The sequence below is a fragment of the Phascolarctos cinereus genome, unplaced genomic scaffold (genome assembly GCF_003287225.1).
Source record: "Phascolarctos cinereus isolate Bilbo 61053 unplaced genomic scaffold, phaCin_HiC Scaffold_2;HRSCAF=192, whole genome shotgun sequence".
NCBI classification, from domain to species: Eukaryota; Metazoa; Chordata; class Mammalia; order Diprotodontia; family Phascolarctidae; genus Phascolarctos; species Phascolarctos cinereus.
Genome location: NW_027555625.1, coordinates 266,454,126 through 266,597,279, shown reverse-complemented (window position 1 = coordinate 266,597,279; position 143,154 = coordinate 266,454,126). Strand labels below are relative to the sequence as shown.

Genomic DNA, 143,154 nt, shown 5'->3' with positions numbered 1-143,154 from the left:
TGAACTCATCCCATTTTAAAAATGTTTGTACAAAAGGCCCTAAGACATCTTAAGTACTATGAAAGAAGAATTTTGAAGAAAAATAAATTTCTAGCAAACTATTTGGAAAGAAAAATCTAGAACAAGGTAAGTAAAGGCAACTATTCTTCTAAAAAGCAGGTAGTTTTCCCATATTGGATTATTTTCCTATATTAGGTTAGATTTTCTATATTATATAAAATGTTATATATCATGTATATCTAATTGCTTACTATCTTAGCAAGAGGGAGGGTGAGGGAAGGAGAGAGAAAATTGGGAACTAAAAAATTTTAAAAATTGAATGTTAAAAATTATCTTTACATGTAAAGGAAAAGTAAATTTATTTTAAAAAATAAAAAATTTTAAATAAAAAGTTACATAAAATGTTAGAACTAGAAAGAACTTAGCAATCATCTATTCTGATGCGCTCGTTTTACAGAAGGAGAAACTAAGACCCAGAGACTCCTCTTCGGGTAACATTATCCAGTTGATATCTTTCCCTCCCTAAGATCACTGTGATGATTCTACTCTTCAGCTAAATGCATCCCCCTGGGTTGAAGCATAGCAAATTGGTCTTAGGGCTAGATTTTGCAATGATACCCTATGGCAGGTAAGGATCAGATTTGAATGTTATCACATGCAATTGAAAATTAGAAGCCAGGTGGAAGATGGCGGCAGCGGAGACACTGACCTTCGGTCGCTTTCTGGGCCGAAGCCTCGAGGCCGCTGGGGGCCTCCCTGCGGCCGCCACGTGTTTTGGTGTGAAGACATCGCCCTCGGGGGAGAAAATTACCCACACTGGCCAGGTTTATGATGAAGAATATTACAGGAGGATTCGCTTTGTTGGTCGCCAGAAAGAGGTAAATGAAAACTTTGCAATTGATTTGATAGCAGAGCAACCAGTAGCTAAAGTGGAAAGTCGAGTGATGTCATGTGATGGTGGAGGAGGAGCTCTGGGTCATCCAAAAGTATACATAAACTTGGACAAAGAGACTAAAACTGGGACTTGTGGGTATTGTGGACTTCAGTTTAAACACCACCACCACCACTGAAACCAATTCTCTTCTTTGGGCCTTGTATAATTCTTTGCATGTAAGGATTTTAGTGTTTTTTAGAAAATGCTTATTTAAGAATCATAACATAAGCTTTGTTTTAAAAATATTATATGAATAAAATATAATTATTGAGTATAATTTAAGTTTAAGGTGACTTTTTTCCCCATGGAATACAGTTCTTGAACTGCATTATTTTTTATGGATGTATAGCATTCAGTTAATCTTTTACTTCACTGGCTTGCTGTCTTTCAAGAAAAATTAAACCTGTCAGCAAAAAAAAAAAAAAAAGAAAAGAAAATTAGAAGCCACAGGATGGAGCTGTTATTTACTTGACTATCCTTTCTAGAGTTTATTTAAAAGCCCAATCATTTAATCAACAAGCATTTATTAAGTGCCTACCATGTACTAGGTGCTAGCAATACAAAAACAAAAAATCTACTTACTGCCCTCAAGGAACTTATATTCTATTTGGACTATACCTTAACAAAATCTTAATATAATTTTTATCAACCCCTCTAAATAAATAATTCTACCTAAATAAATGGATCCGTTTATCACAAGACTATTAGTTTCTTTCTTCAGGTCTTTTCTTACATAAGAAAAACCCTCTATGCTTGCTCTTCCTTTCTTTTCTTCCTTTAGCAATGAAATCCTGTGTCCTGGGTAAGATAAATTAGATTCATCCCAGAGATATCAGCACCATCTAGTGGTATAAAAATCTATTACACACTCATGCTAAAAGTTCATGCAAAGCTCAAAAAATTTTCCTTTCAGATGAATGGAAAGTTTTCTCTGCAGCTTCCTCAGTACTGAAAGCATTTCTAATTCTCAAGCTACATTTACCACTTTCTGAGGTATAAATGCTCATGCTGAAAATTTAACAACCAGGTCAAGTCAGTTGGAGCTGATTTTAATTAATTCCATGGTCTCCAAACTCCAATCTTTTTTGATCAGTTAAAAAAAATTGAACATATACCATCAATATAAGTATATTTATTTACTTAAAATTAACACACATGTAATATTGTATACATTATATGCATTGTAATATGTACAAAATAGAATTTTAAAAGGATATGATAAAGGTGAAATATTCTTTTAAAAAATAATAATTTTTTATATTATTTAAGACTTTATCAATGTAGAAAACCTCTGGTGAGGAACTCCCTCTACCAACATAGATTCACATCTTCTTTGCAGTTGGCACCTGCTCCTCACATAGTTGCCTGAGGCTCTAAAAAGTTAAATGACTTGCCTAGGGCCACACAACCAGCATATGTCAGTAGGACTAGAACTCAGGTCTTCCTGAAGCCTAGACTAAGTCTCTTATTCACTACATCATGCTGCTTCTCACTATTTTATCTAATGGCTCACAAAACTTTTTAACTCTCACTAAAAATATAACTTTTTTTAATTGAGAGAAATGTGATTAAATATGCTTCATGAATCTTTTCCTGGCCTGTCCAGTTACTAATGCCTTTCCCTGATGACTATCTTGAATCATTGAATCAGAAGGTCTGATGATATTTGTAACTTTATTACATCCTGCCAGATGAGCTGTATTAACTCTTTATTTTCTACTTCAGGATACAAATGTATGGAAGGGCATGAAAGACAAAATTTTCTCTGGTAAAAATACAGCATACTTACTCAATTGCCCAGTGGGGAGGCAAATGACAGGTGGCAAATTTTCATTCCTGCAATTAAACTGTACATTTCTTATTTCCTGCATCAATTGTAGTTTAAGATTTCTCAACCCCCTTTAAGAATAGGCACAATATTCTGGGTAAAGTAGGAGGAAAAATAAGATGCGATAATAGTAATCCTCCACTCTGGGCTTCATTGAGCAATGGAAGGGAACCTATATTATTGGAGCAAAAATCAGAAATGTTTCAAAAACAGGTCTAAGGATAATCTATATTCCATATAACACTTGAGGACGAAATTAAGTAAATTCAGAGAAGTAACTAGGAGATACAGTGGGTAAGCTATTAGAACTGGGACAGCTAGGTGGTGCAGTGGATAGAACACCCGCCCGGGATTCAGGAGGACCTGAGTTCAAATCCAGCCTCAGACACATAACACTTACTAGCTGTGTGACCCTAGGCAAGTCACTTAACCCCACTGCCTAGCCAAAAAAAAAAAAAAAAGAACTGGGGGTCAGAAAGATCTGAGTTTACATTCTGTTTCAGATACTAGCTGTGTGACCCTGGACAAGTTATTTAACCCTTCTTGGATGCAGTTTCCTCAACAGCAAAATAAGTGTGCTAGACGTGGTCTCTAAGGTCCCTTCCGGTTCTAAAATGGGGTCCCATGACAGGCTCACTTTTAGACAATTGGCTATATCAGAGGTGTCTAATAGGCCAGCAATACTACTGTGTTGCTGTATGTCTCAAACCAGATTAAAATGTGATGGGGGGGAGGGGGCATCTGGGTGGCACAGTGGATAGAGCACTGGCCTTGGAGTCAGGAGGACTTGAATTCAAATCCAGCCTCAGACACATGATACTAACTAGCTGTGTGACCCTAGGCAAGTCACTTAATCCCAATTGCCTCACCAAAAAAAGAAATGTAATTGGGAAACATTTAACAAAATAAGTAAAAATACAACAAAACATAGATAACATTACATTTTAAAAACCAAGCCAATAAGTGGCCCACAGGGATCCTTGTGTATGGTTTAGTGCCTCCCTTTTCTATCTGAGTTTGATACTCCTAGACTACATTAGGATTTGTTTTTTTCAATTATGACATCTCAAAAAGACCATCTATTAAGGCAAAGGGCTGCAATCTTCATCAGGGAAAGTAGTACCCATACTGGCAAGATCAGTTATCCTTAAAGAGTTCAAGTAATAATAGTTAATATTTCCAGAGGTATCTAATGTACAAGCAAAGTTAACTTGGTCCTTTGAAAGCTCTCACCTCTCCCTGAAATCTCAAGGTATCATTATTGGGATTTGGACATGTAATTTCCTTGCTTAAACACTCTCTTCCTATTACCTCTAGAATAAAATACTTACTATCCTCTGCCTGACATTTAAGACCCTCAATGATATGGCTCTAACCTAACTTTCTAGCCTAACTTTATATTATTCCTCTTCATGTGCTCTACATTCCAGCCAAATTGTACTACTAGCTTTTTCTGAAACTAATATTCCATCTCTTACCTCCATGCACTTGTATAAACTGTCCCCCCACCTTCAATTCTGTTGCTCTTAATCCTTATTTCCTCTAAATCTTAGCATAGATGCTACCTCCTCTGTGAAAACTTTCCTGACAACCCTCCCCAAACCACCCTATATTTACCAATCTAGTACCTAACGATAGCCCACAACTGACACAATGGATCCCTTAAACAATACTATTCCTGGTTCCAGGTCATATAATCATAAATGTTATATTTAGGGTGGAAAGGTACCTTAAAGACCACCTAATCCAATTTCCTTGTTTTATAAATGAGGAAAATGAAGTCTAAGCAATTTGAATAATTTGCCTAAGGCCAGACAGGTAGTAAATGACAAAGGCAAGATTTGAACCCAGGTCCTCTGAACCTTCATCCTGCCAAAACCATAGCTCATGAGCCCCCACCGACATGTTTACATTTACTAGTCAGTCAGAGAACACAATTCAAGACAAAGGCATTTAATGAAATAGCATCATAAAAAAGTAGCAGTAAGACATTTCCTTCATAAACCTAGGGCATATTTTCTCTGCCACCCCCCCCCAAAAAAAACCCTGACAAACCACATTATCAATGAGAAGATTGAGCATGCATAGGTAACACCTTTGGACAGGGCACACGAATGAAGCGCATGACTCTGACACTGCACAGCTCCTGCTAGGCCTGCTCCCCAAAGGTCTTTCAAGGTGTACAGTCTCTGCTGGGCTTTGTTCCCTGATAGTCTCGCATGGCTGTTCCCAACGTTGTTCCACTGGTCATGTGGTTGTTACTAATAGTTGCCAAGTATGCCTCCAAAGAGTACAAGGTCATGGAGCTTCTCTCTGCTTCCAGCTTTTGGCTTCTGCTGGAGTCCTTGGCTAAGTGGCTACCTTTTTCTCATAGAAGGGTAGGCTCTGCTGTTCCTCTTTTAAGCCCAGAGGTTTTTCTGCTATTTGTTGTTGTTCAGCTGTTCAGTCATATCCAACTCTTTGTGACCCCGTGGACCATAGCACACCAGGCCCTTCTATCCTCCGCCATCCCTCAAAGTTCATGTTTCTTGTTTCCATGACGTGATCTATCCCTCTCAACCTCTGCTGCCCCCTTGTCCTTTTGCCTTCATTCTTTCCCGACATCAGGATCTTTTCCACTGAGTCCTGTCTTCTCATTATGTGGCCAAAGTAGTTAAGCTTCAGCTTCAGTATTTGGCTTTCCAATGAATAGCTTGAATTAATTTCTTTAAGTATTGACTGATTTGCTGTCCCTGCTATCCAAGGGACTTTCAAAACTCTTCTCCAGCACTACAATTCAAAAGCATCGATTCTGCGATGTTCAACCTTCCTTATGGCCCAACTCTCAAGTCATACATTGTCACTGGAAAAACCATAGATCTGCTGCTATCTCTCTGGTCAAAAAAGGTAGACTCAGGCTTGCCTGGCTCTTCTCCCACAAGGAGTCTGCCTGTTTCTCTAAGCCATGACTAGAATGGGATTTTCCAGAATGAGATCCCTTTTTCCAGGTGCCAATCTCTGTCCCAGCTAATCAGTTTTCCTGGATTAATTTTATTGTAGAATTGCAATATATAGTTGAGAGGCAGCATGGTACAATGGATAGAGTGCCAACCTGGAATCCAGGAAGTCCTGAGTTCAAGTCCTGTCTGTGACACATATTGGCAATGTGACCTTAGACAAGTCTCTAAGACTACAAGCCGAAGATCAGGTGCCGGCCTACACTTGCATTATATCCCTTAAGTAGAATTTAAACTTCTTGAAAAAAAGGGACTATTTCCTTTTTGTCTTTTTGTCCCTAGCACTTAGCACAGTGACATACTCACAGAAGATATTTAAATACTTGTTAACTTGAATTGCCATAACTTCCCAAGTACTTTATATTCACATATTCCCACAATGCCCATTTCTATTTTCTAGCAGTGCTGGACATGTTTTGATCAATATGCTTCTCATTCAGCAAGGAAACAAGGCGGTTTCTTCCAGTTCTTGGATAAATTACCTAAGGATAATTGGACAGATGCTCTGCTAGATTGTAAATTATATTTTCATCCATTATTTATTGAGCACCCTTCTTCCTTTCATAAGAATTCCAGTCCAGTGTTTAATCATGGTAGGGAAGTAATTCTGGGTTTTCAAAAGCTGTGCTGAGAGAGGGCAAGTTCTGGCTGGCCCTTCCAAGCTGGAAGGGTTTTTAACACAGACCTAGGGACAGACTGTATGACTGTCATCTGTGAAGTAGCCTAGCCAAGTGTAGAGAGAGGCTCAATTGTCAGAAAGATGGCTACTAGGAACTGGAATTCTTTGGCCAAACTGACCCATAAGCGGGATAAGAAGGCATGAATGGATTCTAATCTGTATTCCTGGAAAAAGAACTCACATCATTAAGTCTGAAGATTCACTGAAGCAACACGAACTGAGGAGGACATTAAATAAAAATGAGAGACCCTGTCCTCAAAGAGCTTAAAATCTAATTGATGGTTCAAGAAGAATGTATATGAAGGAGTTAAGCCACAATGCAGGGTTGTCATATTATGGTTCAAACAATATGATTATAGTGATCAGGGAAGTCTTCATGGAGAGACAGAAATTGACCTGGGCCTTAAGTGATCTACAGGATTTAGATAAGCAGTATGCTTTGCCATTTGAATACTTGATAAATATTTGTTAAATTGAATTTGCTTAATTGTTCAATTGAAAGGTGGGAGTACCAAAGGAGCAAGGGTAGAGCAACAACATGAATAAATGGTGAGTCTAGACTAAGAATGGCATGATTTGGGTCAGGGAAGAGATTGCCTGGCTAAAGTGGGGGTTGGGGTTCATATTAGGAAATAATGGAAGATAAAATGGGTATTCATTATTTAAAGAGCATTTAGGAAGTCCCTGAAATACAGTTTTCTGGATGAGTTAGGAAGAATGGTCATTTCCTATTTAAAGTGATGATTTTAGAAGGGGATTGTGGCTAGAATAATGTAATCAGATAATCTACTTTCACATTTCGTTTAGGAAAGCATGATGTGATATATTTGGGCACCACATTTCTTAATCATGTTTTGTTTATTAAATTAGTTTCCACTCCCTGAGCAAACACCCCGGAGGAAAGTTGAGGTAAGTGACCCAGATGGTGGGGGGGAAGGAGCCAACCTGGCAGTGAAAGTGGATTGTAGGTAATCCATATGTAGACAATTAAGAGTTAATTGTATATTAAAATCTTATTCCTGCTTACCAGGAGCCCACATGCTAAAAGCTGTCTCCATGTTTACTGGATAAGATGAAACAGTCTGTTCTTCTCTCCATCTTCATTTATATTCTATGTTACAGCCTCTGTTAGAGGCTGGAGGGAACATGCCTGGCATAGTGATTGGTTAAGAAAAAAAATAACCAACCATGTTTTTGTTTTGGTTAAAATATAAAGTGAGAAGGAGAGAATTTTGGGGGTATATTTAAATTATGCTACTTTTAAAAGGAGACTCAAAATCTGCAAATAAGGGAAACTGAGGCAAGGAGTTCTGAGAATGATCAATTTATTAGCAAGACTAGCAATTGTCAATGAAAGAGATGCAAGGCTTCTCAGTGGCTAGGGACCCTGAACTGAATTTACAGAGCATTTTTATAGACATAAATGAGGAACATCAGAATGGGAAACATAAACAGTAAATGAGAAACAGTGATCCCAATTTGAGGAATGTAATATTGATTCTCAAAGGAGTTTACATTTTCTGATTGGTTGGGGTATTCTGGGAATTTCCATTGTCATCATGGAAAGTTATACGGTGTCAGGAACAGGGAACTTCCACAGCACTCGGGGTGTACTGCTTTTCCAGCCCTAGGTGACCTATCGTCACTATGACCTGCAAGCCACAGAACTAAGCTTGCCAGAGGCTTTTACTAGAAATCAGAAATTTAGCCTGTAGTCCAGCTATGCAAAAATGGGAAAGTTATCTGACAGGTAGGCTGGCTAGAGCTAATCTAATGCACAGTCAGCCTGAACAGTCTTATATACTTCTTAATGTGCTGTGATTTTATAAGTAGATAACCGGCTGAAAAATTGATTAATATTTTACAGTTTCCCCCTTTGATTCTTGAGAGACCTGTCTCCTATGAATCACCTTTTCCAAAGACCCAGCCTATTTAAAGCCTTAATCTATATTTGCAGAAAGTGTGATCACAGAAGCATAGAGCAGGTTATTAGAAATCATATAATTCAGCATATTCTCATTCCTGGGGTACGTTATCTCTAACTACCATAATATAGCTAGGAATCAATAATTTTGAACATGCTTTAACACAACAATTAGTGCAGAGCTGAACACAGGGAGGGGAGATGATAATGACAGCCAGGATGAAAGGGGCCCACTCAATTACAGTGACAAATCTGCCACTCACTTGAAACTTAGACAATAACAACAACAACAACAAAACATCAGGAAGAGGGATCTCACCAGGAGCCACTGCCTTGTGCATGGGTTTCATATGTGCCTTGTCTTTTATGTCCATGTGACCATGACCCCAAATTTCTAGTAATATTTTTTCCTATTAAACCCATGGAATGATTGAACACTGAAACTGGTGGCACTAAGTAGGCTATTCCACAGGTTCCATACCAGCCGGGGGAAAGAAAGGCAAAGGCTTCTCCTGCACAAAGGAAAACCTGGCCTGCAGTCACAGCTCACATGGCATCTCTACGAATACATTGGTCCATTCCAGAGACTGGTCTGTAGTTGTAGGTAAGGGTCACATAGATATAATTCTGAGGCAGGCCTGTAGTGCCATTGAGAACCTTAATCTTCGCACAAATGAAGGACTCTGCTTCATTTATGAATTAGCACCTCGCCTGCAGTCCCCCAAAGGCAAAGGGTAACATAAGATAACATAAAGTAGCAATAAAGGAGTTTGGAGTTTAGAAAGACAATTAAGTATTGCAGCCAGTAAAATGTACAGCTACCATTTCCCCATACTAGTCAATTTTTCAGAATTAGAAAGACATATGTTTGTCCCTCAAGTTAGTTGGGCTAGAGAAGATAATGGGTATCAGAATCAAGAAAGCAAGGCAAAAAAGGGTCGGATGTGGCCCTGGTCTTGGTCCAGTTCTGGCAATCATATAGATAATGACCCCCAAAATTATGAAACCAAATATAAATGGCAAGGAGAAAAATATCCATTCACCCATAACTGTCTGACCTGTTGTACTTTTAGAAGAATTTGCTCTGGTGTAGAGGGCTGACTGGGACAGCAACAACACTAGGCAGCCTATGGCTATCATACCTTGTTGGCACAAGGGGTAGGTTTTATGTGTGAATAATGTATACAAGAGTCTTTTTCTCCAATCTTGATTACATTTGGGGTGGTTAGCAGTGTTTGAAAAGAGTCTTTCCAGGCAGGGGGAGTCTCGCTGATTCATTGGAAATTCTTGATGTTAAAGTCCAAAATTCTAGTTTGTACTGCAGCCTCTGCACTGTGGAGTTCTTTCAGTCTGCTTTGTAATTCTCGGATGCAGGAAGCAACAGATGTACATTTTTGGAACAAGCCACATTCTCAGGACAGCTCTGAAGGGGCTCTTCATTTCAGAACTCCTTCTCAGGTTCCAAGAGCATATAGGAAGACTTATTACAAACTCAACATAATCTAATACAACCTTCTAGCTCAAGCCTTATGGTTCTGATTTTATTAATAGAGCTATAAGAAGAACATCAAATTAAGAACACATAATTCACCTGAAACTTCAGAGAATTTCAATTGTTATATCATGAAGTTCTGAACTGGATGAGTCTTCCTTTTTCTTAAAATTTTCAGTCAGATGCTTCAAACAGGAAAATAATTGCTCTCTCTTTACAATTATCAATGCAATTTTACACATAAAATTCTTAATCCAATTTTGAAAATCATGCCACACCTTCTTTTAATTCCCCCCTATAAGGACACTATACCCATATTACTTGAAAGAATGAGATACTTCAAGAATTTAATCTCAGAAATATAAATATATAACTATTAGCAAGGGGTATAGCAAAGCTAGGAAGTCATCAAATTCAGATTGCGAACAATAAAATCTGTCATATTTGCATTCCATTATAGTAACCCAGATGTTTCAGTATTTATCTATCAAGTAATATCTATCTGTCATGTTAACAGAAATTTTCTATGAAAGCAAAAAGAAATGACATGGTTATCTGGCATGTCTGATATGATATATCTGGTATGATGATACCAGACCATCCCTTCAAAGGCACAGAATGACCCGAAGTCACAACAGGGCAAAATTCCCTTAGATCTATTTTGATTTTAGGCTAAAGGGATAATTAACAGCTAATTAATGCTCCATATTGTTCATAGGGTATTAAAAGCCACAAAATTATCTAGTGGGGAAATTTCCTGTTGAAAAAATAAGTAGCTCAATGGGAAATTAAGTCAAGAGGATCCTACCTTCACCTTCACAAGGCTGCCCTCTCAACTTTCTCCTAAGGGCAAGCATCCATGTGGAGCAGTCTTTAGACTGCAGCCCCTGGAATGGTGGATTATTGGCTTCTCAATCTTCTAAGTAGGCCTGAAATAAAAAATTCAGAACTTCATTAAATTAAAGTCCCTCAAGTTAGGGTAGGATATAATTATTGTGTGCATGTGATAATAATCATTAACTGTATTGGTTCAAATTTATACAGTATTCATTAATAGATAGTTTTCATATCAATAAATATGTGATAGGTTTTATTATTTAGATATACAACTTCCCCCTTGGTCTGCCCTGTAGATAGGATAAAGGAAGGGGAAGTACATCTGGCCACTTTAAGTGAGCTTCAGAATATCAACAAGAATATTAAGTTGCTTATATGGCAATAGGAGTTTTAAGTTCTAGAAAAGCTTTAACCCATCGAGTAAGTTGAAAGGAGACTTTATAGTAACCAGACTTAGGCATACCTATGAAATCAACACTCAGGTGACCACATGGGGTATAAGGTGAAGGGCAACCACCACAGGAAATGAAGGAAAGGCAAGTTGCTTAAATGTTTGATAGTTCGGACAAGCAGCACAAATACCACATTCTGGAGTTTTATATGAATATGGTGAACACTAGTTCACACCTACAGCAAGTAGTTGGTTTGGTGCATGCTAATTATTAAAAGATATAATTTAATGATTTTCTAAATTATCTCAGTTGAAACTCATTAATTATTTAAAATTTAACTTGTAAATGTCTCCACTTTGGCTAAGAGAAGTTCTAGCTCCTTAAACTGCAGCACTATAGAGTTTCACAACATGCTGTCAGTAGGGCTGGTAGGATTTTATCCCAAGGAATCACACAAAGCTCTCCTATAAGCATGTGGCTAATCTTTTCTCCCAACAGTGAGTTGTTGTTATTATTAATATTTTCCAATATAAAACAAAATATACCCTATTAAGCAATTAGCAGTTTTCAAACATATATTTAAATTATATATCAGAAACATTTGTAATCTAACAACATTCAGATTAAAAGGGGAAATAATTTGCCTTAACAACTATTCTCAAGTGTCATAATACAAGAGAAAATTTTGCATAACCAGTATCAGATATTTAAAACATGAAACTTATTACTAGTCGGATGACAATAATTCAATGGAATGCATTTTAAATTGTCTTGCAGAGAAAATCATTTATCCTATTTCCCTTTGTATTTTACTACTCGTATGCAATGACATCTAAAACCCAGTAAAGAGCTATCTCATATGGAGTGATTAAAGTCAATTAAACAAGTAACAATAGTTCACATATAGTGTTTACTACATGCCAGATTTTTTTTCTAGTTCTTAAAGATTACTTTTAAAAATTCAAAGGCTTAAAAAAAATTCAAAGGCTTGTCTTCTATAATACTTTAGAATGTTTAGATTATGATTTCTCAGTTATTACTTTAACTATTTGCTAATTTACATTACAAGGCAATTACTATAAAGCAGACTAAAGTCTTTCCCTTTAGGAGTCTAGCTTAGAGGAAAATATAGCACACTGAATGCTTAACAGTTTTTTGAAACAATCTTGTTATCTTTTAGCAATCCAATTCATAAAACACAAAACTTATTTTAGCCAGATGACATAAATTTAGTCAATTTCAAAGTAACCATTCATTGTTTTAGACTTTCACAACATAAGTTCTTTCACATGGTCAACAAGAAATTATAACTTTACCAAGCACAGTGGACCACAGATCTTGCTGAGGAGGTGGTGGGTGGAGGGTATCCTCAAACCTCTTATTAAATCATAAAAATTCTACATTTTAAGACTAAAGGCACTTCATTATAACAATTTTCCAAAGACCGTTATCACATTCATTATAATTACTCAATAGGGAAGTGGACTAACAGTACTTCACAATAATTTAGAAAAATTTCACCTAATAGCATATAATTAAAAGCATATTCTTCTAATTAAGAGAATTCACATTTCTAATCACATCTGATATTCTCCCAAATTCCACAATACAAGAAAAATTAGAAGCTTACAGAATATCATGGTTGTTTTGTTTTATTTTTTAAATATCATAACATCAAACTTCTCAAGTTTCATCTATGCAGTTGTATAAAATTTTAGGTTTTCCTTCCTAGAAAATCATTCGTGCTATTACCTTCAATATGTTATCTAATCTAAAACTCAATAAGAATATTTAACGTTTATACAGTGACCACTATACTAAGCATTTTAGAATCATTTTATTGCTCCAACAACCCTGGGAAGTGGGTGCTATTCTTTATTATCCCATTTACACATAAAGAAAACTGATTAAATTCTTTAATACACCACAATTATAATTTCAGAACAAAATTCTGACAAAATAAAATCCATATTTACAATCCCTAATGATAATATTTAAATTTCAATTTTCCAAGAGCCCACTGTTTTCAGCTAACTTATGCTTTAATTTTTCAAAATTCAATGTTTTAAATATATATTATATAACAAAGTTTCTTAACCTCACAAATTGACAAGTGATGCAGAGGCTATAATTGCTGATAGACAATGAACAGTAAATATCACATTGGTTCTAATTAAAACAATGAAAATTAAGCAACAGCACCATTGACTGACATATACTAGCATATTTACACAAAATATTTGATGTTTAAAAAGACTGTCATGTCAATTTTACTAGCTCTTTGATAGTGAAGCAAATTGTTATCCTTTCTGGGCTACAATTAGATTTTATCAAATGCTCAAAAATGATTTGTATTTAACCTAGTTTCATCTCATAAAATGTCTATTTGTTTTAGCACCCAAGACAATGTGTCAAGGAACACCCTGAAATAATGTAAAAAAAAAATGTTTTCCCCTCTCTCAAAACTTCTGTATTTTATACTAATATTTGTAAGCCATATACTCCTTTTAATTTGATCTTTTGTAATCTGAGCACCCTCCACATAAGGTGAGCACACACTTAATTGATTCCTATATTCTCCTGTAATGTTTGTTCTTGTTTAATTCTATCTTAAATAATTCTTACCCTAGTATAGCCTTATTTCTACCGAAATGTAATTTTGAACTAATTTAACTTTCACTAATTTCAGCAAAAGTTTACAACATTTCTAATTTACCTAAACAATTCATTTGGGGCAGCTGGGTGGCACAGTGGATTGAGCACCGGCCTTGAAGTCAGGAGGAGCCAAGTTCAAATTTGGTCTCAGACCAAACACTTGACACTAGCTGTGTAACCCTGGGCAAGTCACTTAACCCCAATTGCCTAAAAACAAAAAACAAAAAACAATTCATTTAAAATACAGGGGTAGTATTAAACTTAACTTACTTTTCAGCTATTCTTGGTTTTTTAAAAACAAGTTTTCTTCTTGCTGTGTAGTATTGCAAACTGTGAGAATTCACTAGTTCCAATTTGCTTTTTTCTAATCAGTAAAATCACCTTTCCTTTTTGCACTAAGATAAAGTGGTTACTCTCTGGGGAAAGAGTGAAAAAAGATTTTATAAAATCAGGCAAGCCACAATTTGGAGGTTTATAGTAGAGGAAATAACCTTTGATCTCTAGTTTATAATGTTACTTATTTTTCTGCAACTGGGAACAAAGATTCATGTTTTCTTTTCTGTGTCTCTTGTCTGCCCTCCACCCCAGCTTGGCTGGAGCCAGAAAGGTGAGAGAATAAAAAAACTTTTTTAAAAGACTTTTTAATGGGGCAGCTAGGTGGAGCAGTGGATAGAGCACTTGCGCTGGAGTTAGGAAGACCTGAATTCAAATCCAGCCTCAAACACATAACATTCACTAGCTGTGGGACTCTGGACAAGTCACTTAACCCCAATTGCCTCACCAAAAAAAAAAAAAGTTCTGCAGAAATTTTTACTCTTTGTACCATTTTCCTTTGGCTGATCAGATTTCAGGAAAAGGTTGGTTTAATGATCAAAATAGAAACACAGAGAAACAAATATGTAAATGTACTTGCCAGTGAGGTTTTTCTTTCTTAAACAGAGAATCCCCTATATCCAGAAGAGATTCTCAGTTCTGATACAGGAGATCTACATCATGCTGACTAGATTTCCCCATCCAAAGTGCCACTCTATTTTCCTGAGAAGTCCCAGCGAAAGAAAGTCATTTTGTTACACCCAACACTCACTCAGACACACACACTCTTTCTCTCTCTCTCTCTCTCTCTCTCTCTCTCTCTCTCTCTCTCTCTCTCTCTCTCTCTCTCTCTCTCTCTCTCTCTCTCTCTCTCTTTCTCTTTCTCTCTCTCATATTCAATAGGAAAGCACTTAGCAAAATCTTTCTCCTTAGCTTTCACTAAAGATGTGGAAGCCAAGTCTCTGCTAGTAGGGGAAGTCTTTAGCACTTCACCTCTCTAGACTCTGCTAATTGCTGCAGCAATAAGAGAAGACAAAGGGCAAAAATCTTTAGAGCTCTTTTTTTCCAGGGGTCCTCTAGATTATACCAATCAAACTAAATGAAGGGAAAGAGGAAAAGAAAAAATTACTTCCACAGTCAAAACAGGACAAAGAGATCTCCTAGGTCTCCCCAATCAAAATAGATAAAAGGAGAAAAAGACTTTCCCAGTCAAGACACTATAAAGGGAAGGTTCCCTAGGGCTTACCTGGGCTCAGGGAAAATTTGAATTGAACTTAAAAGCAAACTTCATTGTTCCCAAAGTTGTAATATGAATGAGAGCAGAACAAGCCATTGCTCACAATGTTCCATACCAGAGCTAAAGCACAGGAAGCCCTTGTTACATTAATGCCTATAACTACTAGGATGGAGGAGACTGAACTCTGCACGAAAGGTGGTTCTTCAATGAGGTGGTACTTTGGAGGTAGAGGAGCTGTCTCTGGTTCTGAAAAAGGTGAACCCTGAAACCAGAACCCCTATAAGGTGTTGAGAGGCACTTCTTAATTTCTGCATCTGTGTGGTTACAAAAAGTATGTCTATTAATTTTATACTTCTTAGCTAAGACTTACATAACTGATTGAGTAATCTGAAAAAGAAAACCATAACAGAGAGAGCAAAAGAGAGTCTGCCATGGACCAAAAGTCAGTTCCACAGTTTAGTAAAATGGCAGTTAATAAAATTACCATTTTAGCAACTATATGTATAGAACCCTTTAATGAGTAGGACTATCTGTTTCACTGAAACGTAGAATGGTTCAGGAATTTGGCAGTAAAACCATGACAACTTTCAAAGGAAGCCTGGATATCTGTACATGGTTATTTCCCTTGTGGCCTTAAATTTTCAGAGTTCTGTTGTCTCATTGATTTTTCATACTTTCCCATCTGATTAGACACTTAACATATTCAGTAACTCACTAGGCTTTTAATGGCAAATGCTCTTGGAAGGTACTGCATCATTTTTTAAATATAATGCAGTAATCAAGGAATTAAGCTGAGGTCGAAGGGGAATGTGAAGGAAAACAAAGTAGATTTTTAGCTATACTGGAGGAAAGAGGAAATAGAACGACTAGTCAGAGTGAGTGGAATATGATAATGTATGACAGATAAATGGCAGAACCATTCAACTCCTGCTTCTGCAGTCCAATAGAATGATCTTTAGTTCAGAAGAACAAACAAAATGTCTAATAGGGAGTTGAAACGTAGGAGATGAGCCTTTAGCTTTTCTTAATGAGTTATGAAAAACTACCCCCAAAGGCACTGGAAAAACTGGAAGATGTGATTGCAGACCCACTGTCCATGATCTCTGAAAGATTGCCAAGAATTGCAAGTATGAAGATTGCAAACAGCCGGATTTCCAAAAAATGGAAAAGAGTAGATTGAAAAACTGTAGGCTAATAATTTTGAATTCAAGTTCTAGTAAAAATCTCGAATGCATTATTAAAGAAATGGCTAGTAAATGTCTAGAAAAAGGAAGAGTTTGTCAAAAAGAACCTGCATGGTTTTATCAACAACAGGTCATGTCAGACTAACTTCATTTACTTTTTGAACAAGATTAATAAATTGTCAGATTAGAAGAAATGCTATAGAGAGTTTAGATGGATTTCAGCAAAGTATTTTATAAAGTCTGTCATGCTATTCTTATGGACAAGATGAAGCTATGAGGCCAAATGATAGTATAGTTAGGTGGACACAGAACTAAAGGAATGGCTTGACAAAAAGAATGATCATTAATGGCTCAATTTAACTTAGAGAAAGTTCTTCAGTGAAAAGTCCTTGACTGAGTTTTTCAAAATTTTTATTAATTATTTAGATAAGAGTATAGATGACATGTTTATCAGATCTGTAGATGAGTATCCAAAAAGATTGTGACAGGCTAGAACACTGGACTGAGATGAAATGTAATAGGAAGAATGAAAGCCTTACACATAGGTTCCAAAACTTAACTTTACAAGTATGAGCTGGGAGAAGTAGGGATAAACAGCTGAGTGACAGTGGATAGAGGAAAGACCTGAATTCAAATATAACCTCAGATATTTACTAGCTGTGTGGTTCTGGGGAATTCATTTAACCTTAGTCTGCCTTGGTTTCCTCATATGTAAAATGAGGATAATAACAGTACCTAACTCAAGGGTTATTGTGAGGATAAAATAAGATAAGATTTGTAAAGCACTCTGCAAGTATTAAAGTACTACACAAATACTAGCTATGAAGCAGCAGTTTGAGAAAAATCTGGAGATTTTAGTAGTCTGCAAGCTCATTTTGTATCAACTGTATGAGACCATTGAAGGAAAAGCTATTGAGATCTTTGACTACATTAAGATGCATAGTGTCCAAGACCAGGAAGGTGATAACTTCTCTGTCTTCAGCCTTGGCCAGACTACAACTGTGTTCAGTTCTAGGTGCCACATTTTAAGAACAGTGTTCACTGGCTAAAAAATATCCAATTAAATTATCCATTAAATGAGAAGTGACCTGCTTCTCTGCATCTCTTTCATCTTTCCTCAGCTTATCTTCTCCTTTCATTACTCTTTCCTTTTCTCTTGGTCCTCCATTCTCTCTGTTTTGTAATGAAGCATTGGAATCATAAGCAATGGAAAGATTACTGGATTCTAGGCAAAAGGTGGCTGCAGTGTAGCAGTGGATAAAAGGAATATAGGGAAATCTGATCTGTGGATTTCATTACAGCAATAGAAGTCATTTATAACAAAACTGACAATGAAATGAATATTTACAGAAATATAAATTTTTCAGATCAACAGAACAGGAAATAGAGTCCTTAAATAACCCTATCTTAGAAAAAGAAACTGAACAAGCCATAAAGGAACTCCCAAAGAAAAGACCCTAGGATCAGATGGATTTGTAAGTGACTTTTACCGAACATTTAAAGAAGAACTAATTACAATACTACACAAACTGTTTGAAAAAATACATAAAGAAAGAATTCTACCATATTCTTTCTGTGACACAAATATGGCCTTGTGAAGCAAGTAAGAGAAGTAGGGGAAAAACTGGGAAGAGAAATGAAAGTGATGCAAGAAAATCATGAAAAACAAGTCAATAGCTTGCTAAAGGAGACCCAAAAATATACTGAAGAAAATAACACCTTAAAAAACAGCCTAACCCAAATGGCAAAAGAGGTCCAAAAAGCCAATGAGGAGATGAATGCCCTAAAAAGAAAAATTGGCCAAATGGAAAAGGAAGTCCAAAAGATTACTGAAGAAAATAATTCCTTAAAAATTAGAATAAAGCAATTGGAAGCTAGTGACTTTATGAGAAATCAAGACACAGTAGAACAAATCCAAAAGAATGAAAAATTAGAAAACAATGTGAAATATCTCATTGGAAAAACAACTGACCTGGAAAATAGATCCAGGAGAGAGAATTTAAAAATTATTGGACTATCTGAAAGCCATGATCAAAAAAAGAGCCTAGACATCATCTTTCAAGAGATTGTCAAGGAAAACTGCCCTGATATTTTAGAACCAGAGGGCAAAATAGAAACTGAAAGAATCCACCAATCTCCTCCTGAAAGAGATCCCCAAAGTAAAACTCCTAGGCATATTGTAGCCAAATTCCAGAGTTCCCAGGTCAAGGAGAAAATATTACATGCTGCAAGAAAGAAACAATTCAAGTATCAGGATAACAATCAACAATCAGGATAACACAAGATTTAGCAGCTTCTACATTAAAGGACCGCAGGGCATGGAATATAATATTCTGGAGGGCAAAAGAGATAGGATTACAACCAAGAATCACCTACCCAGAAAAACTGATTATAATCCTTCAGGGGAAAAACAGTCATTCAGTGAAATAGAGGACTTTCAAGCATTCTTGATAAAAAGACCAGAGCTGAATAGAAAATTTGACTTTCAAATACAAGACTCAAAAGTGGAACATGAAGAGGTAAACGGGAAAGAGAAATCATAAGAGACTTATTAAGGCTGAACTGTTTATATTCCTGCATGGGAAAGATGATATTTATAACTCACGAGACCTTTATCAGTATTAGGGTAGTGGGAGGGGGGAAAATTATATGTATGTATGTATAGATAGATAGATAGAGGGCACAGGGTGAGTTGAAGATGAAGGGGTGATATCTGGAGAATAAAATTAAGGGTTGAGAGAGGATTATACTAGGAGAAGGAGAAAGGGAGAGGTAGAATGGGGTGCATTATCTCACACAAAACAGACAAGAAAAAGTTCTTACAGTGGAGGGGAAACAGGGAAAGGTGAGAGGAAATGAGGGAATCTTATTCTCATAGGATTTGGCTTAAGGAGGGAATAACATACACACTCAATTGGGTATGGAAATCTGTCTTACCCTACAGGAAAATAGGGGAGGAAAGGGACAAGAGAGCAGGGGGATGATAGAGAGAAGGGCAGATTGGGACAGTGGTAATCAGAAGGAAGTGCTTCTGAGGAGGGACAGGGTCAAAAGAAAGAATAGAATAAATGGGGGGGCAGGATAGGATTAAGGGAAATACAGTTAGTTTTTCACAACATGTCTACTATGGAAGTGTTTTGCATAACTTCACATGTATGGCCTATATTGAGTTGCTTACCTTTTCAATGAGGGTGGGTGGGGAGGGAGGAAGGGAGAAAATTTGGAACCCAAAGTTTTAAAAACATATATTTTTAAAAAAAGTTTCCACATGAAGCTGAGAAATAAGAAATACAGGAAATGAGGTACAGAAATATATCCTGCCCTACAGGAAAATAGAAGAGGAAGGGAATAAGAGAAGGGGGTGGGGAGAGATAGAAGGGAGGGCACACTAGGGGAAGGGGTATTCAGAATGCATGCCATCTTGGGGTGGGGGGAGGGGCAAGATGGGACAAAAATTTGGAATTCAAAATCTTGTGGAACTAAATGTTGAAAACTAAAAATAAATAAATTTATATTAAAAAAAATATGGCCCTGTTACGTTAAGCAGTTAGGGTCAAAATAAAAAAAAAAACTATAGACAAATTTCCTTAATGAATATTGATGCAAAAATATTAAATTAAATATTAGCAAGGAAACTACAGCAATATATCACAAAGTTGCTTTGCCCATACTTGATCTGGGTTGCAGGCCTGGATGGCAGTCCCAGGGCGAGAAAGAGCACTAGCACACTAGAGCTTGCAGCTACAGGGGAGGGTGGACCCTCTTCACAATTCAGTACAGAAAAGAGTGCTTATGGTTGCTCACAGACCACAGCACAGGCCACAAGAGTAGTAAGTACACCTCTCCTTGGATCATGTCACCTGAAAACAGCTGCACAAAACCCCTGAAGCTTGGGACAGTGTGCCCTCCACCTTGGAAGCAAAGCCTCACTTTAGCAAAGAGCTAAATGTCAAGAAATAGGCTGGAAAAATGAGCAAAAAAAAAAAATTCTGCTTACAGAAAGTTACTATGGTGACAAGGAAGATCAAAACACACACTCAGAAGAAGAGAGGAAAGTCAAAACTCCTACATCCAAAGCCTTAAAGAAAAATATGAATTGGTTCAGGACATGGAAGGGCTCAAAAAGGATTTTACAAATCAAATAAAAGAGGTAAAGGAAAAATTGGAAAGAGAAAGGAGAGAAAATACAAGAAAATCATGAAAAAAGAGTCAACACCTTTGTAAAGGAGGCACAAAAAATACTAAAGAAAATAACACCTTAAAATAGGCCAAATGGTAAAAGGGGCACAAAAATCCAATGAGGAGAAGAATGCCTTGAAAAGCAGAATTGGCCAAATGGAAAAAGATATACAAAAATTCATTTAAGGGAAGAACTCCTTAAAAAGCAGAATTGGTCAAATGGAAAAAGAGCCACCAAAAAAAAAATTCACTAAAGAAAAGAACTCATTAAAAACAGAACTGGCCAAATGGAAAAGGAGGTACAAAATCTCACTGAAGAAAATAATTCTTTAAAAATTAGAATTGAGCAAGTGAAAGCTAATGACTCTATGAAACATCAAAAAACCAAAATACAAAACCAAAAGAATGAAAAAATAGAAGACAATGTGAGATATCTCAGAAAAGCAATTAAACTGGAAATAGATCCAGGAGAGACAATTTTAAAATTATTGGACTTCCTGAAAGCTATCATTTAAAAAAAAAAGCCTAGACATCATCTTTCAAGAAATTATCAAGGAAAACTGCCCTGAAATTCTAGAACCAGAAGGTAAAATAGAAATGGAAAGAATCCACCAATCACTTCCTGAAAGTGATCCCAAAATGAAAACTGCCAGCAATATTATAGCTAAATTCCAGAGCTCCCAGGCCAAGTATAAAATATTGTAAGCAGACAGAAAGAAACAATTCAAGTATTGTGGAAACACAATCAGGATAACATGAGATTTAGCAGCTTCTACATTAAAGGAGCAGAGGGCTTAGCATATGATATTCCAGAGGGCAAAGGAGCTAGGATTACAACTAAGAATCGCCTACCCAGCAAAACTGATTATAATCCTTCAGGGGGAAATTTGGATATTCAATGAAATAGAGGACTTTTAAGCATTCCTAACAAAAAGACTAGAGCTGAATAGAAAATTTGACTTCCAAATACAAGACTCAAGAGAAGCATAAAAAAGTAAACAGGAAAGGGAAATCATAAGGACTTAATAAGGTTAAACTGTTTACATTCCTACATGGGAAGATGATACCTGTTACTCATAAGAACTTTTTTCATTATTAGGGCAATTAGAAGGAGTATATATAGACAGAGGGTACAGGTGTGAGTTGAATATGATGTGATCTATCTAAATAATGGGATAAATGATGGGATGTATCTAAAAAAATAAAATGAAGGGGTGAGAAAGGAATGCTGTGGGAGAAAGGGAAAGGGAGAGGTAGAATGGAGTAAATTATATTGCATAAAAGAGGCCAGAAAGAGCTTTTATAGCAGAGGGGAAGATGGGGGAAGTGGTGGGGAATTCTTGAACCTATCAGAATTCATTCAAAGAGGGAATAACATACACACTCAATTGGGCATAGAAATCTATCTTACCCTACAGCAGAGTAGGGTGGAAAGGGGATAAGAGAAGGAGGGCAGTGTTCATAAAAGGGAGGGTGGATTGTGGAAGGCAGTAGTCAGAAGCAAAATAAATTTGAGGAGGGCGAAAGGGAGAAAGAGAGAGAATAGAATAAACAAGGGGGAAATAGGATCAAGTTAGCCATCATAACTGTAAAAAAATTTTTTTGAATTAAGTTTCTCTGATAAAGGTCTCACCTCTCAAAATATAAAGAAATGAGTCAAATTTATAAAAATAAGAGCCATTCCCCAACTGACAAATGATTAAAAAAAAGAACATTTTTTAGATGAAGTAATCAAAGCTATAGATAGCCATATGAAAAAAAAATCTCTAAATCACTATTGATTGGAGAAATGCAAATTAAAACAATTCTGAAGTAATGCCTCACACCTAGTAGCATAGAAAAGGAAAATGACAAATGTTGGAGGGTATGGGAAAATTGAGACACTAATGTTGGTGGAGTTGTAAACGATTCAACCATTATGTAGAGCAACTTGGAATTATACCCAAATATTTATGGCAGCTCATTTCTGGTGGCAAAGAATTGAAAATTGAGGGAATGCCCCTCAATGAATAATTTGTGGTACATGATTGTGATGGAATATTATTATGCTATAAGAAATGATGAGCTAGATGCTTTCAGAAAAACCTAGAAAAATTCACATGAACTGATGCAAAGTGAAATGAGGACAACTGGGAGAACATTGTACACAGTAACAGCAATGTTGTGGGATGATCAACTGTGAATGAATTAGCTATTCTCAGCAATACAATGATCCAAGACAACGCTGAAGGACTTAAGATGAAAAATATTATCCATCCCCAGAGAGTGAACTGATAGAGTGTAAGTTGAGATTGAAGCATACTATTTTTTAAACTTTCTTTATTTTTCTTGGATTTTCATTTTGGTCTATGTTTTCTTTTACAGCATGACTAATATAGAAATATTTTGCATGGCTGAACATTTATAACCTATGTCAAGTTGCTTGCCTTCTCAATGAGGGGATGGGCAGGGAAGAAAAAAATTTGGAACTCAATTTTAAAAATGAATGTTGAAAATTATTTTACATGTAATTGGGGAAAAGTAAAATACTAAAAAATTCTATCCATCTCCAGATTAGAGAACTGATGGACTCAGAGTGCAGATTGAAGCATATTTTTTCTCTTTCTTTTTCTTATTTTTTTTTAAACACGGAAATTTGTTTTACATGGCTTCATATTTGTAATGGATTTTCTATATCTTTCCTTTTCAATGAGTGGGAGGGAGGGAGAGAGAGGAATAGAATCTGAAACTGAAAATAGAGTTGAATTATTTTTTAAAAGGAGAGAAATCAGGGGCAGCTAGGTGGCACAGTGGATAGAGTGCTGGCGTTGGAGTCAGGAGGACCTGAGTTCAGATTTGGCCTCAGACACTTGACACTTACTAGCTGTGTGACCCTGGGCAAGTCACTTAACCCTGATTGCCTCACCAAAATAAATAAATAAAATGAATGAATAAATGAATGAATGAATGAAGAATAAATAAATAAATAAATAAACGAGCAGATGCGCAAATAAATAGATAGACAAATAAATGAGCAAATGAATAAATAAATAAATAAATAGAAATGATAAGGGGGATGGTTTCAGAAAAACATGTGACACTTGTATGAACTGATGTAAAGTGAAATAAGCAAAACCACAAGAAACATTAATAACAGCAACATTAAAAAGTTAATCAGTTTTGAAAGACTTTAACTCTGCTTGACACAATGACTAATTACAATTCTAAAGGACTCATGATGAAACATACTATCCATCTCCACACTGAGAGCTGATGGATTCAGATTGAAGATTGAAAGAAACATATTTTCTTTTCTTTTTTTTTCTTTATTTTGGACATGGCTAACATGGGAATTTGTTTTGCATAACTAAATGTATTTTTAATGAGTTTCTGTTTTTCTTGACTTCTATGTGTTGGGGAATAAAGGAAGAGAGAGGATTAAAACTAAAAATAAAATAATGTTGAATTTTTAAAAATAAAGGAAATGCTACCAAAACAAAACAAAAGGATACGAAGAAAAGTTCTCACAGGAAGACTTGCATACTATTAGCAATCATATGAAAGATTGCTTCAAATCACTAATAAGAGAAATGCAGGGGCAGGTAGGTGGCGCAATGGATAGAGCACCAGCCCTAAAGTCAGGAGGACCTGAGTTCAAATTTGGCCTCAGACCAAACAGTTGACACTTACTAGCTGTGTGACCCTGGGCAAGTTATTTAACCCCAATTGCCTAAAAAAAAAAGAGAGAGAGAGAAATGCAAATCAAAACAATGCTGAGGTTTTCATTTCACACCCAGCAAAATGGCAAAGATGACAAAAAATAGGTATAGATAATACTTTCTACACTGCAAGAAGGCAGACAAAGTAATACACTTTGGGAGGAAGCTATGAATTGGGTCAGCCATTCTGGAAAGCAACTTGGAATTACACTAAATGGGAGCAGCTGGGTGGCACAATGGATAGAGCATTGGCCCTGGAGTCAGGAAGACTTCAATTCAAATCTGGCCCCAGACACTTGATATTTACTAGCTATGTGACCCTGGGCAAGTCACTTAACCCTTAATTGCCTTGTAAAAAAAAAAAAGGAAAGGAAAGAAAGAAGGAAGGAATTATGCTAAAAAAAGAAGTGGGGGAAAAAAAAGACATTCATGCCCTTTGATCTAGAGTTGGGTAGATATTTTGAGAAAGCCAAAGACACAAAGAAAGATCTGACATTTACTAAAATATTCATAGAAGTAAAAAATTAGGAACTAAGATGTTTATTGAGAAATGTTTAAACAAATTGTGGTACATGAATTGATGTAATATTATTGTGTTGTAAGAAATGATGAATATGAAGAATTCCAAGAAGCAGGGAAGGCTTACATGACTAAAGCAGAGTGAAATAAACAGAACCAGTAAAACATATATGACTACAACATCAGTAGAAAGAACAGACAACAAAAATCCCCAAACTAAAACCCTGTTTGATTATAATAACCAAGTTTGGGCCTGGAGAAGAATTAAGAAAATGTATTTCTTTGTAGAGATGGAAGATTATGTGTGTGGAACATATACTACTAGACTTGATTGATTCATCGGTTACTAATGCTGAGCTATTTTTTCTCTTTTTTTGTTAATGTTATAGGAGATGGTGTAGGGATAACAATGGTATAAGCAACTTCGTTTTTAAACTGGATTCTAGTTCAGTAGTTTTTCAGTTCTGTCTAACTCTTTGTGACCCCATTTGAGGTCTTCTTGGCAAAGATTTGTCATTTCCTTCTGCAGCTCATTTTACAGATGAGGAAACTGAGGCAAACAGGGTTAAGTGACTTGCCTGGGGTCACACAGCTAGTAAATTTCTGAGGCTGGATTTGTACTCAGGAATGTGAGTCCTCCTAACTCCAGGCCAGGCACTTTATCCCCTTCAGCACCTAGCTGCCCTAACTGGATTCCATTCTGTGATTAATTTGATTTTTTCTAATAAGATAAACATCTTTGTGATTTAGTTTGATAAACAACATGTGTATACCTCAGACCTGGAAACCAACATATACACCCTCAGATAACCACTAGTCGAGGTTATCTCTTCAGGTTGTCTTTGGCCCTCCTCTATCATGCTCCAGCTCTTATCTTGAAGCCTCACTGCAACCCTGGAATTCACACATTGGAAGTGCACTCTGCCCCTCCATCTTTCCCTCAAATTGGATGGCTCCTTCTAGAAGCTTGATTTAAGGAGGGCACCCACACTAGCAATGTCTCATTCCTCTCAAGGCTTCACTGGTGACTTCTTCTACCATCCCCACCCCTACACTGGTTATCATTTCCTCTCTTCCCACTTTTTCAGCTTCCTTTAATGGAGTGGTCTTTCCCCATTAGAATCTAAGTTCCTGGAGGACAGGGACTGTCTTTCTTTCTACTACCTGATGTCATGGTCTTCTTCAAGAAGAAAGGACAAAACACAACCTGAGTGGTAGTAACTGCCCCACTGGGGACCCAACTGGCCAGTTCCAGTTGGGCAACACAGCCTGCTCCTTTCTTTCTTTCCTCCTTCCTTTCTCCCTACCTCGTTTCCCTCTGTCCACATAGGGAATCATACCTTTACCTGTGGGCACTCTGCCTAAAGGAATATAAATTTCGATCACTGAAATCTTGCAAAATATCTTAAGGACCATGCCTTAAACCCAAATCACCCTGGCTGTCATTACTTGCTGTTCCTCATCTGTGTCATTCCATCTTCCACCAGTGCCTTTGCTCTTTAGCACAGTTCTTGGAAGCTCTTTCTCCTTTCAAGGGTTAGCTCAGGTACTACTCCTTGCCCTACCTCCACTCCACCAACGCTAACTTTATACTTACAGTTTATAAAGCTCAGATTGATTTATCTCCAAAGGGAATGAAAATTTTGATATCTGAAACCTTTTTTCTCCTTGAGGACTAAACCTTAAACCCAAATCACTCTGGCTTTCATTGACTGGCCAACAATAGATCCCAGCCTAAGCCTCATTTGGTCATTGTTTGGGCCCTGATTGGCTCACAGTGAGTGTAAATAGCATTTGTTTCTGTTTTGGCCAGAAACCCTGAGGGTCTTCCCTCCTGAAATTGATTTTTTTTTTTGATTAAGTAAAAGAGGCCATTCTTTGCTTCATTTCTTACCTACCTTTTATCACTGCATGGGCCTTGCCTCAGTCAAACTGAGACTTGTTAAACAGGCCTTAAAAAGGCCAAAGTCTCCTACTGCAGAGAGGGCCATCTCCAGTAGTCCTGATCTACATCTTGCCACTGGACCCAGCTGGCTCCATAAGACAGAGTGATGCTGGTGACTTAGCATGGCTCTCCCTCACTTAAATCCAGTTCACTTGCATGTCCTGGCATTACCTCCCTGATGTCACAGACCTCTTCAAGCAGGAAGGACAAACAAGTATTCCCGGTGCTTATCACAGTTCCTGGCATACATAGTAAGCACATGACAAATGCTTATTTTAAAAAATGAAAAAACTTAGTCATAAGCTTAAGTAATAATAAATTTCTGATAAGTGATTAATTACCTCATTAGTTTACAAGGATATATAATTGGTAGTTTATTAGGTGTAATCAATTGCCCTTAGCTAGAACTATAAAAAGTCCACTGGAATCCTTCACTGACAGACACCCTACTACTGTCTCCTACAAAGCAGACTCCTGGATTCCTCACACTTGGAGATTCAAACATTATTCTCTATTTGCTCAAGAGCAGGGATTGACGTAAAGTGCCAGACACTCGGGAAGGAAATACCTAATTTTGGGAGCACTAATATGAGACAAGCTTACCTAGACCTTTAGGAATTAGGCAGGTGGTTTGTTCCTAGAGGAGTCAATGTTTATATGCTCTTTATCAATAAACAACACCCATTAGTGAGTGTAAATCTTATTCATATACTATCAATCCTAATAAGCAAATATAACAGTAAATCAGTTTTGCACATGCACCATACATTACAGATGGTTTGTTGGGTAGAAGCAGAAAGGTGATATTTAGAAGCAAAGGTGATATAGAAAGAAGTTATCAATACTTTTCTTTTAGTAAGAAGGGGAATTGGATGCCTCATGAGGTAGTTCTCGTTACCATTAAAGATTCTTTTTTTTTATGGGAATTTAGATAAAAAATAAACTAACTAGCTAAGTGACTAATAGGTTATCTCTAGAAGAATCATGGAATGGTAGAAATAGCACTTTAATGATTATCTAGTTTAGTCCTCTCATTTTACAGAGGAAAAAACAGATCTAGCAAGGCAAAGTAAGTACTGTGGTTCAATGTCAAGTAGGTAGGGAACAGAAAAGCTAGAATTCAAACCCATTTCTTCTGATTCTAAGATCAATGCTCTTTTGAGACTGTATCTCTCTGCCTTCCTCTTCTCCCCTCCTCCCACTCTTCAAAGTACTGGGTCTTACTCGTACTTTCATCCTTCCAAGTGATTTATCATTGCGGATACTCTCTTCACCAGTGCAGATCATAAACCAAAAGTCTGTGACCAAAAAAAAATTCTTCATCTGGTGGCCAACCATCTGTTGATGTGCCTTTCCATACTTAACTAGGCTGTTCCTCAGAAGACGGACACTATGTGTCATCTCTGGGCCAATACTTGAAATCTTTCCAGACTTATAGTTCCTGACAAAGCTTGTGGTTAGCTGGTATGGCTGATCTTAATAAATATTCATTGATTTAAATAAAATTAAATCATAAACATCAAATTGGGATTGCCCTGCAATGGTGTAGAGGAAAGAGCTCCGGACTTAGAGTCGGGGGCTTATATTCTAATCCACGTTCAGCTAACAAATCTGGGTACTTTTCTTTGTTTTGTGGGTTGCCACAGGTGAAGTATTCATCACCTAGTGGCAAGTCTAGTGGTAATGAACTTCTCCATTTTTTAAGGTGGTCCTTGGAAAATACAGTTTGTCTCTGATACTGTACTTGAAGCTTTTTTTTAAAGCACTGTATAACCTCCCAAATCTTGTACTAGAAGATATTCTGAAATTCCAAGTTTGCTTCTTTGCATCAGAATCCTGGTACTTTAGGCTAGGTACACGTAGGATCTGGAAATGTAGAGCTGGAGGATATCTTGGAGATAATTTAGTCTATCCCTTTCATTTTATCCAGAAAGAAAATGGAATAGGGAAAGAGATGAACTACCACACCTCATTCAGTGACTGAAGTCTGAGGGTTCAAAGCAACCACTAGTGTATTTTAGAATTAGAGGTGACCATAGCAATCATCTAGCTCAATATTGGGTTTTTTTTTAACAGATAAGGAAAAGATATCACCCTTGCCACTGCTCAGTCAGACTTCTTCAAATGTTAGCATTGGTCTAACCATAACAAGTACCCAAAACCAAAATGAACAACCTGGGGAAGTATTGGTTTCTCCCAAACTGAAGGTCTTCAAGCAAAAATCAAATGATCATTCCTTGGGTATTTTTGTATTTTTGTCCAGTGCAAGATTAGACTAGGCAACATGTAAGGTCCCTTTCAACTCAGATTCTGTGATCATTAAGCCTAGCTCTCAATTTTCTTGAGTTTCCAGACTTGTTTTGTTAGGATAATGCAAGGTTTACAAAGTACTTTATATACACTTCCTCAATTGACCTCAACAACTCCCTGCCAGGGAAGTGGCAGCACCTATTACTACCTCTCTTTTTTACACATGAGGGAAGTCAAGTGGTTTGCCACATGCTAAGCTTTGAGATAGAATTCAAATCCATGTCTTCTTGATTTCAGGTCATGGGTTTAGGGCCAGAACAAGACCTTAGGAAGATGACCTAGCCCAACCTCCTCATTCTACACATGAGGGAAACTGAGGCCCAAAGAAGTGCAGTGACTCGTCCCAGGCCACAGGCAGTAAGCAGATGAGCTGGAATCTGAACTCAGCCCAAGAGGCCTACAACCCACTGGAGAGGCTCCGCCCACTCCACCAGAAGTCCAGCGCTCTGGCTGCCTGCTCTCTGCTGTACCATGGTCTCCCAGCCGGCCCCGGGCCCAGGAAGGTGCAGACTGCAGAGAACCTGAAGGCCAGCGCCAGACCCAGAAGAGCGATCGTTCGGCTTCCGGCCACGTGAGGCTGGACCGCAGGAAGGTCTGACGGGCTGGGCGAAGGCATCAGGAAGCCTTGCTACTTCCAGTCCCACACTTCCGCTAAGATGGCCGTCGCTGGCCCCTCACAAAAATGGCGGAAGGTAGGCGGAAGGTTCGGCTCCTCCCCCGCTCCAAACAAAAATGGCGTTGTACAGGAGCTTCTCACGCGCCTTTCGGTACAAGCGGAAGTGACGCGCGGGGCAGAAGCCCGGCTCATGGAGCCCCGGCCGCGGGGCGCACTGTGTGCGGTCGCGATGGGACCGCTCCAGCTGCCGGTTCAGCCGCCGCCGCCGCCGCTGCCGCTGCTGCTGCTGCTGCTCATGGCGCCAGGGGCCGAGCCTTTCGAGCCCATCACCGTGGGCATCGCCATTGGGGCCGCCTCGGCCCTCACCGGCTACCTCTCCTACCCGGACTTCTACTGTCGCTTCGTGGAGTGCTGCCACGAGGAGCAGCCGGTCAACGCCTCCGGTAGCGGGCTGCGGCCGAGCTGGGGACCGGGGCGGCGGAGTCGTGCTCGGGGATCCTGGGGAGGGCGGCGTGCGCATGCGGGGGATCCCCGACCGCCAGGACGGCAGTACTGGGGGGCGGGGGCTGCTGCCAGGCAGGCTCTTTGAATTTCAAGGTGTGCTGGATCGTGCAGATGGCGGAGTTGGGAGGGGGCGGATTGTGGACCCCAATGGGGGTCGGTGGGACTGGGGAGGGGAGGGCAGGGGAGTGAGCGCCAGAGCGAGGGGTATCACAGTGACACGTCAGGTAGAGGAAGGAGTGATGGGGAGAAATGCAACTTTTAAAACAAGAATACAATTACGAATGTCCTGTAGTTTGGGGAGAGGCAGAGAAGGGTGTGAATTGGAGCTGATTAAGTAAAGGGAAGTGGGACGCGAAAGCCTAGGTTGTAATGTTTATTATCTGCACCTGTTCCACAATTCCTTTCTCTTATCTCCCCTTTACACCTGGCTTTAGGTTGCAGGTTGCAGAGGTGTTGGCTGGTATTGCCTTAACGGGAGAGAGCTCAGATAAGACCTTAAATTCTAGATGTCAAAAGAAATTGAAATGGTTGCGTTTGTGAGTGGCAATTGTTATATGTGCTGTCCTCTTAGCCTCCTCTGTAAATGCTATTCTTGGTAAGCGTTTTGTGGGCCAAAGGGAACATTGCATTCAAGAAAAACTGGGAAGAAAGAAGTGATAGTTTGAGTGCTTTGTCTCAGGATGAATCTGACTAATGTGAATGAAGATTTGTGAAAGACGCCTTACAGAAAGTGATTCTGAGTGCATTTACCAAGTGGCTTTATTTAGCATGCGTAGTTGGGCTTTATGGGGCTTATCAGAAACTCTTCTAAGTCATTTGCCTAGGCTAAGTAAAAGCTGAGCCCCTAGTCATCATCCAGATCTGTTTTTAATATGGTTCTCTCTCTTTTTTTCTGGGGTGGTTCATTCAGCACTGAAGTTAGATTTAGAAGAGAAACTGTTTGGACAGCACCTGGCTACAGAGGTGATTCTCAAAGCATTGACTGGCTTCAGGAACAACAGGAATCCAAAGAAACCACTGACTCTCTCTTTACATGGCTGGGCTGGCACAGGCAAGAACTATGTCAGTCAGATTGTGGCTGAAAACCTTCACCTGAAAGGACTCAAGAGTAACTTCGTCCACCTGTTTGTTTCTACTCTGCACTTCCCGCATGAACAGGAGATAAAATTGTATCAGGTGAGAGAACTGATTGCTTTCAGATCCACAGATGCACTACATCCAGTGTTGGCAGTCAGCTAGCTCATGCTTCTTCATTGCAGTACTCCTGATCTCCGTTGAGATCTACATTTCCTAGCCTGTGTAGTGAAACTCTTTCTAAAAATAATTCTTTGCCTCTGGTCCTTTTATGTTGCCTTCTTTTCTATTCTTTTTATGAGACTAACTTGGGAACTTTTTCCATTTCATTTCTTTGAAATTGTCCATTATGTTAAACTTTAAATTGTGTGTTTGTATTCTGTCATGAATAAAAATAACTTCCTGTAGTTCTTGCTTATAAGAAATAGAAACTTAACTGGACAAGGAAGTGCAGTTACAAAGTCTGGTTACCACAACATTCTTTAAGAAATAGAAACCAAGAGGCAGCTACAGTGGATAGAGCACTGGCCCTGGATTCAGGAGGACCTGAGTTTAAAGCTGGCCTCAGACACTTCCTACCTGTGTGATCCTGGGCCAGTCATTTAACCCTGTTTGACTCAGTTCCTCATCTGTAAAATGAACTGGACAAGGAAATGACAAACCACTTCCAGTATCTTTGCTAAGAAAACCCCAAATAGGGTCACAGAGAGTCAGACGTGACTGAGAAACAACTGAATAACAGTACATTTCCCTTTGCTATATTTCCCTTCTAGACTTGTTGAAAAGTATTCAGTGTGTTATTTTATTTATTTTTTGCTTTTTGGTGAAGCTGTCAGGGTTAAGTGACTTGCCCCAGGGTCACACAGCTAAATGTCTGTTATTTTAATGAATAAATCACCGTGCACTTGAACTTCCTCTGTCTATCAATGGGCATGAGTAAAACACAGTATGATATCTGTCTTTTCAAATTGAATAGGGTACTATCTGTAGACAAGGTTTGGTAAAGCCATTAGGTTTTATAGAGCAGAAGGCTTGTGAATATTTCTTTTTCTTTCTTTTTGTTTTTTGGTGCCACCTTGTTGTCCCCTGAATATTTCTTCCAGGAAAAAACGTTGGCAGTTGCACTGAACTTGCAGTCAGGAATGACCTGGGTTTAGAACCAACCTCTGCTGATACCCAGCTCTATAATCTTCAACAAATAATGCAACCTATCTGAACCTCAGTTTCCACATCCATTATAGTAGAAATGAGAAGAATCATGCTTATGTTACTTACCTCAAAGTGTCAAATGTGATAATGTACAGGAAGCACTTTGTAAATCTTTCAAGCACAGAGAGGCATCTTCTAAAGAACCAGGTGTGCAGGCCTTGAGTCAGGAAGTGCATTCAGACCTATTGCTTATTAACTTGTCTTCAGCAAGTCACTTAACTAATGTCTCTGAACCACAATTTCCCATCTGTAAAATGAGATAATACCACCTTTAGTATTTGCCTCCTACAGTTGTGAGATCCACATGAGGTAATCTGTTAAAACGCTTCTGCAAAGCTTAAAGCACCATAGGAACAAGAGCCCTCAATGGTGAGAGCTGGGAGTCCTCTGCCTTCAGCCCATTCCAGCTCCCTCTGCCCCTCATCTCCCATGCAGGATTTCATATTACCTTTTTTCTCTTGGTACAGGAGCAGCTGCAGAAGTGGATTCGGGGCAATGTGAGTGCATGTGCAAGATCTGTTTTCATATTTGATGAAATGGATAAATTGCACCGTGGGCTCATTGATGCCATCAAGCCATTTCTGGACTACTATGAGCAGGTTGATGGGATCTCTTATCGGAAAGCCATCTTTATCTTCCTCAGGTTAGGATGTGGTGCAGAGATTTGCCTTGTTATTCTTTTGATGGGTGGTATGGTACTCAGCTGTAAGGGAGGCTTCTGAACTTTTATCTTTATTCCATAAATGCTGAGATAAGGCCCCTCTGCAAGGCTCTAGGGCCTCTCTGCCTTAGTCTGGTCAACGTTCAATTTAACGTTGACAGTCTGTGAGAGAAGATTGAGTTGATCAAACTGGAAACCCTCTTTGTGCCAGTATGACGGTACGGTGTATGGAAAATAGAAAGTCATAGGAACATAGACTTTGAGCTGGAAAGTACCTCTAGTCATCAAGTCCAGCTGCACTTTACAAATGAGGAAGCAGGCCCCGAGAGAGTCAGGGACTGGTCTGGGGTCAGAACAGCAGCAGAGCCAACATTTGAACTGTGGCCTCTTACCACAGGATCCAGTGCTCTTTCCCTGCGTCAGGCTTCTGTAGCATTTCAGTGGGATTTTGTCATAGTGTATTAATATCATATCATAAGCTTGTATTAGCATGATGATGAAGGGGGTGGGGTTGCCTGCCTACAAAAAAAACCAGCATGCAGAGAAAGAGTGATTATTTACATAACAGAAGGTTGTGGGGCAAAGGGGGAGGGGGCGTATAGAGTATAAAGCTTCTTGCTTTACCAAAGGCCTTGCAGGAGGATTTCTGAATATACACATCCAGGTCCATCAGTACAATATTACAATATGATTTGATAAATGAGAATTAGATTTACCGTTTGTCAGAGTACAACATGAAGTATACCTATACAAAAAAAATTACATTGAAGAGAAAATTTCAACTTTGACACTTGATAGAACCAAGCCTTGAATAAATTTGACATCCTGGGCCTGACAGTGGAGCTTCCTAACATCCAGGACATCTATATTAAGCCAGTCCTTTCTAAGTGAATTAAGGGGAAAACTGCCCAGTCAACTATTAAATATCAAAGTTTTGTAAATAGGTATTTATGAAATACCTACTCTGTAGAAGTTAACATAATGGGAGCCATCTCTAGGGGAGGGGGTGGAGAGGAGGGAGGAAAAAAAATTTACATGATAATTTTGTTGTATATTTGAAAGGAATAGCAAGTTGTATATAGTAGATTTTTCACTTTCATGTGTAATCATCTTTTTTACTGTACTATGTTATGGAAATGCTTGTTTTATTCCATAAATAAAAAATAAAATTTAAAAAGAAGAGAACAAAGTAGGGGAAAAAAGATATAGAGAATAAGCTCCTGTGGATGGGGACTGAGTCTTTCACAGCATCCAACAGAGGACCTTACATATATTAATTGCTTAGTAAATATTTGTTGAATGAAAAATAAACAACAGAAGAGTCCCCTTTACCCTCCCCCCCATCATTACAAAATCTTTGTTTTATGCTGGGTTCTAAAAAGAACATTACTTTAAGCCTTTCTTCTCCTTCACCCCATCCCCCACACTCAGCAATGCAGGAGGTGATCTTATAACCAGAATGGCCCTTGATTTTTGGAGGGCAGGAAAAAAGAGGGAAGACATTCAGCTCAAAGATTTGGAGCCTGTGCTATCTCTAGGAGTCTTCAATAACAAAAACAGTGAGTATGAATGAAGAGCCTTTTGATTTAACCAAAAGCCTTTGCTTCACACTGAATTTTTTTTTTATCTGTGAAATTCTACAATTGGACTTGGTTTAATTACCTCTCCTGCCCCTGAATGAAGCTGAATCAGCATCCTTGCTTTTTATCCATTGATGCAATAAACATTTATTGAGAGCCATTCGATGCTACACATCTGCAAGTTCTTTCACTGGTCAATGAAAATGTTTCTAGAATCATCGAACTTTAGAGTGGATTTTCGAGCTTGGGGATTATCTAGTTAATCTCCTCATTTTACAGAGAAGGAAATGAGTCTGGAGAGGTGACACGACTTGCCCTCCCCATCATAAAGAGCCAATAGCTAGTCAAATCAGGGTTGCAGCTCAGATTCTTGGATACACATGCCAGTGCCTGAACCAAAAACATTATGTTCTCAGTTATTTACATCTTTTCTCTCTCAATGATCTCTTTAATAACTTGACAAATGAAAAAAAATTATGTATAAAATCTACTACTGGGTGAATAAGGAGATGCTGTGATTAGGATTGATATATTCTAACAGGAGTAACTGAAGAAGGTTTAACATGTTATTATCTCTTTGCAGGTGACATCACTAATACTCAGATTCCATTGCTTTTTTAAAGACTATTTAAGATAGGGAGAAGACCTGTGCCTTCATGGGCATAATTCCGAGCTACGGAAACCCTTTACCAATGTAGGTTGGCATTTTCTGCAACCTGTTGTCATAGAGAACTGCTCTGGTTCTGAGAGGCAGTATGTGTCAGAGACGGGACTTGAACCCAGGGCTGCTTGGCTTTAAAGCTGTCTCTTTGCCCACTCCTCAGCTTTTCTTGGAGCTTATTTATTTACCTTCACTGAAGTCCTACCCCCCACTGTCTTATCATCAGGTTAGTTCTGGGTTCTCAAAGGCTGTCAACAGAGACTAAGTTTTGGAAGGTCCTACCAAGATGGAAACAGAGACTAGACCCAGTGATGGACTGGGTCTCTTATTTGATGTGCAGCCAAAATAAATTTGGAATGCCTCATCACCAGTTTGGTCATAGAGTGATGATTTTTCTACCGTGGAAATCCTTGAAGACTACAATACTGAGTTACAGAGAGAATATTTTTATTCTTTTACACTGCTAAAATTACAGAACTTTGTGGTATTGAAGAAGTTTTTATGAGAGCTCAGCCACAGCTTTATTGTCATTCTTCCTTGACTTTCATCTAACCCAGTTGTGATTTGTTTCACAGGTGGCTTGTGGCACAGTGGCCTGATAGACAAGAGCCTCATTGATTACTTTGTTCCATTTCTGCCCTTGGAGTACAAACATGTAAAAATGTGTGTGAGGGCAGAGATGAAATCAAGGGGTTTTACCATAGATGAAGAAGTTGTCACAAGAGTGGCAGATGAAATGACATTTTTCCCAAAAGAAGAGAAAATCTACTCCGATAAGGGCTGCAAGACAGTGCAGACAAGGCTAGATTTTCACTGAGCTCTTGCTACAAGAGAAGCGACCAGAAGATGCAGCCAACCAGGCCCTGCCTTTCTGAAGCACTTTTGAAGACCCTTTTTAGGAGTCTGCGCATTTGCACTTACTGACTTTTAGGAAAGGTAGCTTTCTAAGAAGAGTCGATTTAAAAGACATATCACTAAAGAACTTTGCAGCCCAACTGTTAATTTTCAGTTGAAGGGGGGACTTGAAAAATTTTACTCAAGCTCATCATCCCTAACATTGCCAAAAGTGGCCTTTACAACTATATATATTTGTAAAGTAATTGGAATTTATTGCTGACTCCCTGACACCTGCTGTGCATCAGAATTACTGTCTTAACTGAAGGGAGTTCCTTGTGGCTGGCCCAGATCTATCCAGATAACATTAGGTGTTCACCTGAAGAATTTTAGATTGGATTATTCTGTTTACTTTCTGCTCTTCACACATAGAACATTTATCATTTTCAACAAGGATCTTTTAAAATCTAGAGCACTCCACAACTACAAAGCATACTAGGTGAGAGTATGTGGCCATATGTGCCTGAATCTCTTTAACCCAGTGAATTGTGCCATTGAGGGGACTTATCTCATTTCATAATCAGCCCATAGTATTAACTTAGGAGTGTTTCCAGAGTGGAGGACAGGATCTCTTTGACCTTTTAGTCTGTCTGTTCTTCCTCCTGTGGTGACGTGGAGCACTGAGGTCACCTAATGCAAACAAGGCCTATTGATTCAGTGCCTAGTTCATGATGCTCTCACACACTTCTTCTGGTCAGAAGACTACATTGTATCTGTGAACTTCAGCCTAACATCCCTGAAATATATCTCCAAACCCTGTTACCAAAATCATATCATCCTTTGGGACCGACATGGTTCAGAAATTGGGTCACTTGTTCTAGTAGTCAAACACTTCTCTCTGTTACGACTTACATAAGGGTCAATCTTGAATTTGATCTTTGCAGCTCTAGTGTGAAATGTGTAAGATTTGTTCATGTATGAACATTCCAGTGACTCATGTCACTGAGAGGTCGTTGCATGTCATAACCGGTATTTTCAAAGGCATATTTTTCATAGTTCTGAAATATATATGAGAGGTATGAGAAACTGCTTATTAGATAAAAGAGAAGGTATGGAATGGAGTTATATTTATCCCTTTCTCCATACATATTTTTAAACTCAAGTGGAGTTTGGATTCTTATTACTAACTTTATAGTAATGTAAACAAAAACTAAGAGATCCAATGTGGCGGCTGGTTATGGTCTGCATTGCCATGGGAACCTGAATCCTATTGATTCCCCTACGTGGACTGAGTTGATTGCCTCTTTGAGAGAAGTAAGAACATTTTTTTTTATTCCAGTACATGTGGATACTATAGTTGCAGTGCAACTGGTTAATCGTGCAGCCTTTTCATACATAAGAGAAAGTTATAGAATGAATATTTTTCTATGTTAAAGGACTGGAAAAATTCTAAAGCACCATACTTAGTCTTTTAATAAAATTACCCCCAGGATGGTACTTTCTACGTTTTTAACATATATTCTCAAATTGGAACAGCTGGCTACTTTTATCACCTTGTAGGTGGTTAGTCAGGTGGTGACCTGTTTATTCTGATGCAATAAACTGAACACATTAGTAACCTTAGGCCTTTGGACTGTTGTTTCTGATTTATAACTTTGAAAACCTGCAGGTAATTCTCCTATCCCCTAACCCTCTGTCCTATGGTTTTAAGTGTTCCCTTAAAAGGTGTGAATAAAAATTTAAAACTATGAATAAAAACTAATCAAATACAGCTGAAATTTTATCATTTGATGTATAATGTCTTCCTTTCAGTAGTTTGTTATTCAGCAATTTTTAAAAAGTACTTGTTTAATTCTTTAATTAAACTAGTTCTTTAAACACAATTTTGTTAAGATACTGTAGTATGGGTTGCCACTGCCTGGGAAATAATGACTTTAGACTTATCTTAGGTTCCTAAGGTCTAGAAGTTTGGAGATGAAAGGGGGTATTTTTTCCTAAAAGCCCAGTAATACTAGGCAGACTGGCCATACTGAAGTTGAGTGCAAAGCTTTTTTTCATTCACACAGGGTGAGTGGATTGGGAAATTAGAATTGTTACATCAGAACTCACAGAACCTTTTTCTAGATAAAGTAAGATACTCCTAAAGCTCTTTGCAAAGCTTAAGGTGCTAAACAAATGCTATGAGTAGGAGTAATGTTTAACAGCACAGAAAAGAACTATTATCTATAAAATGTGTGAAAACCTGGTGAAAAACTTAAAGCAGATTACTGATGTTTCTTGATGTCATAATAATTCAGTTACAGCGCAATGTCTTGTACAAAGCATTTTTGTCATGTCACCCTAAGAAGAGATTAATCCTCCTTTCTACAGAAAAGGAAATAGGCGCAGGTGGGTGAAATCCTTTGAGCAGTCCTAGAGCTATTAAGTACCAAAGTCTGGATTCAAACCAGTCTTGGAACTCCCAAGTCTTGCCACTCAACCATGCTGCCTCTTAGCCATATATACAACTCAGAACCAAGAAATTATGTTGTTGGACATGTAAAGGCTCTCCTAAACTCAGGCATGACCTCTGTGCTGATCGGAGATCTGCACTGCTGTTTTCAGATATCTGAAGGGCTCTTTAGTGTGATTTAATAGGAAAAGTACTGGCTTTGGTGTCCAAAGATCCAGGTTTGAATCCCAATTCTATTACTTAAGAACTCGTATGACCTTGGGCAAGTTACATCTCCCCACCCCCAGGTCTGTTTCCTCAACTAAAATAAAGAGGGGCTGGGGGGAAGGCAAGATTAGTCCCTTCTAGCTCACAATCCCTTGGCACTTTGCAGCCAGCTGATTAGATTTGTTTGTAGCAGAAGCACACAGAACTAGAGCCAATGAGCAAAAGTTAGGCAGAGCTGTGCCCTTTGGACATTTGTTTCCTAACATGGCAAAGTAATAAATTCCCTGTTACTCTTTGCATCTTGGTTAAATGATCATCTGTGAGTAAGGTTCTGGAGTTTTGATCTGGGTATGAGGTCAGACTAGACGACCTAAAAACCAGTTTTAAGACTGTGACTCCTAGATGACTCTTTATAAACCAATCCCCTGCTAAGTTCTTTTAAACAGCAAACTATTGTTGTGACTCAGTTCATGCAACTTCCTAGGAACACATTACCGAAAAGAGGGTGTGTCTCTACCAGGCAAAGTATGCTACAAAGATGCACCACAATAATCTCAACCCCTTCCAGCTATCAAGCAAATGTTCAGAATTTTTCTCTTCATTCTAACCAGTAGTTTATGTATCTTAATGATTTGAGAAGTGTGTAAGGCAAGGGCTTACAGGACCTATTTTTCCCTGAAGAAATGTATTGACAAACTAGAAAATCAAATTTTATTGAAAAACCAGTTATTTGTATTTATAAATAAAAACACTATCCTCAGCATCTTTATTAGATGCATGTAAATTTTCCAAGGGTTTGGGGCCAAGGGGGAAGAGGTGTATTTAATCCTTTGATCATAAAAGCAAAAACTGGTCATTGTAGAGAAGGGCTTAAAAATATGGCAGAACTCACCACATACAAACAAGGACAGCAGGTGCATAAATAGTATGGTTGCTCTTCGGGGCAAGGGCATCATGAGGAATAAAAAGTGAGATGGGAATGAATGGAACATGTGATTTGGCCTTCCTTTCTCTAAGTCATCCACTGGAAACACATTCAGGATACAACATCACTTTTCAGTTGAAGAACAATCCTATTTTCATAAACTCACTGTTTCAGTCCTTATAAAAGTTTTTGTTAATTAATAGTTATTGTAGTACTACCATGCTGAACTTCCTTGAAAGGACATTTTTAAGGCTTTTTGCGACATACATACAGCGAATAGCCTCAGAAGTTCATCTCATACATTTTTCCTTCTCTTTAAAATTTCTCAGCTCCTGTGGGCAGGACTGACAAGACAGCTTCAGTTACCCTCTTCTGACAGACTGCTTTCTCCCTGTTCCTGCCCCTGGGCTACACTGATTGAAATCTAGGGAATGCTTTCCAGATCCAGTACTGATGTTTGTTTCTGTACTAAAGACATGATCATTATCAAGATTTTTCTGGTAAACTCTCAAAACCTCAAAATTTAGACTCTTAACGATAATTTCTCATGATATTAAAAAGCATTTTGAGTCAACTCATCACATCTTACATAAAACTTACTTGTCTTTCCTTGAAACAGAAACCTGTAATTAAAACGTGATTTCAAAAAAATCATAGGCACTATTATAAACGTATTAGGTAACAGGTGACTTCTTTCATTGGTGCTGTTCCCAAGTAAGTTAGGGAGGCAGATCCAGGCTTTTGAAAAGGTTCCATGGCTAATGCAGATTCCTCTGAATAAAAAAAGCAAGGAGAAATTCCTTTTTTTTTTTTATAAAAGACTTAAAATTCATTTTCCTCCTCATCTAGGAAAAGGAATTTTGTGGAAAAAAAAAAGCCCAAGTGTTTCCATTTTGAGTACTTTCCTTTTCAATGCAAATAAATGCATCCTGAAATACTTAGTCATCGTAGTAATAATCCAACTTAGTGTATACAGTTTTGCAGCCTTTATCAGAGAAAACTCTCTCTTCTTTGGGGAAGAATGTCATCTCTTCTGCCACTCTAGTTACAATATCTTCATCAACTTCATAACCACGAGATTTCATTTCAACTCTGATGCACATTTTTAGGTGTTTGTATTCCAAAGGAAGAAATGGAACAAAATAATCAATGAGGTTTCGGTCAATTAGGCTACTGTGCCAGAAGCCACCTGGAAAAAAGGAAAATAAAGTCAGTACTGGTGAAGGGTAGTGTTCTTCAGGAGAAAGAGCAATGGATTTGTAGTCGGGACCTGGGTTCAAATTCTCACCTTACATACTCCAGACCTGTGTGACCTTGGGCAAGTCACTTAACTGAGGAAGCAAAGTCTGTTTCCTCATCTGTAAAATAAGGGGGTTGGACTAGATGACCCATAAGGTTGCTCCTAGGTCTGAATCTAGAATTCTTGTCATCAGGGAAAACAAAAAGTCACCATCCCAGCATATTCTTTGGTCCATCAATACCACCACTTGATCCGTACCTCAAAAGATATGAAAGAAAGAGAAAAGGGCCCCACATATAGAAAAAATATAGCAGTTCTTTTTTTCTTTTTTAAGTGGCAGAGAACTGAAAGTACACCCATCAATTGGGAAATGACTAAAGAAATTACGGTACATGAATATAATGAAATAATATTGTGCCACATTAAATGACAAAGTGGCTGGTTTCACAGAAACCTGGGAAGTATTATATGAACTGATACAGAGTGAATTGAGCAGACCAGGGAAACAATCTATACCAAAGCATCAGCACTGTAAAGACAAACAACTTTGAAAAACTTAAGAACTCTGGGCAACGCAGTGGCCAATCCTGGCTGCACAGGGCTAATGTCACCCATCCCCAGCAGAGGGGTGGTGATGGACTCAGGACACAGAATGAAATAGACGTTTTTGAACGTGGCCAATGTAGGAAGATGTTTTGCCTGACTACGCTTATCTGTTATCATTGTATTGTTTTTTTCTCTTTTGTTGTTCTTATTTTCAGTTGGAGAACAGGGAATAGGAGGGAGTGAAAATAAATGCTTGTTAATAAAAGTTTAAAAAAAAACAAGGAGGGGCAGCTACATGGAGCAGTGAATAGAGCTCCAGTCTTGGAGTCAGAAGGACCTGAGTTCAAATCTGACCTCAGACACTTGACACTTAACTAACTGTGTGACCCTGGGCAAGTCACTTAACCCTGACAGCCTCACCAAAAAAAAAAAAAAACCAAAAACAAGGGACAGAACCTGATTCATCAGGTTCTAAAAAGTTAAAATTAGGAACACAAAAATAGTTCTAGATGAAAAAGTCTACACCTCCAACCCACCAGAGCTGTTGTAGCCCAGTAGAATTCCTTTTCTTCCCCAAGAGAAAGAAAAGATTTAATACAAGAAAATAGAAGAACTATGAAAATTGTTCTAAAATATTTATAGCAGCTCTCTTTATGGTGGCAATAACTCGAAACTGGGGGGATGCCCTTTAGTTGGAGAATGGCTAAATAAATTGTGGTATATGATTGTGATGGAATACTACTGTGCTGTAAGAAATGATGAGCAGGTTGATTTTAGAACAATATGGAAAACTTGCTGGAAATAATGAAGAGTGAAATGAGCAGAATCAAGAGAACATTGTGTACAACAACTGCAATACTGTTCAAAGAATAACTGTGAAAAACCAAGCTATTCTGAGTATATATATATATATTCAAATCAACTACAAAGGAACTATGAGGAAGATGCCATCCACCTCCTGAGAAAGAAATGATAAACAGAAGTGTATATATATATACATATATCTGTATACACACATATAAATGTATATGTATGTATATGTATGTGTGTATGTATCTGGGTCAAATGGTGACCATCTCTAGTGCAGGGTGGGGAGAGAAGGAGGGAGGGAGACAATTTAGAACTTAAAATGTAACAAATTACAGTGGAGGGGAAACGGGGGAAGGTAAGAGGGAATGAGTGAATCTTATTCTCGTTGGATTTGGCTTAAGGAAGGAATAACATACACACTCAACTGGGTATGGAAAGCTATCTTACCCTACTGAAAAATAGGGGGGGAAGGAGATAAGAGGGGGGGGTTGGGGATGATAAAGGGGAGGGCAGATTTGGGGAGGGGGTAATCAGAAGCAAACACTTCTAAGGAGGGACAGGGTTAAAAGAGAGAACAGAATAAATGGGGGGTGGGATAGGATTAAGGGAAACATACTTAGTTTTTCACAACATGACCACTATGGAAGTGTTTTGCATGACTACACCTTTATAACCCGTATTGAGTTGCTTGTGTTCTCAGTGAAGGTGGGTGGGGAGGGAGGAAGGGAAAAAAAAAAGAAAGAAAAAGAAAAAAAATTGTGTGTTCCCACAAAAGGTTTAAAGGTCAGTATCCACAAAATCTTACTTCTTAGAAGAACAGTTCATTTTAATTTAGAAACATAGCAGTAGCAGCATCAATTGTATGTTTAATGTTACTTGTATAAAACAGCAAGATTAATAGTGTTTACATTATAACCTGTTTTGTTTGATTGGTTACAAAAAAATTTTTTTTTAATAAAAAAAATTTTTTTTTGAGAAGAGAATAAAAACTATGAACCTTTCCAAATGTGCAGAGTAAGGTCTAGAACATTCCAGACATGGAAGAGAGGAGGACTAGAAGATAAAGCCCCCTCCCCAAAACACTGAGTTACACACACACACAGAGTGCCACTTACTATTCTTGTTATTGAAGACTGACACAGATAACGCCTGCTCCATGTCTTTCAGCTTGATTTCCTCTCTCTGCTTTCCACTCCTCCAGAAATCTAAAGCCACATCTGTTATTCTTTCAGCTCCTGCATTGCTGTGAAATGTGTACAAAAACAAGGACTTGCTTTTAGTTGCGGTTAAGACACCCCAGAATTCTTCATTCCTTCCCAATCTCATCTTACCTAAGAAAGATGAAGATGGCTTTCTGATAAGAGACCCCATCTATCAAATCATAGTAGTCAAGGAATGGCTTGATCGCATCGATAAGCCCTGCGTGCATCTTATCCATTTCATCAAATATGAAGATGGACCTTGCACAGGCACTCACATTCCCCCGAATCCACAACTGTAACTGGTCCTGGATTGCAACAAACCAAAAATACCCAGAAGAGACTTCAGTAAGAATAACACATAAGAATGTTACCCTGGAAGTAGCTAAAGTGTCTAAGGAATCTTTCTTTTAATGCTATCACTTCGATGCCATGTCAATTTTTCACAATTAGAAAAGAAATAGGGAAGAAAATTATCCTTTGTATTCTAACGAGGAAGACATGGGCTACTGAGCTATAGTACGTTACCATCCTATCGATCATCTAGAAGAAATCATTTTAGGTTCTAATTGAATACTACTGATTATAAAAGAAAATTAAGCATACTTAAGAATAACCTAATGAACATTAATTAATTAATGTAAGCATAACAACTTATGACCTCAGAATAGTAGTACTAGTATGTCTATACTAGTAAAATAAATAATGAAGAAAAGCAATTTAAGTATTCTTACCCATTCTCAAAAAAAAAAACCCTTCCCAAATACTTTTGCTAAGGCAGAGTGAAATCAAACAGATAGGTTATAGACATAGCACAACGTGAAGGAGGGCTGTACTGGTAGAAGACATGAGTTCTTGTCTAGTCCTGTGACTAACTAGCTACTCGAGCTTGAATATAACTTCCCCTGTCTGGGCCTCAGCTGCCTCATATGGAACATGAGGGACTTCTCTACCAGATGGCTCCCTAAGGCTGTGCCCTTCCAGCCTCACACTGGATTCCTGAATGTCAATCTTACCAATTCAGCACAATGGACACTTCTTCAGGAAACATCACAAAGCTCTAACAGCCGAATTGCTCCCGTGTATCAAACATACCCACCTCCCAACTGCTGTAACCTTTAGGAATGTGCAAAGTATAATATCAAAATGACATCTAGAAAGAAATTCTCAGAGATCACTCATTTTTTAGCATATTATCCCATAAACTTCACTGCCACCCACACGAAAACATCAAATTATCTTCTTGCCTTATATTGTACGATGTTGCCAGCATGTGGAAAGTGCAATGTAGCCACAAATAGGTGTACATAATCACTGTTAAGTCCACCCTCATAAATATGCTCAGCTATGATTTTGCTGACAAAATTTTTCCCTGTGCCAGTCCATCCATGCAGGGAGAGGGTAAGAGGTTTCTTGGACTTTGGGTTACTTATGAACCCGGACACAGCATTTAAAATCACTTTCTTTGCAAGGTGCTGTCCAAAGAGCTTGCTGTCAAGGTCCTTCTGCAATGCTGAGGAAAAAACAAAATTTGTCACGTGCAAGTAACCAACTGGTTTGCAGACTAGATAAAACATAAGGGTTGATTCAGATCTTCTGGGATGCTAACTAGCTATGACTAGCAGTTGATTGAAATAACCTGCCTCTTCAGCCCCAAAAAAATACTGAGGAGGACTTCCTCCACCCCTCGTTATTTCTTCCCTCCTGCAAACTTCCTAGGCCCCATCTATGCCAATGACACATCATCTTCTAGCTTTTTCAAAAATGAACAAAAACTATCTACCTGTTTGGCAGACAGGACTCTGCCTCTTCAATGTCTACATCACATCTGAGGATTAAGTACCAAAATCTAACCCTACTTTATTGCCCCCTTCTCAGGATGGGAGGAAAATGAGGCTCAGATATAGGCTCAAATACCACCTAACCAACTGAAGGGGACAAGACTCCCTCTTTCAATATCTCTCCTCTTCTCAATTAAGAAGATGCTTTTAAGAAGATTCAATTACTCAAGTACTCTATTTTCCCTTGCAAAGAAGAGTGAAGCAGACTTTACAAACACAGGACTTTCCCTCTCTCATTTTTTGTCAGAGGCAGCAAGCAGTTCCCCATCTGGACTCCCAACCTCCTCCCCACAAAATCTCTGCAGTTATCCAGGGAGCTTCTCCCACTCTTTCCATGACACCCAAAATATCCTCCCTTGTCCTTACCAGGTACCACCACTCCTCACCCCCTCCCCACCCAGTCTCCAAGTTTTACTTCACTGTGATGTCTTTGAGGAAGTATGATACAATGGAATGATCACTGGACTTGGGAGTCAGGCACTTTGGGTTTTAATTCTAACTTTGCTACTTTAATAATGGCTAAAATTTCTAGATTACAAAGTGTTTTACTGACAACACTATGAGATAAGGGTTTTTCTTTCTTTCTTTCTTTTTTCTTCTGATCCAGGCTTGTGATTTCATCTGTAAGAAGGAACTTTTGGGGTGGAAACTCCCTTCATTGATACAGATGGGCAACTTTCTGGTTATTTATAGCCATAAAATTTTCTGTGGGTACTGTTAAGTGACTTGTCCAGGGTCATATAGGACTTGAACCTAGATCTTTCTGACTCCAAGGCTAGCTTTTATCCACTACACAATTCTTGCTTCTCTAAGAGGTGATCTCTGCCAAGAAGTATGGCCAGGTCTTGAGCCAGCTAATTATGGTCAGTTCTCACCAATTAAGATCACGGCCCCAAGCCTGCTAAACTGGACAAGTCATACAATCTCACTCAGGCTTCTTCCTCTTTAAAACTAGGGTACTAAACCTAAACCAGCAACCCCCTCCCCTCCCCTTTAGCAACTATAATCAAATCAATACTACCATTTTTTTTTCTGAAAAAGACTTGCCAAGCAAGCATCTATTAAATACCGTTCCAGGCCCCATGCTAGGTACTGGGCATATAAAGACAAAGAATAAAACAATACCAACTCACAAGGAGTTTATACTTTAACTGGGGAGACAGCAAGGTCACATAAGTATATATGGAACAAACATAAAGAGAGCAAATACAAAGCAGTTAAACAGTAGTTTGAGAAGGGAGGACCCTAGAATTTGAGGGAATCAGGAAAAGCTTCAAGTAAAAGCAACTGAAACCGCATCTTAAGGAAGAGAGGGTCTGCTCCAGGCCCGGGGAATAGCCAGGGCAAAGGCCCAGAGACAGGAGATGGAGACCAACTATGCTATTATTGTTCCACTCACCACCTTACCCAAACTAGCACTCTTCTATACCTTTCATCTCTGCCAGTTAGAAAGGAAGCTCCTAGAGGGCAGGGGCCTTCTCAATTTTTTGTGTGTGTTTTTGTCCCCAGGACTTTGCGTGGTGCCTGTCTCTTTCGCAGCTAGGTGGCGCTGTGGAGAGTTCGGGGGCTTGGAGTAGTCCAACACTGAGTTGGAATTCTGCCTCAAACACCTAAAAGTTATGTAAAAAAGTTATGTAACTGAGTCCCTCAGTTTCTACATCTGCAGAATGGGGATAATAATAGCACCTGCCTCCCAGGGTGGTTTTGAGGATAAAATGAGTTAACATATGCTTAAAGCGCTAGGTAAATACTAATTATTATGATGATTCACCTATCCATGTAATCACACATTCACTCATAAATTTCAGAATCGGGATTCTAACCCAGGTCTCCTGACTACCCAAATCCAGAGTTCTTCCTAGTACAGCATAATGGCTTTGCTAGCACTTGTATAATGCTGGGCAAGCTATTCGTCCTTTCTAAAGGGCCGCAGTTTCCCAGTCCGGTCCAGTGAAAGGGTTCAACTGAATGACCTCCAAGGTATTCTGAATCTACGGTGCCCGCCATGGGGACCCCCGCTTTCTCCCCACATCAGAGACTGGGGACTCTCAGGTCCGGGTTCCAGCCGTTGATGCTTCTTGGCACCCCCTGCCTCATACCCCTGACCTCCCGCCTCCAGGAAGCACTAGAGGGCTTGAAGCTGCTCATTTAGTCCCCATCGCCCCATTGTACCGATGAAGAAACTGAGACTCACGAGAGGCAAGGGGACGAGCCCGGGAGCGGCAGAGGCGGGCGTCTGGGCCCCTACCCGGCCTCCAACCCCGGGCGCCCCGCCTTCCCTCCCCTGCCACATCCCGTCCCACCCCCACCCCCAGCCCCGGGCCCCGGGCCGGCCCTACCCTCGCGGCTGAGGCTCCGCTTCTGGCTGCAGCACTCGGTGAAGAGGCAGTAGAGGCGCGGGTAGGAGATGTAGCCGGTGAGCACGCCGGCCAGGGCCAGCCCCAGGCTGATGGGCTCCACCGCCCGCACCAAGGGCGGCGCCAGCAGCAGCAGGCCCAGGGCGGCCCGGACTAGCTTCATGCCAGGACCCGCACTGAGCGAGCCCCACCGAGCCCGCCCTCCCGGCCGCGGCCTCAGCCGGTGCCGATGACAGCCCGCCGCTGCTTCCGGTTCCGCCCCGCCTCTACCGCCCGCCACCATCTTTGTGAGGGAGAAAGCAGCACTTGCAGCGAAGCCGAGGCGGGCCATCTTGGAGTCGGGCAAAGAACCTGCCTCCTCCCTTTCACCTCCCGCCCCCCTCCAACTCCTTAAGGCTGTGGTTCTCAAACTTTTTGGTCTCAGGACCGTTTTACACTTTTCTCTCTCTCTCGTTTTTTTTTTAATAATTAATTAATTATTTTAGTTTTCAACATTCACTTCCATTTTTTCCTTGACCTGATAATTCTGAAATTTGGCTATAATGTTCCCTGGAGTTTTTATTTTGGGATCTCTTTCCTGAGATGATTGGTGGATTCTTTAATGCCTATTTTGCCCTCTGGTTCCAGGATATCAGGGCAGTTTTCCTTGATACTTTCTTTCTTTTTTAATTAATTTATTTGTTTTTAGTTTTCAGCAATCACTTCCATAAGCTTTTGAGTTCCAAATTTTCGTCCCCTCCTTCCCCTCCCCCCACCCCAATACAGCATGCAATCTGATATAGGCCATACATGTACAATCATATTAAACATATTTTCACATTATGTTGTAAAGAATTAGAACCAATGGGAGGAACCAGTAGAAGGAAGAAATAAAAAGAGAGAGAGCAAATAGTATGCTTCCATCTGCGTTCATTCAGACGCCATAGCTCTTTTTCTGGATGTGGATAGAGTTTTCCATCATGAGCTCTTTGGAGATGTCTTAGATCCTTGTATTGCTGAGAAGGCTTAAGTCTATTAATATTAGTCATCACACAACATGGCTGTTACACAACGTTCTCCTGGTTCTGCTCACTTCAATCAGCATCAGTCCCTATAAGTCTTTCCAGGTTTTTCTGAGGTCCACCTGCTCATCATTTCTTATAGCACAGTAGTATTCCATTACATTCATATCCAACTTGTTCAGCCATTTCCCAACTGATGGCATCTCCTCAATTTCCAATTCTTGGCCATCAAAAAAGAGCTGCTATAAATAGTTTTGTACATGTGAGTCCTTTTCCTATTTTTATGATCTCTTTAGGATACAGACCTAGTAGTGATATTGCTGGGTCAAAGAGTATGCACAGTTTTATAGCCCTTTGGGCATAGTTCCAAATTGCTCTCCAGAATGGTTGGATCAGTTCACAACTCCACCAACAATGCATCAGTGTTCCAGTTTTCCCACATCTTTTCCAACATTTATCATTTTCCTGTTTTGCCATGTTAGCCAATCTGATAGGCCATTTTACACTCTAAAATTACTGAGGATCTCAAAGAACTTTTGATTATATGGGTTATCTCTATTGATACAGATGTGACAGTGGATGGAGCTGCTAGGCCTGGAGTCAGACAGACCTGAGTTTAAATTCAGCTATGTGACCTTGGGCAAGTCATTTAATCTCTCTCTGCCTTAGTTTCTTCAACTGTAAAATGAGAATAATAGTACCTACCTCCCAAGGTTGTTGTGAGGATCAAATGAGATAACAGCTGTAAAGCACTTGCAGTTCCTGGCATATATATGTAAGTACTTAATTAAGGCTTGTTCCCTTCCTCCTAGAACTTAAAACTTGATACAATTTTAATATACTTATCAATTCATTTAAAAATAACAGTGTATTATAACATGAATAATGTTTTACAAAAAAACCCTATATTTTACAAAACAAAGAAAATGTAGTAAGAAGGCATTGTTTTACAAATCTTTTAAAATTTTGACATAATAGAAGATACCTGGATTTTCCTGCTTTGCACTGTATATTGTGATAGTTTTGGCTGAATATATGAAGAAAATAGGGCCTCACACAGATGTGTAGTTGGAAAAGGGAGGAGTATTTTAATAGGCAAGTAACATCATATACTATTAGGAAAATAGTTTTGATCTCAGGCACCCCCTGGAAAGGTCTCAGAGACCCCCAGGGGTCTAAGGACCACGCTTTAAGGAGCTCTACCTTCCCAGGGTATTTTGATGTGTCAAGGTTCTGAAAGCCTGAAACCATCCAGCCCACTTTTTCCATTTTACAGATGAGGAAACTGAGGCCCAGGGAGGTTAAGTGACTTGCCTAAGGTTGCACAGGTGGTAAGCCAATAAGGGTGGACTTGGTCTCCAGAACCAGTAAGCTTTCATATTGGAGATTTTTCTTCCTGTAGAAGATAATGGATTTTGTCTTGACTTTTTTTGTCCTTAATATCCACTTTGTTGCCATACAACAGATAGGGATATTTTCCAATGCTTGTACCAGATTTCTATGCTAGTTAGGCACTTTTTTGAAGGAACTCTCAAGGTTACAGGAAATATTAAAATGGCACCCTGAGCTTCGATGTAATAACTATTCTTACCAAATTTCTCTTGGCCAGCTATATCCTAAACATTGAATTTAAGAAGACGACTGTTAGCATGGAAAACCAAGGGATGGACCTCAACACCCAAGGTGGCCACATACTTCTCAATTTCACCAGTTAAGTGACATTTTTTCAAATGTGTTTTTTTTTCCTACTACCATTATGACCAATACAAGTTTGAACTGAACTTGAAGTCCTCCTTGGGCAGCCTTGGTGACGGTTCTTCTAGATTCGAGAAGCATCTCTGTCTTTGCCGGAATGAACTCACTGACTCAAAGTTAAGGGCTTTCCTCACTATATATTGCCTTAACTTCAACAGGGCTTGGTTTCCCTGTCTCTAAAACGAGGAAGTTGGGCTCTAAGATCCCTTACAGGCCTGAGGTTCTGTGATTCTTGACCAGAAAGACAGACTAGATGTGTGTATTGCCCACTGGTGACTACAGACTGCCACAACCACCTTCTCTACAAAGAGCGCTGTCATAGCCCTGTTTGCCGGAAAACACTTCTCCCTGATGAGGCAATGAGAGGGCCTCAGTTGGCCACTAGTCATTTGGCAAATCATAAGATCATAAAGAGCCCATCAGGTGTTCAACTCCTTCTTTTACAGATGGGGAAGTTGTGACTTGAGATCACACAGGAAGGAAGCACCAGGAGCTAGATCACTCGGCAGTGCTCTGGCAGATCAGGCTCCAAATAGGTCACATAATTGGATTCAGTTGTACTGCCTACTATGTGTTAAGTGTTAGGAATACAAAGATAAAAATGAAAATCTGCCCTTGAAGATCTTACACTGACATTCAACATGTTAAATAGAAATCACTTCTCCACAGATAAGTGTACACAACATTTTTTTACTTGAACTATAATTTTATTGGTATACAGAATTCTCTCTACCAATGTAGACTGGCATACTTATCAATCAGACATCAGCCAATAAACATTTATTAAGTGCCTCTTATGTGCAGGGCACTGTGCTAAGTGCTACGGATACAAAGAACGGCAAAGGAAAGTTCCTGCCCTCAAGGAGCATACAGTCTAAAGGTGGAGCCAAGACATAAACAACTATGTACAAACAAGACATATGCAGGATGAATTGTAGATAATCAGTGGAGGGAAGGCACTTAGAACTGAGGGACTGGGGAAGGTTTCATGTGGGTGGCACTTTAGCTAGGACTTGAAGCCAGGAGGTGGAGATGAGGAAAGAGCATTTCGGGCATGGGAACAGCCAGAGAAAATGCCCACTGAGGAGATGGAATGTCTTGTTCGAGGAAGCTGATGTCCCTAGACAGCGGAGTACATAGGGTAGGGGTGAGAGGAAGGGGAAGGGAGTGGCTTTATTCTAAGGCATAGTAAGTCTACCGTGACATGTTTACCACTTACGAAATGCCTGGCTTACGAATGCCAGGGCTAGAACTCACACATACAAAAATCAATATAACTGTCATCCTCAAGAAGCTTATATTTTATTTTTTAAAACAAAGTTTTATTTATATCATTTTCACATCACCTATTTCCCAATGTTCCTTGTTTCTTTTTGCCTCCCATAGAACCTTCCCTTATAATTATAAAAGGACACTGTCCAAACAGGGCTATCTTCCTGACAGAGATCAATGGCCTGTCTGGTAAGCCTGCTTCTCAGTGTCAGCTAAGGAGGAATGGAGGGGACTGCTCTACTACTTAGCACATTCTGGCATTTTATGCCCTTCTACGTACTACTCAGTGAAAAAAAAAAAGGCTTTTTGGTTGGCTGCTGAGCCAACAATACATCAGCTGCTTACACTGGTTTTTCTTTCCTTGTGGTGAGCAAGGCAATACCTGCTCTTAGCCTCTAAGTGGGAGAGGGAGTACCAGGGCAAACAACCCAATCCTAAATGTGGCTCTGAATATGTGATGTCTTTTTCTTTCTTTTTGGGGTCTATTTGTTTATTCTTTCCTACTTTTAGGTGATGTATTAGAAGTGGACTAGGCTGTGACCTTGTAAGCTTTGAAAGATCAGGGGAGCCCCAAGTGGTCCGGGATCAGGAGTCCATACCAGAGCTTGCTATCATCATCAGCAACAGGCAGCAGCCGTGGGGAGGCATCAGCACTGCTATGACCAGAGAGCTGCCTGACCTAGTCCAACGGTGGGTAGACTCATAAAGAAGCAACTCTTCCAGCAGCTAGGCCATATTCATAAAGTAGACTTGCTGGGACTAATGTTTCCTGGCAATGACTTTAAGCTGGAGCCCACTCTCCTCAGGGACTGAGGTGGTACTGACCCAGGGTGGAGAAGATGTTTTTATTTCTGACCAATATATCTTCTCAGCAAATATCCTTTGGTAAAAGCTAACTGATACTAATTGCTTAAATAATATTGGGACGCTCATCACTCGGGCAATAAATGGTATGGGGGAGATACTAACCAGGGAACATCTTGGAACAAGGGCTTGAGCCAATAACATTAAAGACATTTCCCCTCAGGGGTATCCCTATTTCCCTGAGGGGCAGAGGAAAGCCTGCCCTCTGGGGAACAGTATTCAGAGGGGTGGGGGAGTGGGAACTGGAATAAGGGCTATATAACAGTAAAAGAGGGGGTGAATTCACCAAAACTAAGCAACACATTGAAAATATCTGACATATATACAGTGTCCTCACCTACAGTCCTCCACATCTGCAAAGGGGGTACCTTCTTCTATCTCTTCCTTGGGTTCAAGGTTGGTCATCATAATTTGACAGTTTCCATTGTTTCACTGTTATTTCCATTTACATCATATGATGCATCATGCATAGTTTTCCTGGTTCTGTTAACTTCAGTTTACAACAGTTCATGTTTTCTCATGCTATCACCTCAGCCAGCTTCCCTAATCCTAACTCACCACCATCCTTTCCATTTCTTTTTCTGGAAACTCTAACCAAATCAATACTACCATTGCTTCTGGAAAGGGCGTGTCAATTAGATCTTGTTCCCCCCACCACCACCCCTGAGACTTCCCAGACCAAAACAACTTTCCCTAGCCAGCCTCCTCTATGTGTGTTATCTCCCCTTTTAGAATATTAGCTCCTGGAAGGCAGGGACTGTCTTTGCTTTGTTGTATTTATATTTCCAGTGCTTGGCACTTTGCAAGTGCTTAAGAAGTGCTTTTTTATTCATTTCTTCCATCCTTAGACAGATCCTAGGAGAATAGTTCATCACTGTGACCATACTCAAAGCCATCACAGCATAACAGATTGGGCCAGGGTCACCTCATGCTACACATAGCATCCCAGCAGGCCTTTAGTAAATGCCAACCCTCACAGTATTATCAGATCATGGAATTTTAGGAACCCATGCCCCTGCCTGAGCTGATCTCTATAGCAACTCAGTGTTCTCTCCTGACAGGGACCAAGAAGGCCAAGTCAATAAAGGAGCAGTACTACATTTGTACTAAGAAGACCTGGGTTCAAATTCCAGCACTGCCACTTATTACCTGTGACCTAAGGCAAATCACTGAACCTTTCTAAACCTGTTTCCTCATCTGTAAAATGAGGGGGCTGGATTAGATGACATCCATTTGAGCTCATATCAACAATCCTATAATTACTAATACAGCTCACAAATCTATAGCAGTTTACTACAAAAAAAAGCCAAAATACTTCTCCTACAAGCCCATGAGGTAGGTAGTGTAAGTATATTATTAGTTTAATGAATGAATGAAAAAGCATTCATTAGATGCTTACTATGTGTTAATCTCAAAAGGCAAGGTGAATAATCCCTCACATTTGTGGAGGACTTTACACTGATTCTCTTAACTGCCCTCGAATATAACATTTTGGACCTGACTTTCCTTGAATCAAAATTTTCAGCCTGTAGCACAAACTTTTGGAGGCATTTCAGGAGTTTTCAAGTCTCCTATCCCAAGATGATTACTGTCTCCTCCTTCCTGAATGAGGCCTAGTTTGAGCGTAAACCTCAAGGAAACCTACCACTCAAGTGGCAATATTTTTCATGGTAAATAATTTTGTGAAATGTGCCAATGCCTTATCAAACACACAGGTTTCTTATGTCTTTTGAGCTGGAGCTGAAAAGTTCATTTCAGTCACTCAGGTTTGCCCTGGGGCTGGAGAATACGGAACCCTAGCTCCTTAGGCACCTGAAATGCCAACCACTGCAGATTTGGCAGAAGGCAAATCTCCTCCAAATAGAAGTGATGTATCTGGTTTTAACTACTATGTAAGAATTATGTATTATTTTATGTAACAATTAAAACACTCAGCTACAACTTCTTGATATAGAAATAAATTGTATGGAACAACCAATAGGAATTTGGGAAAGTCAGAAAAGCCACTATTGCCTCCATTAGTTCTATCCTGCTTTTCTTTGCTGTTTCTTTCTTTCTTTTTTTAAACAGGCACCATAAGATTACAAAATACTCACTCGATCTTCACAACAACCTTGCGAGGTAAGTAACGTAGTTATTAATCGCCCCATTTTATAGACGAGGAAAGTGTAGCTCAAGGGAAGGGAAAGGACTTGCTCAAGGTCTCACAGCAAGTAGCAAACCTCAGTCTTCTAAATGATACTTCTTAAACAAGACTTCCTAACTAGGCTATGGATCAACATCTGGACATAAGAAAATAGTTTAAAGAATAAGATCACATAATTCCTGCAGTCTACTATCACATTACCCGAATATCAAAAGAAAACCAACCTATTTACAAAGCAGATTTGGAAACAGTAACAAGACAAGTCTCACAAGAAATGGAAAACCTCACAGCTGAATGAGGATATCAATCCACTGCTTAGCAAAATCTGGCAGGTAACATGAAAGACAATTACAGTCAATTTTCACAAGGTCACACTCATAAATATAGCTATTTGTAAAAAAAAAATCAAAAAATAGGTTATAAGACAACAGCACAGCCTAAAGAGATCCAAAAGAAACAAATTTTTACATTGTATCTTGTACTTGGCAAAAAATAAATTCTCTGCAAAAATCCCCTCCCCACCTACACCCACTGAGCTTTTATCAATAGCGTCTGTTCATCTTCTTAAACTTCTCATAATGATAGTCATCGGTTGCCTTTTCATTGGGGGGGCGCTTGCGATTTGGAGGAGACCCTTAAAGAAAAAAAGAGAAAAAAGATGTCAGCCACAGCTTAAAACTAGATATCTTAGGCAACAAATACCAGCATTCTCAAGCAGGAGCTACCAGGGATAGATTCTTTCAGGGACCTGTGATTCTACTGCTGTCCAAGAAAAGTGAGGCCTGGAGAGGACAGTCATATGAGATAAGAAATCCATCTTCTTGCAGCCAATCTGATCATAAGCCTCTTAGAACACAGCCAGGTAGGCCCACAGACAACAGATGCAGAGCCTACCTAAGGGCTTGGTATAAATGGCCTGAGCTGTCACTCCACTGGCCTGACCAATGGGAACCCCAGGGTCAACCCCACCCAGTGACAGATGTCAAGAGGATTTTAGAGGAGACCAGGACAAAGAAGCAGACGTGGATTAAATAGTACTCTCTTGGGGCCAAAATAGAAAGAAGCCTATGACTTTTCTATTTAGCATAAAAGGAAAAGCCTGGTAGCGCTGGGCTTTGGGAAAGAAGGAAGCCAGAGCAGAGTCCCCGAGCTGCCCTTCTCGGGGAGTATGTTCAGGTACAGCTACCAAGAGGGCTCCACATCTACTACTGCATGCACTGACTCAGAGCATGGCTTAACCAATTTGCCAGACATTCAGGAAAAATTTGCAAGCTTTGAAAGGGTTATGACAGAACCAGCTTTACATAAAATGCTCAGAACACAAAGTTTCTTTAAAAAAATGTGTTACTAACAAATGCCTTTTCTCCCCCCTCTCTCTCCTGTCCCTGCCATTTGCCTAGGACTCTCCCCACCACCCAACAGTAAGAAGTATAGAGACATCTGCTCTTACTCTCAGGTTCTGGCTTCTCTGTATCTCCCACCCTGAGGGGTCGGGTTTTCGGCTCTTCTTTGTGCCTCCGAACTGGAGCGTTGAGCTCTTCATGATAAACTAAGAGGGAACAGTTTGACAACAAATTCAACAAACACTGAGGAAGACCTACTATGTGTGGAACACTCACAAGTTAAGGACTCCAGTATTTTCCTGCCCACTACAGTGCGAATAGAAGTAACAGAAAGGGTGGAGAATATGTGGCCTGGCCACTATAGTGCCCTAAAAAAGGGAAGAAGGTGAGGAGACTGGGATGCCTTAGACACACTCACATCGGTTGTGCTGCACATAGTTCACGGCCATGTTGGTTGGAACAAAAGAAGTTTCACTATCTTTCTTTTTGTTCTGTTGTTCTGCCAGCAGACGTGCCTTGGCATCTTCTGTCGATATGATATTTTTTATTTTTGCACTGTGGGGAAAAAAGGAAAACCACTTAACCTTAAAATATGAGGAATTCAAAGGGAAGAGGCTTATAAGACTGCCATCTTCCCTCCACCCTCACAAAGTACACAGTGAGAGACAGGAATGTGAAGTGAAAAGAAACTGGTGGGAGAAGAGTAGAGTTCTTTACTGAGATCTTGGCCAACTCCACATGCAGAGGAGATCTTAAAGGAAATTACCCACATAGATCATTTTTGGTTACTATCTTGAGTTGTTACTATCTATACGATATTGATTAGCATTATTTCCTCCCTTTTTAAAACAGTTGTGTTAAGCCAAAATGAAGAGGGGTAATTAAGGGGGGACCTAAACTAATTATTGCCAATTTAACTGCTGAGAGGGGAGTCAAGAGGCCTCGAGGATCAAGGCCTTGCTGAAACCTGGAACACCATTCCCCTGGGCTTGTTCAGAATAGATGGAGTAGGTAGTAGTTAAAAGCACTTTTACTTTCAACCACAAGGGCCCTCCCTCAAGCCTCTCCACCTGCTGGGCCACCTGAGTGGCACCAGTAAACAGCCCCAACAGCCCACCTCCTGGAGAAGAAGAAAATTACCTTTTCATTTCCTCCTTAAGATTACTGTGGATGAAAGTGTGTGTGTCTGTGTGTATGTGTTTTGTACTAGCCTTGTGATTTCACTGGCATGGGGACTTCCCAGGAAACTTCTTCTACCAATGCAGACTGGCATCTACACTACCACTTCTAGCCTCTGAATTACCCAGGGCACTGAGAGGTTCAGTAACTTGCCCTGAGTAGCACAGCTAGTATGGACCAAGGGCAGGACTATCAATTCCAAAGCCAGCTCTCTAGCCACTTTACCAACACTACTTCTCATGGGAGGGAAAGATCGGGAGAAAGAAAATAACTTCAAAGACTGGGTTAAGAGAAGTATTTCTCCAAGTGACGACCAGCTCTCCAAACTACAATCTGTTCAGGCTACTGGTCCAGGGTCCTTGTCAGCCCTCCCCAGTTACACCAGCTATTCTTGAAGAAGCACAGGCTGAACCAGGGACATTAAGTTTACTTCTGATTTTTGCCTTTGTGCACTCCTCTTAAATTCTACCTGAGGTAAACTAGTCAGTCAGGTGGCACAGTGTATAAAGAACTAGACTTGGAGTCAAGGAGTCATAAGTTCAAATCCTGTCTCAGACACTTATTAGCTGTGTGACACTAGGCAAGTCATTTAACCTCTGTCTACACAGTTCCCTCACCTGAAAAATGAGAATAAAAATAGCACCCACCTCCAAGGGTTGTTGTAAGGATCAAATGAAATATATTTGTAAAATGTTTTCTAAATGTTAAAGAGCTATATATGCCAGCTATTATGATTATTTCCAATAAGTGGATTTTTTCTATTGAATTTCTATTGACTGAATGAATAAAGTAAGAGGATGAAACTTACTCAATGCCTAAATCCACCTCAGGGATGCCACTCAGCATCTGGTTGGACAGCATCTCTTCTGTTTTCTTAGCTGAGGAGACGCGGATGCTCTCAGGGAGCTCATAGAGACAGTCTTCAGCATTCTTCAACTTCACCTTCTGCTCCTCATTTTCCACAATTCCTTTCCTCTTCTTTAGCTCAGTCTCAATGTATTTCATCCTAGAATATATCAAGGGACAGCAGGTAGCATCTGAGCTCTGCTCTGCACCACAGCACTTTGGCTGGTCCAGCAGAAGAGGAAAGTGCATTGAGGGGAACTTCAGAAACTGCACAGTAGGTGGGAAGGGGTGGAAGGGTGGAAGATAGAGAAAGGAAAAGAATTCTGAAGACTTCTACAAGCTCCAAAAATTTCCCTTGGTTCGGCTGAGGAATAGGATTTAGAACCCACAATGAAAGAATTATCTGTTCATACCCCAGGAAACAAAAACACTTACATGTCAGCATCTTCATCCCTTCGGTTGGTTTCTGCTGAAAATGATGTTCCTAAATTAAGGTCCTCCTCTTCATTAATCCTAAAGGGATTAAGAGTATGGTATCTTTAATGTAGCCTTGGAAAAAAAGTCCATTAAAGAAAAACACCACCACATCAAAGAACATTTTGTGAGTTAATTCTTTCACAGCTGCTTTTTTCCCCCAACCTCTCTGAGGATGCAAGTGAATCTTCACGATACTTTGGGCAATCAAAATTGAGTGTATTCACAGGAAAAGAAAATGTTCTCAACAGTTTCTAAAAATGTTTTCCACCAACCTGTCCTTGTTTCTCTCCTTAAGTTTCTTCATGTCCACCATTCCACCAGTCTTGATCTTAAAGGGATCATCCTACCAAATAAGAATAATGATGATAATGAAAAAGCAAATATGGCTTATAAACTCTGTGAGGGACAAAGATCATTTCTTATTCATGTTTTTATCACCCAGAGTTCAATTATCAAATAGTTATTAAGCACTTACTACATATTAGGAACAGCACTGGGTGCTAGACCCTAGCACTCAGGATCCTGAATATTCAGATTAGGTATCAATAAATGTTGGTTGATGTAGGATAGATAACTTTTCCGGAGGACAACCTACTTCAGTTCTATTCATCATACAACTGTGCTTTACTGAACTATAAATCACACTTTTAAAACTTGCTAATCTTTCAGGGTCAGCCTTCCTAGCCAAATATGGCGTTCACCAGGGATGTCAGCAAAACTCACCACTAGAGTTGTCTCTTCCTGTACTTTCTCCCCAACCAGGAGGGCTACAGCACTGAGGGAAAAAATGGTGGGTACAACTCAAAGACAGGAAAACAAAGCAGTCAATTCAGAAATTCATTATCCAAGCTGACAAGAAAAACTCATGTGAATAATGGGGGCCAAAAAGGCATGTCAGGAAAGACAATGTTTAAAAAAAAAAACAAAACCCAACCAGACTAAAACTGATGCTGACTCTCAACTTTACAGGTATGTTCTTAGTTCTTAGAGCTAGATCAAGTTTGAAAGTAATCTAGTCCAAAACTCCATTCCCCCCACCCCCACTTCAGGTTAAAAAGGTGAGCAGAGCCAGCACTGGAACCCAGATCTTGTGATTCCAAATCCAGTCCTCTCCGTACTGCTTCCATTCTCCATGATCTTTCCAAATATCATTGACAGTGGCTCAAGACTTCTACCAGCTCCTTCAGTTCCCAAGGATGTAAACGATGTGGTCATGGTGACTTGAATTCATCAGAGACAACCTTTTTTTTTTCTAATCATATCATTTTCAGTGCAAAGGTCATTCTCCTTGGCAGAGAAAACTGAAGCGAAATAAACACTAAGCATCTCTGTTTTCTACTCTGTCTACTACTCATTCTAAACTATTGATAAGCATCTGGCAAAAGCAGGGGAAGCCAGATAGCAGATGGAATGCCCTGGTATAAAGTTTTACACAGAAGATGGGCTATTTCAAGTAGCTGTGCATTTGTTACAGCATTACACAAATGGGATCCAGGACATGTTTTTTTTCCTTCTCTTCTGACTGTGGTCCCTAATCCAAGGTGGCTAGACCTACCTCACCCCATTAGGTCGTCTCCTCAAGCTCTGAACTTCTTTGGTTTCCTCAAGTTTCAACCTGAATATAACACAGAGAAATTATTAAGCAGTCCAAAAATCAAAATAAAAAGGGGTCTGGTTATTGAGAGCTCTATCCACTAGCTCTGAGGCTCTGTCCCCATGGAGACCTGTATTTCCAACTAGTTACAGGTTAAGAAAATGTCATCAATTCCTTATCTGCTGGGGGACAACAGTCCTCAAGTATAGCAGTTTTTGACTATACGATGTGTATATATGTTTTCATAGGAGAGGACAGGGGAAGCTTAAAAAGGCAGTCAGGAAATTAATTTTTTTTAAATGACAAATCAGGTTTCAGCACCTCTTGTGCCTATCACCTTTCATTTTCCCCATTCCCCTTCCTTCTTTCCTATATTTAATACTGTTTTCTCTCAGGAAGTTTTATAAATCTTCTGTCTCCTATGAAGTAGAGCATAACATACATACGTATCTAGATATGCAAGAATGAGAATAATGTACCTACTGCCTATCTAACATGAGATGATTTCTGTAATATACTCTGGAAACTTTAAGGTGCTACATAAATGTCAGATATGATACTATGCCGCTGAAAGGATGTTTAAACTGTTGAATCGTTGTCACAGGAACAGAATATACTTTAGGTAATACACTTTAGGCATAATCATTCATTTAACGGACAGTTATCAGTCAAGACAATAGGCACATATTAATCATTCAGTAAGAGCCGGGCACTGTGCTAAGAAGTGGGGCTACTAAGAAGGGTAAAACCAGTGCCTGCCCTCAGGGAGCTCCCATTCTACTGCGGGGGCTGGAGGTGAGCATCAGGAACCCCCTCAGCTCCCGCATCGCTTTTGGGGAGCTCGCCTACCCAGGGGGCTGATGAGAGAAAAACTCGGATAAAAACCGGGCAGCACGAGATCAACCCCGCAGGCTCCGGGTTAGGGTCAAGGTCGGCTGCTCTCCGTCTGGGCTGCGGCCTCCTTGGACGAAGGCGGCCCCCGCCCTCCCAGACCTGGGGCTGGGCTATTTCCCGGAGCTGTTTCATTGGGTCAGGTTTCTCTGCATGGCAGTCCCGCCGCCCCTCACCCCGCTGCCCACTCACCGGACCTCCTCACTGTCCTGCTCGTCCGACTCCGACTCCGAGTAGGCGCGGCGCTTGCGGAAGGTCTTGCCGGCCCGCATGGTCCCCCGCGCCCGGGATTCCCCCAGGGACTGCCGCGGGGTCCCCCCGACGCCGCTTCCCGGCCCCGGCCCTGCGCAGCTACTCCGGGCTGGTTCCGGCGCAGGCGAGTGCGGTCAGAGCTGCGTGCGGCCTCGGCGGCGGCGGACCCGCCTCCGGCTCCCAGGGCCGCTCGGGGCGCTCCCCATAGGGCCGCGCGCTCAGGTGCCCGCCCCGCCCGGCCGGCCCCGCCCCTCTCCTGCGCCGCCGCCGCCGCCGCCGCCGCCCGGGCCGAGGGGATGGGGAGGGAGCAGACGCGCTAGCGGCCACTTGGGAGCCCGGCCCGCCGAGGTGAGTGTGGGCGCGCGGGCCGACGGCCGGCCGTTATCCTTCCAGAGCCGTGGGGGCGGGAGGGGAGCAAGGCTGCGATCTTCTGCGGGGGACGGAAAGAAAGGGGACCTCTTCCGTTTACCGCCCCCCCAGCCTCCCGAAGTCTTCTTCCCCTCCCCTCCCATTTCATTGGATTTCCCTCCCTTCCTTTTCATTCCCCTCTCCTCCCCTTTCTTCCCCTCCCTTCTCATTCTCCTCCCTTCCCCTCTGTTTGCATTCCCTTCCTTCCTTTTCTTTTTCCTCTCTCCTGCCTTCCTTCCCCTTTTCATTTCCCTCCCTTCCCCTCTCATTCCTCTCCCCTCCTTTCCCCTCCCTACCTCCCCAATCCCAAAGCTTGAGCGGTGGTCTAAGTTATCCCAGTGTTCCAACCCCCCCTTTCCCTCTCCTCCTTGTCCCCAAAGGTGCTTTCCAACGGGATAGATTTTGGCAAATAAAAAATCCCAGAGATCTTACTGCTCGGAACCAGGCATGTCCAATTTGTACCATTGTCTCTGGTTCATTTCAGTAATTATTTAATTCTGACTGTAGAGAGTTGGCCTACATGAATGAGACAGCCTAAAATAATACTTTTAAAAGTAAATTATATTTGGGGACTTGAGAAACATTCTTGCAATATTCCACAGCCCTGAGATGAATTTTTTAAAGGAAATAAAATTGCATTTTCCCCTCCTGTTGTTATTTTAAAACTAAACACCACTACCGGAAGCATCAGACTCCAGGCCTCTGTCATCCCTAACCAGTTGGAAGGGAGCCTTCTGTATTTTTAGTTAACATTAGTATAGTAGCCTAATGACTACTGGATTTTGGAAGGAGAAGGTTCTGTACTTGATTTTAATATTTACTTGCAAATGACCTTGGCTAAGTTCCTTAATAATTCTGTAACTTGCTTTCCTTATGGGTAAACAGAAGAGAGTAAAACCTCTTCTACACAAGTTCTGTGAGGATTAACTTCATCTTTTAAAAGTGTGTTTCCAGAAGGTTTTATGTGAGTACATAGTAATTGTTTACTATTTTTTGTTTAAACCAAAGGAGAGGTCCTTTCTTCTAGTAGTTTGGATCTGCCACTACCAAGTTATCCCAGTTTCAGTGGAGTCACAGTCATCCCTAGTATCCTTTTCAGTTGCTCATAAATGTATACACCAATGCTGATTGGTTTTTTGTTTGTTTGGTTGGTTGGTGGGTGGGTTTTTTTGTCGTACCTTTGAACTGACAGTGCCTGGGAAATGGGGTGTTTTTTTTCTTCTGGAAAGCTTGACCTGCCCTGGGCTACAGCATATTACAGTATATCACCAAGCCTGCAAGGTAAATGGTACCAGATAGTTCCACCTGGGTGTCTTTAAATACAACTGAATAGTAGGTGTCAAGGACTGGGTATCTTGTCTCAAGACCATTGTTTTGTTTTGGTCATTGCTTAGTTAAGTACCCCCTTCACAGATTCTGAATTCAGACTCTGGCCATGACCTAGGCTCCTGTACACTGGCTATGTATGCCCTGTGATGGAAGAATTGACAGATAACTTATCTTATAAGCTGGTACTAAAACTGAATGAAAGATTGGCAGCTTTGGTTTAATTAGCACTGGACTACAAATTAGAAGACCTGAGTCTGAATTCTGACTCTGCCACTTGTTTGCTTTGTGATCTTAAAGAAATCACTTTAACTTGATGCTTCTGTTTCCTCATCTGTAAAATGGGACTGATATCTATTACTTACCTCACAGGGCTTTCATGAGGATTGAATAAGATTATGGCTGTAAACAATGGATATAAAGCATTTTGTAGACCATAAAGTGTTATTTTAACGTCAGCTTTTATTCCAATGAATTTAGATTTGATAAATGTTTGTTGGATTGAGTTCTGAGAATATCTTGATCTTTGTTTTAGGAGGGATATTTGGTTCTGGTTTGAACTGGTTTACTAGCTGTTGCTTAAAAAAACCTTTGGATAGGGGCAGCTAGGTGTTGCAGTGGATAGAGCACCGGCCCTGAAGTCAGGAGGACCTGAGTTCAAATGTGGCCTCAGACCAAACACTGGACACTTACTAGCTGTGTGACCCTGGGCAAGTCACTTAACCCCAATCGCCTAAAAAAACCCCTCTGGTTTAGATTTAAGGTCAGTAAAATTAATATTTGTGTTAGGAAATTAGTATTTGTGGTTCAGCAAATTGGTACCATTTGTTTTAATTCCTAGTTTTATTGGTAGTACAATGGAAAAAGCACCAGACCTGGGTTCTGCCACTAACTTTCAGTGTGACTTTGGGCATGCCACTTTCCTACTCTAGCCCTCAGTTTACCCAGGATGAACAGGTTAGACTAGATAATGTGTCAGCATGGCCTTTCCAGCTGTCAAAGACCACACATCTAAGTCTATGTTTGAAAGTCACTTAATTCAGACTGCCCAGAGCAGAGTTGTTTAACACCCCACACACAGGCAGCGTGTGTGTGTGTGTGTGTGTGTGTGTGTGTGTGTGTGTGTGTGTGTAGTCCCCAACACTACTCAGAACAAGGTGAAAATGTAATTGGAAAGTATTTAACAAAATATATAAAAATACAATAAAACATTATGTTAATATGTGGTTTTCTAAGTCAGTATGTGGCCTACAAAGATCCTTATGTTTGGTTTAGTGGCCTGGTTTCTATTTGAGTTTGACACCACTGTTCTAGTGTATGTAATAATAATTAAACTAGCATCTGTATAGCTCTTTAAGGTTTGCAAAGTACTTTACATACATTTTTATTTTCTCCTCACAACAACCCTGGGAAACTTGAGGCCGATAGGTTAAGTGACTTGCCGTGGGCCACACAGCTAGAAAGTGTTTGAGGTCCAAATAGAACTGAGGTCTTCCTGACTTCAGTCTACAGCTTTATGCACTGCACCACCTAGTTACCTATAAATGCCTAGAGTGTATGTTGTTTTTTACCAGGCTTTGTTGATTTCCCCTACCCCTATCCAGTCCTGCGCAGTGTATGAAAACCCTGTCCTATCAAATCACTGTTTCTTGTGCAGTAAGTAGTGTTAGGTACTGTAAGGTTTTAGAAGTACAAGTTATGGTCCCTGCCCTCAAGAAGCTTACAATTTAGTTGAGTATAGATCCTTACAAGTTAAATCATTCAATTAACTAGTATTTATTGAGTGCCAACTCTGTGCTAGTCATTGAAGATGATGAACAAGGCCTAGTCTCTATCTCCAAGGATCTAATAGGATATTAGGATAGGATATAAGGAATAGAAATAACAGCAACAATATTAGCTGATGTTTATCATAGTGCTTAAAATTTTATGAAGCACTTTCCTCACAATAATGCAAATTAAAATATCTCCTGCCCTTCTTAGATTGTTGTTTGTATCTTTGTGTTCCTAGCATCTTTGACAGTGCCTTGAAGCAACAGATACTTAATAAATGTTTGCTGAATTGAATATGTAAAAATATAAATACTGATGTTGAATGTAACAGTAAAAATATTTAACAGCTCAAAACAATATAAGATGTCATAAGGTCATAGCTGATTGTGCAGCAAAGTATATAGCCAATAAGTGCCACCGGGAGCCAGCCTTCACTGGAAACTGGGCTGGACGGGGCTGGGCTGATCCTTGAAGGAGGCTTAGAGAAGATGGGGCTAGAGCCAAGTCTGGAAGGTTAGGCAAAATTTAGCCAGGACAGAGAAGGGAGTCTTGCTTGCTTTTCCGTTTGTGGCTACTGCCCCAGTTCCCCCTGGATTTCTAAGGCTTATCCTTATACCTTAGTTGTTTGTGCCCCGACAACAACCCCGCCCCTCTCCCTGCAGAAAGACTGTATACCGCCTAATGGAATATAAGTTCCTTAAGGGCATAGACTGTTTGTTTTGGGTGGGGATGTCTTTGCCTCCCAAATGACTGGGAGGTAGTAGGGGCAAGTCCTCTGCCACTGGGGTTATTGACAGCTGACACAGGTTTGCTCTCAAGGAAATGGCCATCCATAGGAGAAAGGACAGGAAAGGTGTTTGGTGGCAAAGGTTTTACTGATGCCCTTAAAAAAAAAGTCGCTGTCACTTTCCAATGATCCCACCCATCCACTGCACCGTCTCCTATACAAGTAAAGCCTGCGTGCAAAACACATGCACACATTGGCCAGGTCTGAAGATGTATTCCTTGTACCGCTCCTGAAGTCCCTCATCTCCTCAGAAAGGCTGAGCACGGTCCCCCTTTCCAAGGGGATGTAACCAGGGCACTGGGGAAGAGGGCCGCCCAAGTAAGCCCCAGAAGTCCCCTCCTCCCGGCTCCGAGCTGGCATGCCTGCGGGCCCCGCCTCCGCCCTTGGCCTAGGAGCTGCTTGGCTTCTCCAGCCCACGCCCCGGGCTCGCTTGCTCGTGGGTTTGCTCCCCGGGTGGGAGGCACTTCCCCGGCGCCCCCTGCCCGTGCTCCGTTTGTGGACCAGCCCGGCGCGGCACCCCCCCTTCCCCCAGCCCTCCCCTCTACCTGTCCTGGTTCGGGAGGAAGCCCTCCCCGTCTCCTCCCCCTCTGCTCCCGGGTCTGCTCCCACTCCCCCTTGCCTCCCGGGCGTAGTCCCGGACCCCCAGGCTCGGCAGGAAGGCGGGCGGAGACCCCGGGCCCTGGGTTGCCGGAGCCGCAGCCCGAGCCCGGGAGACGCTAGGCGGAGCCCGAGGAGGGCGAGGATCCGAGAAGGGGGCCGGTGAGCCGCCAGGGCCCCGCTTCTGCAGTTGGGGGGACTGGGGGTCTGGCCCCAGGGCTTAGCTCACCCAAGCTTGAGGAATTGACTGGAAATGGGCGGGGAGAGTTGAGGGGGAGGGGGGATGAAACGATAGGGGGAGGGGAGCTAGACCCTCCGATTAAGGGAGGAGAGTTGGGGTACAAGGGTCAAGTTAAGGTGGGGAAGGTGGTAGGACCATAGGAGAATTAAAGGGGGATGGAAGAAGGCCGAGAGAGAAAAAGGAAAATGTGGGAGGGTAGTGAAGGTGAGGGCAGGTTAGAGAGGTCTGGGAGTGAGATTTGGGGAGGAGCAGGAGAGGGTTAAAGTAGTGGAGATTGTGGACGGATCGAGGCCGGTCAGGGACCTCTCTCCTCTCCTTTCTCCCACCCCATAAGGAGAAGTTTGGTAAATGGGAAGCTGTTTTGGTAGGAAATAATAAAATCTCCGAGGAAATGTGAAGGTTTGGGGGTGGGGTGTGATTAAGGTTAGTATGAATCAGGATATTTGGAAAACAGAATCGAGGGAATAAAAGGGAGTCAAACAAGGCAGTTGGGGGTCGTGGGGCAGGGAATGGTTTAGGGAGGAAGCCTGGAGTTGTATTGGAAAGGAGATGGAATGCATTGGTAACTCGAGTAAAAGAACTAGATGATGAGGACTGAAAGTAGAGAGGTGAAGGTGGTCAAGAAATGTGTAGTTTATGCAAAAACCAAGCAAGAAAGCCGAAGGAGCTGGTGACTCCAGGCAGAATTAGTTAGGATAGTTGCCTAGAATGAGAAATGTTTCCCAAGGGGCTGCTTCAAGCTTCTTGTTTAGTTTTTTCTCTGCAGTGGCTAGTGTCATTTCAGTGAGTACCAATGGAGTGGGCCCTTGGTCAGGTAACCCTCCTTGCACCCACTTTACTACTTTTTTTTTTCATGAGGAGGGAGGTAATTCTGGAATTACAAAGGCTGTCATCACAGCCACATCATACCACCTTTGTGGACAAGGATGATGCAGCAAAAGGTCTTCAGGAAAATGATGAGTAACACTGTGAAGCAGCCTGGGCAACAGGCTACCTGGGCTCTAGTTCCCCTGTTGGAATCTGATGCTTGCTCTTGGGCCTGCCTCCTCCAGACCCTCCTTTGTCAGAGAGTAAAGTATGACAGTTGCATTTGATCTCTTCTAAAGTATCATTTATCTTTACCTGCAGCCTCTCTTTTGAAATCTTAATTGTGTAACCTGGCAGCCTTCAAAGGCAGGCTTATTTCACTCTGAAAGCTCAGTGGGAAACTTTGTAAGTCAGTGTGTGTGTGTGCATCCTCTCTCTCTCTCTCTCTCTCTCTCTCTCTCTCTCTCTCTCTCTCTCTCTCTCTCTCTCTCTCTCTCTCTCTCTCTCTCTCTCCCTCCCTCTCCCTCTCCCTCTCCCTCTCCCTCTCCCCCTCCCTTTCTTTTCCCTTCTCCTTCCCCCATCCCCCAATGAGGTCTTACAGAGGTTTTTTTTTTTGTTTCTGTCTTAACTTGGAGGGGGAAAGTGGCATGTGAATAGCCAAGAGAGAATGGATTTTTGTGCAGAGTGGTAATGTAGTTTTTCTATGAATATGGAAGGTGATTGATTACTTATGGCATAGATAAATTTGGTGAAAGGCAGGATGTCCTCTTTAATTCAAGTTTTAGCAGTGGCTGCTGGAGGAAGAGGGAAGATGTAGGAGCTCTGCTTTTTGACGATTGTAATTTCTTTTCAACAGGTTCTGTAACAAATACCTACTGTGTGCATATCCCCTACCAAGCATTCCATTTCTTTGACATTTTTTCAAAGTGTTTCATACTGCTCCCACTTTTAAGATAAAAATGTGGAACCCTAAACATTACAAGTTCTGGTAAAAGCTTGATAGGATTAGTGAAGCAGAAGTTGTCATTTTGTTCTTTGGGAAAGGTTGTCCACTGATAATTGGCAGTCCTTGCCTTGTGCTGAATTTTTAGAGTTTGCTCACCATTCCTATTAAAAAAGGATTATTTACTTGGCTTCGGAAGCAATTAACCTCAAGCTTAATTAGTGCTCACTGCAGCCTTGCTTTTCTTCATCTACTTAGAGCCAATTCTTTTTAGGTTCCATAGGTCTAGATGTTAAGCCTTGGAGGATTTGGCTCTAATTTCTGCCTAAGTATAGGGGTCTTTGCACGATCTGTGGTGGAATTGTATATATGATATGTCAAAAAAAGAAAGCATATTGTTGGTGGCCGGAAAAGGTCTTAGTGTGTGGAGTAGTGCTCTTTAGCTCAAGGAATCATTTCTTATCAGGTCTGAACCACAATTCAAGGGCTTTGTGGACATGTGCTTCTTGTCTTATCATTTTTCTATGTGGCCTGGACAAGAGGGAAACCAATAGAAGCTATGATTAAGGTAATTTAATGTTTGGTTGTTTTTTTTTTAACAGACACATTGTAATTTTAATAAATGACTATTTGAGCAGGTAATACAAATTTATTATTATGTTTTGTTACAATGAAAGAAAACCTCCGTAAAGTAGATGGGAATAAAAGGTCCTTTGTAATCAGAGGAAAGAATATACATTTGAATCTACTTTGATTATGAGTATTCCTCCATCTAAGGAAAGACTTTTGTTTATTTTCCCCATGGTGTAACTGGGCGAGAGACATTGAATCTCTTCTTTCATACACATGATATGATATATCTGGGATATATAATGTAGAGCATTTCCTCAGAGAGTTAGGAACTTGTTCTGGAAGCATTCTTGAATTAAAGCAAAAATATAATTTAAAAAGGGTTGGGGTTTTAAAATTTTTTTTTAATCTGGCCTCTACTTCAGACTGCAGATTCTAAATGCAATAGAGTTAGCAACAAGCTTTGGTAATCCTGAGCAGGTCAGCATTTCCTTCAACACTGAATTAAAAGTATTCAATTTCTCTTTTCAAATAGCTAGGGGAGGTCTCAGTTCCTGATTTCTAGTCTAACCAAGAGATAAACAAAGCATCAACAAAAACAAATTTATTAAGTCCATACTAGGAATGACTTCTTCTCCAGATCATGGCTCAACTACTTCTAATTCTATGGTAGGTTAGAATATGTTGGAACAGACACAAGGTAAATATCGCTATCTGACAAGAACTGAAGAAAACTTTTTAGATAGCAGCCTACTGTGAAGTCTACTTAAATCTAGACGTGGGTGTGATCATGGCACTGAAGGAGTCATCAAAGTTCAAGTGCCTACTAGTACAAAACATTAACACTGTAGATTAATAATAATGATATTAATGATAGCTACCATTTACATAGCATGTTAGGTTTTCAAAGCGCTTTACAAATATTATTTTATCCTCACAACAAAGGTTGGTGCTATTAATATCCCCATTTTACAGGTGGAGAAACTGAGGCAGACAGCTATTAAGTCATTTGTCCAGGGTCACTCAAGTAATAAATATCTGAGGTTAGATTTGAACTCGGGTCTTCTTGACTCTCAGTCCAATGCTTTATTCACTGAGCCATCTAACTGATTCTAACCATTTGTTGGCTCAAGTCAGAAATTAATGAGGGTAACTCCAGTTAATTTTTTTTGAGGGGGCACTTAGCAAAGTTGTGCATATTTAACCCATTCTTACTGTGTTTCCTAATTTATTTACCCTGCTATTGTGTAGCTTAAGTATACCAGTATATAACTGTTAACAGTGCTAGTTTATGATTTTTTTCCTCTTTGAGTCTCCCCTTCTGCCCCCTCTGTAGAATCATACAGTCTATTGCCTGTATAAGTTATAAGACTATAATATAATTGTGAACAATATTGATTACCAATCACTGGCAAACATCGAACATCTATTTTCTTAGGTTGGTTGGTTGTTGTCTTTGGTGCTCAAAGACCAAAATGACATCACTGTGTTGGGGTCAAGCTACAGTATGTCCAAGTGTGGCTGATCAGACCAATACCACCTCAGAAGACTCTACCATGGGTCAGGTACAAATAGTCCACATGAACATTTGGAGTGAAGCTGGTCTTCTACTTTTCTAGGAAAATAGAGGCCACCCATTGAGGAGTTCCTCTTCTCCCTCTCCATACCTCACAACCTCTCTTTGTCTTCTCTTAGTTTTTCCTCCCTCCTCTGAAAGATGGGGGGTCTTCTCCTTGCTGAAGCTGTATTTTTGATCCCATCTCCAGTCTCTTCCTGGTATTTGTTCCATTCATCATTCCCTGTCTTTCCCTTATCTTTCTGTGGGTGCCTTCTTCCTCATGCCTAAAAACATGCCCCATTCTTAAATAACCTTCCCTTGATTCTGCTGTGCCCTTGAATGACATATCATCCTATATCTCTACTTCTTTCTCACCCAAACTCCTGAAAGGGGTCACTTAATTCCCACTATTTCCTTATCTCCCATTCAGTTGACAGTCCCTTTACAACCCCACTATTCTATCTACCCTTTTTAATATGACCAACAATTTCTTACCTGCCATATCCATTGACCTTTTCTCAGCCTCCTTCTTGGTCTGTTGAAGCCTCTGCTTCTCTACTTTGACAGTGTCTACTCTCTCAGCTTCCATGACATTGTTCTCTCTTGATTTCCTATTGTTGTTTTTGAACAGTTCCATAATTTCATTTGCATAAGGAGCTTCAGGTAAGGGATTTTCTCTGCCACTACTGCTTTTCACCTTCTTTGCAACTATAGAGTTGTCTGGGGCACTGGAAGGTTAAGTGTCTCATCCAGGGTCACATAACTAATATGGATCAGAACCCAGGTTCTCCTTTCGACAAGGTTAGCTCTCTATCCATCGGACCAAGGCTTCTTAAACTTTTTCCACTTGAGACCCCTTTTCACCCAAGAAATTTTTACTCAACCCCGGGTATGTAGGTATATGAAATAGGTATACAAATCAAATATTTACTGATAATAATCATGAAGAAATTTATTTTAAAACAATTCTTTGGTATATATATAATTTTACCATTTATTAAAGACAAAAGCAAATGTGCATACTAAGGAGATGAATGTTGTTTATTTTTACATAAAGAATTAAATCTTGGGAGAATATTTGATACTGCAGGATGAAAGAGCATCTTCAATGGTTTTCAGAGTTGATTGATATTTTGATTTTGTAATCATCAATGCTGAGAACGCTGCTTCGTATAAATATGTAGTACAAAATGGCAGAAGTATGTTTAGGGCCATTTCAGGAATTGTTGGAAATTCTGTCCTAATCCCAAACCAAAATTCATTTAATGATTTTTTTTTTTTAGGAAACTCAAGTTTCAACTGTGTCACTTGATACTCAGCAAATTCTTCTCGAACTTCTAATGCACATGACTGACTTTTTTTTTTTAACTGAGTATGGTTTAACGAACCCAGCTTAGTTTTTTAGAATCAAAATTTGAAGGGAAATATTTCTGAAACTGTGTCTTCAGACACTTCAGATGATAAATTTTAACTCTTACAATTAAATCTTTTGGGAAGGTTGTTTTCAATTATAAAATTATCTGTAGCTGTAAACATTTCTAAAGAACCATTTTCTACCCTATTCTTCCATATGTTAACTTTTTTAGGAAAACTTTCAATTTTATCTTTTAACATAAATGTGTTACAGTTTTACGCAGTTCATAACATACAATAGTCTCGAGCTGAGGTGTTTCTGGCCCCATTTGTCAGGACACTCGAAGTGCAAACTGCACATGTTGTGTGTTTAGAACCAAGGCTGAAGTCTCGTGATGCAACAACACAGTCAAGTGCTGCCAGAAACACCTCGGATTCATTATGCATTTGATTTTGAATTAATTTTTGGTTGTTGCACATTCAGAAACCTTATACTGTTGCCAAATTTTTCACGACCCCCACATTCAGTTACATGACCCCATATGAGGTCACAACACACAGTTTAAGAAGCACTGCAATAGATCACACTTCCTCTCTTACCATTCCTCAGTATCCTTTAGATGGAACATTATCCTCCTCTGCACTACATATGGGCAGCTCTTAAGGCTCTTTATCCTCTAGCCTTTTCTCTAGCTGTCCTCTAGTCTTCTTTCCTCCTGTGATCTCATCTGCTTCCATGAGTTTGATCATTATTTCTAGGCAAATGACTCCCCAAATTATACATCTTTTCTTTCTCTCTCTCCTTGAATCTTATCCACAGGCTGGATGTTTTCATCTGGATGTCCTATAAGTATCTCAAATGACAGTAGAGCATATATTTGGAGCTAGAAAGACATCTTAGTAATCATTTAAGTTCAGCCCCTTCATTTTACACATGAAGAAACTGAGTTTAAGAGAAATTATGGATGTGCCTAAGTTAGTAAGTGGCAGAGTTGAGATTTGAGCATAGATCCTCTGACTGTACCGTATCTTTTCTGCCAAATCGCTTTTTCCCGACTTTTATTTCTGTGAAGAGTACCATCATTTTCTTAGACACCCAAGTTTCATATCTCAGGTCATGCTTGACTCTTCCCTCTCCAGCTTCCATTTTCAATCAATTTCTGAGTCTTGCCATTCTTTTTCTACAGCATCTCTTGCAACTAGCTCCTATAGATTTACCAAGTCTCAGCTCTAGGGTAGGCCTTTGCTACCTCTTGCCTGGATTATTGCAATAGCCTCCCAGTTGTTTTTTCTGCCTGTAGTCATTTCCTACTCTATTCCGTTCTCCACATGCCTGCCAAATTGACTGATCATGATGACTATGTCACCTGCCTAATCAAAAATCTTCAGTAGTTCTTTATTGCATCTAGAATAAAAGATTAACTCCTCAGCCTAGCATTTGAAGTCCTTCACATATGACTCCTATCTACATTCCCATTCTTATTTCCTATTCTTCCCCTTCTTGTATTTGCTAGTCCTATAAGAATGGATTGCTAATTCATGCCTTGGCGTCCTGTCTCTCACCTTTACACAATGATCTCCCCTGTGGAGGAACTTAATCATTCTTCACCTTCAATTCTTAGAATTCCTACCTTCCTTTAGAGCAGGGCTTCGTAAGCTCTGGGTCATGATCTCGTATAGGTCTCAACCCACAGTTTAGAGCATGGCTTGAGTGTGTCTTCCCATATAAAACCTTTGTGTTCTCCACAGTTATGCAGCTGCGCTCTCACCTTTCAAATTATTTTGTATAAATTTTGCTTTTTGCTTTCTTAGTGTACGTGCTATATCTTCCAGGAAAATGTAAGCTGCTTAAGGGGAGAGACTGTTTCCTTTTTTATCTTTGCATACCCAGCACTTGCCTGGTACTCAGGTACTTAATAAATGCCAGTTGAATTGACTTGTTCTGAAGTAGTTAAAAGTCTAAGTTGGGAAGAGAGGATCTGTGCAAAGGTAAATTGCCATTCAGTAATGTATAAATGTTAAATGAGTGTGGTAGCTGCTGAGGAGAGGCTTAAAAAATATTGCTTATTCTGTTTTAAAGGATGCAAAGATGGGGAATTTCAAATTTTGAAGCCAATCACTGTACTGTGATTTGCGGATTTGATTTAAATACTGTTCCCTTCCAACCACCATTCTCTTTTCAAACAGTTCTTTATTAGGAACTCTAGCCCTCCCAGGGAATTGCCGCAGGGGTGGATGGAATTAGTTGGAGCCACAGTTTGGAGCCACAAAAACTTTGAAGGGTGAAGTAAGTTATAAGAGGTTTGTGTTTCTAGAGACTTAGGAAATTCCAAAGGATAGTCTCCTGAAACAAATTGTGGTTGATGAGCCAGGATGGAATGCTTGATAAATAGCCAAGCCCATCCTAACTGAAGGACTATGAGGCTGGATCAGAGAGGGAAAAGAAGAAGAGAATAGCATTTCTGTGCCAAGGCTAACAGTCACTGTTCTGAACCCGCATACCCTCCTGTAGCCTCTGTGGAATTCTTCTTAATAAGTTTGAAGGAATCTGGAGAAGTCCAGAGGCCAGATAACTCTGATTGCTGAGTCCTGGACCAGCTTCGAGGCTGAGCAGGTTCTAGTTGTCAGAAAAGCCCAGTGGAGGTGTTGGCAATGTGCCCAATCTACCTGCAAAATAAGATAAATTCATCCTAGAATTTAAAGGTCTATTTGACTTTATTGTTTGAATGATCCAGTTTGTCTTGATGGAACTCTTTCCACCAACATAGGTCTCAGATCTCAAACTCAATTTTAGAGAGTTACATGAGATAGATAAAAGTTAAATGACTTACCCTGGTCATATAGTAAATGTAGAGAGGAGATTTGAATCCAGGTTTTCCTGATTCCAAGCTACTCTAGAGTAGAATTACTTAACCGGAGTCTGTGAACTTTATTTATTTTTTTAAGTTTTGATAACTCTATTTAAATATAATTAATTTCAGGCAGCTAGGTGGTACAGTGGAAGTCAGGAGGACCTGAGTTCAAATCTGGCCTTAGACCAAACACTTGACACTTACTAGCTGTGTGATCCTGGGCAAGTCACTTAACCCCAATTGCCTTTGGAAAAAAAAAATATATATGCATATATACATATATGCATATATATATATATGAAATTAATTTCCTTTATAACCAATATATTTTATTCTATACATTGAAAAACATGACTCTGAGAAGGCATCTACCAGCTTCCACAAACTGGTCCATAACACTCAGCTCTGTTTTCAAAAATCACCACAACTGTGGTCTGATGGGTGTTTGCTAAGTGTTGAACATCCTGTATTAGAGGCATCTTAACTTTTTTTCATTTCATGTAAATCTGGTCAGCCATGCGGCTCGGTGGCAGAGGGGTTGGAGCCCTTGACTTGGAATAAGAAAGACTTGAGTTTGAGTCCTGTTGTAGACCACCTCCATGTCTCTGGTCAAGGTTGTTTAACCTCTCTAAGCCACAGCTTATCTATCAAATGGGAATAACAGTGTCACCCACCTCACGGGCTTGTTGTGAGGGCAAAATGAAATCATGTATGTAAAGGGCTTGGTAATCCTTAAAAAGCAACATGAATGTTGTTCAGTCGTTTTCAGTCGTGTCTGAATCTTTGTGACCCTAGCTGGGGTTTTCTTGGCAGAGACACTGGAGTGGTTTGCCATTTCCTTTTCCACCTCATTTTACAGATGAGGAAACTGAGGCTAGCAGGGTTAAGTGACTTGCCCAGGGTCACAAAGCTAAGAAGTATCTGAGGCCAGATTTGAACTCAGGAAGATGAGTCTTCCTGACTCCAGGCCAGGTGCTCTATCTTCTATGCCACCTAGATGACTTAAATTTACATGTCGTCATTGTTAACAAGAGCGATTTTTAGAACAATGAAAGACTGGTGTTTGTTTTCTCTTTTCTAGGCTCTTTGGTATAATCCTGATCAGCTTCTTCCAAAGGAACTGAAACATTGAGTCATCTATAGGAGAATGCTTGCTGCCCGGTGGAGTCAGAGGTATGGCAAACCAGAGTCCTCATAGATGACGGAGAAAGCTGTTCATACATGGCCGTGATAAAGCTGGCTTTGATGATCTATATGATTTCTGCTGAAATACTGAAGAGCTACATTAAGTTATTACATATTACCCTCTTGTCTGAATTATCCTTGCTTTCATAATAGGTTCACTTACTGGTTAAATGAATGTTGATTAAATGCCTGTATGTGCAGTGCCTTTGACAAAGTGCTTGGGCTCTCTACTTTGGCTTCCTAGGTGTAAAAAGTTGACTTACCAGAAAGGCCTTTCTTGAAAGCAGTCTTTATAGTAAGGGCTGATTGTGCTGCCTTTACTATTGTTTGTCATTGTGTAATCATTTAAAATATTTATTTTGGTGAAGGTGCTCACAGAATATAAAACGTTTTGTTTCTCTGGAGGAGTGTTTAGGAAAATTTGGGTATAAATGTGCGATCTTTTTTCCCTGTAGCTCTTCTAAATATCCAACCTTCTCGTATTGCTCCCCAGCAATTATCAAAGAAGAAGAGTACTCACTGGGCTGAAGAATTTGATTCATTCTTTAAAAAGGCAGCAGAGATTGTCTAATTTTGAGCCTGTGAATGTCTTTATTAATAGCTAACTTTTTTTTTTTCTCCTGTGGAATGAGGCTAATCAACTAAAGATGACTTTTGTATCCTCTTAGGTGAACTAGGGTAAGAATGGGAGACTCCAGGGAGCCTTGCCCTCACCTTGATTCTATAGGAGAGGTCACCAAAGAGGACTTACTACTGAAATCCAAGGTAAGATGTCAAACTCTGTAGATGGGATCTGGTTGTGGGCCTTGCTCCTAGAGTTTAGAGATGGCCTGTGTCAGTGGAAGGGTTGTCTGCAAACACAGGTCTGCTGATGCTGCTGATGCCAGTTTCTTGTGTTTCATCCTTCCTCAGCCTTTTGAGCACATGGAAATATCAGCATCCTATTAGAAGGCTTTTTTCCTGGTGATGTATTCTAATGACCAACCATGATAAGTTGGATAAGTTTGATTTTAATTTAGCTAGTGTTAATGCTCTCAGGCCATTAGCATTTGGAAATAATACACATATGAACACTAATACAAAGGAGTAACTGAACATTCTTTGGGGATTTGGTCGAGTCATTTAAACTGTGAAGATAAAGGAGGTATTGGGCAAAGTACTTCATATATCTTCTGTTGACCAGAAAGGGCTTGTCCCTTTTGTCCTCCTTTAGTACAGTCCTTAGTGGGATATGGTGTAAGGTGAAAGCACCCTAATCTCATTCTAAGTGAGTTATTATTATAAGTATCCAAAAGACAGTTGTTAATGCCACATTTTGAAGGGCACTAATAAATTAGCTTGTGTTCAAAAGAGAGCAATCAGTAGGGCAAAGCCCCTGAAAGCCACGTTATATGAAGGATCAAAGTAATGAGCTCCCATTACTGGAAGCACCTACGCAGAGACCATCTCCCAAGAATCTTTGTAAATGGGGTTCTCAGTGTAGGAGCTTGGACTCAAGAGTTTATGATTCTGAGAATGTTATGCTCTTTTACTTGTTGAGAAGAAATGAGGGGGCAGCTAGGTGGCACAGTGGGTAGCGCACTGGCCCTGAAGTCAGGAGGATCTGAATTCAAATCTGGCCTCAGACCAAACACTTGACACTTCCTAGCTGTGTGACCCTGGCAAGTCACTTAACCCCAATTGCCTAAAAAGAAAAGAGAAGAAGAAATGAGGCTTTGGTGTATTTTCCATTGACATGGTGCTCCATGTTTTTCTCAGGAAAAACCAAATAGAGACACAGATGAGAGAGGCTTTTCCATATCTGGCAAAAGTGGGGGCAAAATCTTGGCCAGAAAGAGATGAGGAGGAGAGAAGGTTCTATGATATCTGAAAGAGAGAACAGTGAGGAAGTGTGGAGTAGAAAGGAGACAGCAGCATGTGGGAGCAGTAGTCATGAGATGTGATGTAGTCAGAGGGGACGTAACTAGAGTGTCCTGCTCCACCCAGACACCCCTAGAGCTTCCCTTTTTACCTTCAAGAGTGTCATGAAATTCTTGAAGCAAAATTTAACTTTACGTAATAAAACACTCAGAGGAGAAAAGTGTGGTGTGAAATCAAGCAAGGTATAAAGACCATTAAAATTCCAGAGCAGCTGAGATTCACTGGTATCTGTGTTTCTACTCTCTGCAGCATGAACTACCTACCCCCAGAACAGAATATTTTTAAAAATTTCCTTCAAGGCCAGACTTATTAAGGATCCCTTTAATCAGTGATTGCCAACTTAGTGACTGTTTTCTGATCATGTTGTCCCTTTTAATCTCAGGGCTTTTTTTCAGATACATTCTTAGATTTTTGTTTTTACATGTTTTATAGTCTTTAAAACTAATCAAAGAAAAAATAACTCTGAGTCCTATGATGAAAACCTGGGTGGGATCTGGAATTTCTCTCAGAATTCATGAGGGATGCAGTGGAGAATTGTGGAGGAGGAAACTTAGGCTGGGGCTGGGGACTATGCCACCAACATTGTTTTTGTTTCCACATTACTCTTTGACTTTGATTGATCACCTTACCCTCTCTGAACTCCTCACTGTCTTCACCTCTAAAATGAAGGCACTGTGTGCATTGTCTTATGTTTTCGCTGTAAGGCCGTCCAGCAGTGGTGTCAAATTCAAATAGAAATGGGGGCCACTAAACAAGTAAGTAAGGATCCCTGCTGGCTACATATTGACTTAGAAAACTACGTATTAACATTATCTGTATTGTGTTGTGTTTTTATTTGTTTTGTTAACTATTTCCTAATGACATTTTTATCTGGTACAGCCTGGGCTTTCTATTTGACACCTCTGCTATAAGGTCTCTAGAAACATAAAAGTTCCTTTTTTTAAAAAGATGAAAGGATCACACAGCCAGCCATCTCCTCCATCTTTAGCTTCTGGAGACACATAATACGATGTGCAGTTTTATAATGGAAATGTTTGCCCGTCTGTCAAAATTAAAGCCTACGTGTTTTTATTAATCTGTGGCTTATTCTTTTTAGGTTCCTTTAATCAAATCCTACTCCTGGGTACTTCCCATTTGGCAGCATATACCTATCCTTAACTAATGGATCCTTCTTCATAAAGGTTCCTTAGTCTTGAATCAGCATCTGCCCATTGGCCATCTTGGGGTATCTGGGTGGTAAAATGGATAGAGAACTGGGCCTAGAGTCTGGAAGACTCGAGTTCAAATTTGGCTACAGACATATCCTAGCTGTGTGACCATGAGCAAATCACTTAACCTCTGTTTTCCTCAGTTTCCTCAACTATAAAATGGGGAAAATAGCACCTATCTCCCAGGGTTGTTGTGAGAATCAAATGAGATAATATTTAGCACTTAGCACGGTGCCTGGGACATAGTAGGCATAATATAAATGCTAATTATAATTATTATTATCATCATCATAATTATTATTTGAACTGAGTGTCCCATAGGTGTCTCAAATGCAACATATCCAAAACTGAACTCATTCTCTTTTTCTTCCAAACACCATCCCTTCCCAGCTTCCCTGTTCCTGTGAAGGACACTACCATCCTCTTAGTTCCCAGGTTTAATATCTCGTTATCTCTCTTGCCTTCTCACTCAAACTCAACCCACATATCCAGACTTGTCATAACATCACTTGGTGATCTCATCAGCACCCATTGATTAAATTATCATCTCTCTACTGGTAGTTCTCAGATCTGTTTATCCAGCCTTGAACTCTCTGCTGTCCTCCAGTTTCTCATTTCCAGCTGCCTATTAGACATGTCGAACTGGATGTGCCATAGACATCTTAAAATCATGTCCAAAACTGAACTCATTTTATTCAGCCCCCACCACCTCTTCCAAACTTTGCTATTGCTGTCAAGAGCAATACCACCCTCCAGTCATACAAACATACTACCCAGGTTTTGTCATCAGTTCCTCATACTCAGCCCCCGAGATCCATTCTGTTCCCAAGACTTGTTGATTTTACCTTCATACTGTCTCTCGTAAGAGATCCCCTCTTCTGACAACGTCACCACTTTGGTGCAGGCTCTTATCACCTCATGCCTGGCCTATTGCAATAATAGCCTAGTGGTGGCTCTCCGTGCCTCAAGTCTCTTTCCACTCCAGTCCATTATATCCTACATTAAGCTGCCAAAGAGATTTTCCTAATACACATGTCTCTTCATTGCATGTTTAACTTTAGTGGCTCCCTAGTACTTCCCTCTATGATCAAACCTCAAAACTTCTGTTTGGCATTTAAAACACTTAACCTGTCCTGTACCTACTTTCTGGCCTTTTATTTTCCTCCCCTCCATGTATGCTGTGATTCGGTGACATTGGCCTTCTTGCCAGTCCTTGCACTTAACACTTGATCTCACAACTCCATGACTTTTCATTGGCTTTCTTTCACATATGGAATGCTCACCCTTAAAGACTTGGCTCAAATCCTGCCTTCACAGGCCTTTCCCATTCCCTTTACATCAGTGCTAATTCCTTCCACTGATATTATCTTCCATTTATAATGTGAGTAAATGCATATATACGTGCACATATAGACATAAACACACCTCTTTCTGAATAGTGCATAGTTATTTGCATCTTGTGTCTCCCTTGAGAATCCGAACTCCCTAAAGGCAGGAACCAGATTTTTGCCTTTCTTTGTATCCCTAGTGCTTAACAAATGTGTGCTACAAAGCAGGTACTTAATAAATGCTATGCAGTAGTAGTATCCAAAGCACGTTTGGATCTGACCCCAAGGATTATGTGATTAACTATTTGAAGGTGAAGAAGATGGATTACATCCTACCATCCATCTTGGGTCTTCAGTACCTCAATATCTACTCTTTCCCCCTAAAACTTCTCCCATTCCTTTTTCTCGGCATGCTCCTAACCTTCTCTTCTGCAACAGGCATATGCCCTTCTGGGTAGTTTCAGGCAGATTGCTGTGTCTCTACTTATACTGCCACCACCTCAGTTTAGGCCCTTATCACCTCTTTTCCAAACTATTTCATTGTCTCCTAATTGGTCTCCCATCCTCAAATCTCTTCCCCACTTCAATCTATCGCTCCACATAGCCACCAGAATTATTTTCCTAAAGCTCAGATGTGACCATGACACTTATTTACTCAATAAATTTCAATGGCTTCTTTTTGACTCTAGGGTCAAAAATTAATTTATTTCATCCTTTAAAAAAATTTTATCTTTACATAAAGTTTTTATAATGTTTAAAATTATTAATATAATAATACATGTATATAATAAAGAAGTAAATATATGCACATTGAGAGTATGTGCTCAAACATTTTTTAGTGTTAGGGGTGCATGATCATAGAAGTTTGGTATAAAGCATAAGACTGAGGTATCAGTGCATGGGATGATTAGGAAGGCATCATAGTGGAAAGAGCCTTTCCCAGGACATCAAGAGCCCTGACTTTAGGTCTGGCTTTGCTACTGACTCAATTGGATGGGTTACTTCCTTTCTCTGGACCCAAGTTTCCTCCTCTATAAAATGAAGAAATGATTTATAAGGTCCCTTACAGTTCTTATGTTCTGTGGCCCAACTCTCCACTGGCTCTAGAGGATGGATCTGTTGGCTGGGGCTTCTGTAGATTTCCTCTTCCTCTCAGGATGTTTCAGGTCTGGAGTTGCAGGTCACTCTTGGACTGCGGGTATTGGGGCTGCGGAGCTGTGCACAATCTGAGTATCGGGGTGCTGGTGGGAATGTTCAGAGCTTTCGTGTTGGCAGGTCTGAGGGCTTTCATTTGGCTGAGATTTGCAGACATTTAAAGTGGGAAATTGAATATTTTTTACTAGTGAACAGCAGAAGTAATGGCAGCTTGTAAACCTGCACTGACTTACCCAAAACCTGGAAGATTTCTGGGTCAGTCATAGACTTAAGCAGCAGCCCCAAGGTGACTCCCATATCCTTCTCAAAAGAGATTCTTTTTCTTTTGCATGGACAAAGGGGACTTGCCAGTCCTGTGGAGCAGGAGGACCGAACCTCTGGGCCTGTCTCCAGGTAAAACACTGCAGGATTTTCCATGGGCCAGTGATGTCCACAAGTTAGGCTAAGCCATCTCCCTAAAGCCTTTGAATAGAAAATAGGTTCCATCATCTAAGATATAGTTCTCAGAAACCAAGTCAAGAGGGCACCAGAGGAAAGGAAATTCAGGGCACATGATGTTACTTATTCACAGCTGTGCTCCAAAAGATGTGAAGCTTCTCAGAAAGTGCTTTACCCTAGCGTATTTTTGCCAGTCAACCAGATTGTGAGCTCCAACTGTGTGCACATGCCTTGCTAGGCCTGTGAAGACTATAGAAAGTGATAAGAAATGAACTTGTAATTTCACTGAGGCAGCCCCTTCAAAAGTGAAGAACAGTGTATGATTAAGTGCCAACTGAGAGGTACAGATGAGTGGTACAAGAGTAGTGAGGAAGGTAAAATCCATCTTTGGATTGGAGTGGTTGTAGAAAGCTTTAGGTAGTAAATGGGATTCATGTTGGGCCTTTGAAGTGGCCAGTAAGATTTGGAGGAGTTGGGAAAGAGATTCTAGGTATGGGGAATAACATAAACTCAGGCAGAGTGAAAAGAAAATTGAAGGGGAAAAAAGACCAATAAATAACGTCAAGTACAAGCATTTGAAACCACTCATTCCTTGGTTAACACTAGGTGACCGTTTTCTCTGCTGTCTATAAAGGGAATATTCCAAAATTAGGAAGTTACTCTGACTCTCTGGGGATTGGTTCCTAATCTTAGATCACAAACCAAGGGTCAGATCCTCAGAAAAAGACATTCTCCACTCTCCTGTAGCAAAACAGGAAGTAGAACAGGGAATAAGAAAGCCCTTTTAATGGAGATAAAATGGCTAGAAGAAAAGGCCTGCCTTGGGGACCATAGCAGGGCATCTCCCCCTTCTTATAAAATGAAAATGTAGCCACTCTACAAGGGTAGCAGCTGCTGCTTTTTTCACTGTAGGGGAAGAGGTAGTTATTGTCTGTGAAAGGGCCACGAAGAGCCTAAAGCTGAAAGGGCTCTTTTTGTAGAATCACTGTCATGTCTACTTCATCTTGAGATAATTAGATATTCCCAATTTTAGTTCACTTTTAGACTTTGAGGTCAAAAAAATCTCAACAATGTCCAATTTAGGGTTGTATTGAGAGAAAGTTGAGAAGGAGTGTAGTAGTGGCCTAGATGCTGTACCTGCCATTCGAGATGAAGCTATTTATTTGGGCTGGGTTTCCTAAGCTGCTTAGCATTTGCTTCTACTAACTCTTATTTCCTTTTCCATCCTCCTAGGTTGCTTGCCCTTATGTTGGATGTGGGGAGTCTTTTGCTGACCATAGCACCATTCATGCACAGGTGAAACTCCCCCTACACATAGTTTCCCAAAATGGGCAATACAGCCACTTGAGGCACACTAGAACAATCCAGGGGAGCACTAGTGGCCTTGGATGCAATTGGAGGGCATTGAATAAAAATAAGGGGGCAATGGAAGCTTAAGGAAAGAAGAGAAGAAAATTTTGAAAAACCATTTGTACATGTATCATCTGTTGTGTAACAGAGTTAAAGTCCTAGTGATTACATTATTTTCCAAATAAACACACAAAATTCAGGTTATAACCAATCAGCGGTTAAGTGTGCCAGCAGGTCTTAACAAGCAAGTGTTGGCAGACAAGTGAGTTGTGCATTTTCAGGAAGTCCAGCATGCATCAGCAGAAACATGTGCGTGTAATGACTTGTTTATAATACGATACCGTGTGGTTACATGATGCAGTTTTGCCTCATCAAAATTTCGTTGCGGGAAAAAAACCACACATTCATAATAAAACATTAAATTGATAATTTTTTAAGAAAAAATTTTTTGAAATTATGCGGATTTTTAAAAAGCCATTAAAGGGTTAAAGAGAGTAGATTTCCAGGGGGGTGCTGAGTAATTTTTTTTTTTTAAAGGAGTCGATAGGCCAAATAAGTCTGGGAACCTCTGCCCTATGGCTCCTCTAACTGAGTGGGGACAGCCCACAATCACTAAATTGTCCAAGAAGTTTACCAAATCCTTTATTAGCAGTTACAGAGAGCTGGGCTGTAGCAGGAGTCCATCTAGCTGGAAGTCCTTCAGGCTCATATCCTTATATGACTGTTAAACTACTCCTTTGGTTTCCTAGGTCAAAAAGCACAACCTCACTGTGAACCTCACCACCTTCCGTATATGGTGTTATGCTTGTGAAAAGGAAGTATTCTTGAATCAGAGGGTAGCAGGACACCCACCATCTCCACCATCCAAGTTCTCAGAGCAAGTGAGTCTTACACTATTCAGTCTGCAAATATTTCTCTAGTACCTCCTGTGTTCTAGGCATTGCAACTTGCCCCAACATTACTCTTTTTAAGAAGAGTTGACTCTTTTTCAGCCCAAAGGGCACCATAGTGCTTTGGACAAAACATGGCACTAAACACTAGAAATTTAAATTGTATTATTGTGTATATACATTCACAGTATGATCTTGGGTATGTCATTTCTTTTGGGCCTGAATTCCCCTGTCTGGCAGACATACTGCCTGTCCCTAGCTTTCCTAGAATATCTGAGCTTTTTGGAGGTGATGTTGCCAAGCAAATTAACTTACTTTTTCATCTCTTTCTAGTGAGTGCTTACATTTAAGGCTTTTGCCTCAGGGTGTGTATGGATATATGTAGATTGTGTATGGATACACACATATCTATGGCTTCCTCAAGTGAAGTTTCTCTGCTGCTGATGTTTTCCTCTGGGTCTTTCACGTAGGAGACTCCATTGCCTTCTCACCCTTTGAAAGCCGTCCCCATTGCGGTGGCTGATGAGGGGGAATCTGAGTCTGAGGATGATGACCTGAAACCTCGAGGTAATGGCTCACTTGAAAGAACAGAGCCACTCACTTTGAGTCTGAAACGTGAGTGTGTCCTTGTAATTTCAAAACTCTCATGTCCCTCCTTCATCCCTCTCCTGCTTCTGTAGGCCTGACTGGTTTGAAAAACCTTGGGAATTCCTGCTACATGAATGCAGCCCTACAGGCACTCTCTAACTGGTGAGTAATGAGGCCACCTGGGGAGATAGTTGGAAATTAGGTTAGGGCCCCTCCAAGGTACTAGGCAAAGAAACAAGTGAGGACCTGGGTGTGTGGTGGAGGTGGAGGTAGCCCCCTCTGTAAAGAAGTCCAACAGGAGGCGGCCATAGAGCTCCTTTGGGAGGAAACATAAGGTCCATAGAGGTCAGATCTGAAGGAGTTAGAATGGCAATAGAACTACCTGGGAAGAGGCTGTGAAATTTAGTTTGTCAGGGCAGCTAGGTGGCGCAGTAGATAGAGCACCGGCCCTGGATTCAGGAGGACCTGAGTTCAAATTCGGCCCCAGACACATAACACTAGCTGTGTGACCCTGGGCAAGTCACTTAACCCCACTGCCTAGCCAAAAAAAAAATTTAGTTTGTCATTGAGAATCCTCTAAAACCCCTGGGGTTTTAGAGCTTCGTCATGCTGGCACCGGCAGGCTCTGCTCTTCTGGGAAGGACTTTTTCTGACTCAGAGGAGAGGGTGATCTCTTGTAAATAAATATCCTCAACTCCTCATTCCTCTTCAGTCCACATATCTAGTCATTTGCCAAATCTTGTCAACTCTCCCTCCATGGCATGCCTTTCATCCATTCCCTTCTCTCTACTCTTATAACTGCCACCTTAGTTTACGTGGTGACTTATCACCTTTCACCTGGCCTATTGCAGCAGCCTTCTACTGGCCCTGCAGCCTCAGCTCTCCCTCCTCACAACGTTACAGTTAGTTTTTGCCAGAGTCACAACTTGAGCATAGAACTACTACGACCTGAAATCTTGCCATCACACTGTGCTGTGGGGTTTCCTGCTAATCCTACCAGGCATTTCTTTGGTGAATTCACGCGTGTTCTTCCTCTTCATTCTCTCGTTTGTTTTTACTTCCTCTCTAGCCCTCCTTTGACCCAATTCTTCTTGGAGTGTGGAGGACTCGTACGAACTGACAAGAAACCAGCCTTATGCAAAAGTTACCAGAAGCTAGTCTCGGAGGTCTGGCACAAGAAGCGGTGAGTAGATGAATAGAGAGAGAAGGGGGCTCCTCAGTGTATGTCAGTTTTTTTCTTTTGCAACCACTGTGTCAAGTTGAGTTGGCTAAGACTTGGCTTTGTGGTAGCTTCAAAGGTGGGTGGAATTTTGTCATTTTTCCATTTTTCTAGCTTCAAGTCACTTCCTTCGAATAACTTCCTGGTGAGACAGGACAGCTTTGTAAAGTAGAGCTGTTTGTCTTCCAAAGAAAATCAAAGATCTAAATGGACAAAAACCAGACCCAAGTCCTGGGAACTAAAAGCCCTTAAGCCATAGTCAAGAGCTCTTCAGTAATTTAAAGAGAGCTGACCTCAGTGTCAGGGAGAGCTGGTCCATGCTGGACATGCAACTGTAAGCAAACCACTGAACCCCTCCGTGCCCTAGGCAGGCCTCAAAGACCCCAAGTTGCAGAACAGGTAATGACCTGCCTAGATTGAGGGACGTGGACATTCTATCACTGGTAGCTCCTTATGAAATCTGATGAAATTCCAGGTTTTTTGGGGAAAATTTATGGGAACTCCCAGGGAAATCCCTGTGTATTGTATTCCCTCACTGTAGAGAGATGTGTTGTGGTTGTCAGAGTACTGGCCTTTGAGTTCAGAAGACCTTCATTCAGATTCTGCCACTGACCTGTAATACCTTTGTGACCATGGGCAAGTCTTTAAGCCTCAGTTTCCTCATCACTAAAATGGAGACAATAATATCCATATGTAAAGGATTTTGCACATCCTAAGGCACTATAGAAATGACAGGTACTGTTAGTTATGATGAATATATTAATCATTGTCATTACTTGGCCATAAATTGATACTAAAAAGTTCAGTCACTTATTCATGTTTCTTTGATGCTGCTGATAATAGTTGATATTTTGTGTGAGAAAGAACAAACAATGTACTTAGTATAAAGATGAGTGGGCTTGGAGCCAGGCTTTAACATTTCCTAACTGGGAGATCAGGGCAAAGCCTCACTTTCCTTGTCTATAAAGTGGGGGTGATAATACTTGTGATGGAATTTGAGAAAGCCAGGTATGTTTTTAAAAAGCCTCTGGCTTCATTAGGCATGTTAATATGTCTTAGAGGATCAGGTAAATAGCATAGTGGATAGGTATGCTATTCATCTTTCTTTGTGACCATACAGAGCTCAGATAAGGAACATGGGGTACAGATCAATCACTGATTGTCAAGAGCTAGAGGGGACCTGGGTTTAGAGGAAGTAAAGACCACAGGTCAGATGGTTGCCCAAGGTTACTTCACTTTGATTAGGGCCATTATTTTAAAAAATGATTCTTTATAAGTATGTCGGTAGGGCTAACTGGAGACTGGAGCCTCAAGCTCAGTGTGGATTGAATTTATACACAGAAGGCCTTAAAGTAGAACTGACTTCCCAAGGAAGGTCAAAGGTCTCAATGGTCCAAAACAGGATGCTCATCCTGTGACCTCAAAGTCCTTAAACTGCAGGCATGAGCTTTTCAGTAATTTAAAGAGAGCCCTCATATTGTCCTTCTTTTGGCTCACACTGTTCACTGCTGCCAATGCAGCCTGTCTGAGAAGACGTGTTTAGATTGTTCCATTAAAGACAAATATAGCTCCACATACAGACTTGTGTGGCTCTTGGCCCTGTCTTGTTCTGAGTGATTGAATTGTCCTGCGGGGAGCAAGATGAAAAATGTATCTTCTTTTTCCATAGGCCAAGCTATGTGGTGCCTACCAGTCTGTCCCATGGAATCAAGTTGGTCAATCCCATGTTCCGAGGTTATGCCCAGCAGGTAGGCCATATGAGGAGGCCAGTGTAAGGCCTATGATATGTGATTAGTCCGAGGACTTTAACAAACTTAGGATTGAGAAATAGAATATGAACATCACTAAGTGGTTGAATCCTGAACCAAACCCCCAAATTATTTTTCTTTTTTAAAATATGGAAAAAAATTAACTCATTATAATTTGTAAAAGCATTGAAACCAATTGAGCGTTTATTAGGTGCTTACTAGGTAGGCCAGGGCAGCTAGGTGGTGCAGTAGATAAAGCGCCAGCCCTTGAATTAGTAGGACTTGAGTTCAAATATGGCTTCAGACACTTACTAACTGTGTGACCCTTGGTGAGTCCCTTAACTCTGCCTCAAGTGTCTTCATCTGTAAAATGAGCTGGAGAAGGAAATGGCAAACCACTCCAGTATCTTTGCCAAGAAAACCCTAAATTGGATCATAAAGAATCAGACATGACTGATGGACTTAACAACATATGCTAGGCATTGTGCTGAGCGCTTAGGATACATAAACAAAAAAACAAAAACAAAAATAGTCCATCCTAACGGAGAAGATATCATGTACGTAAATAGCTACATATAAGATACGTGAAGAGTAGATGGAAGGTAGCCTTGGAGTGGAGAATACTAGCAGTTGGAGGGATTGACACCCCTTATACATATGAAGTCACACAAAACATTTTCATATTAGCCATGCTGGGAAAAAAAATAAAGAGAAAAAAATATGCTTCTCAGAGACCGTTAATTCTCAGTCTGGAAGTGGATAACATTTTTCATGATATGTACTTTGGAATTGTTGTGAATCATTGCATTGATAAGAGTTTTTAAGTCTTTCATAGTTAATTATCATTACATTATTTCCATGAACTGTGTACATTGTTCTTGAGGTTGAGAGAAATCATTTCTGTTATATTTAATAACTAATTATTGAATTAGGATCAAGGTTTTTCCCACTTTCTACTTCCTCATTCAGAAATCAGCACCTGTAGGTTACTTAGGTAACCTTTGAAGTACCTGGCTGATAATGAGAGGGAGAACTTGGATCTGTTCAAAAGATAAAGTTAGGTGAATTGATGGATTCCAGCCCATTGTGTTTCACTCAGAGAAGTCTGGAAAAATGTGGATTCTCTCTTTTGTCAGATGGGTGATACAGATATACATAATTCTTTTTGACCAAAATTGAGTGATCAAAGTTATGTACCCCAGAGTCGGTAGAATAGGTCCACCTCTCATTATAATATTCATTCTCATTTTTAACCAGAGTTCATTTTCACCTTCAAGAACACCCTCTTCCAAGGGCATATAAGCATTGACTGGGTTTCATGAAGGGTCTTTGGTGTAAGAGAGATGGTCAAATGACCATCCTTTTATTAATAATAGGCTAGCATTATTAATAAAATGATTAATTGCCCAGAAACCATGTCTCTCAAACTTTTTACATATCACATGGTTCTTTAATTCACTTCACTTTGCATCAGTTCATATAAGTCTGTCTAGGTTTTTCTGAGACCATCCCCTTCATCATTTCTTCCAGCACAATAGTATTACATCACAATCATGTACCACAACTTGTTTATCTATTCTCCATGTGATGGACATCACCTCAGTCTCCAGCCTAGTCATTGTGCATGAACTTTGTCATATGTTGCTGTAATCTTGCTTTAAAATTTTTGCTTCCATTTTCATTAAGGAAATTGGGTCTATATTTTTCTTTCTCTCTTTTTGCTTTCCCTGGATTAGGTATCAAAATAATCTTTGTGTCTTACAGGGAATTTAGCAGAATTCCTATTTTTTTCAAACAGTTTATGTAGTATTGGAATTATTGTTCTTTAAATATTTGGCAAAATTTACTTGCAAATCTACCTGGTCCTGGGGTTTTTTTTGTTGTTTTTTTTTTTAAATCTTAATGGAGCCCATTTATGGCTTTTGTTCAGTTTCTTTTTCTAAAAGGGTTTTTTAAGTATTCTATTTTTCTGTTCTGTAAACCTGAGCAATTTATATTTTGTAGATATTCAACTATTTCATTTAGATTGTTATTTTTATTGGCATAAAATTGGACAAAATTGCACCTAATAATTGCTTTAATTTCATCTTCATTGGTTGTACATTCACCCTTTTCATTTTTGATACTAGTAATTTTATCTTCTTGTTAAAAAAAAAATCAGGGGCAGCTAAGTGGCACAGTAGATAGAGCACCAGCCCTGAAGTCAGGAGGACCTGAATTCAAATCCGGCCTCAGACCAGACACTTGACACTTACTAACTGTGTGTGTGACCCTGTGCAAGTCACTTAACCCCAATTGCCTTAAAAAAAAATCAAACTACTCACTTATCTATTTTATTGGATTCCCCACCCATAAAAACAGCTCCTAGTTTTATTTATTAGTTCAATATTTGTTTTGCTTTCAGTTTTATTCATCTTTCCTTTGTTTTTTTTTAGAATTTCTACTTTAGTGTTTAATGTGGGATTTTTAATTTGTTGATTTATTTTTTTTAATTGTATGCCCTGCATGCATTATTGATCTACTCTTTCTCTCTGTTATTAATATAAACATTTAGAGATAATAGATTTTGCCCTAAGTACTACTTTGATTGCATCTCACAAATTTTGGTCCGTTGTCTCATTGTTATTATCTTCAATGAAACTGTTGATTGTTTCTGTGATTTGTTCTTTGATCCACTTGTTCTTTAGGAATTAGATTATTTAGTTTCCAATTAATTTTTAATCTCTGATTCCACAGCCCTTTATTGAATGTAAATTTTATTTCCTTATGATCTGAAAAGAGTGCATTTAATGTTTCTTCTTTTTTGTATTTATTGGTGAGTTCTTTTCTGCATTTATTTGTGAGGTTTTTATTCCCTAATATATGGTCAGTTTTTATGAATATATTATGCACAGCAGAAAACTTGTCTAAAATTCTGTTCACCTCCTTAACTTCTTTCTTGTTTATTATGTGGTTAGATTTATCTAGGTCTGAAAGGGGGTAGGTAAATTGAAGTCCCCTACTATATAGTTTTTTGGTTTGTTTTTGTTTTGTTTTGTTTTGGTGAAGCAATCGGGGTTCAGTAACTTGCCCAGGGTCACACAGTTTGTAAGTGTCAAGTGTCTGAGGCCAGATTTGAACTCAGGTCCTCCTGACTCCAAGGCCAGAGCTCTATCTACTGTGACACCTACCTGCCCCTGTATAGTTTTACTATGTATTTGCTCCTATAACTCATATGACTTTTCAAGAATTTGGATGTGTGCCATTTGGTGCATATATGTTCGGCATTCATGTTAATTCATTTTCTATGGTATCATTTAGTAAAATGTAATTTCCCTGAATATCTCTTTTAATTAAGTCTGTTTCTGTTTTTGCTTTGTCTGGGATTGTTATTGTTAGCGCTCTTTTTTACTTCAGCTGAAGGATAGTAGATTCTGCTCTCACCCCTTATCTTACTTCTGAGTGTGTCTTTCTGTTTCAGGTGTGTTTTGTAAGCAGCACATTGTGCTATTCTGTTTTCTAATCCATTCTGCTAAACTCCCTTTTCCTTTGTATGTGAGTTCACCCCACTTACATTCACAGTTATGATTACTAACCGTGTATTTCCCTGCATCTTATTCTCTTCTATTTAACCCTCTCCCCTTGTCAAAAGTCTGTTGTTGTTGTTGTTGTTGTTGTTGTTGCTGTTGTTGTTGTTGTTGTTGTTGTAGGCAATGCCCAGGGTCACACAGCTAGTAAGTGTTATGTGTCTGAGGCCGGATTTGAACTCAGGTCCTCCTGACTTCAGGGCCGGTGCTCTATCCACTGCATCACCTACCTGTCCCCCTCAAAAGCCTTTTTTGTTTCTAACCACTGCTTCTTTTAATGTACCCTTCCCTGTTATCACTCCTACCCCTTTCTCTAAGTTCTAGTTCTCCTACTTTCCTATTGAGTAGGATGAATTTCTATACCCAGGTGTGCTTATGCACATGCGTTGTGTGTGTGTGTGTGTGTGTGTACGTGTACTCTTCTGTCCTTAAACTGGTTCAGATAAGAGTGAGGTGCAAGCATTGCTCATTCCCCCTTCTCATTATCCCTTCCATTGTAAAAACTCTTCCTTGTGCACCTCGCCCATTCATCCTCTCCCTCTTCTCCATTTTTCTTTTGAGATCATTCTGACATAGTAGACTCACATCTGTGCCCTCTAAGTAGACTCATTTTAACTGCCCTAGTAATGATAATGTTCGGGGGGGGGGTGTTACATGTATCATCCTTTGGTATGGGAATGTAAACAGTTATCCCTTCTGATTGGTCACTCATTTTTACCTTTCTATGTTTGAGTCTTATGTTTGAATGTCAAATTTTCTAGTCACCACTTTTTATCAGGAATACTTAAAAGTCCTCTATTTCATTAAATGTCTATTCCCCCCTGTAAGATTATGCTCAGTTTTGCTGAGTAGATTATTCTTGGTTGTAATCTTCCTCCAGAAAATCATATTCCAAGCCCTCTACTCTTACAGACATAGTTGTAGCTACTAAATCTTGTGTGATCCTGACTGTGTTAAGTGATTTCTTTCTGGCTGCTTGTAGTATTTTCATCTTGACTCAGGAGCTCTGAATTTTGGCTATCATATTCCAGGGAGTTTCCATTTAGCATTTCTTTGAGGAGAAGATTGGTATGTTGTTTCAGTTTCTACTTTGGCCCTCTGGTTCAAAGATATCTGAGCAGTTTTCCTTTATAATTTCTCAAAACATAATGTCTAGGTTCTTTTTAAATCAGCTTTTAGGTAGTCCAATAATTCTTAACTTATCTCTCTTCAATTTATTTTCCAGGCTAGTTGTTTTTCCTATGAGATATTTCACATTTTCTTCTTTTTTTTTCAGTCTTTTGAATTTATTTTATTGTTTCTTGATGTTTCATGGAGAAAGCTAATACTTTCATTTGACCAATTCTGATTTTTAAGGAGTTAATTTTCAGTATTTTTATGCCTCTTTCTGCCATTCAGCTAACTTTGATTTTTAAAAAATATTTTTATTTTTTAATTACTTGTAAAAAATATTTAATACTCATTTTTTAAAAATTTGAGTTTCAAATTCTCTACCTCCCTATGTCCCCTACCCTCTCATTGAGAAGGCAAGCAATTTGATATAGATTATACAAGTGCAGTCATGCAAAATATTTCCATATTAGTCATGTTGTGAAAGAAAACAAAAATTTTTTTAAAAAACAAGAAAAATAAAGTTTAAAAAAGTATGCTTTCATCTGCATTCAGACTCCATCAGTTGTTTCTCTGGAGGAGGGATAGCATTTTTCATCATGAGTCCTTCAGAATTGTCTTAGATTATTGTATTCCTGAGAATAGCTAAGTCATTCACAGTTGGTCATTGTACAGTATTGCTGTTAACTCTATACACTGTTCTCTTGGTTCTGCTCACTTCACTCTGCATCAGTTTATGTAATTCTTTCCTGGTTTTTCTCAAAGCATCTTGCTCATCATTTCTTACAGCACAATAGTATTCTGTCACAATCATATACCACAACTTGTTCAGCCCTTCCCCATTTGATGGGCTTCCCCTCAATTTCCAGTTCTTTACCACCATGAAAAGAGCTGCTATAAGTATTTCTGTATGAATAGGTCATTTTCTCTTTTATTTCTTTGGGATATAGACTTAGTAATGGTATTGCTGGGCCAAAGAATATGCACAGTTTTTTAGCCCTTTAAGTGTAGTTTAAAATTGTTCTTCAGAATGGTTGGACTACATCACTATTCCACCAACAGTGCATTAGTGTCCTAATTTTCCCTCTTCCCCTCCAACATTTATAATTTTCCTTTTCTATCATATTAGCCAGTGTGATAGGTGTAAGGTGGTACCTCAGAGTTGTTTTAATTTGCATTTCTCTAATAAAGTCATTTAGACTATTTTTTCATATGACCACAAATATCTTTCATTTCTTCATCTAAAAAATGCTTGTTCATATCCTTTGACCATTTATGAATTGGAGAATGACTTATGTTCTTATAAATTTTACTCAGTTCTCTATATATTTGAGAAATGAGGGCTTTATCAGAGAACTTGCTGTAAGTCTTTTCGTCATGTTTTCTGCTTTCCTTGTTTTTTTTGTCCATCAGTTTTCTGCTTTCCTTCTGACCTTGGCTGCGTTTGGTTTGTGCAAAAGCATTTTAATTTAATGTTATCAAAGTTATCCACTTTACATCTAGTAATGCTCTCTATCTCCTGTTTGGTCATAAATTCTTCCCTTATCCATATATCAAACAAGTAAACTATTCCATGCTCCCCTAATTTGCTTATGGTATCACCCTTTATGTCTAAATCGTGCCCATTTTGACCTTATCTTGGTATTTGGTATGACATGTTGGTCTATACCTAGTTTCTGTTAAACTGCTTTCCAGTTTTCCCAGTAGTTTTTGTCATAGTGAGTTTTTGTCCCAAAAGCTTGGGATTATTCTTGTCATTTGCTACAGTTTATTGTGTACCTAATCTATTCCACTGATCTGTCACTGTTTCTTAACGAGTATAAGATTTTTTTTTAAATGATTACTGCTTTGTAATATAGTTTGAGACCTGGTATAACTATGCCACCTTCCTTTTTCATTAATTCCCTTGATATTCTTGACCTTTTGTTCTTCTAGATGAATTTTGTTATTTTTTCTAGCTCTGTAAAATAATTTTTTCATAGTTTGATTGGTATGGCACTGAATAACTAAATTAATTTCGATAGAAGTGTCATTTTTATTGTATTGGCTTAACTTACCCATGAGTAACTGGTATTTCTCCAATTGTTTAGATCCAACTTTGTGTGAAAAGTATTTTGTAATTGTATTCATATAAGTCCTGGGTTTGTCTTGGCAGATAGACTTCCAAGTATTTTATATTGTCTACAGTTATTTTAAATGGAATTTCTCTTTCTATCTCTTGCTGCTGGACTTTGCTGGTAATATATATAAATGCTGATGATTTATGTGAGTTTATTTTATAACTTTGCCAAAGTTATGAATTATTTCAACTAAGTTTTTATTTGATTCTCTAAGAATACCATTATATCACCTGCAAAGAGTGATAGTTTTGTTTCCTCGTGGCCTGTTCTAATTCCATCGATTTCTTTTTCTTCTCTTATTGCTGTAGCTGGTATTTCTAGTACAGTATTGAGTAATAGTGGTGATAATGGGCATCCGAGCTTCACCTCTGATCTTATGGGGGAAGGCTTCAGCTTATTCTCATTACAGATAATGCTTGCTAATAGTTTTGGATAACTGCTACATAACATTTTAAGGCAAGCTTCATTTATTCCTGTGCTGTCTACTGTTTTTAATAGGAATGGATGTTGTATTTTGTTAAAAGCTTTTTCTGCATCTGTTGAGATAATCTTATGATTTTTGGGTTTTTTTGTTATTGATATGGCCAGTCATACTGATAGTTTTCCTAAGGTTAAAGCAGCCCTGCGTTCCTGTTAGAAATCCCTCCTGGTCATCGTGTATGATCTTTGTGATATGTTCCTGTAACCTCCTTACTAGCATTTTATTTGAAAGCTTTGCATCAATATTCATTAGGGAGATTGGCCTATGGTTTTCTTTCTCTGGTTTTGCTCTTCTTGTTTAGGTATCAGCATTATTTGTGTCATAAATTTGTGTCCAAAAATTCATAAATTATCTCTCCTTGATCTATTTTCTAGGTCGTTTGTTTTTCCAATGAAATATTTCACATTTCTATTTTTTCATTCATTTGATTTTGTTTTATTATTTCTTCACGTCTTATAGAGCCATTAGCTTCTATTTGCCCAATTCTAATTTTTAAGGAATTATTTTCTTCAATGAGCTTTTCATTTGGGCCGATTCTACTTTTTATGGAGTTCTTTTCTTCAGTGATTTTTTTTTTTTGGTACATCTTTTCCCATTAGGCCATTTGGGGGTCTTTAAGTTTTCATTTCTTCCAAGTTGGTATGATCTAAGGAGGGGTGTGGTCACTGTGCTCTGGTCTGTGTGTGACCACAAGTATTCTTTTCTGCCATGGAAATGTGACCACGCATTTCCAGCCTTAGACCAAATACTTGACACTTGGGGCAGCTAGGTGGCACAGTGGATAGAGCACCGGCCCCAAAGTGAGGAGTACCTGAGTTCAAATCCGGCCTCAGACCAAACACTTGCCACTTACTAGCTGTATGACCCTGGGCAAGTCACTTAACCCCAATTGCCAATGAAAGAAAGAAAGGAAGAAGGAAGAAGGAAGGAAAAAAATGCAATGTGACCAGGGTGCCCACTCCCTTGTAGCCCCACACTCTAGTGTTCTAGTGCTCCTTCTCACCCTGGGACTGTGACACAGCACCACATATGGGCGATATAACAGAGTCCTGCACTCAGTCTCAGCAAAGGGTCCCCAGTAATCTCCTTCTGACCAGTTGTCTGACCCTCTTATTGTCTATAGGCTGAGAACTCCAGAAGCCACCACTGCCACTTCAGTTGTCCCCAAGGCCTGCTGCTGGGGCATGGCCCATGCTAGACTACACTCCCCTCTCACTTCAGTGAGAGAGGCCTTTTATGCTGACTTTCGGTGTTGTCTTGGGCTGAATAATTGTTTCACCCCATTCTTTTGTTGGTTCTTGTCACTCCAGAATTCATTCTGAGGCCTCATTTGAAGTTGTTTGGAGGGGAATTTGGGAGAGCTCAGGCAAGTCCCTGTCTTTATTCTGTCAACTTGGCTCCAGTTCTGATTTTTTAAGGAGTAGTTGTCTTCAGTATTTCTTGTGCCTCTTTGAAAGTCAAGCTGTTAATTTTCTTTTCGTAATTTTCTTGAAAGCTCTCACTTCTTTTCCCAATTTTCCTCTGTTATGTGATTTTTTAAATCTTTTTTTATCTCTTTCTTTAGTTCTTCTAAGAATTCTTGTTGGACTTCTATCCAAACTTCATTTTTCTTTGGGGGGCTCTACTTGTAGATGTTCTTAAGTCATTATCTTCTGAGTTCGTGTCTTGAGTTTCCCTGTCACCACTGAAGCTTTTTTATGGTCAGGTTCCTTTTTGTTTGTTTGCCCATTTTTCCAGCCTATTTCCTTGCTTTGTGTTAAAGCTGAGCTCTGTGTGTCCCTAGGGGAGATGATTGGCCTGAGCTTCAGTCATTTATGTTCTGGTGCTTTCACCACTAGGTCTCAGGGCCTGCTTCTGAGGTGGTATGATCCCAGGTTTGTGTCCTTGTCTATTTGTAGTGGATCCAGTTTGCAGTTGCATGCATTTCTCCAGTTTTGTTTGGCAGCGGAATAGAAGCCAAAGTGTGACTGTGGGTGTGGGTGTGGGAGTGATCCAGGCCTGAGGCTTAGCCGGGCCAGATCTTTGATAGGATAAGGGGGCAAGGAACTTGAGAGAATAAGACAGTGTGGAATTGAAGCTGGTTTGCTAAGGAGTCAAGATGGGGAAGGGAGAAGAGTGTAGCTAGTGCATGGAGTGATGGTGTTGGGAAGAACTGAAGGGTTCACTGTGAGATGTGGATGAAGATTCAGCAAAGGCAACTAGGAAGAAGCAGTCAGACGAGTCATGAAATTCTGAAAGAAGAAAGACCCTGGGAGAACAGGGTGGTCAGCAGTCTCAAATGCTATGTTGAGGTAAAGAAGGATTAGAATTGAAAAAAGACGTTGAGATTCGGTAATTCAGAGGTCGTTGGTGACTTTGGAGAGAGCACTTTGAATTGAGTGATGAGGTTATGAGTCAGATGATGAGTGGTTGAGGAGTGAGTGGGAGGAGATGGCAGCAGTGAGCATAAGCAGCTTTTAAGGCTGCCTGACTCCAGCCACTGTCGTGGCAGCCAAAGCATGCAAACGTTCTCCAAACTGTAATTGAGCTGACATTTCATTTGGTTCAAGTCCCTGACCTTTGCCTGCCTCATGGCCTGCAATTTTCACTGCTAGAATGGAGAAAAGAGGCATCAGCGTGCTCCCGGCATGCTTGGTAGTAATGGTTCAGCCTTATTTTGTGTCTGTAGTGATTCTGGGGAGTCTTTGAACTTGGTTGCTGCTTTTGGGCTCCCCATAGGTTTGAGCACTGCCCTCTCTAACATCCCTCCCCTCTTCAACCCCCATCAACCTGCCAGTGAAGTGAGGAGCCGTAGCCATTGCTCTGCCCCCCCACTGAGGCCACAGGAAAGTGACATAGTTCTTTGTGTGCCAAGGAGAAGCTAGGCCTGGTAGAACTATACCTGCTTATGCCCATTAAGCCTTATCTCCCTCCCTTAGGGAGCTCTTTGCTTCCCCGTCCCATTTGATTTTAGTTTCATCTTTAAGTTTTGAAGGAACTGTAGAAAAGGTCTCTGCTAAGCATGTATATACTTATTAAATACTTGGATGAATTTGAATTACAGTATTAAACATTTCAGGACTCTGGTAAAAAAAAAATTTCTCCAGGGTCATGATTTGTAGGGTAGAGACAAGTTCTAGGACACTCTAGGTCTTTAAATCACCTTTCCATGTAGCCTGATGGATTACACACCTCCTCCCATCCTTAACGTTGGTCAAGTGACTTAAAAGTATTACTCTTCATAACAGTAGGTTTCCGCAAAAGAAAATAAATACAGAGCCAGTTTTCCTCCCTATAATTGCTGTTTCACTTTGGAATTTTGAAAGATTAAGGATCCTGACCATCATTTTATTTCTGAGCTTCTGTGTTTACAACTTATTTCTCTGGGTTGCCAGGTTAACACTAGCTATTGTATGCCCCCATTGACAGATTCAGAAACTCTGAAGAGGCAGAGTGGCTTTTAAAATTTTTTTTTAAATTTTAGACAAATACTAAAACTTAAATACATAATAAGAAAAGAAAAAGAAACACTATAAACTTAAATATAAAATAAGAAAAAAAAACCTGTCATGTGCACAGCAGAACATAGGAGAGGATTCAGAATATATAGCAATAACTTATCATTTCAAGAAAGCCTATATATTAAATACCATGCGTTATGTTGAAAGCTGTCCATCTTTTCTTTGCTTCCTTAGGTTTTCTTTGTTCTCTGCTGTACACGTTTTACTTTGTTCTTTTTCCCCCTTCCCCCACTACCTGCCACCCCAAGGTTACAATTGAGCATGGAAATGCATATATATAGGTATTGACATATACATACACGTATGCACAGACATACATATATACATATATGCATACATACATATATAAACATATACTTTTCCCTGAGAGATTCTACTCCTAATCTTATTTTTGTTTATGCATCTTTTTCCCTCTTTCCTACCTGCTACCTTGCCCTCCTATTATTTAACCTACCCCTACTCTAGCAATCTCTCCCTTATTTTCCCATTTCCCTAAATCTAAACATTCTTTTGTAGACCCTTTTGACCTATTCTCTCACCCTCCCCTCTAAAGCTCCCTCCCTTATCTCCCCATTCCCGTAAATCTAAAGACCCTTCTATATCCACCTTTTAACCTGTTCCCTCACTCTCCCCTCAAAAGATCCCTCCTTTATCGTCTCCCCCCTCCCTATCCCCTTAGGGTTTTTATTTCTTTCTAAGTTTGGAAGATTTGTACTCTTTTACATGTATATGTATTTTCCCTTCTTAAATCCATTCCTGATGAGAGTAGGTTTCCAGAACTAACAGCCCCCCTCCCTCATCTAATTCCTCTATATTGGTTCTTCCTATTGCACCTCATATTGTATAAGATAATTACTCTTTTAGCTGTTCTTGATTGGTTTTACTTTTTGAAATTTTATCATACTCAGGTCTACGCCAGTCTTTCTTATAAGTTACCTAATTACTAGTAACAATCTTAGACGTAGGTTTTACATTTTCATACATTAAAGGTAAACATTCTATCTTTATTTAGTCCTTTGTAATTGGTCATTGGTATGTACCTTATATTTCTTTTGGTTCTTGTATGTCAAATATTCTGTTGAGTTCAGGGCTATTTTTTAACAGAGTCCTGAAAGTCTGACAGTTGATCAAATGTCCATTTTTTTTTCCCATTCAGAATTATGCCTAGCTTTTCTGGGTATTATATTTTCGGCCAGAAGCCCAGTTCTTTTGTTTTTGGATATGTAGTGTTCCAAGACCTGCTATCTTTTAGTGTCGCCAGCACTAGGTCTTGTGTAATTCTAATTGTGGTACTGTCATGTGTAAATTTTTTTTTCCTTGTTGCTCCTAATATTTTGTCCTTGATTTGGGGGTTTCAGAATTTAATTGTAATATTCCTGGAAGTTCTCCTTGTAGGTTCTCTTTCAGGTGGTGATCAGTGGATTTTTTCTATTTCTGCTTTCCCCTCTTGTTCTAATGCAGAAACATTCTCCTCTATTTTTTTATTCTTTATATTTTTTTAAAAATTTCTTCATCTCTTATAACTTTGCTAGCTTCCCCTTGCCCAATTCTGATTTTCAAGGAGTCCTTTTCTTCGTTAAGATTCTGGATCTGTTTTTCTAATTGATTGACTTTCTTGTCATAATCTTCTTGTTTTTCATGTATTTCTTATTTTTCTTTTTAATTTTTCTTCAGTCTCTCTCACTTGATTTTTAAAGTCTTTTTTAAGTTCTTCAGTGAATTCTTTTTCAGCAGGTGACCATTTGACATCACTCTTTGGGGTAGAAGAGAGTTTCTTTGCTTCAGTATCCTCCTCTGAAGATGAGCCCTGGTCTTCTTTATTCCCATAGTAGCTCTCTACAATTGGATTCTTTCTCCTTTGCCTGTGATTTTTTTTATTTTTTGGTAATAATTTAGTTTTTATAATCATCTCTAGTCCTGGGGTATGAGGGATGATGCCTCTGGCCTCTGATCCTCTTCAGTTCTCCCCTCTGATCTTGAACTCAAACCAAGACCTCTGTGAGGGCCTCCAGGCAGCGGTGTCTGCACTGTGTCTGCACTACGTCTGCACGTGCTGGTTCCTTCTTGCCTGGCCACAACACAGTTGAGTATGGTGTTCCTTGTCAGCAGGGGTTCCCTAGGCCCAGGTCAGATGTCCAACTCTTCCCACAGTCCTGGGGGTAAAAGTTCCTGTGGCTGGGGCTGAGGCAGTGTCCCAGCCTAGCTAACCTTAGGGCTTGCCTCTTGTTGTTAAAGTGGACCCTAACCTGGAGGTGTTTACTCTTCACAAGGAGGAAATCTAGTCCTGGGATTTTTCTTCTGGTCTTCTCAAATTGTCCCAAGAGGACCCCTGTTCTGCCCCTGCTCTTTTTTGTTTTCACTGCTCTGTGTTAGCCCTGTTTTGTGGAGGAAAATCTTGAGAGCTTGAAATTTTCGACCTATTCCGCCATCTTCACAGAATCCTCTCCCAGAGGGGCTTTTAATACTAATTGTCCGCATAAGCCCCACTGAATCCTCGCGTCATCTCTTGGTATCTCGGGGAAACCTAGCATGTTCACTGTTGTTCTTGGTTGGCAGGACACCCAGGAGTTCCTGCGCTGTTTGATGGACCAACTGCATGAAGAGCTCAAGGAGCCGGTGGCAGCTGACGTGAGGGACTCTGACTCTAGTGACTCAGAAGAGAAGCGGGAGGGCGACCGGAGCCCTTCAGAGGATGAATTCCTCTCCTGTGACTCCAGCAGTGATAGGGGTGAGGGGGATGGGCAAGGCAGGGGGGTGGGCATGGGCAGCACCCTGGCAGAGACTGAGTTGCTGATCCAGGATGAAGCGGGCAGGGGGATTTCAGAGAAGGAGAGGATGAAGGACAGAAAATTCTCCTGGGGCCACCAGCGAACTAATTCTGAGCAAGTTGATGAGGATGCAGATGTCGATACCACCATCACCGCCATCGACGATCGCTCCACTGAAGCCGTCCCCTCTTCATGTTCCACCAGCCCGTGTAGGACACCAGGTACAGATACACAGCCCAGAGCTCCTCTGTTACTGACCGGGATGGTGCAGAGGGAAGAGAAACCTCAGTTGGAAAGGTGAAACACCATGTGTTTGTGGCATCCGCCATCCCAAAGAGGTATTGCTTTTCCCACTGTGGTGGTGGGAAAGGCGACCTGTGATGTAGAGTTGAGAGCAGCTGATGTGGTAGTACTTAATTTGGGGAAATAATTGGAGCTATGGTTTGATTCCACTTATGGCACAAGAGTGTGTTCTCTTCCCCCTCAGGCACACTGTCAGCTGATGGATCTGTAGGCAGCACTGCCTCTGCAATAGCTGCGGAAGTCCTTTGGCTCCACAGCTTGGCCTCTTTCTCTTCCTAGAGCCAGATAACGACGCGTACATGAGATGCTCCTCCCGCCCATGCAGCCCTGTCCACCATGAGACACATTCCAAACTGTCGAGCAGCCCGCCGCGCTCTAGCCCTGTGAGAATGGGACCGTCCTACGTACTCAAGAAAGGTACTAGCTGCAAGAGGAAATGAAAGCAGAGGGGCTGTCTGTAGTATCGTCATCTCGTGTCATTACTGGAGATAGTAGCACCACACTAGTATCGTCTCTGATATAGGTCGAGAGAAAGATATTAAATGTGTACAGATTCACTATATAAACAACTTCTCAAGACTGGGAGGATAATCAGAACATGCGTAGACTGTCTGCAGCGTCAGCCAAGATGTGTAGTACAACCTCTTTGCCGACAGGCAGAGCTCCCATCTGTCAACTTCCCCTGCCCAGACTTAACACGATTCCTTTAACCAATACTGTTTCCAACTTTCTTCCTTTGTGTTGGCTTCCTGAGTCTTCTCCTGGCTCTTTACAGTCCTCAGGGTACAGAGTCCCAAGCTAGATACTATTCCAAGTTAATCTGAATTTGGGGAGCACCATTCTTTTCTTTTCTTTTTTTTCTTTTTTTGACTAGGCAGTGGGGTTAAATGACTTGCCCAGGGTCACACAGCTAGTAAGTGTTATGTGTCTGAGGCCGGATTTGAACTCAGGTCCTCCTGAATCCAGGGCCGGTGCTCTATCCACTGTGCCACCTAGCTGCCGCTAGCACCATTCTTTTCAAGTACTGAGTGCTTCTTGGCATTATTTTATTGCTCTGTGAAGCAAGAGGATTGAATTTATCCCCATTTTGCAGCTGGGAAACTGATGTCCAGGGACGTTAAGCAGAACTGACTTGGCCCAGGTCATGTGGCAAACCCCTGGTGGGAACCAAGACCTGAATCCACATGTCCTGATTCCCAAGCCTGGATTTTTTCAGCTATACCATACCTATATGGCATATAAATGCCTCCTGGACAGGAGCTGTCTGTGCGGATCTGTTGGGGCAGCTGACAGATACCTGGTGGGTTGTTTTTCTCTAGCCCAGGTTCTGGCTGCTGGGAAAAAGAAGAAAGAGCTTCGGTACCGTAGTGTCATCTCAGACATCTTTGATGGCTCCATACTCAGCCTGGTACAGTGCCTCACCTGTGACAGAGTACGTCAGTCATGAGCATTTTTAACTGTGAAATTGCCACCAATAATAAAGTAATAAGATAGCTAGGCTTATTCCTAGGACACCTCACCTTGAGACATAATCATTCTACCTTAAATTGTTTTTGATGAAAGATACTGTCTCAGATACTTTTTCCCCTTATCTGAAGTAGACTGATTTTCTCATACTTACTTTTGACTTCCCCAAAACAGCTTTTAAGCTACAAAGGAATAGCAGATAGGAAAAATGGAGCTAGAATTCTTATCTCCAGAAGCAAAAGGTCACCAGACCTGGATCCAGTTGACTCATCCAGAGAGTTTTTGTGTTTTGAATGAAAGGCCTGGTGATATTTGGCCCAAAGAACTCTGTGACTACAGACCCTCTCCCTGCTAGAACTCCTACTGCTCCAATTTGAGACAGCCGGGGTTTGTTTAATTGTAAATGTCTTTCTTGATGCGGGCAGGAATGGGAGTGATTTCAGAACAGAAATTTTCCAGTTGGGTTTGGTTGGTACTTTCCTGCTGTTATCACACAACAGTCACTACTCAGGCCAGGGGACTGGGCCAGGTAGCATCAGAAACAAACTCATTTCATTTGCCCCTGGCAGGTATCCACCACTGTGGAGACATTTCAAGACCTGTCACTGCCCATCCCAGGGAAGGAGGACCTGGCCAAGCTGCACTCGGCCATCTACCAGAATGTGCCAGCCAAGCCAGGGACATGTGGGGATAGCTACACGTCCCAAGGCTGGCTTGCCTTCATCATGGAGTATATTCGACGGTACCTTCTTTAATTCATCCCATGAAGCAAATGAGGATGTTCTTGGTATCCCTTCTTCTCTCTTCCTACCTGTCTCGATTGTAAAGATAATTGTTGGCTTCAGATCCTTAACCTAACTACAAAGAGCTCCTCCTCATGCCTTCTGCCACATATGCACACCACTGCCAGTTTAGAAATGGTGCTGATAAGTAAGGGGTCACGTATCTTTTACCTTTCTTAGGTTTGTGGTGTCTTGCATCCCCAGCTGGTTTTGGGGTCCTGTTGTTACCTTGGAAGACTGTCTTGCTGCTTTTTTTGCTGCTGATGAATTGAAGGGTGAGTTGAGCTGTAGCTTTGAAGGGAGGGAATCCACGTCACCTGTAGGGTCAGCCAGTGTTCTTCAGAAAGGCTTCTTGGTCCCTCTGACCAGTGAGTGTTGCTTTGCAGGTGAAAACTGAGAGAAGCCTGTGGAGTTCTTGCTTTGGTAGTTTCTAGAACTGTCAGAGCAACACATTGTCAAATGATTCTTTGAGAAAAAAATAGCAGTGAATAGACTAGTTTTCTTTTCTCCTTATCCCAACATATTGGGCGGGGGGGGGGGCAATACATATGGCGGCTTCCTTTGTCCAGGATGCATTTGCCATGGAGGTGGGTTAAGTCAATAACCATCCTCTTTGGTTCCTGCAGACTCACTGCAGGGAAAGGCTTCATTCATCAGGTGAAACAAGGATTTTTTTTGTGTGTGAGGCAATTGGGGTTAAGTGACTTGCCCACAGTCACACAGCTAGGAAATATTATGTGTCTGAGGCGGATTTCAACTCAGGTCCTCCTGACTCCAAAGCCGTGCTCTATCCACTGCACCACCTAGCTGCCCCTGAAACAAAGATTTTTAAGATTCATCTTCTTGACTTCGGTTTTCTGTTTTCTCAGTTCCTTAATTTTTTTTCTCCCCAGGGGACAATATGTATAGCTGTGAAAGATGTAAAAAGTAAGTGTGTGTTTCCTTTTTTTCCCCGTTATCTATTTCCATTGGCTCCTTTCTCTTGCTAACCAATTAGTGATAACCCAAGAGAGGCCTGAGGGTAAAGGAGAAGTCCAGCTGGGCCTTCCTTTTGCCCTCAGTGCTTCTCTCACATGGAGTCGGGGTGGTTTGTGTCTTTCTTAGGTTACGAAATGGAGTGAAATATTGTAAAGTTCTTCAGTTACCTGAGGTGAGTGGAGGAGGAGCCCTGCTCTTCCCTTGGCTCTGCCCCTTTAAGATTTGTTTCCCTCAAGCCAGCGAGGGTAGCAATGCAAAAAGGAGACCCAGTGAAAGAGAGAAACCATTTCTTTAACTGGCAGAAAAGAAATGGGCTTTCTTTTGGTTTGGCCCAAAGTCCCTGGAAGCAACATCTGAGTCTTAAGGGAGGAAAAAACCTCCATACAAACAACACAAGCTTTTTACTTTGTGTTCATGTTATCAGTTAGCTTTGCTTCTGGCTCATCATTCTGCTGTATGCACATTGAAAGGAGTTACAAAACCCAAAGTTTGGGTAAAAAGATCTGCTTTTTGGACGGCCGCTGTATTTTTCAGTAGCAGTGAAGTAGCTAATAGGATATTATAGCACAGCCTTCAGAAGATTTGCTAGTTTAACAATAGACACTCCTTAACAGAGCTACAACCCTGTAATGGCATCTCTTTTGCTTTCTTGAAAAAGGAACCAGATGGAGTTCACATGGAGTCAGTTCATCTTGATTTTATCAAGTGTCTGTTCTTGTGGGAAGTTTTAAATAGGAGGTCTTTTGTTATTACTTCTCTCCTGGAAACAAAGAATTCAAACCACCTTGGGTCCTAAACCATATAATTCAATAGGTCCCATACTTTTTGTGAATACTTCCATTTGTCTTTTAAGGCTTCTGAATGATCAAAAAGACTATAAGGAATCCTGACTGAAGCATTGTTGAGGGGCTGTCAAAACTTGCAAAGACTTTCTGTTAGGCTGTTAGAGTTCACATAGCCTCACATCTGACTGGCTCCTGGAAATACCATTGCTGTTTTTTTTTCTCCTTTTTTAGATCCTGTGCATTCATTTGAAACGTTTTCGGCATGAAGTGATGTATTCATTCAAAATCAATAGCCACGTCTCCTTCCCCTTGGAAGGTCTGGATCTACAGCCCTTCCTTGCCAAGGAGTGTACCTCCCAGATCACCACCTATGACCTCTTATCTGTCATCTGCCATCATGGCACAGCAGGCAGTAAGTCAGCCCATGTTCCAGTGTTCAGGCTAGTCCAAAGGGACCAGCTTCTTACACCATCTCTCATCACTGGTTATCTCATCCCATCTTAGCATCATGGGCCCATTCATAAATGGCCAGACTAGCCTGCTTTTGAATTTGCCTTCTTTATTCTGGATCTTTTCCCCGCAACATGTGTGTGTCTCCTTGACCCTTCTTTTTTTACCATAGGTGGGCACTACATCGCCTACTGTCAGAATGTCATAAATGGCCAGTGGTATGAGTTTGATGATCAGTATGTCACAGAGGTCCATGAGACAGTGGTCCAGAATGCAGAGGCTTATGTCCTCTTTTATAGGTAAGATGTTTATAGAGTGACATCCTGGGGAATGGAGGTAAAAAACACCTACTCTCCACGACTTCAGAGGGAATTGTGTAGCTGGTTTGGAGTCCTGCTGCTACATCCATGGCTGTTGGCTCTGCTCCAGTGGGAGAGGGGTGGCTTCTGTCCTCTGGTCCTCCCATGACTTCTGACCCCCTGGTGGGTGGAGACAGACTCCCTTAAGAGCATTAGATGGTCCCCTCTCCTTCAGCTCGGTGTACATCCTTGTGGAAGTGGCCTCACTGCTCCAATGGTTTTGCTTCTTCCTTGTCAGGAAAAGCAGTGAGGAGGCAGTGCGGGAACGTCAGCACGTGGTGTCCCTGGCCACCATGAAGGAGCCCAGCTTGCTCCAGTTCTACATTTCCCGCGAGTGGCTCAATAAGTTCAACACATTTGCTGAACCAGGGCCCATTACAAACCACACATTCCTCTGTTCTCATGGAGGTAGGGCGCCATATCGGGAGTTGTTTCAATAACAAAGTCAAGGCTTGGGAACAGCCTTGAATGATGGCTGTGGGCCTTCCACTTCCTCTCCTTGTTTTCCGTAGGAATCCCACCTAATAAATACCACTACATTGATGATCTTGTGGTGATCCTGCCCCAGAATGTATGGGAATATCTCTACAGCAGGTAAGACTCCTTGGTCACGGCAGGGTTTCTCTTTTATTTTGTAGGAGGGGCCGGTAACCATTTCCTGACCTATCTGTAATCCATCCTTTATCCGCAGTATTGAACTTATTGGGACATAGGAATTAGAGTAGGAAAAAGGCAAGAATGCGTGACAGTTTGGATTGTTGCATTCTTTGCATTTGCATCCCTAACTCCTGATACATAATAGATGCTTAATAAATGCTTCTTGCTTTAGAGTAATTCCCAGCAGCTGCAAGCTTTGCAAGACTGAATGCAGAAGTATACATACATACTAGCCATTGCTCCAGCATGGTGGTCTTCCTTCTCTGTTCCCTAATCACAAACTGCTAAAGGGAAATGAATCCCAGAACCTCATCACATCTTTTGTAATGTAGCAGTATCCCCTGTGTTGGACCATTTGGGTAATGGTAGCCTAGGAGATAAATCTCCTCTAATCTACTTAACTGCAGAGATTTTCTCTCTTTAGTTGCAGGACAAGAACACTTGGTTCATAGGGTGCTCTGCCTAGTTTCCAGAAGTTCAGGCGTTTCCAGAGCAGGGTGGTTGAAATACTTAGGAACCTTGCAGTCAGGGAAAATCCCAAGAAGCCCAACCTTCTCTTTTCGAAAAGCTAGAGTCGATACTTTTGAACATTGTGGTCAGTTAGCCCTGCACTCTCAGCTCTGAAGTAGGAAGAACTTGATGGAGGACTGAGGGCCTGCCTCTGTGCTTTTTATTCTGGGAGTATCTAGAACACCTTTCTCAGCTGAAGATTGGTTGCTGCTGCTTATACTCCGCATGAAGCCTTGGTCCCATTGACTTCCCTTTATTTTGGATTTGTTGGTCTTCTGTCCTGATCTGGCTGTCTAGGTTTGGTGGTGGCCCTGCGGTGAATCATCTCTATGTGTGCTCCGTCTGCCAGGTCGAGATAGAAGCCCTGGCCAAGCGATGGCGGATCGAGATCGACACCTTCATTAAGGTGTATAAGGGGTTGGGGGGTTGTTCCCTTTCAGGTTCTGGAGCTCCCTGTCTTCAGCAGGCAGCTTCCTTGTCACCGCTTTCTGCTTAGAAATATCTGTCTGGTTGTTCAAAAATCATTGACTCAATTAAGGCTGTAGAGAAATAGCACTGGGGGAAGAAGAGAAGGGAAGGAAGGCAGGCAAGCAAGGGTCCGGTTCCCTAATGTGTATAATGCACAAAACACTGTTGGATGCATGGATTCTAGGGGTGTGATTGGGGTGGTTGGGAGTTATTGGGAAACAGTGAGATTTATCCACACTTGGAATTAAAAGTCTGATCCCTTATGTCCTTTTGATAGCTGAACAAAGCATTTCAAGCGGAGGAATCCCCCAGTGTCATCTATTGCATCAGTATGCAGTGGTTCCGGGAATGGGAGGCGTTCGTTAAGGGGAAAGACAAGGGTAAGTATCATATGGACGCTGGAACACCGTCCCTCAGGAAGTAGGGTAGGGGCTTAGGGACAGGTGCAGTGTAGGCCCTTTTAGATAATGGAGTTCCTGCTTGGTGATTGATGCTGGTTATCAGCAAGGGTCTTGGACAGATTGTGAGATCTTGTGTTTGGGAGTGCTTCCCTCTGTGGGGCTTTGGCACTTGCTGGGCTGGTGAGTGCCTGGGGCCCTGGGGGAGAGAAGATATGGGTGTAGCTTTGCCTTATTGATCTCATTCACTGAGGAAGCAAGAGATCTGCCATGAAACTCAGTTCTGGGTTTCCTCTAGTCCCCCATCCCCGCCCCCCCTCGACTCCGCACATGGAAACGTTGGTGTGGTGCTTCTGACCATGAGGCGCTGCTGTAACCTGTGGGTTTGCTGTGGATTTTCCACCTGTGCTCAGTCACTTCCCGCACTATTTGCGTTCTCACTTGGGGCGGGGTGGGGGGGACAACAGGGTGTCGCTCTCGGCATAAATACCAACAATCATGTTAAAGCCTGTGCGTGAAGCTCAGGCCTCTGATTTTGTTCCTTCTGACAGTTCACTTTATCTTCTCAGGCAGGTTCCGGGGAGACAGTTTTTTGATGTTATATGGAAACTGTTTCCTCCCCTTGATCATTTTAATTTTAGTCGGATTTTGAGAAACTGGCTTACCAGTGAGCGCTTGGAGGGTCAGGAGGTCCTTCTGTTATTCTGTGGAATTAGAATAGTCTGGGTAGAAGCAAAACAGCCCCAGTGGCTTTCCCTGAGTCAATGTCATTTCTGTTTCAGACCCTCCCGGACCCATTGACAACAGCAAGATAGCAGTGATCAAAGGTGGCCACATCCAGGTGAAACAGGGTATGTCTCCGTATCCCCTCTCCCAGGGCCTTCCTGAGGCTAATTTTGTCTCTTACTGTCACAGCTGCTGTGGCTGCTGCTGTTCAACATCACATCCCCTTGGGGCCCAGTAAATCCTTCTGATAAATGCTTCCTGTGTGTGGCGACTCCTTCCTTCTTCCCCTTCAGTACCGTACATATCTCTTCCTGTTGATTTAGAGAAGAGTGGGAAGACCTCGATTTTTATGAGAGATATGTTCTGCTCAGGCTCTCAGCTCTGGGCATTCTCTCTGGCTCCATGCCCAGAAACCCTCCTCCCTCACATGCCAGCTAAAATCCTACCTTCTGCACTCCCTGCAGGGCCTTCCCTCTGTTGACTATTTCCTCTTTATCCTGTATGTAGCTTATTTGTATCTAGTTGTTTACTTGTCTCCTCCATTAGACTGTGAGCTCTTTGAGAGGAATTACCTTTTTGCAGTATGTACTGATAATGGGTAGAGATTCTTAGCCACCTATTTCTGACTAAGAATTAGAAATCCATTTCCTCCAGGCCTGTTCTTCTTCCTATTGAGAGGCAACCAGACCTAGGGAACAGAGTGGGAAATGGGAAGAGCTGGGCTTGAATCCCCTTCTGATACTTAGTAGCTTTGTGGTTTGGGGCAGCTGACTTTGCCTCAGTTTCCTTATCTAGAAAATGGGAATAATAACTATTTTAGCACCTACTTCACAGGATGCGTGTACTTGGCAAGGCTTCTATGAGAATGTACTTAAAACATTGCATAAATGTCAGATATGATTGTAATTCCTTAGGATCTAAAGGAAGGTGGGCTAGGCCATCCTTGACCTCTTCATTGTACTTGCCTTACTTCCCCAGAATGAACCAGTGGCCATCCAAATGGCAGCCTGATAGGCATCACAGGGGGAAGAGAAAGGGGTTCCACAGCAGGGATGGGCCTCTTGTATCTCGGACACTTTTTAGTTCTACTGTTCTTACATTTGTCAACTTTGTGGGAGCAGTTAAGGCCCCTGGAGATGCACAACTGCCCTTTATCTTAGGTGTTCCCCTTTTCCCACCAGTTCTGCTCATGTGATGACATAAACCGATATCTTAACATCCTGTGTTGCAACTTCCCTTCTCACCCAGCAGGCGTCTTAAGATAGGTATGGCCCATAGTTTGTACATCTCACTTTGCAGGAGCTGACTACGGACAGATTTCAGAGGAGACCTGGACTTATCTGCACACCCTTTATGGAGGTGGTCCTGAGATTGCAATCCGACAAAGCATTGCCCAGTTGCAGGAACCAGAGAACCTGCATGGGGAACAGAAGATTGAGGCAGAGACCCGGGCTGTGTGACCCTCATGGGCCAACTTGTAAGTCACTCTGGGCTGGGCCCCATTCCTGTGCTGCCCTGTGGTGGTATTGTTTTCTCAGAAGGGATTTACCACCAAGTTGCCTTTAAAAAATACCTCTGGCCACCTGATCAGTTGGAAATGGGTATTTTTGTAGCTAAGATCCCAAGGAATCACAGATACCATTGTCCAAGGTAGAATTCCTTTCTAAAGCAAAGAAAGAGACACATTGCCCACCCAGCAAATTCTGTCATTTCACCTTTTCTTGGTTCTGTAGGGTGATGTAAGTGTTTTTTGCAGGTTCCACAAGATTGTCTCTTGCCAGAGGATGGGGGTCTTTGCACCTGAGAAGAGGCCAAGTGCTTGGGAAATGCAAACATATCAAGAGGCAAAAATGTTCTGGTTCACAATGAGCAGTGCTGCAACTAGGAAATATATTAACTTGCAGGCTTATTAAGGCTAGCAAGACTTTGTAACATTCTTTTTGGTTTTTGTTCTGATGGCACACAAGTTAATCATAGTTAATGTTCCTGAAATTTTCCTGTAGGCTAGCTCTTCCAGCACCAATGACTGCTTGGGCAGTCTGTGAGCAGGTGTGGGCTCCGCAGGTCCAGCCTTGTGGTCAGCTTGTCTGCCATATTCTCAGGGGTTGAAGGTAGGAGAACTGCTCATTCAAAAGGATTTCCAATTGTGCATTAGGTCCAGTGTTCTTGTAAACTATAGGTGTGCACAACCAGAGTAACAAGAAACAAAACCTAGACTGGAGTCTGTATTTATTACCTTCACGCCCTTCCTTTCTTCCCACCCATCAGATACATTTAGCAGAATCTCATTTCAGAGGGATTACAAATATTTCATGATTCAAAACCAGATGCCCTCTCCTGCTTGTAAAAGAGAAATGCTAAGCCTTCTCTCATTATTTTCCCATCCAACAGACATACACTGGAGACTCAAGGAATTGCTCCGTCCACTTGTGGGGGAGCTGGGGGATCCAAAACATTCTTTAGATACTAGCTACTGGAAGGTCCCTATTTGGTCTTAATACACATGCTATGAAGTGGCACTAATAAGATGAAAGAGGGCCTCTGGTTGGAGGCGGGCTCAGGAAACAGCCAGCCATCCCTGACCGCAGTTCAGCAGGGATTCATCTCTACTGCAGAGTAGCTTGGGGGGTGGGGAGGCCTTCGTGAGGTTTGGTGTCAGAGGGAAAAAAAAAATCTTTCCACTTGACTCATTTGCTGCTTAATACAGATTCCCTTAAATGGCAAGATGACCGAACATGCCCCTCCTTTTTTCCTCCTTCTTGCTCTTAAGCACTTATTAGCAGTGTAGCCTTGGCAGGGAAATGGGGCCAGCTCCACTCTGGTCTGGTTCTGAAACTTATCTGTGAACCTGTGTGTGCTACCCATCTTCTTTCCCCCTCAAAAAAACTCAACCCAGCCCATTGCGATCTGCCACAGCTTGTGTGTGGCCAAACGCACTTTTTAACTAACAGCAGCATCCTTGTAAGAAGGGACAGGTTATTCACCCAGTAGAGGTAAAAGCAAGATGGGGTGGAGGGGTGGGCTTGGGGCATAAGGAGCAGTTGGGTTTGGCACACAGTGGGGACCTTCAGACCTTCTAGAAGTGAACATTAGCCAAAATCCTAGCAGCTGTGCTGCCCGGAAAACTGTAAACCTTTGTACCATGTGTTGGGTTTTTTTGTTACATTGTTTCCCTGGATCCTGCTCTTTTCCCAGTGAGACAGCAGGGTGCATGTTGATCAAAGAATGAGCCACTGTTGGATGCTCTTTTGTGAACTGCTGCCCCAGCTCTTAACCTCCCGCAGAGCCTCTAGGTCTGCATGTGCTTGGACTGTTCCTGTTGTATAGATTCAGCTGTACAGATTGTAATAACATTTCTGTGTTCAAGTTTGTGCTCAGTGTCATAATAAATACATGTGCTTTCATCCATCCCCTGGGGGCATGCTTTTTGTATGTTCGTGGAGTTCATATCATTACCAGAGGGAAAGTCATAGCTCTTCCCTGAAAGATATAGATATTTGCTTCTCGTACAACGGGGCATGAAGCTCTAACCATGACCACGACAAATGATTTGCAAAAAACCTGCCATAACTATGGCTTTCTGAAAGCAGGGTACCATTGAGAGAAAATGTTGTTGGTGCTACCTTTAAAAACTTATTAATCATTGTATGTGAGATTGTTACTTTGTTTGCCCTGAAGACTTTCTTCCCAGATTTCCTTAAAAAAAAGCCACATTCGCTCTCCTTTCCCCCCAAACTTATAGAAATAGAGCCAGATGTGATCAGATAACGAAGTAAGCATTAAACAGATAACAGTTTCCTATTTGGCCGGAAGTCATAGCAGCCACCAGAAGCCGTTTGCCACCACATTCAAAGTGAGACAGGAAAGAGTTGAGAGCATCTCTTAGTATCATCTCTTGAAATGAGCGGTGTTAGAGGTGGGTGATCGTATTTTTCAATTAAAGAATCACTGGAAACAGAAAAGAGAACTGATTTCTTAAGACAGTCTGGCTTCACCTACGCTTTCCTTCCTTATATTCCATAGAAATGGGGAAACTTCTGGTGGTCTCTAGTTTTTAATACATTTAAACAGTGCTAGTGTTAACCTTTTCCTCTACCACAGTTGTCTCCCACGCAAACTTAGTAGGCCCCTTCCAGCTCTAGATCTGTGGGTATATGTGTGTAACTAAATTCAACCTGCAGGAAAAGCCACACCAAAAAAATCAGTAATTTTAAATAATTGGCATGGAGTGTGTTAAAGATTCTAATTCCTTAGGTAAGATATAAGTGACTTTCTGTTCATCATAAACTATTTGTCCTGGATATATGACAATAGCTTCATCGTTTAGGAAGGTTTCAGAGGCCTTCATAAATTAGACACTAGTAGTCATGGGTTAGAGTTAATGCCCTTGCAATCAACCAACAAGCATTCATTAAACACTTACTATGTGATGGGGACCATTTACACAAAGAAAGGCAAAAATTCTTGTTGCCTTCAAGGGGCTTCATTAGATGGAAAGTTAACATTTATTAAGCACCTACTATGTGCTAAGCTCTGTGTACCTAAAGAGGCAAAAGACAGTCCTAACGTTTCAAGGAGCTTAAAATCTAATGAGGGAGACAACATATAAACAAGCTATGTATAGGCTAAATAGGAAATAATAGAGGGAAAGCACTAGAATTCAGAGTGGTTAGGAAAAGCTTCCTGTAAAAGATGGGATTTTAGTTGGGAATTAAAGGAAGACTGAGAAATTAGTAGGTAGAGGTGAGGGAGGGTGTTCCATGTATAGGAAACAGCCAGAAAATGTGCTTGGAGCTGAGAGAGATGGAGTCAGTTGTTCATGGAACAGCCGTAAGGCCAGTATCCCTAGATCTAAGAGTACTGTGGTGGGGAACAAGATGTAAAGAAAGGTAGTACTCATCTACCTTTGGTGTCCATCTGGCATTCAGCTGTCCCCTGTGGCTCCAAGAAGCTGTAGCATACACAGTGGCCACACCCCAGTAAAGCCCTCTCAGCAGACAGGCTAAACCAGGTTTAGCCTCAGACCCACTGTGAATCAGGAGGATGTCTGTCAGTTCTTCAGTCATGTGCGATTCTTCTTGGCCCCATTTGAACTCAGGAAGTCTTCCTGACTCCAGACCTAACACTCGATCCACTGCAGCACTTAGCTGTTTCAGGTATGTGAAGACTTCCCCGTCAGAATGGTCAGATAGGAACAGTTTGTTCTAATGGCCATGAAGGGGGCTGAATCAGGAACTGTGGAGTGCTTAGAGGTTAGTCAAACATAGAAGGCACCAAGGCCATCACCAGTCTTGACTTGGACTTAAGTGACTCTGGAAGAAAGCCTGATGGCTTTGTGCAAGTCAGTCTCACGTAAATCCAATTCATGCATCAGTCAAGGCATCATCCCTCAGTGTAATTGGTTCTCTTTGAAAACAGAAAGAACAGCAACAGGGAACAAGATCGGAAAGGTGGAGGGGGCTGGGAGATGATGCCCAACAGGATTCTGCATTTAATCCTGTAGGTGATAAGGAGCCACTGGAACAGGAGGGTGGTTTATGACATGGATGGACCTTAGGAAAATCACTTTGGTGGCTGAATGGAAGATGGTCTAGAGTGGGGAAGAGACTTGAAGTAGGCAGATCCACCTGCAAACTATTGCAATATTCTAAGTGTGAAGTGATGAGGGTGTGCAACAGAATGGAGGCAACAGGACTGTAGGGATGGTGTTGCCCCTGACAGTAATAGGGAAGGTAGGATTTAGGGAGAAAGATGAGTTCCATTTTGTCTGAAAGGTAGTTGGAGATGTGAGATTGGAGGTCAGGAGAGAGGTTAGGGCAGGAAAGGTAGATGTGAGAATCATCAGCATAAAGATGGTAATACATGGGAGTCGATGAGCTCACCAAATGGTATAGACAGAAATGAGAAATAGGGCTCAGGACAGAACCTTGAGGGAAACCTTTAGTTACAGAGTAATGATGGGGATAGGATCCGAACTCCTAAAAGGAAAAGACCATGTCTTTGGGATCTGGACCCCCAAAAGGAAAAGCCCTTGAACTTTCCTACGTGAGCTTCTTGACTCAAGGGAAGGGAGTGAACAGGATTGTAAAGAGATGTTTCAAAACTCCATAATGATCAATCACAAAACCTCCAGAATTTTAGCTATTCTAACTTTTCACCCATGAAGGAGGGTCCTTAGGTGTAGAAAGGAGGAAGCCTCAGAAAACTAAAAAGCACCAGCAGTTTCCCCAATTCACTACCATCTGAGAAAATTGACAGAATTGGGCTTACGCTTCTAGATAGAACGTCATCCTTTATACTGAGGAAGGTGTGCCCAGGTGCATGGCCTCAAACCAAACCACTGGACCAAGAGCCTGACTGCCTCATAACTGTCTGACCTGAATGGAACCTGGAGCATCAAGCCCAAAAAGCACCCTCAAGCCTTCCTAGGTACTTGGAGAGCAACCCCACCTGCAGACTGAGAATGGGATGGGGGGGGGAGGAGGCTTACATACCTACCGATCTTGGCTGGAGAAGGACTTGAGGTTAGGCAGTTTCCCATTTAGGGAACCATGTGTTGTGGTCTAGAGGTCTTGGGAACCCCAAAACCAAGAGCAAAAGGTGTAGGTTCTGCCTCAAAAGAATTCTAAGCCCTCTTTCAGTCAGAGACAAGGTTTATTGTTTAGCCAATAGAGGCAGGAGGGATTTTAAGAACCTGCCCATTTGTGACACTTGTATTGACAAGCAGGCCAGATTTTAAGACTGAGCCTTTCGTAGATGAGACTGACTTTTTTTATAGGGTAAAAAGATTTATGGAAGATTTGGATGGGATCTAAGAGTGGTCAATAGGCTGGGGTGACCAGAGGAAGGGTCTAGATGGGATTAAGGGTAGCAAATAGCCTGAGGTGATCTGGAGGTAAAGGACAATGAAGGGCTGGGCTAGGTTAGGTTAGAGGTAATGGAGAATTGAAGGTCAGAGTCACAATGAAAGGACAGTTGAAAGGATTATTTTGGCAGGAACCCATGCCTCAGGCAAACACCAAGGACTGGGCCACTTGGGAAAAATTCAGGGGCTTTTCCTTTGTGAGGTCCAGATCCCAAAGACAAGGTCTTTTCCTTTCAAGGGTTCAGATTCCATCCCCATCAGTATGATCTGGATGAGGAGCCAGCAAAAGAGACAGAGAAGGAAAGGTCAGAGAGGTAGGAAGGGAACCAGGAGAGCGTAGCATCCTGAAAACCTACAGAGAAGAGTTATCAAGAGGAGAGGATGATCCAGTGTCAACGTCTGTAGAGGTAACCAAGAATGTGGATAGAGAAAGTCACAGAAAGAAGGTGAAGTAGCTGAAGGTGCAGGACCCTCTGAGGAGGTGAGCTATGCCAGTTAAGTCCTCTAGCCTAGATGGGAGAGGGAGAAAGGAGAGCATTTCAATCATGTGTGACAGCTAGTAGAAAGGCATGGAGTGTCTGTCTTAAGCAAAAAAATAAGAAAGGTAGGTAGGAGCCGGGTTGTGAAGAAATTTAAAAGGTGAAGGAGGTAACCTATTCAGATTGACTTGAACTTTGAGAATTTAACTGGCCTGGGTAGGACTTCAGTATTGCTATTGTCTTAGCATTTTTAGAACAGTGGAAAAGCCAAACAACTTTCTAACTAGTTTTTCTTGAAATCACAGTTTCTGCTTTAAATTTTCAAAGAAAAGAGTTCTCTGTGGGGAAGCTGCTCTTCTTGTTCAAAAAAACAGTGAGTCTCAGAAAACAAATTAAAAAAAAAACAACACAAAGCTTTTTGTTTGTTTACCCGCCAAACTGGGCTGGAGGCAGTAAATGCTATAAACTGAAAACAATCCAGGAATGCTCATTGGTATCAGCAAAGAAGCACCAGACAAAGCCAAGCTATTATCTTCCAAGTGAACACAAGCCCACAGCTGCACCAAACCTGTGCAGCTGAGCTCCTGCTCCCAGGCAATGAAGACTATAAAATTCCAAATCACATTTTTTGAGAAAGCTCTCTAGTAAATCAGTCTCTTAAAGGACCCGCTGAAATACAGCCCTCTCCAACTGCCCTGAATAAACATCAGTACCACTCTAATTCTAATGATAAAACTGCATCAGAAAATGCAAGTCCAAGTTACATTGACCCTTGACTTTTTCCTGTGGGTGGAGAGGAAAAAATGTCAAATACAAAAGTTTCCCTCATTCTCAGAGAGAACTTCATAGACAAAGCTCTCCCTCAGAACCCTATCCCCTTTTACATGGTTGTTTGCAGTAACCTACACATTTGAAATTGGTGGAAGACAACTACAGAAGGCTGTATCCCAGCATTCCCTCCTCCAGTCTTCCACATTCCTAATGCTTAGAACAAAGGAATCCAGTGCAGTTGGTGCCTAATCAATTGCATCTATAGTGGCCAGGAGGCATGTTAGCTGATTTGTGGGGGAGTTTAAGTAAATACTCACCAAGCATTTGGAACAATGACAGAAATATTTATATCAATTACCGGAAGACTCTAATAAGAACTCTCTATTTCTTGGGCAAGAGTCAGTAGCTCTGTTCATCATAAACATGTGTCTGAGGTATCTCTGGGCTCAGAGAAAAAGGAGCTAATTAAGAAGTTCCACTTGCTTTTTCTTTTTTGGTTTTCAGTGTGAATTGGTTACATCAACAACCTAAACAGTACAGGTAGAATATATTCGGTTATAAAAACTGGGTACAGGAGATGGAAAAGGTTGTAGCTAGCTAAAATTGATGGGGAAATTTTGGGTTAGTGGGATGTAATTATCTAAATCAAAATATGAACACCCTGGCCCTTAAAGGCCAGTATCAGTTCTTTACCACCAAGAACAACGGCCACTATTTCACACTTTCAATTCTGCTTCTCTTCATAGACACTTCCTCCCCTACTCCAGGGTCACCTCGACTCCAAATATCAACATGTCAATTACAGCAGCTAGGAATTGTTTCTTCTCAGGTCTCTAGCCATTAGACACTGAGAACCATATTTGTTCTTAACTTTGTCTTTAATAGGGAAACTAAAACCTTCTTTATTGCCACAGTTATTGTTTTCATAGGCCATGATTCACTTACTGGTCATCCCAAATAGCCACCCACACTTGCTGGCAAGCCCCCCACACTCTCCTTTTCATTCCCTTACAATAGTTTCTCCAACCTTTGTGAAGAGCACCCTTTGAGGGGAGGGAGGAGAGCAAAGGGAGAGAAGAAGAAAAATTTGGAAATTAAAATCTTACAAAAATGAATGTTGAAAACTATCTTTACATGTAATTAGAAAAAAATACTATTAAGTGCAAAAAATACATTAAAAACAAACAAAAAAGTAGATTATTAAACTTGCAAACACATCAAACAACAGAAACACAAGAAAGGCAAAGAAATACAAATAAGAAAAGCAGAAGTCACAAAATAAATTATGCCAGTTAGGACAATTAAAATTTTTGAAAAAAGAGAAAAGGCATGTATTTGCTTAAAAAAAATAAAACCAAGGGATCAAGGGGAAAAAAAAACCCCTTTGAAATGACAGATGTACTGAGAATGAAGTTCTGGGTGGGGAAGAGCAGAAAAAGTGCCTAAATGTGTCTCTAAATGTCTCTAAAAGTAAGTATCTCCAAATGGAATTGGGGAAGGCTACCACATAGGCTCTACTCCCCTTCCCATTGGGAATTGCAGAAAACCCTGCTGGAGGCAGGCAGAGTGATAGCAAGCACAAGACAAGAAAGGCTTCCAATCTACCTATAGATTCTGAACTCCTGGTGAGAAACTCCGACTTTTACTTTCCAGGTCAGATTTGCTGGAGATCTTGAATAGGAGGTTGGGTGACTACTTGTCAGTGCTTGGCACACAGTAGGCTGTTCACCTGATGTTGTAGAAGAGATGGGCTACTGTTCTGGTACGGGTAAGACTAGATGATCCTATCCACTCAACAGTCACACTTATAGAAAATCTATTGCATCATAAAACCTCCTACTAAGGAGGTAGCTGGGTAGGTAAACATCGAAAAGAAGAGACATTGATTTGTTTCACTCAACTACTTTATTACAGGGAAAGGTTCTTATGGAGGGAGTCATTGGGAAGTGATGGTGATTTTTTAAAAAAAGTATCAATAAAACATTTAAAAAGAAAAGGAGAAATGTGTGACTTTTAAGGAACTACTTTCCAGCTAGAGTGTTATTAGTATTACAAAGAAGCCTGTGCTAATTTTTTACCATAAGGGTCAATGCAGTCATAAGATACTCCTATATACACACTCACCCATCAAGTCCAGCAAGTTTACAGGTATTACACACACACACAAAGTTGAGAAACAGTTCTGAAGACTTGACCTAGATGAGCTCAGCACAAAGTTTGAGATCTACGGGCTTCAGGTTACCTCTGGTCTAAAAACTTTTTCTATGGCATCAAATCTAAGTTGTCTTTGGCTGAGCATTGAAGGAAATAACAAGTTAGGTAAGGTAGTACTGGATTAAGTAGGCTGCATGGAAACATTTATTCTTTTTAAAAATGAGCTCTTTTGCTTTGGTAATTCTTCTAGGAAATGATTCCCCTGCAACACTGAGAATTTTGAGAAATCACATGTAAGTTTTCTTTCTAAATGAAATCTAATAGCCAGACTATTCCTCTTTTCCACAGAAGACTAATTTAAGATATTGAAGCATCTACCTTTAAGTAATATCAACTCTTAGTTATTCAGAGACTGATTGGCTATCCATTTTGTAAATCATCAAGCCACTCAGTCCTTCCATCTGACTATAGTCCACTTCACTACTGATTATCACCTCCATCAGAAGGTAAAAGTTTTATTTGTAAGAAAATTTTATTGTTTGTTATGAGAGGAGACTAATGCTTCCAGCAGGTTGGGGCATTCAATGTAGATTTTGCTTACCCGTATTTTTATTTTCTATACAGTTGGCACATTTGATAGTTGACTTTAACACTACTCTGTTCTCCCCACACCCAAGAACATTTAAATGACCAAACATTAGAATTCCTAAGACATAGCTATAGCCAACTGTTTAGTGAATGGAGAAGGGGGGTCATAAATTATCAACTTTTTTCAACTTAAAAGAAATGTCTAAAGAATTAGGTATTGAAATACCCAAAGTGGGTTATGGGTGGAGAGCACTACCTACTATCTTCCAAAAGCACCCATCCCCCAACTCTAGGATCTATTAGATTAGTTTCATCCAATTGAGTAATTCTACCCAAACTATTGTTGTCACGTCCAACTCTTCATGACCCCACTTGGGGTTTTCATGGGCAAAGATACTAAAGCGGTTTGCCATTTCTTTCTCCAGTTCATTTTACAGATGAGGAAACTGAAGCAAAGAGGGGTAAGTGACTTGCCCCAAGTCACACAGCTAAGTAAGTATCTGAGTATGGATTTGAACTCAGGAAGCTGAGTCTTCCTGATTCTAGGCCCAGTGCTCTATCTACTGTACACCTACTTGGACAGGTCTTATTAATATAAATCAAGAGCAACAAGAAATCTCAAAAACATTCCAAATTCGTGCCTACTTATGGTTACCTTTGATTTAAAAGAGATAGCTGAACTTATATCTAAAAACATTTGCTTCACTGAGCACATCAAATAATCTGAACAAGATTTGCAAAATTAGTCTTCAGTCTAAAACCTACTGTAGCTTTTTTGAGCAAGCAAGTTAGAGGATGACAGAATATTAAGAGTTATAAGAAACCTTTGAGATTAGCTGGTTTGACACCTACCATGCTCATGTTACCATGGGATGAGAAGCTTGGTCTCCAGACTCCTACTCCATTGCTCTTTGCATCACAACACACAATACCTTAATGGAATCTTTGTATTTGCATTTTCTAAGATGAAAACAGTTCCATGAAAGTACACTAGAAGTCATATTTTTATTTTATATTTAGATGATTTCATATAGTTACAAGAACAATGTTTGCCTTCATTTGGTTGAATTCCATCTCCAGAAACATGGGAAATGCCAGGACCCTTCCAAAGGCAATGAGTCACAAGAGATACTCTACGAAAGTCTAAGTTAGTGCTTAGCCCACACTAAGCACATTCACATTCTCATTCTCATTTTCTCTCTCTCTCTCTCTCTCTCTCTCTCTCTCTCTCTCTCTAACACACACACACACACACAAATGAAAATTTAAAAATGGTCAATATCATAGCAAGATAGAATTTGGCTTATTAAAATAAAATTTGACAATACAAATAGAAGAGATAGTCAATAAGAAGCAAAAACCCAAAATACAGTATATGGAAAAATACTCCAAAGTTAACACAACTTTTATGTTTTTTCAGTAAATATGTTTTTTTATTCTCTATTTACAGATGTTACAGAAAGGCATTAGTGACTGTGCTGGTGGGATAGTGGCAAATCTCACTTACTTTAGAGACTATAAGGGCCACAACATGCTACCAGGTGAAATTGGTAAAAATTCAAAGGCAAGTCCCATCACAGCAGTTAATGCCTTGTCAACTTTTTCTTCAGCATATCCTGAGGATGGATCAATTTTAGATATTGCCTTTTGGGAAATGACTTTGCTTTGTCAACATTCAGGGTTAGTTTTCTTTAAAATTAAACATCTAAAATGATACCACAACCTTCCAGCAGTTATGGGAAGATGAGGTGTGATAGGCAAGAAGAGAAAGAAACATTTAAGAGATGGAGCTTTTATCTGTAAATTATTCCACAACATTTTCACTGTGGTCATCTAAAATTTTTCCCCACTAAACCCCATTGGTACCCTCAAGCTAATAGTCCTTCCAACATCACTATGTAGAAACTCTGGCATTGCAATAAGTTGATTACTTAATAAAGGCTAATAATTTATTGTCTACCTAGAACCAATGGAAAATTAAACATTTTCCAGTCTTCCTTGGACATAGTTGACATGGGAGTGCAACAGTGCATCAGACATTATAAGAATAAATTATAGAAGCTTAAAAAATATTTCCTATTTTGCAAAGAATTCATCTATCTGCTTGTAATGAGAATCAACAGAACACAAGGAATTACCCCAGTCCAAGATTCTGACATCTCAAAAGCAAAATTTCTGTTTAGTTGGAGGATAAAGTATAGAATGGTCCTTATTTGTGATATTTGTAAAGAATTAGCAATGGCCCCTTCTGAAGGGAAAAGCATGCATTGGAGTAGGCACTGTCATATAACAGCATAATAATCTAAGAGACCATGAATAGTTCCAATGACCCTCAGGACAACAATTATACTACTTCTGCAAGACTGTGGGAATAAGAGCTACTCTTCTTTCTGACATGTATCTAACTTCAATTTCATTTACCCAAGCCAATCCTCTTCCTTGAACCATGATGGACATTGAAGCATTCCCTCAGACCAACTATTGCATCAAAGTGCTTCTGCCTATGGAATGACATTTGAGCAAACAGAGTCCAGTGGGGTTTTTCAAGCCTCTAAGCTCAAGTCTTCTTCCTCCTAAAGATAGTATTAGTTTAATGGTTTCTAGCCACTGGAAGGACTTGTTTTTGAAGTCATGATACATGCAGCCAGCACCTTCTCCCATCTTTCCCCACTGGCTGATTTGAAAAATTTCCATAATTTTTACATATCGAGCCAGTTAACAGACCCAGCCCTGAACATCCCTTAGAGACAACACTTCTGCACCTGTCTCTTCTGAGCTAGAGATAAATTCTAATGTGTGATTCCCAAAGAAGGAATGAGAATGTTCACAAAGTAACTTCCTAGTTACTAGGGACCAAGCTGAAGCTTCACTAAACAATTACTACTGCCTGTCTTAAACAAAAGCATCGAGTTTGATTCTAACTCACAGCTTTCATAATTGACCCCAACCCATGTCTTGGGTCAGCCTATGCTAAAATAATGTTAGTAAGCCCCAAAGAGCTTTACTTGCTAATAAAATGGCTGATCTAAGATTAGAGCAGCCACATGTGCTGTGGCTTCAGTATTAATTAAAGATTCAGAAGGGAAAGGGAGTCCATCTCAAAAAGCAAACTGTTCATTGGCCCAAACAATATAAAAGCTTAGAAACAATGTAACTGTTTTCTGATTCTGGTCCTGGGATAACTTCCTGCAAAAGGATGATTTAAAGCCATTTGATGGGATAAACAATAATGAATCTATCTGAGGTCCTAGGAAGAATGACCAAATGATTTTTGTGTTCCAATATGACAGTGCATAGGTGAGGTGTTCATGCCCAAAATACCCGCGGATCAGGCATAGGTCCGAACTACTGTTACTAACAAACAGGTAGATTACTGAAGGGACAATAGGCTTCAAAGTTATTCAAACTTTATGAAAAGGTGAGTTACAGGCAGGGCAGCAGGGCAAGCATGCAGACTGGAATGAGCCTTAAAATTGGATCTTCAGAAAACACTGAAGATGGAACTGCAAACTCAAACATTTGCAGGTGCATGCATGGACGTATATATGATGGAGTAAGAGGAGAAGCTGGGGGTGGGGTGGAGAAAAGCAAGGAAGCAGTCATAAGCTATCAGGCTGGATCCTGAAAAAGTGAATGTTTGGTGTGACAGGAGAGTCAGCTATTAAAAAGCCCTAATGAATACACAAGGCCTTTCGGGAAGGAAGAAGTATTTATTGTTGATTGCTATGGTACTCAATACATTTTTAAAAATCTGAGCACTCCATCTAGCTATGTATGTCTGGAGTTCCAGTTCTATATTCCCTTAGTCTTCTCATGAGACTAGTTGTAAAATTATCACAAAAGGCACGTTGTGAAATTGAGATGGGCCACGTCACACATTCAAGCAGACTGAGAGCTAGGGAGCAATTTAAAAGGCCATGGGGCACTTTTCTCGGAGTTTCTAGTTTTGTGTTGCAAGGGGAAGACCTCCTACAACCATGAATGTTGAATTGAATTGGAAATTAAAGAACAGTTCTGTCAGTTTAGCTCCATGAAAGGGAAGCCCACCCAGCAGAACCAAGCATAAGGTCTATGTTTTAGTCCGAGCCACAAAGAACATGCTGTAAGAAAAGAGTAAGCATCTGAGTAATGTGGGGATGTCATTTCAGATTGAGATTTCAAGGGTTAACTGCAGACCAGCTCAAGAAGTCTATGCACATGACCCATTTGAGTTGCCTATGGAAACAAGCAGACTGTTTGTTTCTCCTCCTGTGAAAGCTCACTTGAGGCTCTTGTACCAGCGCATCACCTTTAGGAATCTACAACACAAAAAAACAAAAACTGTGTGTTAGCGAGAAAGGCAACAGGTAGGGAGTGGGCATATTGCTCTAGGTTGCAAATGTCCCACTAGGCAAAGGATAAAAGGGAAGTATGGGGGTCAGAAGTGTCTAGAGCAGACATTACCAAGGTAATGTCCTTGGGATAAGTAACTTTCACTGTTTTGTCATAGCAAACTATTTTCCAACCTAGATTAGGAGAGATGTCTACTGGAAGACTGAAAAAACAAGTTCGCCTGAATGACTATTTCTTGTGATTTTAGTTGCATGTGAAAGGAAAGAAAGCAATATTTTATTGATAGAAAAAATAATAGTGGTTCAATTTCCTTTCCTTAGTTGCAATTCTGCCTTTTTTTTTATTGGGGGTAGTATAAAATCTTTGTTTTAGTGACCAAGTAAATAGAGCTCAATGTTTATCAGGCAGTAAACAGTGAAAGTTCTTCATCTTGAGGAGTGCAGGAAAGCAGCAAGAAAAAGAAACACAGACTTTCTAAGCCCATAAATACATATATGGTAAAGAAGAAGGAGAAAGTTATCACGGGTGTGGGGGAAGCCAGATTTTTATATGCATTTGGACAAAAAATGCCTGACTGGTAAAGGTAAGACAGTTGAGCATTTGTACTAGACAGAATAACTTGCTCAAGAGGGTAAAAAAAAATCATTTAAAATACACAATCATGAGAAAATATAATGTTTATTAGAGGTGGATGTAAGGATACAGCTAGAAAGTAATACCGGACAAAGAGTTTTTCTTTTAGAATAGGAGTAGAAAGAAACAATCACGTTGGCTACATTCAAACAAAACTTACTCAGAATCAAAGTGTCTCTAATAAAGTCAAGTCTGGAACAGCCAGCAGGGACCCTAGCTACCAGTGTAACAGTCCTTGTGGCTTAACCAGCAGTTATAAAAACAAAAGGATCATTAGGCAGCAGAATAATAATCAATAAAACAAACATTTATATAAAAAAGGCAAAAAGTTAAAAACAAGTCAAATTCAAGTAACCCTTTAGTTTTTAAATTGCAGTATATACAAATATTTTCTGTGGGGAATTACTGACATACTTAACAGAAAGACAATTTAAAAAATAATCCCTTACACAAAGGAAAAAAGATGTCACAATCCAATTGCCCAAAAGTTAGCTATGATATTGTAAATATTTTGGCAAGCATTAAATAATTAGCTACATTGTAAAAAGTGCACTGGCATCAATAAAAACATAACCACTACTCCTAGTTATGGACACGGGAAAAGTAGCAGTTGTTCCTCAATGGATCAGTATTACAGAACTGTGGGTTGAGGTATGACAGATTTATAAACCAGGTAGTACACATGAGGGAAGAATCCCCCAGAAAGCATAAGCAACTCTGAGAGTCTGGCTAAGATTACAGAAGTAGAACAAAATTTGTTTACAAGAGTAAGCAAGATTTGTTTTTGCTCTTTTTTGTACATTTCAACACAGAGCATTTCTGATTAAAGAAAGCAAAGCCTATTTGGAACAAAATGGCAAGCCTGACAGAATATATCCTTCTAAGAACTAGCCTTTCATGTAGGGAACTTTAAAACATTGAAATTTTCTTAGGGCTCTGCACATAAAATGAAGTGTGATTCCATATGGAATCTTATGGAATATGAGTCGTAGCTGTAATCAGATTAGATAACAATGGTATGAAAAACTCATGCTGGTGAGATTCAGTGGATCATTTAAATATTTCATACACTGAAATAATCAAAGCTAACAAAATATTTTCACTGAGCTGTCAACATATGCATTCTGTTGTTTTGGCTACTAAGCAATTTATTATAAAAATAATCAGTCAGGCTATGGAAATTAAAAACATCCCCTTTGCAAATCTATTAATATGTTTTCTGACTCAATGTGTGCAATCATTTGTGGAAAATACAGGGCATTAAAGTTTTTTAAATTGTGCATTACGAGTAACAAAATGGTTTCATTGACTTCACGTTAATTCAGTATTTATTGTTGCCTTCAACAGGGAAAAAAACCAACATTTGAGTAATGAACAAATGTTTCCTTTTACCCTGGGATTTCTCAATGCAAAACTGTACTGAAGCCTAAAGTTAGCAGTCACAGCTATTAAGCAAAATGGGGAAGCATTTGTGACACACTTAAAAAGGAAAAAAAGCCTTGTGGATTAAATACTACTGTATTTTCTTATTGTAATCTGAATAAAATTTTAATAATGCAATTAAAAATGCTTGTAATCAAAATGGGCTATTATATCAAGAATGGGATAAAAGAAAAAAATCTCTAAGATTGTTGAAAAATAAAAACTGCTAAACTTTTTTTGCTGGTTTCAAAATAGTAATCTAACTTTGGGGTTATAGTTTGGTAAAATAGATTTGGTTTAATCAAAAACATATAAGGGTAAAATTAGTCTAAAATTAGACTACATGAAGGCAGCTTTTGAATCTTGGATATGGTTTTGATGCATGTGAAATATGTAAACTCAATTCACAAAAGGCTGAAAAGATTCTGATAACATAAAAACAAGGACTTTAGTGAAAGACAATGTCAATCAATTCTGGGCCTAAAGTTTCCTAATCTGTAAAATGGGTAGATGAAACTAGATAATTTCTAACGTTCCTTCCAGCTCTAACATCCTAGGGTTTTATGATTCTAATTCATACCATTTTTGCTAGACTTAAGTAACATAACATGCATTAATATGTTTTCCAAATAGCTTTGTAAAGAGCTTTATTTTGTAAAATGAGCCCAAACAAGCAAAATGCTTATGTTTCTTAACTAAAAGAAATGTGAATTTCTTTTTTTTTTTAAGGCAGTTGGGGTTAAGTGATTTGCCCAGGGTCACACAGCTAGTAAGTGTTATATGACATTTACTTATATTTCAAATGGGGACATATGTATAAATTGGCAGTTAAATGAGCTCTCCATATGGGCATTTCATCTCAATAAGAAACTTATTATCAAATATAATCAATGAAAAGCCAGTTGTACAATGCATGAATCCATTGTGTAACTGTGAAAAAAGAGCACACTGAGGAATATATCCAGTTCTTAGAGAAGTTCTACCTGAAACAGTCACAGATGGGGAAGGAGAAACTCCAACAAAAAAAAAATTAATCTTATTAAATGTAAGTCATAGCACCTTTGGCATTTTTGTCCAAATAGACTTCGACGTATGAAGTGGGGACATAACCTTCTTCATCTTCATTTCTCCGAATTCGTGTCCAGCCATCACCTTTGTCTTCCTCTATGACATATAATATTTCTCCTTCAGCTATTGAAATCGTTCCTTCATTCTGACCTGAAAAGTTAATGGCACAGTGGTTTAGCTTTTTAGTCAAAGTAACTTCAGACACTTGGGTCCACATCACTGGTAAAGATTCAGGCACTAATATTTATTTGAGGGGCCTCTAGCCTTTTATTCTCTATAACCTCTTGGCACAGCCCTGCATGTTTTCCTTTCTTGCCTTCTGTAACATTGCATGGTCCTAGTTCTCTTACCACAGTGACAGATTGTTTTCAGTCTCTTTCCCAGGTTCTGATTTCTCTTCCCTATCTTATCAATGTCATCTTTTCCCACGGTTTTGACTCTTACCTTTAAGCGGTTGATTTCTAAAGCTCTATCTTCAGCTCTGACCTCAAACATGAACTCTAATCCAGTATTATCAGTTGCCTGGTAGACATCTCCAAATGGTTGACCTGGTGGCATCTTAAACTAAGTTCATTATTTTTCTTTACAAATTAGCAACTTCTGATTTCCTTATTTCTATTAATGGTAATACCATTCTCCTAGTCATCTAGGTTTTATCTTTGAGTTTTTCCCTTTCTCACTACTCATATGGAATCAGTTACTAAGTCCTATCAATTCTTCCTTCACCTTGGTTCAGGCCTTCGTTTCCTCTGTTCTGATCTACTTCCTACTAACAGTCTCCTAAACAGTCTCCTTATTTTTAATTTCTGTCCCTTCCAATCTATTCTACATTCTCATAGCTGATTACTCTTCCTGATTATATCCCTTCTTCTGCTAACAAAACCTTAAATGGTTCCCTATTGCCTGTATAGTAAGATTTACATGGTGAATTTTTTAAGGCCAGAGATGATACCTTACTCATCTTCATATTTTCAACAATACCTGGGACAGGACATTGCACATAGTAGATACCCACAAGTATTAGGGGCTTAACTAGTATTTCTTAAATAAATAGATGAAATTATAATTTATGGCAACCACTATAATTAAGTTTATTCAAATTAGACAAAATTATGAAATAAGTCAACAGGCTCAGTAATCAGAAAAGGGAAAACAACAAGCAGAAGAAAATACTGAATCACAGGAAAGACAACAACAACAACAAAAAAGCAGTCTGAACACACTCATGGGAAGGAGATTGTGTGGTGGAGGTGAAGGAGGGATAGGTTCAGAATCAGAGGTTCTAAACTTAAATTTCAGCTCACCTCTTCCTTATTGCCTCTGCTACCCTGGACATGTCACTGGACCTTGTGGGTTCTACGTGTATTCATGTACAATCATGGGGCTGCTCTACATGGCCTTCAGTTTAAAGTTTTCAATTTTAATCAGTACGACAGCCATGTGCACTATTATGTGTCCCAAGGACCTATGAAGAAGCATGTTAGCCTCCTCCTGATTGAGAGAGGATCACCGCAAGGTAGGGAAACAGACATGCAGTTCTGGACATCGTCACTTTGTAAAACTGTTTGGCTTTACTATGCTTATTTGTTACAAGGATTTTTCCTCCTCCTTTGGCTCAGTTTTTAATTGCAAGGATGGAGAAAGGGGTAGAATATAATAAGGCTAAAAAAGAGAGCCATTAAAACATTTTTTAAATGAACAGAAGAAAAGGAAGTTTAAAAGGAAGCAGATAAGCAAGACAGTTTTTAAAATAAAGTGTAGAAATAAATACATATGTATACATGTGTATATCTATCTATCTATATACTCATACACACACATATATATTTAAAGCAAGTGATATGAAACAGAGATTTAAAGTATCATATGCAATACTCTTTCTGTGTTCTGCTATGTGTGAGGAAAAGTTCATTTTTGTGTAGTTTCAATTTTTTTTAAAGTAAATTTTAAAAAATTCTTTGACGCAGGGCAGCTAGGTTGCAGTGGTTAGAACTCTGACCTTGGAATCAGGAGGACCTGAGTTCAAATCTGACCTCAGACACTGATACTTCCTAGCTGTGTGACCCTGGGCAAGTCACTTAACCCTGACTGACTCACCAAAAAGCAAAAAAAAAAAAAAATAAAAAAAATCTTTGAAGCTGAGAGACATATAGAATAAGATCATTGAGTAAAGAACGGTAACAGGAAGAGATACCTTCAAATGTATACAGTGCTTTACAGGTTCCTATGGTAGGGAGAGGTTCTTCATCATCAAATTCATCATCAAAGTCTGTGGCCATCATCTTCAGCTCATTCTCCTGACTCTGTTCCTCTGTATAACTGCCATCTGGGCTGCTCAAGAAAGAATAATACACAGCAACTATAGCAACTAACTTCAGTAGAAATACTCAACTAATGTATTCAACAAAAAAAAGTACTTATGGTCACCTTAGTTACAATTATGAGCATCCTTTTTCTTTTTTCTTTTTAGGCAATTGGGGTTAAGTGACTTACCCAGGGTCACACAGCTAGTTAAGTGTCAAATGTTTGGTCTGAGGCCACATTTGAACTCAGGTCCTCCTGACTCCATATGAGCATCCTTTTCACATGCTTTTATCATTCCATTTTAAGTTCTAAATTTTCACCATGCAAGAAATTATTTCAAGTTTACTTCAGTTTTAAACCTGTTTCTCTCTTGTGTCTTCTGATACTCACAGAGACCTAGGTGACATTGCATCCCTGGTCATCCTTTCCATGTTGGTTGTCCTGTCTTGCAACTTATTGGTCCTAGTGGGGTGAAGGTAGAGTAGCACAGAAGACTCCTTGCTTTCTTGTTTCTTATGACCACTGGCAGACTCTCCCTCTACTAACATCCCTCAGTAATTTCTCTTCCTTCAAGGTTCTTGCCATCTAATTTATCACACAGCTCAGATTCGATAGCCAGAAGCAGCTGGGTGGAGATGTAATGCAGAGAGCACTGGCCTGCAGCCAGGAAGAGCTGACTCTAGATTAGTAGTCCTAATCCTAATCTCCTAGTCCTCAATTCTAAACTCCTGATCCAGCCTCAGACACTTACTAGCACTATGACTCTAGGCAAGTCACTTAACTTCTGTTTGCCTCAATTTCTTCAAGTTTGAGACCTCATCTCCACTAGCGTAGACTATTCCAATAGCCTTCTAATGGTTTCCCCATCTCAAATCTTTTTTGCACTCCAAGCCATCTTCTATACTAAAGTGCTCCAACTGCTGCCAAAGTGACATTTCTTAAAGCTCAGGTCTGGCGATTATGTCATCCCTTGTCCCTACTCAATATCCAATATAAACTGTTTGCCACTTAAATCTCTTCCCAACTAGCTTCTTATCTTTGAAACTTGCTTTCATACCATTCTCCTTAACATAATCTGCATTCTAGCTATTCTGGCCTACTTAGTACTCCTCATACACAACACTCTTCATTTCCCAACCCCAGGCCTTTTCCTTGGCTGCCCTTAAGACTGGAATACCCTAACTCCTCACCTCTGCTTCTTAGAATGCCTTCAAGACTCAATTCAAAGGCTACTTTCTACTAGATGCCTGCCTTTCCCTGTCCTCTGGCCCTTCCTGTTTCCCTCTCGAAGGTTATTTACTATCTCTTCTATATTTATCTTGTATTCACCTCTTTGGCTATATGTTGTCATTCCCCCATTAGAATGTAAACTACCTGAGATAAGGGACTGTTTTGCTTTTTCTTTGCACTGGGCCTGGCCCTATAGTAAGCACTTGATGGTTGTGGGACTAGTGGTACCCAAACATGTATGCAACAGATCCTTTTGTATAGTGCAACAGAAGCCAAAAGTTCAAAAAAGAGCGGCTCTCTACAGGTACGGTACCTCTCCCGGTCTTGTGCACAGTTATTGACTGATGGTGTAGTCTGTGCTTCATACATTCCACTCTGTCGTCGGGCCTGGTCCCCTCGGACTGGGAGTCTGCCTTCAACTTCAGTGAGCCAGGCCTGGAAATATAAAGGAGCACTTTATACTCTTTTCTAACATATTCAGAGAAACAAAACACGGAATCTGATTTTACTGCATTATAGGGCAATAGAGCATGAAAGACGATGCAGAGGAACACATATGGAAAGCACCTTTAATTTTTACTCCTCCCAGCTTTACAACTTGCCCTCCCCTAAAAAAAACCTCCCACTACACTTTTTTTTTTGGTGAGCTAGTCGGGGTTAACTGACTTGCCCAGGGTCACACAGCTAATAAGTGTCAAGTGTCTGAAAACCCGATTTTAACTCAGGTCCTCCTGACTCCAAGGCTGGAGCTCTATTCACTATGCCACCTAGCTGGCCCTATACTTCATTTTTAAAGAATCAACAGTAAAGAAACCTTTTCTGGTAGAACTCAGGAAACCAAGTGGAAAAAGTTACTTTCATCAACATTTTAAACAGAAAGGGAAGGCAGAGGAGAGTATGTTTGAGGCATATTTGGAAATCTGTAACCTACTTGTAATATCCTCTAAAGGGAATTCAACATTCATTCTCACTTTTTCTTTCTGTATTTTTGTATTCTCACCTTTTAAAAATATGTTATTTGACTCTGTGAATAACCTTGTATAAGTAGTCAGTTAACATTTTTCCCATGCTTCATTTTTAGTTGATAAAAAGGCTTTACTTAACCAACATGAGTATTCCAATATGCATATATACATACGCACACACATAGATGTATATAATATGTGTAAAATCACACTGCCTTTGCTCATCTCTTAAGACATTTCTATCGTATTCTCTGTATTATATTCTCCATTTTTTATAGACCTTCACAGATCACATTTTCTACTGACGCTTCTCATAGGATGAATATGTTTTCATTACTTTTTAAAAATCTATTTTTAATTTACTAAGCAGAGAATTGTAAATTATTTAGCATTGGTTACTTGAATACATTTATTATTATATCCTGATATGATATATCAGGAGAAATTGTCTTCAGGTATGAAAGGGAAATTGGAGAGCTTTTAAAACATTATAGAATTTGTTTTGCTTTACTATGCATATTTGTTACAAGGATTTTGTTTTCTCTTTAACAGTAGTAGGAGGTTAACAGGAGAGAGGGGTTAGAGAAAAGGCAGGCCGCCCAAAGCAAGAAATGAATGTTGAAGAAACATTTTTATAAAATGCGCAGGAAATGAACAGAAGGAAAGAAAGAATGCTAGGAAGCAGAGCTATTTTGAAAATTAAATGATGAAATTATTATATATTTAAAAAAGAAAAGCAAGCTGAATATAAAATAGTTTTGCAATTTCATGTCTGATTCTCTTTTTTTCCTCTGCTATGTAAATAAAAATGTTCGTTTTATTTGGTGAATGAAGAATTAAAACAAAAACACAAATAAAATCTATATACAACTAGCAACATTTCCATAAGATGCTACTAAAGAGTACCTTAAAAGTGATCCAATTAAACCTGTGTCCAATGGATTACAATAATCTTTTGCATCTGGCTACAATCTATTTATAATATGAATCTAGAGCTGTAAGAAAACTGTAAGAAATCAGCCTCAAAGTCAAAACCATGTCTATCTTGATTTTAGTCAATTATGCCATTTATATGGTAAGAGAGGCTTCATGATACCAAGCTGCTTCCTATAACAATGTCGTTTCAAATTGCTGCTTCAATAACACTTTCCTCCTTATTCCCTCTATACCTCAAATTTCTGCACTTCTAGTCGGAGTTTTTCAATATTTTGTCCAACTTCTATCAACTTGTGATCCAAACTGCCTGGGTCTCCCATTTGTGGATTCTTTATGTAGACATCTTTCATTTTTGTTATGGCATCTCTACAAGAAATGAACATATCAGCAAAGGTTAATGTAGCAGCTCTCTCACGCGCTTTCTCTCTCTCTCTCTCTCTCTCTCTCTCTCTCTCTCTCTCTCTCTCTATATATATATATATATATATATATATATATATATATATATATTCTTATCTAGTGTCTTACTATTATTCTTTTCCAAAAAATGTAGCACAAAAGAATGGAAGGCAGATTCTATCTAAAACTGAAAATTTTAAAGGAATCTCATTATTACCTGAAAGTCAAAAACAAAATTTGCATTTTTATGCTTTGGCATTAAAATTCTAAATTGGGAAAAAGTCAAAATAAAAATGTACATTCCAAGTATATAACAAAACTTCAACTGGCATCTTGGGGCCTATGGGTTATCTGCCATTCATCTTAGGGAGAAGCAGAATTGCTCTAGAAAATGTTTTATACTATTCCAGTTGTTAAGAATCAAATTAATGCCCAATGGTTGGTATTGGTAACTGGCTGGCAAAAAGAAAGCTTTAAATTTATATCTTGTTAGATTATATAACATTTTCTGATATCATGATTTTAGAATAGGGCCCACAGTAGCTTAGAAGCAAGGAATTCCCCCAAAGAGCTATCAGTTGTGTTTTTGAGCAGTTATTTCTGGGTCTAAAGATTGTTATTAACTAAGTAGCCACTTGAGAAAGCGTGCGTGCGTGCGTGTGTGTGTGTGTGTGTGTGTGTGTGTGTACGTACATATATACATATATGTATACACACATCTGTTCACTAGAAAGCACTTTAGAGTTAAAACTTCTCAGAAGCTACATTAAATGCATGTGCTAGAGGAGATAAAGCCAATTTTTACTGAGCTACAAATAAGAATTTTGAGTCTCGGGACCAACTTTATTTGATTACTCATCACTAGCAATGACTACAGCTCAAAGTTAAAAAAAGGCTCCCTTACATCAGACAATTATAATTCTGTATCTTTCTCTGCTTACTGTGAGGGAAGGTTGAGAAAACAAGTAAGCAGACAGAAAGCAGACTTATTTTCTATATCTCAATGCTATATTGAAATGTTATCATAATTTTTTACTGTGGCTAACTGATCATACCTTAACTCACTCATCACACAGTTCTATTGTGATCAGGCATAAATAAAAGTAAAAACAAAACAAAACACCCAAACCCATATATTATAGCAACTCTCCTTCTCTAGTTATTGACTCAACTTGGAACTAAACAAGCTAATTCTGCCTGTTGTAAATAAGCACTGCTCTAAATTGCTCAAACTATCCTGGCAAATTGCCACACAGATGAGAAGAGACATTGAGAGAGGGACAACTCAAAGTGCTGCTTTTCAATCAGATGATTAAATATTATCTCATAAAAACATGAAAGAGGAAGAAAAAACAGTGCTGCTTATTCCAGGAAGTATGAGGAAAGCAGTTTAAAGTAAAACGGCAGCTAATGGAATCTGTCCCTTTTGTAGAATAAAGATTTATTTTTTTGTTTTTGTTCAGGATATTTGCATCCACATAGAGTCCTTATATGTTATTCCCAAGAGAAATTGGTGATTCCCCAAAGCTGCTACTACTATATTATCATACACCAACATACCTAATGGCTGTTTGCATAATGGGATAGTCTATAATTTGCAGTATATCAGTTTTCCTAGATGCCATCAAAGCACCACACAAGAAAAAATGAGTATAATTTATTCTTATTAATGTACATATGTAGGCTGCTTCCTATTCATACTTGAAGAGCGGTCAGGCTTTCAGAACCAGGATGATGACCAAAAAAGTCATTCAATTTCCTTCTCAGATAGATTAGGCAAAGTCTTCTCTACAAATTCATTAAACAAGGCTTCTTGCTAACTATGTAGAATTTTTAATCCAAAGCTCAGATATAATACAAATCTGCAATAAAGCAGTTTCATAGAAGTAGCTATGACTTCTACTTTCTATTATAATGCATGCATGCACTATTTTAAATTAATTTAACAAACACTTAGTAAGCATCTGTAATAGTATATGCAAGGCACTAAATTTAGGTACTAGGGCTACAAAGACAAAAACAAAAGCACTGACTTATGTATTACCCCTATCCAAAAACTAACACTTTCATTCATCCTTGTTAATGAAACAAAACTTGCAATTCTTAATGAGGAGTGTTTGATCTATTCTACCTTTGATCTGTCTCCTTTTGGATTTCTTTATTTAATTCATCAACTTTCTGCTGCAGTTTTTTTCTTCTTTGTTCTGGTGGAAGGTGGCTGAAGTCCTCTGGTCCTGCACCCTACGGACATGAAAATGTAAATGAGATCTGAGTTGAAGGACTCCTGAGGGATATACCTAGAAAAGAAACTTAGTAAAGGAAGATAAGAAAAAAAAACACCTCTAAAGTAATTCGGAGCAGTAATTGTTTTTTACAAGAAAGGTTTCTTTTCACCTTGACCCCCTGTTAACAAACAAAATCAATGCATGCAAGCTACAGATAGCTCAGCAACCATTTCCTGTTCTGTTCTATTGCCAGCCAAGTGTGCTCCAAAAAGAATGGCTATACTGCTACAGAAAAGTATATATTCCAGGAAGTGAAAGAATAAATGGTACTCACATTGATAATAAGCACTTGAAAACTCATTGAAATAGATATTTCTCAGTCAACTACAAAACTATTTAAAGGGATATATAGTTTTTCACACAAGCTAATTGTCAACCCTTCCTTCACAAAATCTTTCACATACGAAATCAGTCATAACTATGATTTTCTCCTAATCAATGTAGTCCTTGCTATCTCTTCTTGCAGGGCTAAAGCTAAAGAGCTGCATAGACTTTCATCACAGTATAGTGACCGATCTCCATTAGGATCACCACATCTTCAGTTCAATCATAAAGACTGGGGGGGGGGGAGGCCGGCAGGGATATCAGCCTGGACCCAGTTTAATTTCATGAGAAGGTAGAAAAATACAACCTCATTTATCTGTACTTAATGCTCTGGGACTCTCTTCTCTCATTACCTTTATGGTAGTGTCAAAGTTCATATTGTGTGCCTTCCACTGCTTCCCAGTTTTTTATATCAAACCTCAGCTGTTTCTTATTCTAGCTGAAGAAATATACTGGTAGTCTTGAGTCATTCAAAAAGAGTTGCTAGCTTTCTTGTGCACATGCTATTTAAAAGCAGAAAATATGAAAAGTTAGAGTTTTTCTGACTTTGAGTATAGTATATCCCTTACTTGTCAAAAAAACTGTGACTAGGTTGTTGTAATTTCACAGAGAAAGAGGAGGAGAAATGAATTCAATTGACCTGGATAAGTCAAAGACACTATAAAGGAGATTTTGTTTAAAATCTCAATTCTTTTAAAAACAGAGATAGGGCTGGTTTGGGAGTGGGCAAAGAGAGGGGACTCTGACAATGTAATCTGAAAACCAAGTTCACTTTGCCAAGCAGCTTTAAATGAGTGCCTGTGACTTCCAGTTCCTAGGCTGATTATGTTAAAATGCCAGGCTGCTTTGCTTAGGAGTATGTGATTCAGCAAATATTTTGCCACAAAGACCATGCAGGGTTCTTTTCAGCTGAGCACTGGCAGAGTTTTCAAAGACTAAAAATTCTCCTCCCATACACTTGGAGTCACATTTTTACCAAATTAATTTTGACAAATGGCTTTTGTAAAAGTTGTATGTATAGTTGAGTGGGCAAAAAATTCTTGTGTACCACTAATTCCTTCAACAGCTCAAATATAAAAATAAGGGAAACCAAAATTATTATTAAGGGTAGTAATGACAATTTCATTCATGGACCTAAGCATATATTTTTTTAAAAATTATATTCTAAACATACTTTATATCTAAACATAAATCTGATATTATTTATTATAATATTAGTCCAAGGGATCAGGCATATTTATTCTATTTCTTTTCTATTTTTTTCCTTTCTCATCTACCCTAAATAAAAGAAGTGAAAGCCATAAATGTCCTTTCACGGGATCATACAGCTAAAACTGGAAGGTACCTTATAGGTCATCTAGTCCAACCCCCTTATTTTACAGATGAGGAAATGATGTCAGAGAGATTAAATGCCTTTTCCCTAATCAGATAGGTGGCAAAACCCAGAATTTTTACTCAGGTCCCTTGACTCCAAATTCATCACACTTTCCACAATGACTCATTTGGTTCAAAAGAACAGACTATACTTATGTGCTGATTTTCTTTTGGATAAGTCAATACTTCTAAAACTATTAAAACTCCAAGAGGTAGTCCAGTGTGGAAGAAATGGCTGGAAAGGGTATCCTGAGACACTGGCCTGGGTCACTTAACATCCCCATCGTCCTTACGTGCAAAATGAGTGAGCTGGATGAGATCTTTAAGGTGCCCTTTTAGCTCAACAATTTATGATTTTATTTCTATGAATTGTGGTGGTACAGTTACATTCAAAGTTTTAAGTAAAACACCTGGTATTTAAAGACCTTACAATAAACATGTAATCTTGTCTCATCATCATTGTTTATCTGCAAAGAAAATGACACTGATAAATTGCTTGGGTTAAAAATTGAGAAAGCAAGATAAAGCACTTGCCTCATACTATTAAATGCCACATTAAGGAAAAGGGGAGAATTAGAGTTTCTCAGCCACCTTTTTTTTCATTCTGTTAGTTCTGGTTTATCTAACCATGAAGGAGTTTTAAATTGTCTTCTGAGCCAGGTTAGATTTCCAAAATTGATTCTGTGATGCCTTTGGAATTAAGAAGAAACTGGTACTAACATTAGTACAAGTGATAAAAAATTTTACCAAAAGAATTCCAGGTTGAGCTTGGGATTAGTTTTCTCAAAGATCTTTGTCCCTCAGTAGTACAAAAAAGCTTTTATCATCCTGTCTAGAACTATAGTAAGAACCTTATATTTGCATATAAAACTAGATAAAGCAATTTCTAGGACATGTCTTAAATGTAGTATAATTGAAAAAGGGGACAAGTTGGCATTATACTATTTCAACAGCAAAGGCATAGCATCATTTAAAAGTATGTATATAGTTTCATGGCATAACATAAACAAAAATTTAATAATAAAATCAATGTTTATAGCCAGTACCAAAGCTTAGACTAGAGGCAAAGAATGAGGACCACAGAATTGCTGAGTTTTGCAGAAATCCTTAATTATACATATCAATAAAAGTTCACTAGTATTAGAGTGAGGGGAAGAAGGAGAATTAATGATCTTCAAAATTCCTGTTATTCCATCCACCTTCTCATGAGAAATAAGTATTTTATTTAGTAACTTAAGATAAGTTTAAGGAGCAAGGAGACGTCTAGGACTAGCCTAAAGAATGAAAAACTCTTCGAGATAATAGGGCATCTAGAGACTCTCAATCAACTGGCCAAATTATCCCAAATGAATACTGCTAATTAGCCAGATCTTTTAAAGTTTAAAGTTTCTAAATTTCTTTCCTTTCTATGAAGGCCATAAGCCAAGAGGATTTTCCAATTTTCATAGGCTCAGAAATTATTTTTCTTCAGACTTAGATCAGTTGCCCAAGAAACATGAAAACAAGTTGTAAAAAAAGAAGTGAAAAGCTTTGAAATACAGTGCTCTAAGTGTAAAACCTACAGCATAAATTATATTGATTTTATGTCTAATCTGTTCCTTAAAGTTTTATAAATTACTGTTAATTGTGTTAAGTAACAGCAATAATCACAGACATACCATTTATACCTTCTTTTATAAATGTGTTAATTTTTGTTAAAGGCTTATTTCTTCCTTAACACATATGATGATTGAATTAATTTTGATTACACAATTTAGGACTATAAAATAAATGCACAAATAAAACCAAGCACCCTAGAAATGTATTCTGCTTGTTCTATTTAAGTAGAGGCTCTTTCACTTCCCAGAAAACGACTTTGTGAACCAATGAAATAAGCCATGCAAAACCCACCCATTTAGCAGGGACAAGCTGCATCCATCAGACTTCTCCCTGAGGTCTGGGTGATCCCTACAACCCAACTCCTATATTCCCAATACCCCTCTTATTTTCCCAACTTCTGCCTTCCACTTCTGCCCATTAAAGAAATGGGCTGGAAAGTCAAAGTATCAGCGGTTTAAAACCTTATTTTTAATCCATTAGATTGGCAGAAGACTGTATAGACATTTTAAAAGTATATGTGTTTACATGCTCAGACACACATACATATACATAAAGTTTATGTAAATAGCTGGTCAAACTTTATTATCCCCTTACAGTACCAGATTATTAAGACAGAAAAACTGAAAACAGAGTTAATTTTGAGAGGCTGAATTAAAATCATTTCTATTAGATTAAAGACTTGTGTACCCAAAGCTGTTTAATAAGGAAACAAGAACAAAATCGTACAAATCACAGTTCAGACAGTTAATTTCAGAGGGATGCTGCAAGTGGTATAGCACACATATGAAACATAAAAGAAACTGTGATTAAATATAGGACATGCATTTTATAATTGTGCTTACCAGCTTGAGAGAAAGCTTCATGTAAAAATTGAAGGGATACAGGGAAAAAAAGAGAAAAAACAAGAGCATATCAGTAGAAGAGGAACTTTGTCAACTCTACTTGCTATAACATAACACATACATTCACCTGTCAGTTTGTGAAAATGAATTGGAGCAAATCTGTGCAAAAGTTCACAAGAGGGGCAAACCCTCACCAGAGGTTCTTTTAGCTACCATGCTGATAGAGCAAGTGAAAATGGAAGAGTGAAATTTGTGCTTATAATTTTTTATTTCTAATATCAGTACAATGTGACTCATGATCATTATATAGTGTGAAATTCATTATTTATCAGTGATAATAATCAGGTTGTAATTTATTCACCAATTTTGGAAAGTAAAGTCCCAGCCAGACTAAAGAAGTTTTATTATCCACGACCCAAAAGAGACTACTTTTGAGTATGACACATTTTTTGACCAGAGACAAAAAGTGTCTAGACAAGAAAAAAAAAATCTTCAAATTAAAACGAAAGGGAGTCAGCTAAGTGGTGCACTGGATAAAGTACTGGCCCTAGAGTCTGGAAGACCAGAGTTCAAATCCAGATGTTTACTAGCTGCATGACCCTGAGCAAGTCACTTAACCCTGATTGTCTCAAAAAAAAAAAAGTAAACTGAAAGGAAAAATGAAGGATGGCAATGTACTCTATGAGTGTTTCTTAAAGACACTAAGGATACTGTAACACACACACACACACACACACACACACACACACACACACAGCCTTCAGTTGTGTGAAAGTTTCTCAGAAATTTGTATAATGACTGCCATGAGACAATCCTTGAGTGAGGCAATCATGAGATGGTGCAGTGGATTCAGCACTGGGCCTGGAGTCAGGAAAACTGAGTTCCAGTCTAGCCTAAGACATTAGCTGCATGACCCTAGGCAAGTCATGGAACCTTTACCTCAGTTTCCTCAACTAAAAATGAGGTTAACAGCACCATAGTCTTAGAGTTGTTGTGAAGATCAAATAAAGAGAATATCTGTAAAAAAAAAATGCACAGCACCTTGTACATAGTAGGCACTATATAATACTTATTCCTTCCCCCACGAACCTGTATTTACAATTGAACATCACCTCTCTGAGCAAGGAGCCTCTGATTATTACACTATGAGCAAACACATTACCTTCTTTTCCTACCCTGGTCTCCATATCACTTTTTACCACTGGGTAGCATCTCTCTAGAATTTTTTAATATATCAACATTCTATAAGTTACTCAAGGATGCTGCTGTAGGTATAGTCCAGATAGGTGATGGGTATTGCACATATACAAGAGATTTTCCTTTGGACAGTCAAGGGTTTTAGCTGTGAAAGTTAATTATCTTAGTGATACCCACTGCCACAATGTATATCCTTACCTACCAGTGCTGGCACAGGCTCCCTGGTAGTTGTTTAAAATTGAGGACACCATCCCAAAACAAGAGCCAAAAAAAAATCAGAAAGAGCCTCAAAACTAGAAAAGGAAAAATGGTTTTATGTAATTCACTAATATATGAAAGACCATTTTGGGTAAGGAGGCAGTGTTTTTAATTTAGAAACCAATTTTTATGTTAATTGTCAAAAAATGAAAAAAAAAATTTATATAAAACAAAAACTGACATGCAGAAAATATGATTAATTTAAAATGACACAAATGGTTAAAAAACTGAAGCAGATATACAAATTTGTAGCAAGCGCCTCAAAAGGCAAAACGATTATCAGAAGTCACAAAGCACTAATACTTCACCTTTTTAAGGAGGTAAAAACTGATAAGGACTCAACACGTTGTTTTACTGTAGGTCATTTTTCACAGTTCAGATTTAAAAATTTCAGGTTCCCTTTGTTATGAAAAGTTGAAAATTTGTTTACAAAATGTCTATCAACTTTTTTGAATTTATCTTGAATGGACCTAAGTAAAACGTCTAATTCTTCACAGCTAAGTCAAAGTTATCAATTCTTCCTAAATAACATAGAAAATTTTAAGATCCAACTTTAAGGAACTAGATAGTCAATCTTTCTGATTTAACATTCAATCTTTATAAAGATGTAAAAAAAACCTCAGCTAGAGCAAGTAACCAAATCAAACCATATTTCTGAATGCCATATAAGAAAAATGTAAAGTTATAATACATACTAAATGCATGAAATGCTTTTATGAAATCTAACAAGAGAAGATACCCTACATTATATTATTGTCCAGCTAAAATTTAAAAAATGTGACATGCTAGTAAATAAAAAACTACTTTCATTTATTAGAGAAATAGAGAAATGGGCATTCAGGGAGGAGGAAGAGGATTAAATTTTTAAAGAAAAGATACATAAAAATGAATAGAGAAAAAGGAGCTGCTATGATAGTTTTGACCTAGGCAGTTGAAATGAAGTGCTTTAGCATTCCTGTGAACTTTAGCATAGATACATTCAATACAAGTTGAGTCCTTTATACATACAGACAACACTTATGGCGCACAGCATAAGAATTCCTAAATAATGACCTACAAAGCAGGTATACTTTAATACATAAAAGTACGCTACGTGCACTACAATCTACATAAACACTGCTAATTTAAGGCATTAATAATCAAACTAGCCCTTTTCTGTACATTTAATAAATGATAGAACCATAGAAATCACAAACTTTCATATATTTTAAAGACAACTAATTTTTAATAATATATCATTTAAGTATATCAAGGTCTCTAAAAAGTAAACAAAACAACTATTTAAAAATCCAACAGAGATAATTAAATGTTTCAATTTAAAGGCAAATTCTAAAGTTTCTGTCATGAAATGTGAACAACCATTCATAACCTAAGGTCTTCCAACCCAAATACAGCCTTTTAAACAAACAGAAATTTATTGTTAGTTTGAAATGGTGAGCCTACCAATTACTTAATTCATTGTTAGAAAACTACTCTTGCTTGCTAAGAGAATATTCTAAAGTTTCATTATTTACATTCCCAGAAGAAGGAAGAACAGAAAACTGCCTGTATAAGACAGTGTACTAAACTAGCAGGCAACAAAGAAGAGCCTTGGGAACCACAAAGCATCAATAACACATGAGGAAACATGAAGCCAGTGATTCATGTGCTATTGGGCAGGCATAGACACTAACCTCATATACAAAAACAGGGGATAGAAGTAAATCAAGGTTTAAAGTGAAAATTTCAAATTTTGATATGCCAATTGCTTATTCATGCTTCATGAGGCATTTTTTTCTCAATAATTTCTCTCATTAGTTACTGCTCATAAATATATTTATAACATGATTTGTATTGGATGTGCCATAAAAAAATAAGCAATACAAATGAATGGCACTGAGTTTATGTCACAAGGAGAGTCTTTGTGATGATGCTCTAGTTCTATGAAATTCAGTTGGTCAATTAAGAATAAAAGAGCCATAATCAGAGTAAGTCCAAGCACATGCAGTGTTTGCTTTTGT

General features: G+C 39.8%; 6 protein-coding genes across 24 annotated transcripts in view; 3 read left to right on the top strand and 3 right to left on the bottom strand.

Annotated features, from left to right (window-relative positions):
• The first annotated feature begins 534 nt into the window (after positions 1-534).
• On the top strand, positions 535-1,211 carry LOC110198946 (NADH dehydrogenase [ubiquinone] iron-sulfur protein 6, mitochondrial-like). The gene has a single exon (XM_020973590.2). The coding sequence runs from the start codon at positions 687-689 to the stop codon at positions 1,068-1,070; it is 384 nt and encodes a 127-aa protein (XP_020829249.1). The 5' UTR covers positions 535-686; the 3' UTR covers positions 1,071-1,211.
• Positions 1,212-29,762: 28,551 nt separating this feature from the next.
• Positions 29,763-38,043, top strand: LOC110198942 (torsin-1B). 2 transcript variants are annotated; one of them, XM_020973581.2, is made up of 5 exons: positions 29,763-30,180; positions 31,152-31,417; positions 32,992-33,167; positions 34,617-34,744; positions 36,002-38,043. In XM_020973581.2, exons 1-5 carry the CDS (start codon positions 29,778-29,780, stop codon positions 36,241-36,243), a joined length of 1,215 nt encoding a protein of 404 aa, XP_020829240.1. In that variant the 5' UTR covers positions 29,763-29,777; the 3' UTR covers positions 36,244-38,043. The 2 variants fall into 2 exon arrangements, with proteins under 2 accessions (XP_020829240.1, XP_020829241.1); XM_020973582.2 differs by lacking the exon at positions 36,002-38,043 and adding an exon at positions 35,349-35,794.
• Positions 38,044-39,616: 1,573 nt separating this feature from the next.
• On the bottom strand, positions 39,617-48,083 carry LOC110198943 (torsin-1A). 3 transcript variants are annotated; one of them, XM_020973583.2, is made up of 5 exons: positions 47,820-48,083; positions 44,887-45,152; positions 43,772-43,947; positions 43,556-43,683; positions 39,617-41,033 (listed from the first exon to the last, which is right to left on the bottom strand). In XM_020973583.2, the coding sequence occupies exons 1-5, from the start codon at positions 47,998-48,000 to the stop codon at positions 40,783-40,785; spliced, it is 1,002 nt and encodes a 333-aa protein (XP_020829242.1). In that variant the 5' UTR covers positions 48,001-48,083; the 3' UTR covers positions 39,617-40,782. The 3 variants fall into 3 exon arrangements, with proteins under 3 accessions (XP_020829242.1, XP_020829243.1, XP_078006137.1); XM_020973584.2 differs by lacking the exon at positions 47,820-48,083 and adding an exon at positions 46,910-47,086; XM_078150011.1 differs by lacking the exon at positions 39,617-41,033 and adding an exon at positions 41,042-41,342.
• Positions 48,084-51,263: 3,180 nt separating this feature from the next.
• CUNH9orf78 (chromosome unknown C9orf78 homolog) lies at positions 51,264-61,636 on the bottom strand. The gene is made up of 9 exons (XM_020973490.2): positions 61,398-61,636; positions 60,276-60,335; positions 59,444-59,495; positions 58,993-59,063; positions 58,679-58,756; positions 58,206-58,403; positions 56,637-56,773; positions 56,326-56,424; positions 51,264-55,509 (listed from the first exon to the last, which is right to left on the bottom strand). Exons 1-9 carry the CDS (start codon positions 61,475-61,477, stop codon positions 55,418-55,420), a joined length of 867 nt encoding a protein of 288 aa, XP_020829149.1. The 5' UTR covers positions 61,478-61,636; the 3' UTR covers positions 51,264-55,417.
• Positions 61,637-61,698: 62 nt separating this feature from the next.
• USP20 (ubiquitin specific peptidase 20) lies at positions 61,699-112,537 on the top strand. Of its 4 annotated transcripts, XM_020973489.2 has the most exons (29): positions 61,705-61,805; positions 68,806-68,907; positions 70,348-70,474; positions 74,008-74,107; positions 75,754-75,845; positions 76,526-76,622; positions 81,808-81,861; positions 83,140-83,202; positions 84,006-84,137; positions 84,617-84,713; positions 84,827-84,896; positions 85,804-85,917; positions 87,623-87,701; positions 101,035-101,467; positions 101,829-101,966; positions 102,869-102,981; positions 103,586-103,758; positions 103,979-104,073; positions 104,692-104,725; positions 104,903-104,948; positions 105,793-105,973; positions 106,184-106,310; positions 106,609-106,778; positions 106,883-106,964; positions 107,835-107,943; positions 108,283-108,385; positions 109,186-109,254; positions 110,429-110,606; positions 110,886-112,537. In XM_020973489.2, exons 6-28 carry the CDS (start codon positions 76,542-76,544, stop codon positions 110,587-110,589), a joined length of 2,724 nt encoding a protein of 907 aa, XP_020829148.1. In that variant the 5' UTR covers positions 61,705-61,805; positions 68,806-68,907; positions 70,348-70,474; positions 74,008-74,107; positions 75,754-75,845; positions 76,526-76,541; the 3' UTR covers positions 110,590-110,606; positions 110,886-112,537. The 4 variants fall into 4 exon arrangements, with proteins under 4 accessions (XP_078006133.1, XP_078006135.1, XP_020829148.1 ...); XM_078150010.1 differs by lacking the exon at positions 70,348-70,474; XM_078150009.1 differs by lacking the exons at positions 68,806-68,907; positions 70,348-70,474 and having other exon boundaries at positions 61,703-61,805.
• Positions 112,538-120,972: 8,435 nt separating this feature from the next.
• The window catches only part of FNBP1 (formin binding protein 1), a 173,767-nt gene continuing 151,585 nt past the window's right edge, over positions 120,973-143,154 (bottom strand). For 3 of the 13 annotated variants that reach the window (XM_020973499.2, XM_020973502.2, XM_020973506.2), the window contains 6 exons: positions 139,700-139,714; positions 135,407-135,516; positions 133,110-133,242; positions 131,289-131,410; positions 129,636-129,772; positions 124,978-127,591 (listed from right to left, as the gene is read on the bottom strand). In XM_020973499.2, the coding sequence (XP_020829158.2) occupies positions 127,413-127,591; positions 129,636-129,772; positions 131,289-131,410; positions 133,110-133,242; positions 135,407-135,516; positions 139,700-139,714 (696 nt within the window). In that variant the 3' untranslated portion in view covers positions 124,978-127,412. Of the gene's footprint in view, positions 124,285-124,977; positions 127,592-129,635; positions 129,776-131,288; positions 131,411-133,109; positions 133,243-135,406; positions 135,517-139,699; positions 139,715-143,154 lie in introns of those variants that run through there. The other 10 variants (XM_078149999.1, XM_078150002.1, XM_020973507.2 and 7 more) reach the window with 4 other exon arrangements.

Bases quoted from the DNA above. Each gene is read 5' to 3' on its own strand.
- LOC110198942 (XM_020973581.2), top strand. From the start codon at position 29,778: ATGGCCGTCGCTGGCCCCTCACAAAAATGGCGGAAGGTAGGCGGAAGG. The intron at 31,418-32,991 runs GTGAGAGAACTG...CTCTTGGTACAG, and splicing joins AGGAGATAAAATTGTATCAG to GAGCAGCTGCAGAAGTGGAT. The intron at 33,168-34,616 runs GTTAGGATGTGG...CCCCACACTCAG, and splicing joins GCCATCTTTATCTTCCTCAG to CAATGCAGGAGGTGATCTTA.
- CUNH9orf78 (XM_020973490.2), bottom strand. From the start codon at position 61,477: ATGCGGGCCGGCAAGACCTTCCGCAAGCGCCGCGCCTACTCGGAGTCG. The intron at 60,336-61,397 runs GTGAGTGGGCAG...TGTTATATTCAG, and splicing joins CAGGACAGTGAGGAGGTCCG to GTTGAAACTTGAGGAAACCA. The intron at 59,064-59,443 runs GTGAGTTTTGCT...CTTATTTGGTAG, and splicing joins AGGAAGAGACAACTCTAGTG to GATGATCCCTTTAAGATCAA.
- USP20 (XM_078150007.1), top strand. From the start codon at position 76,542: ATGGGAGACTCCAGGGAGCCTTGCCCTCACCTTGATTCTATAGGAGAG. The intron at 104,074-104,691 runs GTGAGTTGAGCT...TTTTCTCCCCAG, and splicing joins TGCTGCTGATGAATTGAAGG to GGGACAATATGTATAGCTGT. The intron at 109,255-110,428 runs GTATGTCTCCGT...CTCACTTTGCAG, and splicing joins CCACATCCAGGTGAAACAGG to GAGCTGACTACGGACAGATT.
- LOC110198946 (XM_020973590.2), top strand. From the start codon at position 687: ATGGCGGCAGCGGAGACACTGACCTTCGGTCGCTTTCTGGGCCGAAGC.
- LOC110198943 (XM_020973583.2), bottom strand. From the start codon at position 48,000: ATGAAGCTAGTCCGGGCCGCCCTGGGCCTGCTGCTGCTGGCGCCGCCC. The intron at 43,948-44,886 runs GCAAGAAGATAA...GTTGCAATCCAG, and splicing joins GCAACATCGTACAATATAAG to GACCAGTTACAGTTGTGGAT. The intron at 41,034-43,555 runs GTAAGTGGCACT...CCTTTTTTCCAG, and splicing joins AGTCTTCAATAACAAGAATA to GTGGCTTCTGGCACAGTAGC.